The sequence below is a fragment of the Elephas maximus genome, chromosome 10 (genome assembly GCF_024166365.1).
Source record: "Elephas maximus indicus isolate mEleMax1 chromosome 10, mEleMax1 primary haplotype, whole genome shotgun sequence".
NCBI lineage: Eukaryota > Metazoa > Chordata > Mammalia > Proboscidea > Elephantidae > Elephas > Elephas maximus.
The window spans coordinates 62,953,058-63,097,236 of record NC_064828.1 but is presented as its reverse complement, the minus strand read 5'-3'; the positions used below and the strand labels follow the sequence as shown (position 1 = coordinate 63,097,236).

The 144,179-nt window shown below is 40.1% G+C and overlaps 1 protein-coding gene across 7 annotated transcripts; it reads left to right on the top strand.

Annotated features, from left to right (window-relative positions):
* The first annotated feature begins 25,574 nt into the window (after positions 1-25,574).
* NIN (ninein) lies at positions 25,575-143,644 on the top strand. 7 transcript variants are annotated; one of them, XM_049897918.1, is made up of 32 exons: positions 25,576-25,744; positions 26,270-26,323; positions 38,023-38,226; positions 60,036-60,117; positions 70,664-70,753; positions 72,333-72,502; positions 88,376-88,415; positions 89,958-90,148; positions 95,133-95,279; positions 95,788-95,955; positions 96,469-96,605; positions 96,943-97,083; positions 97,359-97,533; positions 100,493-100,603; positions 100,919-101,008; positions 102,293-102,431; positions 104,516-104,637; positions 105,821-106,326; positions 107,312-109,450; positions 110,720-110,845; positions 110,954-111,023; positions 112,638-112,853; positions 116,703-116,816; positions 120,105-120,227; positions 120,900-121,013; positions 121,795-121,941; positions 123,866-124,045; positions 125,479-125,625; positions 128,569-128,670; positions 133,183-133,383; positions 136,982-137,095; positions 139,456-143,644. In XM_049897918.1, exons 3-32 carry the CDS (start codon positions 38,044-38,046, stop codon positions 139,663-139,665), a joined length of 6,495 nt encoding a protein of 2,164 aa, XP_049753875.1. In that variant the 5' UTR covers positions 25,576-25,744; positions 26,270-26,323; positions 38,023-38,043; the 3' UTR covers positions 139,666-143,644. The 7 variants fall into 7 exon arrangements, with proteins under 7 accessions (XP_049753878.1, XP_049753875.1, XP_049753876.1 ...); XM_049897921.1 differs by lacking the exon at positions 123,866-124,045 and having other exon boundaries at positions 25,575-25,744; XM_049897919.1 differs by lacking the exon at positions 26,270-26,323.
* The last annotated feature ends 535 nt before the right edge of the window (positions 143,645-144,179 follow it).

Sequence of the window (144,179 nt, the reverse complement as noted above, 5' to 3'; positions counted from 1 at the left end):
CTCTGCAGCCTCTCCAACATTTATTATTTTGTGTTTTTTGGATTAATGCCAGCCTTGTTGGAGTGAGATGGAATCTCATCGTAGTTTTAATTTCCATTTCTCTATTTTTTTTTAATGGCTAATGATCGAGAGCATTTTCTCATGTATCTGTTAGCTGCCTGAATATCTTCTTTAGTGAAGATATTTAGTCTTTTGGTGAAGTCTTTAGATGAGCATAGGTGTTTGATTTTTAGGAGCTCCCAGTTATCTGGTTTCTCTTTGTCATTTTTGGTAATGTTTTGTATTCTGTTTATGCCCTGTATTAGGGCTCCTAGGGTTGTCCCTATTTTTTCTTCCATGATCTTTATCGTTTTAGTCTTTATGTTTAGGTCTTTGATCCACTTGGAGTTAGTTTTTGTGCATGGTGTGAGGTATGGGTCCTGTTTCATTTTTTTGCAAATGGATATCCAGTTATGCCAGCACCATTTGTTAAAAAGACTATCTTTTCCCCAATTAACTGACACTGGGCCTTTGTCAAATATCAGCTGCTCATATGTGGAAGGATTTATATCTGGGTTCTCAATTCTATTCCACTGGTCTATGTGTCTGTTGTTGTACCAGTACCAGGCTGTTTTGACTACTGTGGCTGTATAATAGGTTCTGAAATCAGGTAGAGTGAGGCCTCCCACTTTCTTCTTTTTCAGTAATGCTTTGCTTATCCGAGGCTTCTTTCCCTTCCATATGAAGTTGGTGATTTGTTTCTCTATCACCTTAAAAAATGACATTGGAATTTGGATCGGAAGTGCATTGTATGTATAGATGGCTTTTGGTAGAATAGACATTTTTACTATGTTAAGTCTTCCTATCCTTGAGCAAGGTATGTTTTTCCACTAAAGTATGTCCTTTTTAATTTCTTGTAGTAGAGCTTTGTAGTTTTCTTTATATAGGTCTTTTACATCCTTGGTAAGATTTATTCCTAAGCATTTTATCTTCTTGGGGGCTACTGTGAATGGTATTGATTTGGTGATTTCCTCTTCGTTGTTGATGTAGAGGAATCCAAGTGATTTTTGTATGTTTATCTTATACTCTGAGACTCTGCCAAACTCTTCTATTAGTTTCAGTAGTTTTCTGGAGGATTCCTTGGGGTTTTCTGTGTATAAGATCATGTCATCTGCAAATAGAGATAATTTTACTTCCTCTTTGCCAATCCGGATGCCCTTTATTTCTTTGTCTCGCCTAATTGCTCTGGCTAGGACTTCTAGCAGGACAATGTTGAATAAGAGCGGTGACAAAGGGCATCCTTGTCTGGTTCCCGTTCTCAAGGCAAATGCTTTCAGGCTTGCTCCATTTAGAGTGATGTTGGCTGTTGCCTTTGCATTGATGCCCTTTATTATGTTGAGGAATTTTCCTTCCATTCCTATTTTGGTGAGAGTTTTTATCATAAATGGGTGTTGGACTTTGTCAAATGCCTTTTCTGCATCAATTGATAAGATCATGTGGTTTTTGTCTTTTGTTTTATTTATATGGTGGATTACATTAATGGTTTTTCTAATATTAAACCAGCCTTGTATACCTGGTATAAATCCCACTTGGTCGTGGTGAATTATTTTTTTGATATGTTGTTGAATTCTACTGGCTAGAATTTTGTTGAGGATTTTTGCATCTATGTTCATGAGGGATATAGGTCTGTAATTTTCTTTTTTTGTGATGTCTTTACCTGGTTTTGGTATCAGGGAGATGGTGGCTTCATAGAATGAGTTGGGTAGTATTCTGTCATTTTCTATGCTTTGAAATACCTTTAGTAGCAGTGGTGTTATCTCTTCTCTGAAAGTTTGGTAGAACTCTGCAGTGAAGCCGTCCGGGCCAGGGCTTTTTTTTGTTGGGAGTTTTTTTGATTACCGTTTCAATCTCTTTTTTTGTTATGGGTCTATTTAGTTGTTCTACTTCTGATTGTGTTAGTTTAGGTAGGTAGTGTTTTTCCAGGAATTCATCCATTTCTTCTAGGTTTGCAAATTTGTTAGAGTACAATTTTTCGTAATAATCTGAAATGATTCTTTTAATTTCAGTTGGGTCTGTTGTGATGTGGCCCTTCTCGTTTCTTATTCGGGTTATTTGTTTCCTTTCCTGTGTTTCTTTAGTCAGTCTAGCCAATGGTTTATCAATTTTGTTAATTTTTTCAAAGAACCAGCTTTTGGCTTTGTTAATTCTTTCAATTGTTTTTCTGTTCTCTAATTCATTTAGTTCAGCTCTAATTTTTATTATTTGTTTTCTTCTGGTGCCTGATGGATTCTTTTGTTGCTCACTTTCTATTTGTTCAAGTTGTAGGGACAGTTCTCTGCTTTTGGCTCTTTCTTCTTTTTGTATGTGTGCATTTATCGATATAAAAATTGGCCTTTGAGCACTGCTTTTGCTGTGTCCCAGAGGTTTTGATAGGAAGTAGTTTCATTCTCGTTGCATTCTATGAATTTCCTTATTCCCTCCTTAATGTCTTCTATAACCCAGTCTTTTTGCAGGAGGGTATTGTTCAGTTTCCAAGTATTTGATTTCTTTTCGCTAGTTTTTCTGTTATTGATTTCTACTTTTATTGCCTTGTGGTCTGAGAAGATGCTTTGTAATATTTCGATGTTTTGGATTCTGCAAAGGTTTGTTTTATGACCTAATATGTGGTCTATTCTAGAGAATGTTCCATGTGCGCTAGAAAAAAAAGTATACTTTGCAGCAGTTGGGTGGAGAGTTCTGTATAAGTCAATGAGGTCAAGTTGGTTGATTGGTGTAATTAGGTGTTCCGTGTCTCTATTGAGCTTCTTACTGGATGTCCTGTCCTTCTCCGAAAGCGGTGTGTTGAAGTCTCCTACTATAATTGTGGAGGTGTCTATCTCACTTTTCAGTTCTGTTAAAATTTGATTTATGTATCTTGCAGCCCTGTCATTGGGTGCATAAATATTTAATATGGTTATATCTTCCTGATCAATTGTCCCTTTTATCATTATGTAGTGTCCTTCTTTATCCTTTGTGGTGGATTTAAGTTTAAAGTCTATTTTGTCAGAAATTAATATTGCTACTCCTCTTCTTTTTTGCTTATTGTTTGCTTGATGTATTTTTTTCCATCCTTTGAGTTTTAGTTTGTTTGTGTCTCTAAGTCTAAGGTGTGTCTATTGTAGGCAGCATATAGATGGATCGTGTTTCTTTATCCAGTCCGAGACTCTCTGTCTCTTTATTGGTGCATTTAGTCCATTTACATTCAGCGTAATTATAGATAAGTAAGTGTTTAGTGTTGTCATTTTGATGCCTTTTTATGTGTGTTGTTGACAATTTCATTTTTCCACTTACTTTTTTGTGCTGAGATGTTTTTCTTTGTAAATTGCGAGATCCTCATTTTCATAGCATTTGACTTTATGTTTCTTGAGTCGTTACCTTTTTCTTGGCTTTTATTTTGAGTTATGGAGTTGTTTTACCTCTTTGTGCTTACCTTAATATTTACCCCTATTTTTCTAAGTAAAAACCTAACTTGTATTGTCCTATATCGCCTTGTATCCCTCTCCATATGGCAGTTCTATGCCACCTGTATTTAGTCCCTCTTTTTGATTATTGTGATCTTTTACATATTGACTTCAATGATTCCCTGTTTTGAGCATTTTCTTTTTTTTAGTTAATCTTAATTTGTTTTTGTCATTTCCCTATTTGAGTTAGTATCAGGATGTTCTGTTTTGTGACCTTGTGTTGTGCTGGTATCTGATATTATTGGTTTTCTGACCAATTTCCTTTAGTATTTCTTGTAGCTTTGGTTTGGTTTTTGCAAATTCTCTAAGCTTGTGTTTATCTGTAAATATCTTAATTTCGCCTTCATATTTCAGAAAGAGTTTTGCTGGATATATGATCCTTGGCTGGCAGTTTTTCTCCTTCAGTGCTCTGTATATGTCGTCCCATTCCCTTCTTGCCTGCATGGTTTCTGCTGAGTAGTCTGAACTTATTCTTATTGATTCTCCCTTGAAGGAGACCTTTCTTTTATCCCTGGCCGCTTTTAAAATTTTCTGTTTATCTTTGGTTTTGGCAAGTTTGATGATAATATGTCTTGGTGTTTTTCTTTTTGGATCAGTCTTAAATGGGGTTCGATGAGCATCTTGGATAGATATCCTTTCGTCTTTCATGATGTCAGGGAAGTTTTCTGTCAGCAGATCTTCAACTATTCTCTCTGTGTTTTCTGTCCTCCCTCCCTGTTCTGGGACTCCAATCACACGCAAGTTATCCTTCTTGATAGAGTCCCACATGATTCTTAGGGTTTCTTCATTTTTTTAAATTCTTTTATCTGATTTTTTTTCAGCTATGTTGGTGTTAATTCCCTGGTCCTCCAGATTTCCCAGTCTGCATTCTAATTGCTCAAGTCTGCCCCTCTGACTTCCTATTGCATTGTCTATTTCTGTAATTTTATTGTTAATCTTTTGGATTTCTGCATGCTGTCTCTCTATGGATTCTTGCAACTTATTAATTTTTCCACTATGTTCTTGAATAATCTTTTTGAGTTCTTCAACAGTTTTATCAGTGTGTTCCTTGGCTTTTTCTGCAGTTTGCCTTATTTCATTTCTGAGGTCATCCCTGATGTCTTGAAGCATTCTGTAAATTATTTTTTTATATTCTGTATCTGATAATTCCAGGATTGTATCTTCATTTGGGAAAGATTTTGATTCTTTTGTTTGGGGGGTTGTAGAAGCTGTCATGGGTCTGCTTCTTTATGTGGTTTGATATTGACTGCTGTCTCCGAGCCATCCTAAGATATAGTAGTGATTTATTTTATAATTGCTCACTGAGTCTTATCTTGTTTTGTTTTCTTTCAGTATACATGGATGGGCTACTAGATTGTGCTGTCTTGTTTGTTGTAGCCCTTGACTTACTTATGACCTATTACCAGCTGGTTTGGGCTGTTGCCAGATATGTATGCCTGAGTCTATTCACTATTCTTGAGTAGAATCTGATTTTGGGTCATCAAGTGTGTGCTGCACCCTAACACCTATCCACCTTGAGAAGTAGTGGTGATAGTTGTGTGCACCAGATTCTATTAGCAGCTGGGGTTCACACTCCGGGGGGGGCAGGATGCTGACAGGCTTCCCCCAAGTGTCAGTGAGGTAGGTGTGTCTCTATTCCTATAGCACCTTGGTGGGAGGGCTCTGCAGCTGTACCTTGGGCCCCCAATGCAAGTACCTCTACTGATTGGTAGGTGTCACCCTCCTTAGACCCCTAAGGCAAGAGGCTAGGTGGTCTGGGGGGGAGCTTCAGCCCTCAGTTCCCTGTTGTGGGTCAGTTAGGGCTCTGTTGAATAAGCAGAGATATCAGACCTGGGAAACTTGTTTTTCCAGTAAGTCCACTAAAAAAAATGCAGTCAGATCCCTATCAGAACTGCCTTTGCATTATAACAGCCACCTTGTTCCCTGTAAGGATGAAAGCCCGAGATTTGGAACATATATGCTTCGCTGGAGCTGGTTCTGTGTTTTTAGTCCAATTAGGGAAGGATTTTTGGTCCCTGAGTTTTTTGTGGTTGCTTCTCTCAGGCCGGAAGAATGGGTTAGGAAAAGACCAAAAAAAAAAAGGGAAAAGCAAAGCCGTGGAGCCAGAGCTGTTCTCCCTCTGGCTCAGGAAATTCCAATGTTAATGAAGCCGCCTGGGAAGGGGAGGGGAGGGTTCAGAAAAACAGGAGAGAGTAGCACCCCGGAATATAGCCAAAGTTGCTTATCTTGCTTGGGATGACTATTTTATCTGAGATTCCCGAGGGGCCTGTCGCCTATGTGTGCTGGCTGTGTGGAGATTGCCCCCGAGGGTCTGGCCCGCTGAAGCCGCAGTCAGATCCTCCGCTGCCAGTCCAAAGGCCAGCATCAAGGTTCCCCTGCTGGGACGCTGCACTCATAGCTCCAAAACTGGTCACTGCCTCCCGGGGACTTCTCCCACCGGCTGCGTCGCCACGCAGCCCGCGCCGCCCATGCGGACCGGCTGGGCCCCCTCCTGGGGTCAGTTCAGGGGGGTAGGGTTGCACCCCGTGTTTGCGCCGTCACAAGATGTTGTGTTCAGCTCCCCTGGGCCCAGTCCTAAGCCCGGCGCCAAGGTTACCTGACTGGGACGCTGGCTCCAGGCTCCGAAAACAGTCGCTGCTTCCCCGTAGTTGTTCGTTCTCTGTCTCTGTCACTCAGGTCAACTCTTTAAATCTGTGTTTGTTGTTCAGGGTTCATAGATTGTCATGTATGTGATCGATTCACTTGTTTTTCCGAGTCTTTGTTGCAAGAGGGATCCGAGGTAGCCTCTACCTAGTCAGCCATCTTGCCCCCCCTCCTTGAACTCCCAAGACAGATTTGTTCATTCTTTTGGCAGTCCATGGTATATCTGTGTGTGTATTGTCATATAATTCTTACAAGAACACTTTGATATTGGTACTATATTATCTCTGTTTTATAGATAGGGAAATTGAGTCACAGAGAGATTAGGTACCTTGTCCAGGGTCACACATGCAATAAATTTCAGAGCTGGGATTTGAACCCAGGCAATCTGACTCCAAAGGCATGTTTGCACCTAGCACACTGAGTGGCCTCTCCATAGCACACCCAACAGCCTCCACCACCTCTTCAGGACTCCACTATCACCTCTGACATAGTGTATGTTTTACTTATATGCTTGGTTTCTGCTTCTCACTATGAAATATAAACTCCATGAGGGCAGGGCTGTTTCTTTAGTTTGTTACTGTAGTCCCACCATCATAGTAAGTGTGTAGAAAATATTTTGTGGTTATCTTAAACTCTATAATACCCCTCCCAAGAAGTAATCTAAAAACCCATTGCCATCAAATTGATTCTGACTCATAGCAACCCTGTAGGACAGAGTAGAACTGTCCCACAGGATTTCCAAGGGGTGGGTGCCTGGCGGATTCGAACTGCTGACCTTTTGGTTAGCAGCCGTGCACTTAACCACTCACTATGCCATCTGGAAACCCTGGTAGTGTAGTGGTTAAGGATTGTTTTGGGTTTTTTTTTTTGTAAGAAGTAGTCTATTTGGAAAACTGGAAAATAAGAGGAAATGCATAAAAGGAAAAAGTCTGATCTATATGAAATCCAGGAAAAATGAATTTTTAAATATATTTTTAATAAGCTCTATTCTAGGTGTCTGTGGGAGTACCTGGATGGTGCAAATGGTTAACGGTCTAGGTTGCTAACCAAAAGTTTGGAGGCTTGAGTACATCCAAAGTTGCCTCGGGAGAAAGGCCTGGCAGTCTACTGAAAAAGCAGCCATTGAAAACTCTGTGAATCACAGCTCTGACACACATGGAGTTGCCATGAGTCAGAATCAACTAGATGGCAACCGTTGTGTGTGTGAAGTGTCTGTGATTCATGTTGTCTAGTTCCACATGTCTCAGATCAAGTAAATTATACAGAGATCAGCTAGGAATAATCAACGAATTTCAGAGTGGTCTTGGGCGCCCAGCTGAGCTTTGAAATCCAAAGTTTATGTTAGTACCTGACTGCTTGGCTATGTGGTTTTCTCCAGTAACACTCAAAGGCCAAAGAAAACTGATGGATGGGCAGATCTAAGATTGAGGATTTGATGGCTGGCTCTGCCAGGAAATCAAAGGAACAAGGGGTGGTGTCTGATGATGAGAGTTTTCTTACAGTGAACAGCCAAGAGGGCTGGGGGCTGTTAGACAGACAGATTAAAGACTGAATACCTTGGAAACGCTGAATTTTGGTAGTAATGAAGGCACAGAGGAGGTGGAGGGCATAAGGTTGTGGTCAGAGTAGAATTTCAAAGTTCAAGATTTCAGAGATGAAGCAGTTCTAGGTGATAACAAGGTCATGTAACAGGATAGGAGATATTGATGGCAAGTGAATAGAGCTGTAAGATGAGTCATAGGTCATGAGACAATTTGATGTTAGGTGGGGTGAGCACAAATGTGTAGGTTTATCAGCTTGAGCTGATTTGTAAAAACCTATAAACTGTAAAGTCAGCTTTAAATATCACATGATTCTACCATCTCCAACAGCCCACTTTTGATTGAACGTACTTTGTTTTGATAATTTTAATGATTCCCCAAAATGAACAAATGAGGATACTGGCATCAACCCACTTCAGTAGGGATGGTCGCCTCATAGATTTGAGGGCTGTGAGTTTTGCTTGTTGGAGGTTTGACTCTATTCATAGAATCGTTTACCGATAGACACACACCAAAGATGTGTTACTTTATAGCTTCAGATTAAAGTGCCTTTGTGAGATCACACTGAAGGATGAAGAATTCATGTTTTATTCGGTGCTGCACATATCGTAAAAGATCTGTGGTCTCCAGAAGCTCACATTCTAAAGCTACAAGACACCCAGCAAGCGCATAAATATAACATTAAACAATGGTAGGGCGGAAAAAAACACTTAGATCTCCCAGACACCCAATCCATGAAGCTCTGCAATTACAAACATAACCAACTGATTTTTAGAGAAACAAAGAACTTTACTAGGTATTCTCTAGTGACTTAAAAACAAAACAAAACAAAAACAATAATAGAAGCATGAAATTGAAGGAAATGTCCACTGAAGAGTAAAATTTCAACTTCTTTCACTCTCTGGTACAATTAGGGATAAAGATTTTTCATCCAGGGCTTAGTCTGTAACATTAAAGAAAGAAAGAGCAGAAATCCCAGACCAACTGTAGCCAGCAAGTAAACTGATGATATTCTCCTTTGACCGAATTCATAATAAAAGAACCAATTTTTGCATTTCCTTAAATTCACCTGAAGAGATAAGAAGTTTTAAAAAAGTCTTTCAATGCAGAGTCTGTGTAAAAGCCTTTCAGTCCTGTGAACTTCCTAACTGAGGAGTAACTAAGCCATTTCCCCTTTCCTGTTTGGAAGGCAGACACATCTGGGGCCAATGCTCTGGTTTTGAAGGCTGACCGGCCAGCTGGGGAGTGTTCTGGAAGTTAGAAGTGAATGAATCCATGTGCTAGATCTTACGTGAGAAGTCGTTTTTAGACACTTCATAAAACCAGAGAAACAATTTTGCCCTTTCCATTTTTCCCCTGCTGAGCTTTCCATATCTCCAAGACAGATGGAGCCCATGCAGCAAAACCAGCCGAATGCAGAGGATGCAATCTGGGATATTAAAAATAAAATCTTTTCCAAATCTTCACAAGCTACTTTAAAAACACTTCCACCCAAGTGTTAAAGGATGTAACAGAGGTGTCTAAAAATGGAAAGAAGAAGAGGTGCCCCAAGGGGCACTTCAAAACCAGTCAGCATTAAATATTTACTTCTCAGAAAGGACCCTTTACAGAATCAGCAAATATGACCAAATTTAGTCATGTGTGGAGTAGGAAATTATGTCCCAGAGGGCTCTCCATGAAGAATCTTTACATATAAAAATGTTAAATCAAATCCAGAAATAAGACAAACAGGCAAACGCAATTAATACCCAGGTGTAGTATTAATATTTTAACACACTCCAAATAAACATTCAGTACTATTAAGTTATTCAAAGAAATCAGTAAAGAAAATATAATTAGCTAGATTTAGATATTCTCTATCTTTACTAGCTATACTATAACTTTACTAATTATAAATTCTTTATTATAGAAACATCATAGCTTATGTTTTCTATTTTTACACTATTTAAAAATAGGAATCTATAATAGTGACTCTTGGGTTTTTAGTTATCTATGCAAAACTCATTTATTCTGAGCCATGTTCAATTTCAGATTTTCTAGGGGTAGATTAACCTCACAAAATTATGCTCAAAGGTTATTATTCTATTGCCATCATCTAAAGAATACGTTGATACTGAATTAAATAAAAACAAAATAATTTTATCTTTTCTCCCTTTTCACTGTTGTTGTAAGGTGCCATCAAGTCAGTTTTGACTCATAGCATGTACAACATGTACAACAATGTGCAACAGAATGAAACACTGCGGAGTCCTGCACCATCGTCGCAATCATTGCTGTGTTCGAGCCCATTGTTGCATTCACTGTGTCAATCCAGCTCCTTGAGGGTCTTCTTTTTCACTGATCCTCTACTTTACCAATCATCATGTCCTACTCCAGGGACTGGTCTCCACTGATAACGTGCCCAAAATTCGTGAGACAAAGTCTCACAACCCTCCCTTCTAAGGAGCATTCTGGCTGTACTTCTTCCAAGACAGATTTGTTTTTCCGGTAGTTCATGGTATATTCAATATTCTTCACCAACACCACTATTCAAAGGCATCAAATTTTCTTCTGTCTTCCTTATTCATTGTCTAGCTTCCGTATGCATATAAGGCGATCAAAAATACCATGGCTTGGTCAGATGCACCTTAGTCCTCAAGGTGACATCTTTGCTTTTTAACGCTTGAAAGAGGTCTTTTGCAGGTTTGCCTAATGCAATACATCATCTGATTTCTTGACTGCTGCTTCCATGGGCATTGATTGTGGATCCAGGTAAAATGAAATCCTTGACAACGTCAATATTTCCTTCATTTATCATGATGTTGCTTATTGTCTGGTTGTGAGGATTTTTGTTTTCTTTATGTTGAAGTGTAATCCATACTGAAGGCTGTGGTCTTTGATCTTCATCAGTGAGTACTTCAGGTCCTCTTCGTTTTCAGCAAGCAAGGTTGTGTCATCTGCATATCGAAGGTTGTTGTTAACATGTCTTCCTCTCATCCTGATGTTGCATACTTCTTCATATAGTCCAGCTTCTCAGATTATTTACTCAGCATTCGGATTAAATAAGCATGATGAAAGGATACAACCCTGACACACACCTTTCCTGATTTTAAACCATGTAATATCCCCTTGTTCTGTTCAAACAACTGCCTCTTGGACTATGTACAGGTTCCACATGAGCACAATTAAGTGTTCTAGAATTCCTATTCTTCACAGTGGTATTCACAATTTGTTATGATCCACAGAGTTGAATGCCTTTGCATAGTCAATAAAACACAGGTAAACATCTTTTTCACTAGAATATATAAAGTGTTTGAAAATGCGTTACTGATGGAAATGAAATGTGAATTATTTATTTCTTAGTTTATGGAGACTCTAAGCACTAGGAACTTACCTAGGTGCTGGGGATACAGCCATGAAGGAGACAAACAAGGTCCAGTTCAATCTACTGGGGAGACTGGCAATAAACCTGTAAACATGCAAATGAACAAGACAATTTCAGATACTGATAAGTGCTATGAAGGAAATGAAATTGCTAATGGGATAGATGATGGCCTGGAGAGGGTGGGGGCCAAGGGCCAGAGTGGTCAGGAAACTGGAGGACTTATGTTTGGATCAAGACCAGAGTGTGGGAAGGAGCCAGCTATACAAAGATCTGGGGGAAGAGCATTCCAAGCAAAGGGAGCAGGTAATGCAAAGAATCTAAAGCAAGAATGAGCTTCCTGTGTTCAAGTACCAGAAAGGAGGCCAGTGGGATTGGAGTATAGGCAATAAGGGGGGGAAGGTGAGAGATGAGACTGAGGCGATAGGTAGGGCCAGATCATGTAGCAAAGATTTTGGGTTTTATTCTAATAGTGAGAGGAACTGATGGCATTTTTACAAGATCACTCTGTCTGCTGTGTGGTGGATGGATGGGGCAGAGACAAGCACGGAAGCAGGGAGACCACTTAGGAGACTACCTCAGGAATCTAGGAGAAAAACAACAGTGGCCTTGAGTAGGGTGTTGGCTGTGGCCATAGTGGGGTCAATGAGAAGTGTTCAAATTTAAAATATATTTTAGAGGCAGAACCTATAGGACTTGCTGGTAGATAATTGCATTTTTCCCAAATATTCTCACATTATATGCAAAGTGATCTCTCTTGACCTATATTTCCAAAGCTTTTCTGAAACAATTTTAGATCCAAGCCCTCTGTCCTCACCTTCCTACTCATATGCACATCTACACACTCCTTTCATGCCTCAGAAAAATGCCCCCAACCCTCTTAGAGCACAGTTGGTTCAAAGAGCTTACCCAGCCACCCATTCCAATGTACCACTGCATCTTAGCCTCGGTTGCAAACACAGCTCTCCTGTCAGCCTTTCCCTGGTTCCCTATGGCCTTACAATCCATACCACCTACAGATCCCTGGAGAAATGACCTAACAGTCATTTCATATTGGTGCGGGCTCTTCATATGTGGAAGACCATGTGCTCCCTCTGGGGGTCTGTCCTGCTGAATCTCCCCCCTCCACCCCCCAGCATTCAGTGGGTGGTTATCAGGGCCCAGCCCAATACTAGGCTCTTCATATGCCTCAGTTACTTCATTCTTCACAACTCCCTGAGGACAAAACTATCAACATCACCATCTTATAGTTGGTGGCTGTACAGTCACACAGTCTGCCCGGGGTGAGAAATGTTTTCTGAAGAGTGAAACAACATCCAGCTAGCATTTAAGTCTGATTCCATCTGACTGCAGGTGGAGCTCGACTGAGCTCTTAACCCCTGGACCCCACTACAACTCCAAGACACTTCCTGCCCCACCATTCTTGCTTAAGCATCACAGTTAAGGCATGACTCTGAAGCCAGGCAGCCTGGAATTGGATCTGAGTGCCACCACATTTTACCTACATGACCTTGGACAAAATACTTAAGCTCTCTGCCTTCATTTCCTTCTCTGTAAAGTACGGATAATAATAGTGCCTGCCTCATAAAAAAAAAAAAAATGAGTCACTACATATAAATTGCTTAGAATGGCTCCTGGCACAGAACAAATACTATGTAAGTATTAGCTACCATCATCATCCTCCTTCTCCTGCCTCGACCAGTGAACACTTCATCATTATAGCAACAAAACTTCAGCTATGATCATTGAGCCACCTCTTAGGTCAGTGTCTTAGTCGTCTAGTGCTACTATAACAGAAATAGCACAAGTGTATGGCTTTAATGAAGAGAAATTTATTTTCTCACAGCCTAATAGGATAGAAGCCCAAATTCCAGGTGTCAGCTCCAGGCGAAGGCTTTCTCTCTCTGTAGGCTGTGTAGGAAGGTCATTCTCATCAATCTTTCCTGGACTAGGAGCTTCTCCACACAGGAACCCCGGGTCCAAAGATGCACTCTGCTCCTGGCATTGCTTTCTTGGTGGTAGGAGGTCCCCATGTCTCTCTGTTCACTTCCCTTTCCTTTTATCTCTTGTAAGATAAAAGGTGGTACAGGCCACACAGCTGGGAAACTCACTTTACATTGGATCAGGGATGTGACCTTAGTAAAACTAAAAAAAAAAAATTTTTTTTTTTTTTAGTTTTAAGGGTGTTAAAATCCCACCATCCCACCCTAATCACCTTTAGCATAATCTAACCTTGCCTCATTAACCATAGGCAGAGATTAGGATTTACAACACAGGAAAATTACAATCAGAAAATGGAGGACTACCACACAATACTGGAAATCATGGCCTAACTAAGTTGACACATATTTTGGGGGGACACAATTTAATCCATGACAATAGGTGTCTATGGAGTGGATTGTTAAGGGAGTGCATAGTGAGGTTATTACAAAAAAAAAAAAGCTCAGTAGGGCAGAGCGATGAGGCAAGTGTTAGAGATACTAAAAGGACACTTAATAAGTTGTGATTAATTTACTCTGAATAATGCATTGAAGTGAGGCTATTTTCAAGGGATTATTTGGATTAAATTACTGACTGGTCAGAGGCTCATCTCACTAATCAGGAAGTGTGTGGAGTGGGCAGATGGGAGCCTGTCTCTCCTAGTAACTGTCTAGTTATTAGTATATACCTCTCCCAACCAGCTCTCTAGCAGCTCGGAGTTAAGGTCCTACATCTCAAGCTCTTGCCGTCACTGTTTTTCATCACTAAAGCTGCTAAGATGTATACTAATCACACTAGATTTATCTGTGGTAACAACAACAAATTTCTGCAGCTTAAAACAATCAGGTTTATTTTTTTTCATGCCATCGGTCCATCATGGGAGAGACAAGAGGGCCCTCCTCATTGTAGTCAGGGAGAAGAGGGCCCTGCTCATTGTAGTCACTGAGAGACCAGGCTGACACAGAGTCCATCTCAATATGCTTCCATGATCACAGGGTCTTGTAAAAGAGAAAAATATGCTGGTTTTCCATTGAAGCATCTTGGAGTTTGCCAACAGTGAAGCAACATTCAGCTAGCATTTAAGTCTTTTCAACTTGACTGCAGGTGGAGCTCGACTGGGCTCTTACCGCCTAGGCCCCTCTGCTTCTCCAAATACTGCTTCTTGAAGCTTATGCCTGAAAATGGCACATCCTGCTGCTCACATTTCATTAGCCAAAGCAAGTTACACGGCAATGCCTGGGTTTAAAAGGGACAGCATGTGCAATCTTCCTGCAGGGAAGTGCCCTGAATACTTGGGGACGATTATAGAGACTATCACAAGAACGACTTAATTGAAATTTAGCAGGAAATCCACCTAAAAGCAGCTTAAACATAATAATAGCCTGGAGGTAGAACAGGGCTCAAGTCAGTAAATTCAGCAGCTCAAGGACATCTTCAGGGACCTACTTTATCCATCCTTCTGTTTTGTCATCCTTAGGGTGTCAGCAATATTTCCCCTCATGGTCACAAGATGGCTACAGAAGTGCCAGGCATCACATGAAGACCAACAGCATTCAGAGAAAAATAGGAGCATTTCCTCCCATAAGTCTTATTCAGAAAATCTTTCCCAAAACACTAAGCATACTTTCTCTTGGGTTGCATTGGCCGTATTAAATTATATGGCCACGACTTAATCAATCTCTGGCAAAAGGAATGAGACTGCTATGATGGGCTCAAAATTCTGGCATGAGAAAAGACCTGTTTTCCCTTTGCACAAATAACTCTGGTTTCCATAAGAAATACGAAGAAATATGCCACTGAGCATAAGCAAGCAGTAAAATGTAACCCAGTTTTACCAATTAGGGTAAGCTGTTTTATTCAGAGTATAAATAAAGAGGCACCACGAGGTCCCTTCATGAAAAGCCTTCATTTGTGCTTATGTAATTATTCACAGTGGAATAACTATGAGCAAATAAAGCAGACAAAATAGGCATTTAATAGGGAAGGATCGTTTACCTAAGGGTCAGGGAAATAAGAAACTACTACGGATTGATATTACATCCCTCTCAAAAGAGTTGACTAAAAGAATTCACCACTCCCTTCTTTGTGCCCCCCACTACAGTCTAAACATTCTTCATCATTTCACCCACTGTACTTTATTGCCTTTATCTGTGTACCTGTCTGTCTCCACCTGCAAGACTGAAAGCTTCTTGAAAAAGATATGGGCTGCTTCGTCTTTTTATTCCTGTGCATGATAAAAATAATGGCTAATATCAATCGGTCATTTACCATATGCCATAACCCATCCAAACCTCTAAGTAAATTACCTCATGTAATATTCACAACAACTTTATGAGGCATGTGCTGTTATTATCTGTGTTTTATAGATGAAGAGATGAAGGGTCAAAAGGTTAAGTCACTTGACCAAATCTAAACAGTTACTAAGTGAGAGAGTTGGATTTCCAATGCAGGCAGCCTTGCTGGGTTATGCCTAGCACATTTGCCCAACAAATAGGTGAACTTAATATGCTTTAATATAGAATATGAAGGTGAGATAGAAAAGGAATGAAGAGCAAGTGATAACACGTATGATATTTGAAATCAAGTATTATAAAGTTCCATGAGGGTGGTGGTGTTGGGTGCCGTCGAGTCGACTCGGACTCATAGCAGCCCCACATGACAGACTGAAACTGCCCCATAGGCCTTTCTTGGCTGTAGCTTTACAGAAGCAGATCACCAGGTCTTTCTCCCGCAAAGCCATTAGGTGGATTCAAACTGCCAATCTTTCAGTTACCCGCCGAGTGCTTAACCATTGTGCTACCAGGACTCCTTGCATGAAGGTAGAGATTATGTAAGTGGGTCTTGCTCAGCGTAGTATCTCTAACTCCTAGTACAGTTCCTGGCACACAGTATGTACTCAATATTCCTAGAAAGGAGGGAAACAGAGAGAGAAATGGAATGAATAAAAAGAACTAATACCCTCGTTCTCACTTTCCCTATGTTTTCTGCCTTCTTTAAGACCTCTACTATCTCCACAGCTAACTTCCCTTCCAAAATCTACAACATATTACAAAGGGTAGGAGAGAGTGTTAGTGTTTCTAAGTATCAAAGGCTCTGGAGGAAAGAGTTTAAATGTAACATGGTTACAGAGTAAGAAAGAAGGACTCTGCACCTCCTAAATATTCCTTTGGCTTTTGAAACAATGTCTTGTGTAAAGTAGATTTCTTCCTCAAACTGAAACATTTTTTAATAATTGGGACTTGTGCTTTTTCTTCTAATTGTGTGCTGCTTGAAATGTCAACACAAAGCAGGAATGCCAATCCCTGCATTGGCCATAGTGGCTTATTTTTACAAAATCAATACAAGGCCATAAGCAAACAAATAGCGATGATGAAAGACCACATAGTGGCCACCGCCAGTTGATGGAACTATTACTGCAGCAGTTCCTCCACCAGCAAGATGTTACATTAGACAGATAATAGGATGTAAACCGAAGAAGCACCGTTTTTCTTTTTGCTTTCAGCACTATCGTCATAAGACTCTGCTTTCAGAGATTGCTCCAAACACCTACACAAATTTAACATCTCTTCAGACCATATCCTCTTGCCACTCTAGTTTTAAATCAGCAAAATCACGATGAAACTGAAGCATTGCACTTTTGCCATAAGTGAATTTTACGCATTCTTATTTCTGAAAGGTAACCAAGTTTTTGTTGTTTCGATTCCTATCCACAGAGCCATTTCAAAAAGTGTCTCTTTGAAATAGCCTCGAACTAGAATTTCATGAAGTCTGTTAGGATCCTGGAATTTTGTTTGTTTGTTCTTGCTTCTCAGATTATTTTCAAAATCTCACATAAATTGTTTTGAGTTATTGGGGATCTTTTCAAGTATCCCTTCAATGTCAGCATATCTAAAAATGAACTCACCGACTTTTCCCCAGTCTAGCTTTCTCTCTTGGTTGATGGCCCATCATCCACTCTCTAAACCAACCCAACACCTCAGCCACCTTTGACCTCTCTCATTTTCATCATCTGCAGCAAGTTAGTTGCCAAGCCCAGTCATTCCATCTCAAGATCCATCCTTTCCTTTCCATTCTCATGTCTAGAACCCTAAGTCGGTCCCACATTGTCCTCCTCAGAATATTGCAATGGCCCCTTAACTGGCTTCCATTGTTTGTCTCTTAACCCTCCAACCCATCTTTTATATTTTCTTTCAATTATTTCTCCAAAAGAAAGATGTAACATAGTTCTTGCCTGCCTAAAAACTGCAGTGGCTCATTATTGCCAATTCTTAAAAAAAAAAAAAAAAAGAAGCCTCTAGCAAAATTCAAGACTCTTCTTCAGTTAGCCCCAGCCCACCTTAGCACACTTATCTCCTATCACTCCCCACAAACCTTCGTTATTCCTGTACATAATATTCATTTATCATGATGTTTCTCAATTCCATCTGTCTGGCAAAATCTGAATTAACCTTCAAGACCAAACTCAAACGCCCCTTCCTTTTATGGAAACGTCCTTGATCTCCAGTCAGAACTAAACACCTCTTCTGTGCTCTCAGAGCATTTTGTTTATATTCTTATTATGCCCTTTGCCTCAGGTCAGGTTTCCAGAAGCAGACCCCCAGAGGAGGATCTGTAGGGAAGTGTTTTATTAAGGAAATGCTCCCAGAAGAGACTGGGAGGTGAAAGAAGGCAGTAGGAAAGGAAAGTGAAATAAACTAAGCAAGGGTGAACATTTATTTAGTCAAAGTTCCACAGACAGTAGCTCAGTTTCCACAGGGAAACTCTACCCATTAATTTATGTCCTGCTCTAAGGCAAAGCGAACCCTGGTGGTGTACTGGTTAAGTGCTACGGCTGCTAACCAAAATATCAGCAGCTTGAATCCACCAGGCACTTCTTGGAAACTCTACAGGGCAGTCCTATGGGGTTGCTATGAATCAGAATCAACTTGACAGCAGCCGGTTTGCTTTGGGTTTTTTCTTAGGCAAGGGGCTGGGCTTTCCTACTCCTACACTGAGCAATCATTGGTTAGGGACTAAATTCCCAAGCACTTCCTGCCCTCTGCATTTGTGTACAAAGAGGCCAGCTACTGAAGGAGAGTCATACATCGGTGCAGGTCATTGAAAGCAAAAGCACATCAGAGCTGAGGAAAGTGCACACAGAAATGGTGAAAGCAATCCTAGTGGATCAGGGAGGCAGCAGCAGTGTCAGCTATACTCCTTTGCAGAGCCTGACTTATGTTCTACCTAATCACATGCAGTTATTCCTTTTCCAGCCATCAGGTGGTGAAAACCCTGGGGATAGAGACATTTTCTTATTTATCCTTATGTCTCTATAACAGATTGGATATCACTTTGTACCTGGTAAGTACTTAAATGGAGTCCCTGAGTGGTGCAAATGGCTAAACACTCAGAGGCACCTTGGAAGAAAGGCCTGGCAACCCACTTCTGAAAGATCATAGTCATTGAAAACCCTATGGAGCATAGTTCTACTCTGACATATACATGGGATCACCATGAATCAGAATCAACTCCACGGTAACTGGTTTCTTTGTTTTTTAAGTGGTTATACACCACTTATTGATTCAAATTGAATAATCCTTACCTAGGTATTACACAACATTTTGCAGCTACTAACCATTTTGCTGAGATTTTTTTTCCCCTAGCTGGTTTTGGCTCAGTAATAAAAGGTATGGTGGGTGGCTTCTGGGCTTTCAAAACCTAAGCTTCAACTTTTCACCTTGCACTTTTCTTCCTGGAGCAACAACTTGCTCAGCACATCCTTTTCTAAATTCCAAGACAGGCTGCTTGCTCTGTTCAGTCAAGACTGCCAACTCAAGAAACACTTTTGAAAGATCACAGTCAACATCATTGCCAAGAGAAGTTCTTGGCACACGAAGAGTCTGGTTCAATATGAGATGCCAGATGGTGATTTCAACTTCAGCTAAATTCCTGCTGAAGAGTGTTTGAGCTGCAGATGAGAAAATCTTCTATGACAAATTTCCAAGCTTTAGAAGCTTCAGAGAAAAACGGCAAGTGTTGATACATCCCTTCACCCACCGCAACCACATGTACGCATACCGTAGAACTACTACCTACATCTGGCAGCTAAGACTTCCACAAAGATGTATTTGCTTTTTAAGAAGACCATAGACCCAGATTTGACTTTACTGATATTATAATGTCTTAACTGAATCGATTGAAAGCAAGCCCTGGGTGGCACAAATGCTTAAGCACTCAACTACTAGCCTAAAGGTTGGCAGTTCGAACCCACCCTGAGGTACCTCATAAGACAGGCTGTAGCAGTGCCAGGTGTCACATGCAGGCCAACAGCATCCAGAGAAAGGTCTGCTTCTGAAAGGTCACAGCCTTGAAAACCCTATGGAACACAGTTCTATTCTGACACACATGGGGTCGCCATGATTTGGAATTGACTGGACAGCAACTAACAACAACAATGCTATTTGATTATATGCAGTCTTTTTTCAAAGGGTGTGTCCCCTTAGCATCTGCTGTGAGCTTTTTTAATATCTGGAGATAACTCTTTGCTTTCCACAGTAATTCCTTTGTTAAACCTATTGGTAATCAAGGTGTCTCCCTTCCTAAATATCTTATAGGGCATATCGATGAAGTGTAAGATTGGTGGTGCTCTGCCCTGATGCCCTTGGATCCTTTTACTGGCTCTGCATGCCCTCACCCCAGCTCTGGTGAGCTTTGCTTTCTATTAACTGCCTCCTGCAACCATTTTCAGAGAACTTGACTTGGACCACTGAGTTTCACCTGTTTGAACAGGAAAATGGAAGTGCTTGGGAGCTCACTGAGGCCCTGAGGTGCCAACAGTCACTGTCTCACTGGTGCGGGAGACTGAAAGCCCTGCTTCCTACTTCCAGTGAGGACTAACTCGGAGACGAAAATCACTCTCCAGAGCTCCACTCAAGATCAGGCTGAGGCTGGCGTTTTGCCTGAAATTGTACCCTTGCTTGGCTTCCTTCCTTTTCCTGTCCTGCCCCTGCCCCACTCCCTTACAGGTTTCTCTTGGGAGCACTTTTTTAATAAATCCCTTGCACATAAATCCTTATCTCAGGGTCTGCTTCTGCGGGAACTGACCTACAATTCTTAGCAGTGAAAAAATTTGAGGTGTTTCCTGCTAATAGTGAGAAGGGAAATTCTTTTTTGGAGTAAGAAATACATGCGTACCTACTTTATCAATCAAATTCCCAGAAGGAAATTTGTAAACTCAATATCGTGAGCTCAAATGAGTTATTTTGAGACTAGTTAATAAAGGGACTGTTTACAAAGGTGTGAGTGTGGGTGCAAAGAAGCCACAGGATAGTGCCTGTCTGGAAGCCTGTGCTGGTAACGTGGGGGTACCATTAACAACTTTAGATCTCAGGGCCAAGAGGGGAAAATGGCTTTGGGAATTGGCCATTGAGAGCTGTGTGGAGAGGGCCATCTCCAGAAGATGTGGTCTTAATGGGAGGGATGCAGCCAGCCTACAGCAACCCTATAGGGAGCAAGGTGGGTGAGTAGATACCCCAACCTCACTTTTCTCCCTCCCTCCAATCTTTTGTCAGCAGCCTTGGCACCTGAGCATAACAAATAGGGCACAAGGGAGCCTGTTAATATAGTACATCTAGGTTGGCTTCTTAGAGCATAGAGCAGGTGGAGAGGGACAAAAAGAAGTTATCCCCATACCTACGTGCATGCAGCTGTATTTATGCATGGTACAGCCTGTTCTTGCCTTTGGCGTGTACCAAACCAAACCGAACCCATTGCCATCCAGTCAATTCAGACTCATAGCGACCCTATAGAACAGAGTAGAACTGCCCTATAGGGTTTCCAAGGACCAGACTGTGGATTCAAACTGCCGACCTTTTGGTTAGCAGCCGGAGCTCTTAACCACTGTGCCACCAAGGCTCTGGCCTGTGACCAGATACACGTAAATAGGCACTAATTTTTCTCCCTACTAATCTCGTTTTCTTCTACCTTATTTGTACTTTGGGGAACCCAGATGTGTATGATGTGGGGATGCACACATCTTTTCTCCATGTGAATGTCAGGTATTTGGAAAGCAGCTGAATGCTCAACCTACGAGATTCGAAACGTACATGTTCAAACATCAAGAGTTGATACATCTTAAGTAATTTAATTAATTAAAAACTTAAAATTAACATATTTTTATTCTGAGTATGGCATCTGGGCATCTCAGTATTAGCCCAAAACTTTAACCTCTAAGATGAAATTTTATATCAATTGATACAAGACTCACAGAGCTTACTGTCGTCAGATACATCATTTTGACCTCCGTATTTTGGTGCAGAGGTCTAAATTATATCCTTAGAGAACCATATCCATTCTCTCCCAATTGAAGACAAAATGCAAACACAAAGGCCTTTGTGTTGTTTTGTGCAACGCTGTATCTAATTACTTTCTCATCAGCCCAGGTGCAAAAATGCCCTCATTTCTCAGTTTACTCCCAAATGTCTTCATTATTGGAAGCAATGCTCTCTTCCTATTGGTCTCATTTTCTGTGTTTGAAATGGTCATTTTCCCTGCATTCAGCTTTGGTTTGGTTCAGAATGTAAAGCACTATAAAATGTGCAATGTGAGGGAAAAAGTGTCACTCAGTTATTTTAAAGCTTTTGAGATTAATCATGGAAAACAACATTGGTCCTCAGGCATGAGCTGATGTGGGTTGGATGGAGGATGGAGAAGCTCCCTTCCCACCAGGGCTTCCAACTTGTTTGTTCCAATTCGAACTCCTGCTGAGAATTTGCATTTCCACGCTAGATATACTGAATCAGAAGCTACTGCTCTCCTAGCAGGAGCCCTGGTGGCACAGTGGTTAAGTTCTTGGCTGTTAACCGAAAGGTTAGAACCTACCAGCTGCTCTGTAGGAGAAAGATATGGCAGTCTGCTTCTGTAAGATTACAGCCTTGGAAACTCTATGGGGCAGTTCTGTTCTGTCCTTTAAGGTTGCTATGAGTCTGAATAACTCAAAGGCAATGGGCTTGGGTTGGGCTCTACTAGTGGTTCTCAGAATTGGTCCCTAACCAACAGCATTAGCATCCTCTGGGAACTCGTTAGAAATGCAAATTCTCAGCAGGGGTTCCAATCGGAACAAACCGGTTAGAAGCCCTGTTTCTCACACTTCTCTAGGTCTCTGGACAGCAGTGACTGCCATCTCAGCCTCCAACCTTTTCTCTGCTGGGTGCCTTGCAGATTCGGACACAGCCCAGTAGAAGACAGGCAGCAGGCTGTGGGGCAGGCATTAATGAATCATTTCTAAGTGTTAAAATAGTATATATATTGGGCAATATTCCTCTGAAAAAATTTTTTAATACTTTCGGGTCCAATGGGTTTGGAGTTTGTGTGTGTGCGTGTCTTAATATTTTTAAAAACTGTACCTTATTCTGAAGGAGCCCTGGTGGTGCAGTGGTTAAAGTGATGGACTGCTAACTGAAATGTTGGCAGTTTGAAACCACCAGTCGCTCCGTGGGAGAAAGATGTGGCAGTCTGCTTCCGTAGAGATTTACAGCCTTGGAAACCCTATGGGGTCGCTATGATGAATATGTTGGATGGCAGTGGGTTTTGGTTTTAGTCTTATTCTGAGGCAGCTGTTTGTGTCAACAATGAACCCTCACAGGAGGGGAGTGCTGGAATGGAGAGGCCTGGGGCCAGGAGTCCGGTACATCCAGTGTGTGGTCTTGAGCAAGGTACCAAACCTTTCTGAACTCCAGGTTCTTTCTAACAATAAGGGAATTGGATTAGATAAACTCAGAGTCCTGTTCTGTCCAATACTGGTGTCACTAGCCACATGTGGAGAAGTCTGAATTGAGATGTGCTGCAAATGTAAAATACATACCCATTTTCAAAGACAATACAAAAAAAAATGTTATATATCTCATTAATAACTGTTATACTGATTACATGTTGAAATGATAATATTTTGGGGTATACTGGGTTAAATAAGAGATATTATAAAAATTAATTTCACTGTTTTTCAAGTCTTTTTTAATATGGCTACTAGGAAATTTTAAATTGCACATGTAACTCACTTTATATTGCTATTGGATGGCACTGTTTTAAAATCAATGATTCAGGATTCCTATTTCTTTTGTGTGCCATCAAATTCTAGAAAATTAAAAGTAGCCTTGCTTGAAAAAAATGTTATGTCACTTTTCATGCTAAAGTCTTTTTTAAAAAAGCAAAGATTTCGTTTCATAGTAGCTAAGTGTTTAAGAGCAAGGGAGCGGAATGAAAATCAAAATGTTTCTTGAAATAAAATTTCATTACTTTTCATCTGAATGAAGCTGTAGTGGCAGTCCTTTGGCTCTTACAGTCTTTAAAATAGTAGAACATTTCCAGATTCCAGTCTCATTAAAAGGGATAGCTCCACAAGTGAAGATCACACACACACACACACACACACACACACATGCAACATCTCTTCTCCATGTGAGTGCCAAATATTTGGGAAGCACCTAAATGCTCAGTCCACGAGATCCAAAAGGCATGCGTTCAATAACCACTTCCTGCCAAGCTTTCACTGCTAGACCAAGTAAGACCAGTGCACAGAGGCAAGGCATCAAACAGACCAGCAGAGGAAATACTCAGAGGCATAAGTGGAAAAAGGGTAGAGTGGGTTGGCTGGGGACACATATATTTTCATAGATAAAATATAGCCCTGAGTCCCAGGAAGAGGGATCTAGGACCTGATTTGAAAGGCTTGGGCAGAATGACCATTCTTACTTTCTAGGGCTGTTTGCTATTTTAGTCCCCAGTGAATGAACATTGTTCTCTTATTCATAAGCTGACCCCTATGTGACTATTCTGGTAATAGGTTAGACAGATAACTTAAAGATGAGTGTGTGTGGTATACACTTATTGGACCCAACAGCCAGGCATGAAGTATACAAGTGAGTGTGCAGGCATGTGTGCACTTACACGGAGCATTAGAAGGAGGGAGGGAGGACTGTAAGCCCCTCCTCTTCCTTATCCTCCAGGTACACTATGTTGAGGAAGGAGATCTTGGGTTTCAAAATGAGATTGATTTTGAAAATCTTATTTTGACATCATTGTAAATTCACCTGCAATTGTAAGAAAATAAAGATCCTGTATACTTTGCACCCAATTTTCCCCTGTGGTTACACATCTTGCATAAGTAGAGTACACCATCAAAACTAGGTAGAATCCCTGGTGGTGCAATGGTTAAGAGCTTGGCTGCCAACCTAAAGGTCCGCGGTGGAAACACACCAGAGGCTCCGCAGGGGAGAAGAGACTTGATACTCTCTGCACCTGTAAAGATTTCAGCCTAGGAAGCCCTATGGGGACAGTTCTACTCTGTTCTATAGGGTCACTATGAGTTGGAATGGACTGAAGGGCACACAACATCACAATCAGGAAATTGACATTAATACAATCCACGAACCATATTCAAATTTCATCAGTTTTCACATGCACTCATTTGTGCGTGTGTTTAGTTCTGTGCTATTTTATCACATGTATCGGTGCTTTGGAATCGCAGCTCTGCCAAATACTAGCTGTGGGTTCCCGAGCAAGTTCCTTAAATTCTGGGCCCCAGTTTCCTCATTTGCAAAGTGGGTATAATGCCTGTCTCCTAAGTGTAGTGTGACAATAAAGTAAAATAATTTCTGTGGGTCTTTCAATACAGTCTCTGGCTCATTGTGGATTCTCAATAAACGGTAGTTTCCTTCCTGTATACCCTTGTTCTCCCAGTAGCTTAGGGAGTTTTTTTCCAGTAACTTGCTGAAATAACCAGACTTGTGGGTTACAGTAAATCAGGCAGCTCCTTCAAGGGCATATTTAAACCTGCAGCTCAAAAAGTGTTGGGCGTTGTTTTCTGTGGGCAGCTGACTCCTCTAGGCCCAGACTTGGGATCTTGTTTGAGTGCATTGAGATCAGACTTTGAAGAGCATTAGAGGTAGAGCTAGCAGGAAGCTGTTAATACCCAGCAACCGTTGGCCAGAGAACCACCAACTCCAAGGATCTGAGGGTTGGAGGTATCCGCAGAGGCTGCCTAAGGCGCAGGAGTCTATGAGGACGGAGTGGTCAGGTACGGTAGCCAATCTAAACCTGGTGGAGTTGCCGCACTACCTCCCGCGGGTTCAGTGTCAAGTCTAGAGCCCGAGGGCTGGGAAATCTAGGGAGCAAGGAGCCTAAATCCCCACCTTCAAGTCCTGCTGGCTGCGGGCGGGTGTTCTAGAAGCCGTGTGCGTGCTAGCGTGTTTGGAAGGAAAGGGAAGCGAGCAGGCCGGGGGCCGCTGGGGATGACACGCCAGTCCTCGCCCCCCGGTGACCTCGTGGCCAGGCCTCCTCCCACTCGCCTCCGAGCTCTGGCGTTTCTAAGTTCAAATCTCCGGGGAGGCCGCCCCAGCGTTTGGCAGCAGCCAAGCAGGGACTGGGCTCTTCCTGGCTCCGGGGACCAGTGCAATCTCCGTGGCCTGGGGCTCAGGGTTACCGGCGGGGAGACCTGCGAAGTCCCCGACAGCGCCCCGCGCTCCTCCCTCGGCAGCCGGGGCGGCGCGGGCGCGGAGGTGGGGCTGCCGAGCCCGGGCCGGCGTCGCCAGTGGCTCCTCCTCCCCGCGGCCCGGCCCTTCCTCCCCGGCGTCCAGAGCTCTGGGTAGCCGCGGCCGAGCGGGAGCCGAGCGCGCTGGGCGCAGCTGTCCCGCTGCCGCCGAGCCCTGAGTGTGCTCGCGGTCATGGTCCCCGCGGCGGCGCCGGGCGCCTGAGCCCCAGACGCGGTAAGCGAGACTGCAGTACCCGGCTACCCCCGACCTGTGGTCTGAGGGGTGAAGCGGAGGCCTCGCACTGTTCCCGCGCCGTCGGAAAGGCCCTGCGCGCCCGAGGTGGACCCGTACCGGGGACAGGCAGGGGCTTCCTCTTCCGGACCCGGGGCCAGGGCGGGCGCTGTCCCCGCGGGCCGGACACGGGGCGGCTGGGAGGAAGCGGTGGCCCGGAGGACCTGGTGCTCCCGGGGGACGAGGCGGGGAGGGGGCGTCTTCGGAGGCGAGGAGGAGGGGCGGGTCCTGAGGCTCGGGCTGCGCTAATGGGGGCGGGCTGGCGGGGGTGGGGAGGATGCGCGCAGCAGCCTGCGGCCCGGGAGAGAAGCGCTTTTGTAAGAGCTGGCTCCTTACATATGGAAATGACGCTCGCGAGGGTCTCCATTCGCGTCCTTTTGAAGGACGCCCGCCCGGAACCGCGGCGCCGGCAGCGAAGTATTGTCCCGCTTCTCGAGCCGTAACAAAGCGTCCTCCTTCGCTTTGCAGAGCACTGGAGGGAGGCGGCCAGCTGTGCGGGCGCTCCGGAGAGGCCGACAGAAGGTAGGCAGGGGTGGCAGGGGCCGAGAGAGCATGCTGCCTGGTGACATAATACGGTGTCTGAGGTTCCTGGCGGTGGCGATGGGCTAGCGGGTCGGGGACGCATCACAGGTTGCCAGGGACCTGCGAGCCGCGCCCGCCCTCCGGCTGCACCTCTGCCTCCGGCGGGGAGCGCCACCGCGGCTGGGCATCTCTGCCACCCCTGTGGCCCCAACCCGCAGTCCCGAGCTGAAAGCGGCTATTGTACGTGGTCCAGGAGCGGACTTGAGTCCCGAAACGAGCAGAAAGGGTGTTTGTTCGGTTGGTTTGTGCCAACCAGACAGCCTTGAGTGAGAAGCTCCTGAAAAGAAACCTGTCTGGGAAACCCCAAGCCTGGGCTGAGTAGCTGAGAGCTGTTTGGAGCCCTTAAAGTGGAGAATTTAGGCGGCGTGTGAGATCGTTGCATATAGACAGACTTTCCCAGTGCGGTTACTGGGAAAGAACAAAAATGACACTTCCGGTTATTGCGTAAAAGCTGGGACCGCCAAACCAGCGGAATGAAGTGTGGAGTGAGTCGCAGGAGGAAGCTGCCAGGGTCCCAGAGACTGATAGGCTTCTGGGCTTCTAATCTGGCCCGACAAAAGGACAAAGCTGATGAAAACGGTAACTGCTAAACGCTCTTTGGAGAAATTGAAATTGAGAGACGGGGGGGGGGTGCGGGGGGGGGGTGCGGGGGGGGGTGGGTGGGAGCGGAATAGCAAGAGCTAGAAAAAGGACTTAATCCTGGCCTCCGCCTTAACAAACCCGGTTAAGGTTTAGATAAAATGGGAACTGGAAAGATTGCCCTACCGTGTACCATGTTTCTGGACAATTTAGCTACTATTATGCGATCTTCTGCTTTCTTCATCAAACGGTGAAAAATCCTCTCCTGGAATTCCTGAGATGGGCTGAATTCATTAACTCCTGGGCTGAACTCCTGAATTTATTAAATTGAAACATTTCATGGTTGTCTTTTGTGACTGACATGCTAGCTTTCTGGGATGAGAATCCTGATAAAGTCCATCATGACACATGGGTCAAACTCCTGGGACCATTAATGATTTTTCAATGGGGTTCCCTTCAATTCTTTAACATAAAATTATAGCTGTTTACATGTTTCCTGATGCTTGACATCTGCAAGGAAATATATTTTTTCTGTGTCAGCTTAATATTATCTTGAGTCTTCTCTAAGGGAGAGCATATTGGTGGCTGACCTGAAATATGGTAGGTTTTACTCTGGAATTGAAGGGGGCTGTGAAAATTCCCAGACTGCACGTAAGACTAACATTACAGGCTGGCTGAAAAACGAGTTTGTTGTGGTCGCTTCAGCTGTTGTCAGTGTCCTTAGGGAGGTGAAGTGAACTGCTGGGGAGTTGGTTTGCAGGTTTGTTTATTTTCTCCTGTTCCCTGGTGATTCTTTAGAGGGAAGCATTCTGAACAGCACTGTAGATAACGGGTAGGACTTACGGATATTCCACAATGAGCTGGACATCAGTAAAGATACTGCCAACACAGGAAAAGGCTTCAGAGGAGGAGGCAACATTGAGGAAGCCATCACAGCACACTCTGCATTAAAATGTCAAGGATCAGACACTTGATCAGAATGGGTTTCTTTCTTCTTCTTTTTTTCGTTTTAGATATGTATTGACCCTTAATATTAAAAGGTGTTAACTCACACAGAGGGGAAGGATAGAGTTCCAGTGCATTCTAAATCAGCCAATCTCAATTTAATAGGCAGTATTTTTATTCTTATCGTGAGTCAGTGTTCTTCAAATAAATTGTTTTAAATGTCACTGCAAATGACTTTCAAAACTAACATTTCACCAATCTTGATGTTTCCATTTTATGTTAATAGCGAGAATATATTTTATCAGTCTTACATTGATAAAGGGTTGGTAAACTTAGCCAGAGTATTTTAGAGGGATTCAAACAGCCTAAAGCCTTTTCAGAAGGTTTATTTTTATAGATGCCAATTGATTTGTAAGCCAATAAATTATGTGGTTTGAATTCTGGCTATTGAACTTGCATCTGTTGGGCAGGGGCTTGTGGAGAGACCGCAGCTTGCCAAAAGATATTTTTATCCTATTTACAAATAAAGTAGAATTTTAAGAAAGATTATGGGATTATGCAAGTGAGCATCTTTGTTTGCAGTTAAGGTGCTTCTTTATTGTAATTTACATGGCAATTGACCGTTCATTCAAGTTTGTGGATGGAAAAGAATTACAAAGCATCTATGCATTAATGTTCATTTAACAAAGTTGGGAAAATACTGTTTATATGTAGAGAAGATCTTCACTCATACCCCAGGGAAATGTAGCTGGAGGCACCCTAAATTAATTTGAGCAAATATGGTTCTAGAAGTGAAAGTTGTTATAAGCATTTTGTTTTAGAAAAACTAACAAAACATGCAACTGTTTTCTGTTTTGTGATTTTACTTGGTAGCTGATTACAGGTTATTGAGTCTAGATTGTGCTAGGCTAATGGTGTTATTCCTTCAACTACCCTGAGTTAACTATTTGATTGGTTTATCCACCTAGTTATTAGGCTTAACAGAAGCATGGCTTTGCTACATCCGTCTGGGCATTAAAATACTAAAGGTTATTTGTGCTTTAGAATAAATGCTAGTAGGAGACCCTTAGTTAAGTTTTACAGTGTAGTTAGCAAAGTTGTTATTTTCTTTCCAGTTTTTTAATATAACTTTTTCCCTGTGCAGTGGTATTTGTGCTTTTGTGTTACATTTTTATACCAAGGTTTTATTTATGGTGATACGGTTGTACTTTTGGTATCCACTTAAAAGTGACGTGCTGTCTGAGCAAAGAGAAAGCTATTTGACGTAGTCAGTTGTGGGATGAAAAACAGGTGTTTCGGGCACAAGTATTCTCATATATAAACATGTGAATGAAAACTATTGTTTTTCTGTTAAGCTTTTGCTAAAATTTAATTTGTTCTTGTCATTATCTCCTTTTTATTGAAATTAGTCCAAAATGGTAAGCCTGGAAATGTTTGCAACAGATTAACGTTTGCAGAATAGAGAAGAAAAAGAAGCATTTTTATTTGATCATTGGTGTTATTAGGCAGTGACTTGCCAAATTGTGAAAGCTAAAGGCATGAATAAAAAGTTTTGCCAAAGCAGGATTTGTTCATTTTCATCCCCTCAGTTATAAATAACTAAATTAGTCACTTGGTGGTCACTGCCTGGTCTGGACCCCCAACAGCTATGTCTGAACACAGGTTCGAAAGCATCTATTATGATGCCTTTGCAAGAAAAGCTGCTGAGCTGAGAGAGGCATCCAGACATTCTGCGTAGCTGTTCAGCTGCTGGACCATCTGGAGAGGGAATAAAAGGCCTGGGCTGGGGGCGCTGGCATTGTGCTCATTTATTATTTGATTTTCCCTTGCCAGACTTTGTCCTCTTTTCACTCCCTGTAGCCCAGAGCAGACGTCCCCCTTTGGCTAAGGATGCCATTCTTACAAGCTCCTTTCTATATCTGGGATGCTGGAAAGTTCACAAGTTCAGATACCCACTTCATGCCGGCCTCATGTTGGTGACTTCATTATTCCGGCTGCACCTATACCAGTTTCTTTTCCAGTCCCAGTTGGCACTGTGATTTCATCAGCCGGGGGTTGCCGAGTGGAGTGCAATAACAGATCTGTAATGGACATCCCATCAGGGTTTGCAGTATTTTGGCAGGCTGGTTTTGAGTTATTTGGAAGGAAAATGCTCCGAATAGTTCTCATTATGGGTGGTTATTGGGTGGTAAATGTTTTGATTAATGGCTCTGTGCATCTGCCTCCTATTTAACCACCCCTAGTTAGAAATCCAAAATATTGCCCACAATAAAATTGCCCTTTTATTCCAAAAGAGTCATAAAGGCTCCTGAAAGCCTGATTAGGAAGGTAGATAGTGAGGACAGGCCTGGGTTTGTGTCAGGGTTTATAAAACTAGAATTGTTCTTAGCAATTTGGAGGATTTAACACTCAAAAGGAGCCCAGGTAGCCCAACAGTTAAGCAATTGGGTGCTAACAAAAAAGGTTGGCAGTTTGAACCCACCAACTGTACCATGGGAGAAAAGACCTAGCAATCTGCTCCGATGAAGATTACAGTCTAGGAGACCCTAAGGGCAGTTCTACTCTGTCATATAGGGTTGCTGGGAGTTGGAATCGACTAGAAGGCAAAACAGCATCACTAAAAACCCAATTTTCTTAATCTCTGAGTAAAATTTCTACCTCTGGTGGGTGCTAGTTAGGCTTTGAGTCTGGAAAGCATGGAGCTGCACAAAGTGGACATACTTAAGTATTTATTTTGGGGGAATTAATTTAACAATGATCAGTACTTGGCCTGTACCCATTAATGAAGATATGGGACTCTTCATGATCATTTTTATATAAAAATGTATTTCTTCCATGCCCTAGAACCAAGTGCTCCTTAAAGAAAATGAGAATGCCTGTTCTACCTGTGTATCTTTAGTTTCCTGTTGTTGTTGTTAACCCAAATCAACTCGACGGCAACAGGTTTGATTTGGGATTTATTTTACCTGTATATCCTTAGTGTCCTGTTGTTGTTGTTGTTAGGTGCCGTTGAGTCAGTTCTGACTCATAGCAACCCTGTGTACAACAAAATAAAACACTGCCCAGTCCTGTACCATCTTCACAACCATTGCTAGGTTTGAGACCGTCGTTGCAGACAGTGTGTCAACCCATCTCATTGAGGGTCGCTTCCCCTTTTTTGCTGATCCTCTACCAAGCATGATGTTCTTCTCCAGGGACTGGTCCCTACTGATACTATGTCCAAAATATGTAAGACAAAGTCTCACCATTCTTGCTTCTAAGGAGCATTCTGGCTGTACTTCTTCCAAGACAGATTTGTTCATTCTTCTGGCAGTCTGTGGTATATTCAATATTCTTCTCCAACACCATAATCCAAATGCATCAATTCTTTGGTTTTCCTCGTTCATCGTCCAGCTTTCACATGCATATGAAGCAACTGAAAATACCATGGCTTGGGTCAGGTGCACCTTAGACCTCAAGGTGACATCTTTGGTTTTTAATACTTTAAAGAGGCCTTTTGCAGCAGATTCGCCCAACGCAATACATCCAATTTCTTGACTGCTTCCATGGGTGTTGATTGTGGATCCAAGTAAAATGAAATCCTTGACAACTTCAGTCTTTTCTCCATTTATCATGATGTTACTCATTGGTCCAGTTGTGAGGATTTTTGTTTTCTTGATGTTAAGATGTAATCCATACTGAAGGCTGTAGTCTTTGATCTTCATCAGTAAGTGCTTCAAATACTCCACTTTCAGCAAGCAAGATTGTCATCTGCATATCGCAGGGTGTTAATGAGTCTTCCGCCAATCCTGATGCTGTATTCTTCTTCATAGAGTCCAGCTTCTCAAATTATTTTGCTCAGCATACAGATTGAATAAGTATGGTGAACGGATACAACCCTGATGCACACCTTTTCAGATTTTTGCCAGGTAGTATCCTGTTGTTCTATTTGAACAACTGCCTCTTGGTCTATGTACAGGTTCCGCATGAGCACATTTTTCTGAAATTCCCATTCTTCATAATGTTATCCATAATTTGTTATGATCCACACAGTTGAATGCCTTTGCATAGTCAGTAGAACACAGGTAAACATCTTTTGGTTATTCTCTGCTTTTAGTCAAGATCCATCTGACATCAGCAATGATGTTCCTCGTTCCGTGTCTTCTGAATCTGGCTTGAATTTCTGGCAGTTCCCTGTCAATGTAGTGCTGTACCAGTTTTTAATTCTCTTCAGCATAATTTTACTTGCATATGATATTAATGATATTGTTCGATAGTTTCCATATTCTGTTGTATCACCTTTCTTTGGAATGGGTGCAAATATGGGTCTTTTCCAGTTGGTTGGCCAGGTAGCTGTCTTCCAAATTTCTTGGCATAGATGAGTGAGCACTTCCAACATTGCATGCATTTATTGAAACATCTCAATTCCTTGAGCTTTGTTTTTGCTAATGCCTTTAGTGCAGCTCATGTTCTTCCTTCAGTGCCATTGGTTTTGATCATATGCTACCTCCTGAAATGGTCGAAAGTTGACCAGTTGTTTTTGGCACGTTGTCTCTGTATGTTCCTTCCATCTTCTTTTGATGCTTCCTGCATCACAATATTTTGCCCATAGAATCCTTCAGAGTTGCAACTCAAGGCTTGAATTTTTTCTTCAGTTCTTTCAGCTTGAGAAATGCAGAGCGTGTTCTTGCCTTTTGGTTTTCTAACTCCAGGTCTTTGCACGTTTCATTATAATACTTGACTTGGTATTCTCAAACTGCCCTTTGAAATCTTCTGTTCAGCTTTTTACTTCTTCATTTCTTCCGTCTGCTTTAGTTACTCGACATTCAAGAGCAAGTTTCAGAGTGTCTTCAGACATCCATTTTAGTCTTTTTTTTTTTTTTCTGTCTTTAATGACCTCTTGCTTTCCTCATGTAAGATGTCCTTGACGTCATCCAATAACTCGTCTGGGCTTCGGTTGTTAGTGTTCAGTGCGTCAAATCTGTCCTTGAGATGATCGCCAAATTCAGGTGGGATATACTCAAGGTTTTTTGGGTATACTCAAGGTTGCACTTTGGCTCTTGTGGACTTGTTTTAATTTTCTTCAGTTTTAACTTGAGCTTGCCTACGAGCAATTGATGGTCCGTTTCCATATTTGGCCCCTGGCCGTGATCTGACTGATGATATTGAGCATCTCATCGGCTCTTTCCACAGGTGTGGTCAATTTGAATCCTGTGCATTCCATTCAGTGAGGTCCACGTGTATAGTCACTGTTTTTGTTGTTGAAAAAAGGCATTTGCAATGAAGTAATTTTCTTTTTGCAAAATTCTGTCATGTGATTTCTGGCATCATTTCCATCACCAAGGCCATATTTTTCAACTCACAGTCCTTCTTTGTTTCCAGCTTTTGCATTCCAATCACTAGAAATTGTCCATGATCTTTATTGCATGTTTGATCAACTTCAGACTGCAGAAGTTGTTAAAAATCTTCAATTTCTTCATCTTTGGCCTTAGCGGTTGGTATATAAATTTGAATAATAGTCTTATTAACTCGTCTTCCTTGTAGGCATATGGATGTTATCCTATCACTGACAGTATTGTTTTTCAGGATATATCTTGAAATGTTCTTTTTGATGATGAATGCAATGCTGTTCCCCTTCAGTATGTCGTTTTGGCGTAGTAGACCATAGGATTGTCTGATTCAGAATGGTCAGTAGCAGTCCATTTCAGCTTACTAATGCCTAGGGTATCAATCACTAAGTGTTTCATTTCACTTTTGACAACTTCCAGTTTTCCTTGATTCATACTTTGTGTGTTCTGCATTCTAATTATTAATGGATATTTGCAGCTGTTTCTTCTCATTTTGAGTCATACCACATCAGCAAATGAAGGTCCTGAAAGCTTTACTCCTTCACATCATTAAGGTCTACTCTACTTTGAGGAGGCAGCTCTTTCTCAGTTGTATTTTGAGTGCCTTCTAACCTGAGGGGTTCATCTTCCAGCGATGTTCCACTGCTATCATAAGGTTTTCACTGGCCAGTTTTTTCAGAAGTAGACTGCCAGATCCTTATTCCTAGTATGTCTTAGTCTGAAGGCTGTGCTGAAACCTGTCCACTGTGGGCGACCCTGCTGGTATTTGAAATAACAGTGGCATAGCTTCCAGCATCATAGCAACACACAAGCCTCCACAGTATGACAGACTGACAGATGAGTGGTAGCAGTGTCCTTTTGGTGATAATTACTCAGTAAGTGGATCTAGGGAGGAAGGAAGAAAGGTACACAGGAAAACGATCCTTCTTTTAGCTCTCCCCATTCCAGTTTGGAGGAGATTGAGGCCATCAAGTGTTCTATGGTGGTTTCTGGTACTTCGTACTGTTAAACCAGCTAAGAGTGGATAGAAGTAATTTGCTGATGATGGAATTCAGTAGTCACATTCATGTGTTCTGTGTGCCTGCAAAGTATTGGGAATAGTATAACTTAGAGTCAGACAGACCACAATTCACATCTCAGCTCTGCAGCCTATATTAAAACTGTGTGCTTGGATAAGTTGCTTAACTTTGCTAAGTCCCAATTTCTACATCTTAAACGGTAATATGATAATATCTACTTCAAAGAATTGGGAGGAGTTAAATGATGTATGTAAGGTACTTAGCATAGGCCAGACTCACAGTAAACACTCAGATGTAAAGAAGATGGTTTTTTCTGAACTCCCAACAACATTTCAGTCTTTCAGATTTTGTTCGACATTAACTTTATTGATAATTTTCCTTTAAAGATCTAGGAAGCACTGAACATTAATTGCTGCTATTATTACTTAAGAATATAATATTTTTTATATACATAGTATATCTCCTGCCCATTCTTACTGGCATTCCACATCTGCTTTGTTTCTAAGGTAGGTCTATGGATGACTGATGCTTTTAAATTACCCCTCTTCAGTTACCCTTCTTTGTAAGTCTCTCATATTTAATTGGTGGTTTTCTCAATTTGTCACCTGTGTCAGTTTTCTCTGGGATTAGCCATCCTCACCTGGTCACCATATTCAACCTGCACAAGAACCCTTCCAGATGGGCATTGTTATTCTCATTCTATAAACAAGAGGACTTGTTGGGGAAAGTGTTTTAGTACAGATTCTCCTCCAAAGCTACATCCCATAACAACAACAACAACAAAAATTCAGCTGAAATTTGTGAACCAATGGCTTAATTACTGACTCACTGAATTAAACTTCAGATAGCTCTGCATCGTACAGTTTGGCAGTCGATGTTGGCTTTCTACTTCTGCTTGATTTTGTCTGAGACTGAAAATGTCTCTTTGAAACAGGGCTGGGTGGGGGAAGAGGAGATGTGTGTGGAAGAAATAGGTATTTCAAAATCTTCGTATACTCATTTCTATAGCTGTCATTCAGGGCACGTTTCATCTCAATGACTATCCTCACACTGAGTCGCTCCATGACGTTTTCTGAGCACCTGGTGTGAAGAGCAGACTGTACTATGCACTTTGAGGGAGATTTAAAAGAAATAGAAGATGCAGACCTTGTCCTTAAGGAAATTTCCACCAAGTAAGAAGAAAAAAAATTCTCGCACATGAAATTACTGATAAACATTTGGAGACTAATATCAACAACACCAGAAATGTATTCTGTGCCAGATGAGTACTGACAACTTGTCACCATGTGTAACATCTCCTGGCTGTTTCAGTATGAGCATGTTTGACAGAGGTGGGGCTTTTTTTCCCCTCCAGTCAAAAGAATGTTTTCCTAAGCACAGTGTCTTGGGAAGGAGGGAGAGGAAATAAAGAGATCAAAAAGGAAAGCTGCTATAAAATGAAAGAGGTTTGATTTAATGAAAATCCAGTGACCTTCCAAAGAGGGGGTGTGATAGCTTATCACATTCAGAGCAGTGAATATGGTCAGAACTTCTCAGTACATTGTGAATTTTATCACCTTCTCTCCTTGGCTTAGATGGAAAAATCCTCGCCTCTTGAAAATAATTAGAAAAGGGGAAGTGTTAGAAGTCTTTCACTTTTGAGTTTTTAAAAAAATATATGCAAAGTCAAGCAAAAGCAGAATAGACTGGCTTTGATGAAACTGGTCAGATTATACAGCCCAATGGACTGTAAAAGTCGTGGAGAGTGAGTGAGTCTGAGCACGGTGGCAACACTGAACATCAGCACATGTTAGAGAGTCACAGCAGATCTTAGTTGATGATTAACTGGTGACTCTGAGTGAATTTCATTAGCCAAACCTTGGCCTTGTCTAAATTCCTAACTGTGTGGCTTGCTTAACACCTTGGTGTTTCTTTTCTGGTGCGTCGATGTTTACATAGCACTCTCAACGAATTTTGAAAACATTTACATGGTGATTAGTTAACCCAACAAACCAACCCTGGGAAGGCAGCCAGAGGCAGCAGCACCTTAGTAATAAAAAAGCTGATTATTAGGAGGACCGGTGACCTGTCCAAGACGAGCAGCCTGCACCAAAACTGTACCACTTCCCTTTCGTGAATGCCCCAGCAAAAATCGAGCTACATGATAGAACTGTTGGGATTCATCTTCTGAATCCACTTAGTTTTGTTGAAGCCCTTGGTAAGGTCGTGGCTCTGTTTCGGCTTGTCACGTTTTTGAGCAGTTGTCTACAGGAAGAAAAATGTCACCTAGAGCAGCTTTGTTATGAAAGCTCTTTTATTTTCAGTTCTGGCCATATTCAGCATTGTAACTTACATGTTTCCACGTTGTCATGATCTGCTCAGTGGAACATCATTCCTAAGTTGGAGAATTTCTGACCCAGGGCTTGGTTTAGTCAAAGTTGCTGCCTTTTTTAAGTTAAGGGGCTGGTTCTGAGACCCTTGTGTCCGATGACAGAGTCATATCTCAAAGGTATGTATTCTGATTGGCACCCCTTGCATCATGGTGAAAGGTACCTCCAGATGTGAAGTTTCAGGCTTTCACTGGAAGATCCAGCACATTAAAAATGAGATATCATGCAAAGAGAAAAACAGACTTTGTTTTTTAAATAAAGCGTGAAGTGCTTGGAATTTCGTGATGTATACTTTTAGCAAAAATGATTCTGAGAGTTATTGATAGCTCCACATTGTTACTGATCCCAGGGAAGCTGGCAAAATGAAAGGCCTGGGGCTGGGGTGGGTCAGAGAGATGGAAGACAGGTTAACTAGGTGTAAAGGGATGAGATGGTCTGCATGGGGGAGGTTCCCTGTGATGCTAGGCAATTCATATGAGCCAATCTATGGCTCATTTTGGCCTCACCGCCTGGAAGGTTGGAGTAGTGTTTTCCCTTTTCTCTAGGCAACTAAACATTACCTAAGACTCCCTGGGACTAAAGTGAGCTTCAGGGAATGCTCTTCCTGTCACACCTCGTGTAATTGCACCAACGAAGCTAATTGAGTTGCTTTTTTGAGGAACTCATGTAAAAGGTGTTTGGTCTTGTGTAAACAGGGAGGCGGTTTTGTATCAAAGGCACTTATCTAGTGCCTCTTGCTGTGACTCTCCCATGTAACTATTATGGGGGGCACCTAGTATAGGCTGAAGGAAGTGGAATGAACACCTCTGCCAAGCAGGCAGATTGCAACATCTGCGCAGGCTGTCCGGAGCTTGCTGACTTGAATGGAGGCTCTGGCAGCACAGCCTATTGGCGTTTACAGTTAGTTCATTTGAATGGCCTGGATGTCAGAAACAGCTCTTTCCCTTCTTTAAGTCCTGGGCCAGATAAGCTGTGGGAGAGAACCACCCTCAAACCTGAACTTTAAAGTCTGGCCTCCTGAGGGCAAGGCAGCAGAAGGGTGTCTTTTTGCCTCCAAGGAACGAGCGTCTCATTGACTCCCCTCATTCTGGTAACTCTCCTGCCCCCCTTGTGACTCGACCTTGTGGATGTGCCCCTGGCATGAGTGAGTGCATGTTGGGAGCTCCCCTGGCCAGGGCTGGGTCCAGGAGGGACAGACGTTGGACTTGCTATGGGATGCACAGTGTTACCTTTTGTGATGGCCCTTATGAAGGTCCTGATCGACCAGTTCTAGGGCCACCGGGGCACACAGAGCACTCCCAAAGGTCTGGCAGGGGATGGGGTAAGGGGTGAGTGTGCCGAGAGGTGGCTGTAGCAGGATTGGCCTGCCACAACTTGTCCTTGTCTCCCACCCTGCACAGGTGAGCGCTGTGGGCTATGGGATGGATGAGGTGGAGCAGGACCAGCATGAGGCCCGACTCAAGGAGCTGTTTGACAGTTTTGACACAACGGGCACCGGGTCCCTGGGACAGGAGGAACTCACCGACCTTTGCCATATGTTGAGCTTGGAGGAGGTGGCCCCAGCACTGCAACAGACACTGCTTCAGGACAACCTCTTGGGCAGGGTAAGGTCTGGGGAGACCATAGAATGAGTGGGAAGTGGGGCATAGTTTCTGTCAGGGTGCTAGGGGTGGGGCAGACCACATGTGTTGCAACCTGTTTCTGACATCCTGGCTGTGTGTGCTCTTAGCTGGTAGCCTGATAAAAACAAGAACGTAATGGGCGTGAAATAACAGTGCAGTTTGCTAGGTGACAAGGACCCTGCTTTAATGTGTGCTCTGGAATGGAAATGTGCACGGAGCATCATATGAAGAGAGACAAGAGGATAACAAGAGGATGCTTTCCAACTTTTTCCTAGAGGGATGAGATGCCCTAAATCTGTAGCAGAATCGCTCATGTTTTTTTGTGGGTCATTTTATGGATTCCATATTCATCATTGGAGGGAAGGAGAGGGTAAGATTCCTGTTGAAGAGAAGGGAACTGTGTAAGAAAACTGCCATTCACAGGAAGAGTGGATTTCTGTTACGACGTTTACTCCTGATATTTCTTGTGTAGATTGTTTCTGGGGTGAAGTATTAATTAAGCCTTCACCCAGAAAGTAAGACGGAAGGGTAAGTAAGCACATTGCAGTTTCATTTAAAACCCAGCACAACCTTGCTTCCAGCAGGGATGCGCGTGTGCTAATGTTAACTCTACGTTGGACAACAGACATCCTCTCCCCATAGATCAAGTCACAGTCATGATCTCCCCAGAGATCAAAACCTAAAGAAAGGGTCTTTTTGTCTTTGGTTGATGGTGGGAGGAACGTTTATCTGTCATGCCCCGATATTGCCTTCAGTTCTCATAATTATAATTAATAGCATAATTTGTACAGCCTTGGTTTGAGTCTCTTGCTATTGGTTTTTGAAATGGATGAGAGGAAAAATGGAGGGTACTTTTTGAGATCTGTTGTTACTATCGCTGACACTTTGTAGACAGTGGGTTTTATCATGTGGTGAAAATCGAGGAAGCAGTCATAAAGCTTAAGTTTATTCCAGTGACTGAACTTTCTTCATTTCATTTTCAATCTCTTAGTTGACACAATTAGTGAGTGGCTTCAGATACAGAATGATGTATTGACTCTCTAACCTGAGACTGGACTAGCTATTGTCCTGAAATTCATGTCCTCGGGATGATATTCTCAGGGGCTTGGTGCCATGAATATGACGCTGAACAGGGCTAACATTAAAAAAAAAAAAAGTGAATTCTTTGCAAAAACAGGGACACACTTGGTGACTTTTGAGTGGGTTAGCTATTTGAGAACATACCTGGTCCCTATAAAATTCTAAAAATTTTGCTTTGAAAGGAGTAGAAGGAGTTATGAGGATCAAACAGTTTGTTCCTCATAATGTAAGGTACTCACATGTTTTTGAGTTCTGCCTTAGTCTTAGATGCTGTGAGGAGAGAAAAGAGTTGTATTTCCCAGCATGGTGCTTGGGGATCTCGGGCCTTTTGGTGCCTAGGGGTTAGTATCAAGGGGTGGATCTGTTTCAGTGCTTATTAAAGCCTGAGAAGACGTAATGCAACTTAAGGTTTCCTTGGGAGGTTGTCTTAGAATCAGCGTAAATGTGGAGTCCTCTGCTGTAAATGGACTGCACCTTGGCAGCAGGTTAACAGTTTGCTCTCCAGGTGTTGCACAACTTTGCTTTCGTTTGACAGCCTAAAACGGAAACAGTAATCGATAGATTTATTAGTGACCTGACACTGCCAGCCTGCTTCTTACGTTTGCTGTTTGCGTGTGAATAATGAATACCTAAGTGGCCTATAACATGATATTTGCTTGGTGAACCAGTGATAAAAGTTAAATAGATGTGCGCATATTGATTTCATGGGGGAGGTCTCTGGTGGTTGTCTTGAGAGCAGGGTTGGCATGAATTAATGCGCTAAGTAGTTAAATTTGCATTTTTTATGAAACTGAATTATTCTCTTTAGATGATCGCATAAATGTGGCCATAAGCTGTTATGATGCTCTATATGGGCTATCATTTTAAATTAATAAGGAAAAAATTCGTTAGAATTCACTAAAACAACCCAAATACCCTTACCTTCTAAATGTATTTAGTAGAGAATCTTAAGCTTTAAAATGATAAATTGTTTTTAATGCTAGTCATCTTTCTTTTCTTTAGAAGGTATTTATAGAAAAAGTTTTAAGGGTTAACAGTTTGATTTAATAGAAGAGGAGGAAAAAAAGGTAGCATGGCCGATATAAATATATTCATCCATTCCTTAATTCAGCAAATTGAATGTGAAAAGGAATCTGCTAGCCTTGTCATATGAGTGCACCTTATGTCTCACTGTAAACTAAAGTTTTGCATTAAGTTGGCTTCTAGATGCATTAATAGCCATCAGCTTCCTGGGTGCTTCTTATGGTTTTGATTATATCTTTTAAATCTTGTGTTTGACTTTAATTTTTTTTTTAATCTTAAAGAGTATAATTTTGAAACAAAACAAAGCTTTAAAGTTTTACCTCTTTTGAAATCGGACTGAATTAACCGTTTTTCCTGGAAAGTGAAAAAAGTAGAGAAAAAACATCAGTCCCCCTCAACCAAGAATATGAGTAGTGTCTATTTCCTGTGTTAAAATCAATCTTCAATAACTTGTTTTTTTTAAAAAGTTGTATTGTGCTTTAAGTGAAAGTTTACAAATCAAGTCAGTCTCTCACACAAAAACCCATATACACCTTGCTACACACTCCCAATTACTCTCCCCCTAATGAGACAGCCCACTCTCTCCCTCCACTCTGTCTTTTTGTCTCCATTTCACCAGCTTCTAACCCCCTCCACCCTCTCATCTCCTCTCCAGGCAGGAGATGCCAACATAGTCTCAAGTGTCCACCTGATCCAAGAAGTTCACTCCTCACCAGCACCCCTGTCCAACCCATTGTCCAGTCCAATCCATGTCTGAAGAGTTGGGTTCAGGAATGGTTCCTGTCCTGGGCCAACAGAAGGTCTGGGGACCATGACCACTGGGGTCCTTCTAGTCTCAGTCAGACCATTAAGTCTGGTCTTACGAGAATTTGGGGTCTGCATCCCACTGCTCTCCTGTTCCCTCAGGGGTTCTCTGTTGTGTTCCCTGACAGGGCAGTCATCTGTTGTAGCCAGGCACCATCTAGTTCTTCTGGTCTCAGGATGATGTAGTCTCTGGTTCATGTGGCCCTTTCTGTCTCTTGTGCTCGTAATGGCCTTGTGTCCTTGGTGTTCTTCATTCTCCTTTGCTCCAGGTGGGTTGAGACCAATTGATGCATCTTAGATGGCTGCTTGCTAGCGTTTAAGACGCCAGACACCACTCTTCAAAGTGGGTTGCAGAATGTTTTCTTAATAGATTTTATTATGTCAATTGATTTAGATGTCCCCTGAAACCATGGTCCCCGGACTCCTGCCCCTGCTACGCTGGCCTTGGAAGCATTCAGTTTATTCAGGAAACTTCTTTGCTTTTGGTTTAGTCCAATTGTGCTGACCTCCCCTGTATTGTGTGCTGTCTTTCCCTTCACCTAAAGTAGTTCTTATCTACTATCTAATTAGTGAATCCCCCTCTCCCACCCTCCCTCCCTCCACCCTCTCGTAACCTTGAAAGAATGTTTTCTTCTCAGTTTAAACTATTTCTCAAGCTCTTATAATAGTGGTCTTATACAATATTTATCCTTTTGCAACTGACTAATTTCACTCAGCATAATGCCTTCCAGGTTCCTCCATGTTATGAAGTGTTTCACAGATTCCTCACTGTTCTTTATCGATGCATAGTATTCCATTGTGTGAATATACCATAATTTATTTATCCATTAATCCGTTGACGGGCGCCTTGGTTGCTTCCATCTTTTTGCTATTATAAACAGTGCTGCAACAAACATGGGTGTGCATATATCTGTTCGTGTAAAGGCTCTTATTTCTCTAGGATATATTCCAAGGAGTGGGATTGCTGGATCGTATGGCAGTTCTATTTCTAGCTTTTTAAGGAAGCGCCAAATTGATTTCCAAAGTGGTTGTACCATTTGACATTCCCACCAGCAGTGTATAAGTGTTCCAATCTCTCCACAGCCTCTAACTTGTTCTTTTTTTTAAAGCCTAGTGTTTCTTTTGACTGTTGTGAAGAAAAGTAACTCAAACCAACTTTCCATTTTCAGCATTTTGGTAATAGGCGATTTCCCCCAAAATTATGTTTAATTCATCTGTCTGACCTTCCTTTATAACCTGAAGCCATAGTCCCTTGAGCATGTTGGTTATTATTCATGCTTGAAATGCCTGGAGATTGTAGATCTGTCATTTGAAGGAAAGAGAACATTGCTGATGTGTTTCTTACTAGGTTATCGGAAGAGTTTGTCAATTTAGTTGTCACCAGTGAAGATGAAACCCCAAGACAAAGGATTCCCCAAGACACTGAAAAGCTTATAGTCTATTTGGGAATGGGTAATGTACCTGGCAGGTGAATAGGACTGGCACCAAATACTATAAGAATTTAAGAAAGGAAAATGTGTTAGCCCTTTTATTGAACCAAGTTTTTATCCAAGTAATCAATACCAATTGTAGCTGCTTCCTGTTTTCTATGCTTTTTAAATTAAATATTTCCCCATGCTTCTGTCTTTTACTGGAAACCCCAGTGGCATAGTGGTTAAGAGCTATGGCTATGGCTGCTAACCAAAAGCTCGGCAGTTCAAATCACGAGGTGCTTCTTGGAAGCCCTGTGGGGCAGTCCTACTCTGTCCTATGGGGTTGCTGTGAATCAGAATCAACTTGATGGCAATGGGGTTTTTTGTTTTGTTTTGTTTTCTCTCTTTTATTAGAAATCAGGACGTAAAAAGATAATTTATCATAGTTGTGTTGAGGCCTTTAGTTATATACAGTTTTGAAAATACATTTTCATTTCCTTATGGGATATACCAACATTGAGACAAGCATCCTCTTGAAATTCTAAAGCATTTCTTTATGTTGTACTCTTTAATATGAATTTGGTTCCTGAAATGCCCCATATCCTTGGCACTCTTTAGGATCAGAACAAGCCCCTGACAGCAGAACTCACTTTTGGCTTCCAAAAAGTCCCATAGTTTGTGTGGGCTTTGGACATCAAGGGCACTTTGAAATATTGAATGTTAAAATACGTAGTTGTACAAATGTGTAATTTAGCTCCAGTTTTCCCACTTTTCATTTTAAAGTGTTTGGTTTCTTTTATAAATGCTACGGTTAATTTCATACGGTAGATTTTTTTTTTTTTGTTGTTTCCAAATTATTAAATGCTGTCAAAGGTTTCTTTCTCTTATATGCATTTTAATCATTTGAAGAGTAAATCTGAAATGGAGAAGTACTTTCTAGCAACAATTATTTGGGCCTGTTCTGTGTGCCACACTATACTTCATCTTGAAATAATACCTATTTATAACTACCCCATGATTGTGCTCCTGTTTCATATTAATGGTCCCAGGCCTTCTGAAGGTATTGAAGGGAATGGTGGAAACATTTCCCATTTCATCTCTCTAGTGCCTGAAACTTTCCTTCATCCTACTGTTTAACCACCATAGTTTAATCCAAAGTGGTGATGGTGATTTTTCTGTCTCCACGTTGGCCTTGTGACTCTCTTAAAACAATCTCATTTGGGATTGATTTGAACTCCTAAGCATCTGTGGTTCCTCATTTGTAGACAAGAAGACCTTCTGATTAAGAGGCTGCTAGACTTGCTTCTATTCTATATTAACAATTTCTTGTCAAACTCACTGTAAAAATTAACTTTGGTTTGGTGTATTGTAAATCCTTAAGCCTCTTAGAGGTATTTAGTGTGACAGGAAGCAAGGGCAGAGGGAGGAGCTATTGAGAAGTGTTGCATTCTTCACAGGAAGTAGGAACAAGTCTAAATGGCCATTCTCTTCTACCTACTTTCACTCAATGATGACCATGTCCTTAGCTAGAGAAGCTATGGTCAGGAATACTCATTAAATTGCTCAAATATTCCACAGATACTTTTATGAGTGGCTTCTTGTCTTGTTGGAGGGAATTAAAATTCTTCAGTGTCCATCACAGATTTTAGATTTCGGGGCTCTTCTGTTGGAGGGAGAAACCGAGAACCTAGAAAGGAACAGTGACTTGTTCAAGCTCAGACAATCACTTGAGGCGACTTCCCAACCCCTGTGTTTTAATGTATGACTCCACAGCATCCTCAAATTCTAAATATATGAAAATCAAGCTCATCCACTCCCCCACTTGTCCACTCCCCCCATTCGAGACAGTATACTGGTAGAGCACAGTTTTTGAAGACAGACCTGGATTCAAGTACGACTCTTGCTACTTTTTAGCCGTATGACCTTGGGTATGTTATCTTAAATTCTCAGAGCCTCAGTCTCTTCATTTGTATAACAGGAAAATTGTACCCTCATCATGAGGTTTATCAAAGGCTTAGCTAGTGTCTGGCATGCAGTTAACTATTGTGTTCTGTCTTGCCGTGTGCTCCTTTCCTGTATCCCTTACATGCCCAGAGTGGGTCCTGAATAAGTGTTGACTTCCCAGTAATGATTTTCTGAGAAAATCCATTGAAGCAGAGTAGAAACTTGCTAGAAGCTAACTTGTATAGCTGTTATTTGCATCCATTTTCATCTGTAGGCAGGGGTTCTTGGAGCAGCCTTTCAGTACAGCTTCATATCTTGAAATCCTAGCTTTAGGTTTTAAAAGCCTGCTTTTTTAAATGGTCTTTGCCTCTCTCCACATCTATAGTAAATGACTACCCACATACAGTAATTCAAAAAAATTTTTTTCAAATAAAACATTTCATAACTCTGTCTTTAACTATGAAACTATATCTCTTTGCTAGTGTAATGCCATTTCTTTTTGCATAATGCTATAAACATTACTTTCCTGTACATTGACTGTATTTCTAAACCCATTTCAACTAACACTTAGTGTTTTGAATGTGTTTCCATCTATTTCCCTTTGTATTACTAGGATGGAACTTTATGTCTGTCATTAAAGCTGCTATCAGTAAACTTTGTGTAACTGTCATTAAACCTACTAAGTTTGATGACAGTTACATAGCCCTTTGTCTTGTTTAATAAGCTCACCTCGTTGAACATTGGCTTGAGTTCTCCCACCTGATGTCTGTTGAAGTACTGCCCGTACGCATGCGGAAACTGTGTGTGATTGATCTCTTGATTGTACTAGGTGCTTTTATGCAACGTTAGGTTCCTTAGTCTACTTCCTGTTGCAGTTTTTTGTGGTTTGAAATAGCATTTGTTTCTTCTGTGGCACTTAAATTCTTTTTTCAGAAATTTGAATTGTGTTTTTAAAAAAAGCATTCATAGGAAATGTGGAGAGGAAGAGAGATGAGGTAGATTTCTATTAAGCGATGGTGACACATGACAAAAAATATCAGACTTGACTAGTCTTTTGCTAATTTAGTTTAAATGTCATGTGTGTTTTTAGTCAGTTGTGTAATTTTCCCAGTGCTGCAAACTGCCCTCTGAGGCATATGAGGTATAGGAACACTTGTAAAATGAATGACAGCAATTATTATTCGAACAAGGAGGCACCAACCAGGGCATGCATAGCTTGGAAGCTTGTTACCTTGTGAAATTTAATTGCACTGCAGTATTTGTGAAGATTTCGAAGTTTTAACGTGGTACAATAGTAAAGCTACCTTGGAGGAGAAAAATGGCACTTAAAAATTCTAGTTACTGAACTCAGTGAGCCGGCCAAAGAGCATGTCTTAACAATAGGGGGCATTTATTAACGTTGTGGTTCTGGGTTGTGCGCTAAGGGGCTTCTCCACCACCTCAGTATTCATGAGCACTAACGGAAAATAGCAGTCACCTGCCTCCATTAGAGAACTGTCTTCTTGAAAGATGTAGAATTTACTACTATTTAAAGCAGAGGGTCCAGACTCTACGTGCTCTTGCAAGAAGGAAAATAAGGATCAATTTAAGACTTAAAGCTGCTCCAATTGTTTCGATCAGCTTGTTGGGTTTCTGTTTTTATTTATTTATTATTGGTGGGCGCATGTTTGGGTTAAGTAGACAGATGTTGTTGGATTATGAAGAATGATCACATACCTTCTAAGTATAATCATGGTTAGTCTTTATTGTTTTATTGTAGAAAAAATATATATAACAAAATATTTGCCAACATTGTTTACATGCACAATTCAGTGGCACTGGTTTTGTTCATCACATTGTGCAGCTATCACCATTATCATGTTTAGTCTTTTATAGAACCTTTTTCTTCTTCATGTGGCTGAATAATCCATTTGGAAACCTTTAACCTCTGCCTGTGAGGATCTTGGAGCAGTCAATGTCATAAAACTGTCCCGATTTCCTCCCTGCCAGCTGAGAGAGAAACTGAGATATGCTTGCCTACCATTGGCCCCTACCAGCCTCTTTTCTTTTTTTATATGTATTTTTAATTTTTTATTGTGCTTTAAGTGAAAGTTTGCAAATCAAGTCAGTCTCGTATATAAAAATTTATATACACCTTGCTATATACTCCTAATTGCTCTCCCCTTAATGAGACAGCATATGCCTTCATTCCGCTTGCTCTTTTCGTGTCCATTTGGCCAGCTTTTGACCCCCTCTGCCCTCTCATCTCTCCTCCGGACAGGAGGTGCCAGCATAGTCTCATGTGTCTACTTGATCCAAGAAGCTCACTCCTCACCAGCATCCCTCTCCAACTCATTGTCCAGTCCAATCCCTGTCTGAAGAATTGGCTTGGGGAATGGTTCCTCTCTTGGGCTCACAGAAGGTCAGAGGGCCATGACCACCAGGGTCCCTCTAGTCTTAGTCAGACCATTAAGTCTGGTCTTTTTACATGAATTTGGGGTCTGTATCCCACTGCTCTCCTGCTCCCTCAGGGGTTCTCTGTTGTGTTCCCTGTCAGGGCAGTCATCAGTTGTAGCCAGGCACCATCTAGTTCTTCTGCTCTCAGGATGATGTAGTCTCTGGTTTATGTGGCCCTTTCTGTCTCTTGGCTCATAATTACCTCATGTCTTTGGTGTTTTTCATTCTCCTTTGCTCCAGGTGGGTTGAGACCAGTTGATTAATCTTAGATGGGTGCTTGCTAGCGTTTAAGACCCCAGAGGCCACTCCAAAATGGGATACAGAATGTTTTTTAATAGAGTTTATTATTAGAGTTGACTTAGATGCCCCCTAAAACCATGGTCCCCAAACCCCTGCCTCTGCTATGCTGGCCTTCGAAGCGTTCAGTTTATTCAGGAAACTTCTTTGCTTTTAGTTTAGTCGAGTTGTGCTGACCTCCCTGTACTGTGTGTTGTCTTTCCCTTCACCTAAAATAGTTCTTATCTGCTATGTAATTAGTGAAAACCCCTTTCCCTCCTTTCCTCCCTCCCCACTCTTGTAACCATCAAAGAATATTTTCTTCTCTGTTTAAACTATTTCTCAAGTTCTTATACTAGTGGTCCTGTACAATATTTGTCCTTTTGCAACTGACTAATTTCACTCAATGTAATGCCTTCCAGATTCCTCCATGTTATAAAATGTTTTACGAATTCATCACTGTTCTTTATCGATGCGTAGTATTCCATTGTGTGAATATACCATAATTTATTTGTCCATTCATCCGTTGTTGGGCATCTTGGTTGCTTCCATCTTTTTGCTATTGTAAACAGTGCTGCAATGAACCTGAGTGTGCATATATCTGTTCGTGTAAAGGCTCTTATTTCTCTAGGATATATTCCAAGGAGTAGGATTGCTGGATTGTATGGTAGTTCTATTTCTAGCTTTTTAAGGAAGCGCTAAATTGATTTCCAAAGTGATTGTACTGTTTTACATTCCCACCAGCAGTGTATAAGTGTTCTAGTCTCTCCACAACCTCTCCAACATTTATTATTTTGTGTTTTTTGGGTTAATGCCAGCCTTGTTGGAGTGAGATGGAATCTCATTGTAGTTTTGATTTGCATTTCTCTAATGGCTAATGATCACAAGCATTTCCTTGTGTATGTGTTAGCTACCTGAATGTCTTCTTTAGTGAAGTACCAGTTCATATCTTTTGCCTATTTTTAAATTGGGTTATTTGTCTTTTTGTAGTTGATTTTTTGCAGTATCACGTAGATTTTAGAGATCAGGCGCTGATCGGAAATGTCATAGCTAAAAACTTTTTCCCAGTCTGTAGGTAATCATTTTACTCTTTTGGTGAAGACTTCGGTTGAGCATACGTGTTTGATTTTTAGGAGCTCTCAGTTATCTAGTTTCTCTTCTGTGTGTGTTAGGTCTCCTAACGTTGTCCCTGTTTTTTCTTCTATGATCTTTATTGTTTTAGATTTCATATTTAGGTCTTTGATCCACTTTGAGTTTTTTTTTTTTTGTGTGCATGGTGTGAGGTATGGGTCTTGTTTCATTTTTTTGCGGATGGATATCTAGTTATGTCAGCACCATTTGTTAAAAGACTGCCTTTTCCCCATTTAATTGACTTTAGGCCTTTGTCAAATATCAACTGCTCATATGTGGATAGATTTATGTTGGGAATTTCAATTCTGTTCCATTGGTCTATGTATCTGTTGTTGTACCAGAACCAGGTGGTTTTCACTACTGTGGCAGTATAATAGGTTCTAAAATCAGGTGGAGTGAGGCCCCCCTACTTTGTTCTTCTTTTTCAGTAATATTTACGTATCTGGGGCCTCTTTCCCTTCCATATGAAATTGATGATTTGATTCTCCATTGCATTAAAAATATCATTGGCTGGACTGGACCAAAAGCAAAGAAGTTTCCTGAATAAACCGAATGCTTCAAAGGTCAGCAGAGCAAGGGGGGTGGTTTGGAGACTATGGCTTCAGGGGACATCTAAGTCAATTGGCAAAATAAATTCTATTAAGAAAACATTCTGCATCCCACTTTGAAGTGTGGCATCTGGAGTCTTAAATGCTAACAAGCAGCCATCTAAGATGCATCAATTGGTCTCAACCCACCTGGATCAAAGGAGAATGAAGAACATAGGGTCACAAGATAATTATGAGCCCTAGAGAGAGAAAGGGCCACGTGAACTAGAGACTTACATCATCCTGAGACCAGAAGAACTAGATGGTGCCCGGCCACAACTGATGACTGCCCTGACAGGGAGCACAACAGAGAACCCCTGAGGAAGCAGGAGAACAGTGAGATGCAGACCCCAAATTCTTGTAAAAAGGCAAGACTTAATGGTCTGACTGAGACTAGAAGAATCTGGACCATCATGGTCCCCAAACCTTCTGTTGGCCCAGGACAGGAACCATTCCAGAAGACAACTCATCAGACATGGATTGGACTGGATAATGGGTTGGAGAGAAATGCTGATGAAGAGTGAGCTACTTGTATCAGGTGGACACTTGAGACTGTGTTGTCATCTCCTGTCTAGAGGGGAGATGGGAGGGTAGAGGGGGTTCGAAACTGGCAAAATGGTCATGAAAGGAGAGACTGAAAGGAGGGAGCGGGCTGATTTATTAGGGGGAGAGTGAATGGGAGTATGTAGTAAGGTGTATATAAGTTTATATGTGAGAGACTGACTTGATTTGTAAACTTTGACTTAAAGCACAATAAAAATTATTTAAAAAATATTATTGGAATTTGGATCAGAATTGCATTGTATCTACAGATCACTTTTGGTAGAATAGGCAGTTGTACAATGTTAAGTCTTCCTATCCATGAGCAGGGTATGTTTTTCCACTTATGTAGGTCTCTTTTGGTTTCTTGCAGTAGTATCTTCTGGTTTTCCTTGTATAAGTCTTTTATATCTCTTGTAAGATTTATTCCTAAGTATTTTATCTTCTTGGGGGCTACTGTAAATGGTATTGATTTGGTGATTTCCTCTTTGACGTTCTTTTTGCTGGTTTGGAGGAATCCCCCTGATTATTGTATGTTTATTTTGTGTCCTGATACTCTGCTGAATTCTATTAGTTTCAGTTTTCTTGATTCTTTAGGGTTTTCTGTGTATAAGATCATGGCATCTGCAAATAGAGATAGTTTTACTTCTTCCTTACCAATGTGAATGTCCTTTATTTCTTTATATAATCTAATTGCTCTGGCTAGGACCTCCTGCACAATGTTGAATAAGAGTGATGATAAAGGGCATCCTTGTCTGGTTCCCGATTCAAGGGAAATGCTTTCAGACTCTCTCGATTTAGGATGATGTTGGCTATTGGCTTAGTATAAATGCCCTTTATTATGTTGAGGAATTTTCCTTCTAGTCCTATATTCCTGAGAGTTTTTTAATCATGAATGGATGTTGAACTTTGTCCAGTGCCTTTTCTGCATCAATTGATAAAATCCTGTGATTCTTGTCTTTTGTTTTATTTATATGATGGATTACATTTTTTGCTAATGTTGAATCACCCCTGGTATGAATCTCACTTGGTCATGGGGAATTTTTTTTTTTTTTTGATATGTTGTTGAATTCTATTGGCTAGAATTTTGCTGAGGATTTTTTCATCTAAGCTCATGAGGGATATAGGTCTGTAATTTTCTTTTTTTATGGTATCTTTACCTGGCTTTTGTATCAGGGATATGCTGACTTCATAAAATGAGTTTGGGAGTATTCTGTCCTTTCTATGCTCTGAAATACCTTTAGTAGTAGTGGTGTTAACTCTTCTCTGAATGTTTGGTAGAACTCTCCAGTGAAGCCATCCTGGCCAGGGCTTTTTTGTTGGGAGTTTTTTTTATTACGTTTTCAATCTCTTGTTATGGGTCTATTTAGTTGTTCTGCCTCTGTTTGTGTTAGTTTAGGTAGGTAGTTTGATTCTAGGAATTCATCCATTTCTTCTAGGGTTTCAAATTTATTAGAGTACAATTTTTTGTAGTAATCTGATATAATTCTTTTAATTTCAGTTGGGTCTGTTGTAATATCGCCCATCTCATTTCTTATTCGGGTTATTTGCTTCCTCTCCTGTTTTTCTTTTGTCAGTTTGGCCAATGGTTTATCAATTTTGTTGATTTTTTCAAAGAACCAGCTTTTGGTCTTGTTAATTCTTTCAATTGTTTTTTCTGCTTTCTATTTCATTTAGTTCTGCTCTAATTTTTATTATTTGCTTTCTTCTGGCGCCTGAGGGTTTCTTTTGTTGCTCTCTTTCTATTTATCAAGTTGTAGGGATAATTCTTTGATTTTGGCTCTTTATTCTTTTTGTATGTGTGCATTTATTGATATAAATTGACCTCTGAGCACTGCATTCACTGTATCTAAAAGGTTCTAATAGGAAGTGTTTCTATTCTCATTGGATTCTATGAATTTCTTTATTCCATCCTTAATGTCTTCTATAACCCAGTCTTTTTTGAGCAGGGAATTGTTCAGTTTCCAAGTGCTTAATTTCTTTTCCCTGCTTTTTCTGTTATTGATTTCTACTTTTATGGCCTTATTGTCAGAAAAGATGGTTTGTAATATTTTGATGTTTTGGATTCTAAGGCTTGCTTTATGACCTAATATGTGGCCTATTCTAGAGAATGTGACATGTGCACTAGAAAAGAAAGTATACTTGACACTACTGTTGGGTGGAGTGTTCTGTATATATCTATAAGGTCAAGTTGGTTGATTGTGGCATTTAGATCTTCCGTGTCTTTATTGTGCTTCTTTCTGGATGTCCTATCCTTCACCAAAAGTGGTGTGTTGAAGCCTCCTACTACAATTGTGGAGCTGTCTAGCTCACTTTTCAATGCTGTTAGAGTTTGTTTCATGTATCTTGCAGCCCTGTCATTGGGTGCATAAATATTTAATATGGTTATACCCTCCTGGTATATTGTCCCTTTAATCATAATTTAGTGTCCTTCCTTATCCTTTGTGGTAGATTTAAAGTCTTTTGTCAGAAATTAATATTGCCACTCCTGCTCTTTCTTGATTGTTTTTTGCTTGATATATATTTTTCTCATCCTTTGAGTTTGGATTTGTTTGTGTCTCTAAGTCTAAGGTGTGTCTCTTGTAGGCAGCGTATGGATGGATCATGTTTTTAAAATCCATTCTGCTACTCTCTGTCTCTTTATTGGTGCATTTAGTCCATTAACATTCAGCATAATTATGGATAGGTATGAGTTTAGTGCTGTCATTTTGATTTTTTTTTTTTTGCGTGTTGTTGACAGTTTCTTTTCCCACTTAGTTTTTTTGTGCTGAGTAGTTTATCTTTATATAGTGTCTTTTCCTTTTATTCATTGTTGATTTTGTTTCTGTTGAGTCTCTATTTTTGTCTTGTATTTTATTTCGATGTGTAGGATAGTTTGTCTCCTTTGTGGTTACCTTAATATTTACCTCTGTTTTTCTAAATTTAAACCTAACTTTTATTTCTTTATGTTGCCCTGTCTTCCTCTCCATATGAAAGATCTATGACTATATTTCTTAGTCCCTCTTTATTGTTTTAATGTTGTCTTCTCTTATATAATAACATAACTGTTTCCCTGTTTTGAGCATTTTTTTATCTTGATTTATTTTTGTGATTTCCCTGTCTGGGTTGACATCCGATTGCTCTGTCCAGTGTTCTAGTCTTGGGTTGATACCTGATATTATTTTGATTTTCTAACCAAAGAACTCTCTTTAGTATTTCTCATAGTTTTGGTTTGGTTTTTACAAATTCCATAAAATTCTCTTTATCTGGAAATATCCTAATTTCACCTTCATATTTGCAAGACAAAAAAAAAAAATTTTTTTTTTCAAGACAGTTTTGCTGGATACATGATTCTTGGCTGGCAATTTTTTTCCTTCAATGCTTTATATAAGTCGTCCCACTGCCTTCTTTCCTGCATGGTTTCTCCTGAGTAGTCTGAGCTTATTCTTATTGACTCTCCTTTGTAGGTGACTTTTTGTTTATCTCTGGCTGCTCTTAAAATTCTCTCTATCTTTGGTTTTGGCAAGTTTGATGATAGTATGTCTTGGTGACTTTATTTTAAAATCTACCTTATGTGGAGTTCAATAAGCATCTTGGATAGATATCTTTTCGTTTTTCACGATATCAGGGAAGTTTCCTTCCAACAAATCTTCAACTATTCTCTCTGTATTTTCTGTTATTCCTCCCTGTTCTGGTACTCCAATCACTTGTAGGTTATTTCTCTTGATAGAGTGCCACATAATTCTTAACTTTTCTTCATTTTTTAAAATGCATTTATCTGATTTTTCTTCAAATATATTGGTGCCAAGTGCTTTATCTTCAAGGTCCCCAATTCTACTCCTTCCAGTTCCACAGTTCTACTCCTCTGACTTTCTGCTGAGTTTTCTAATTCTGTAATTTTATTGTTAATCTCTGAATTTCTGATTGCTGTCTGTCTGTGGATTTTTCCAGCTTATTAAATTTTTCATTATGTTCCTGAACAGCCTTTTTAATTTCTTCAACTGCTTTATGTGTGTGTTCCTTGGCTTGTTCTGCATATTGCCTGATGTCCTTCCTGATGTCTTGAAGAGTTCTGTATATTAATATTTTGTATTCTGCATCTGGTAATTCCAGGAAGGCGCTTTCATCTAGAAGATCCTTTGAGTCTTTGTTTTGAGAGGTTGTTGAAGTGATCATGGTCTATTTCTTTATGTGATTTGATATTGACTCTTGTCTCCAGGCCATCTGTAAGTTATTGTATTAGTTTATGTTTGCTTACTGTATCGTAGCTTCTTGCTTGGTTTTGTTTTGATATGCCCACATGGGTTGCTTGAATGAGCTAGCCTGATTATTTTCACCTTTGAAGCTCTGACATCCTGTCACCAGATGGCTAGAGCTGTTATCAGGTATATCAGTCTAGGAGTCCATTCATTTTTCTTGTATGAATTCAGCTCAGGTGTCCAGGTAGCTGCTCATCAAGTGTGTAGTACAGGCTCTTTCCTGCAGTCTTAGAGGAGCAAGGGTGATTGATGTAGATACTGGTATTTGGTTGCAGCAGGGGGGTCACGCTCTGAACAAGGCAGGGTGCTGAGAATCATCCCCCAGGTGTCTCTGAGGAAAGCGTGTCTCTCTTCCCTAGAGCGTACAGGTGGGTGAGTTCTGCAGATGGACCATGCGCACCCAAAGTTTTTGGTTGCAAGGACTGGGAGGTACCAGGTATCCTTGGACCCCTGTCACAGGTGGCTGGGTAACCTGAGTGGAGCCACCAGTCCTTAGGCCCCTGATGTGTATATAGGTAAGGACCCTGTTTAATAGGCAGAGTGGTATCAAACATCAAATACCCACCTCTCCACCGCACAGCTGAAAGCATTGCAGTCTGCCAGCAAGGGCCTATTCTCCTGAAATAGGCCCACACAGGTCCATGCAGGAGGGAAAGGTACTCAAAGTCCATGGACCATTTATGCCTAGATAGGAGCTGCTTCTGTCCTGAGCTCCCCAGCTTAGTGGAGCTGGCAAATTATCTTTTCCCCCAATTGTGAATTTATTCCTTTTCCAAAGCCAGAAGGATGGCTGTAGGTGCTCAACAGGTTCTGTCTCAGGCCCAGGGAAATCAAGAGCCACTGAGGCCGGCTTGGGGATGGGAGGGCATGGTAAAGTATATGCAAGTGCTTAACTTTTGCCAAGAGCGCTGTTCTTCTCTGGATCCAGAGATGTCAGTAGGCTGTGTGACTGGCTGCTTCTCCCTGAGGAAACTGTAGCCAAATGCTAGTACCAGCCCGCTGCTGCCACTCCCGGGAATAGTGCCTGAGGGCTCCCGGCAATTCAGGTCCGGTAACTCCTCTCCACTTCTGAACTGTATCTTCCTCCCCCTGCCACTCAGTTCGTTTTCTAACTTTGCCTTTAATGTTCAGGGCTCCTAGCTTTTCATAAATATAATCGTTTCACTTGGTTTTTCGAGTCTTTGTTGTAAGAGGGCTCACTGGAAGCGTCTGTTTATCGTGCCATCTCGGCCCTGTCCTACCAGTCTGTTTTTATCTGTCTCACGTCACTTCCCATATTCTGCCTTGTAGTTACTAATAAACTTTCCTCTTTTCTTCCTCATTCATCCTTTCTACTGTCTAGAATATAAAGTGTAGCTGATAAACTCCTTGAGGGCAGAGGTTGTTTATCTTTTTGCCCTTGTATCCCCTGAAGCCCCAGTGTCATGCCTTATAGTTGCTGGGAGCTTTATACCTAGAGGCTTTGTATAAAGTTGATGATTTGATTTGGAAGTGCAGAGGGACTTCCCTGGACATCAGACTAAGAGTAAAACAGGTCTAGGGTAGACAGGGTTGCTGGGTTGATGAGTCCGCTTAGAGGGCCTGAGTTCTCCAGGTAACCCCATCACTTCCAAGACATGTGGTCTTGACAACACGCGTACCTCCCTGGGCCTCTCTGCCCTCAATTCTAAGGGAGGATACTTGCCTTGCCTGTCTCACTTGGATGTTGAGAGATTCAAATGACAAAATGCATAAGAAAGGATGAGCCTATAATAATACTTCCATTCATTTAGTATTATTCATGACCCTATGAGTTGGAATAATTTAATAACTGGATTTCTTACCCTATTTAGTGGCAAAGTGTAAAAAAAAAAAAAAGTAAACCATGGGCAATTGAAACTTTTTAAAAAAGTGTTTGTCTTGTCAAAGAGTATATTAAATGCACTTAGGCTGTTCTTGGTCATTTAAGATCTTCTTGATCCATTCACTACTCTTCTGTATTACAACAGAGTGATAACCTCAGGATTTACTTAGTGGTGTTGGATCCTTGCCCCAACACTAAATGGCATCCAGCTGTTTAAGTTTTTGAGTGTATATGCCTTTTTTTTTTTTAATAGTTTATGTAGTTTTTAAATAGTTTAATATTTTTTAAGTATAAAAATTTTATTTATTTTTGTTTTGCGGAGCATGGTCAATGTCTTCCTTCAATCCCAGTATCAACAGTTACTTCTTATACTAACCTTGGAGTGCCCTGTCTTTTATTTGCTGCTTCTAATCTTTAGTGGGTTGGGAAGTAGAATAATGAAGCTTATAATAATCAGGCAGAGTAAGGATAAGTAGATTCTGAGTTCTGTGGCGTTTTGCTATGAGAAGGATGCATGGGCTTTACAACACCTACCTCAGCTTTTGACACCACTTCTATTTGTTTCCAGGTTGTCTGCCCTGCTCTGGATAATTGAGGTTGTGAGATAAGCAGTCTCCACAGAAATGAAGTATATACTGTCTCACAATTTTGTGTGTTTGTTATACCATAATAGAGGGATACCAAGGCCTCATAGAAAATCTTGTAAAGTGATTAGAATTAATTTCTAGATTATAGATGTCTTTGTCATTTTCGAGGAGGGGTAGGTAAAATTGAGTTACACAGACCTGGGTAACCTTCATGGCTAAAAATTCACTAAATTGAACTACGTCGGGACCAGATTCAGGAGAAGGGCTTTTTCCAGTTACCTCTATCAAAATGTATACCTTCAGAGGACCCAGAAGAGACTCACGGTCCAGTATAGAAAATGTGGAATTCTTTAGACAAGTGCCTCCCTTGTGAAACAGGAGCTTCTTTCTGTTAACCTTATAACTGGCAAGGGGAGACATTCAGGTTCCATCCATTAATATCCCAAGAGAGAGAGGAGAAGCCCAGGGTTGGGGTCCCTAAAAACAGCAGACTGAATCAGTTTCCCTAGTGCTGGGCAACTATGCAGGTTCTGGGGGAGAAGGCAGTCCCTGACCTCCCTTCTCCCCCCACCCCACTCCCTCTTGGGTCTTTTGGTCACCCCTACTGCCAGTTGCTTTGCTTGAAGACGTGCTGTTTTCTAGTTTGCCATCTGTAAAAGTTGTGGAAACGGTCACCCCCATTACTATTGTTATTGTTGTTAGGTGCCATCAAGTAGGCTCTGACTCACAGTGACCTTATGTATAATGGAATGAAACATTGCCTGGTTCCATACCATCCTTACAATCATTGCTGTGTTTAAGCTCATTGTTGCAGCCACTGTGTCAATCCATGTACCTTCCAACCTGAGAAGCTCATCTTCCTGTACTATATCGGACAATGTTCTGTTGTTATCCAGAAGATTTTAGCTCCCCAGGCCTTTTTCCTAGTCTGTCTTAGTCTGGAAGCTATGCTGAAACCTGACCATGGGTGACCCTGTTGGTATTTGGGATACTGGTGGCATAGCTTCCAACATCATAGCAACATTACCACAGTACCATGAACTGCCAGATGAGTGGTGGCCATTACTATACCTATTACTATTAATAACTACCAATTGCTAGGTCCCTGTTAAGTTCCAGGAAACCCTAGACACTACATAATTCTCATTCCATCCTCTTAATGCCTCTGTGAGGAGGGTGGTATTATAAATATCTAGTTGACCAGTTGCTGTTGAGTTGATTCTGGCTCATGGTGACCCCATATGTGTCAGAGAAGAACAGTAGGGTTTTCGATGGCTGATTTTTAAGAAGTAGATTACTAGGCCTTTCTTTCAAGGTGCCTCTAGGTGGACTTGAGCCTCCAGCCTTTCAGTGAGCAGCCAAATGCATTAGCTGTTTGTACCACCCAGGAAATCCATAAATAATACCTAATACATGGAATGCTGTTAGCACAGTACCTGGCTCACTGTAACATTTCCCAAGAGTATGAGTGCCACGGGGGCATGGAGGAGTTTTTGTCAGTTTTGTTCACTGCTATATCATCATGGCCTAGGATAGTACCTGGCACAAAGCAGGTGTTCAATAAATATTTGTTAAATGAATAATAAACATTAGTTGTTAGATATCCCATTTTTTACAGATTAACAAACTAAAGCTCAGAGAAGTTTAGTGATTTAGCCAAAGCACAGCAAAAGTAAGTGGCAGAGTCAGGATTAGAGCCTAGACCCACCTGGTCCAGAGCCTAAGCTCCTAGCCCTTCTACTGCCTTTCCTGAGAAGAAAAGGATGATTCTGGCAGGAATTAGTAGATGTCTGTTAAACCTCTGGGGAAGGGGAGAGGGAGGCTGTTGGGTACGTGATGTTGTGAACTGGCTGGTTGGGAAGGTGGCCTTGCCCAGGTGAACTGGAGCTGGGGTGCCACAGTGGCTAAAGCCCATCTCTGACTCTCCCTCAGGCCTCTTAGCAAATTGTCAGCTGTGAAGCCTAATTACCACTGCCTAAATTTAGACAATCTTTTAACCCTTTCATTGATTTACCACCCTGGCCCTTCAGCAGATACCCTACCTCCCTCAACAGATTCTGCTCTGACTCCGTTGATTGTTGAGATATGATTCTGCAAAATAACCTCAATTAATCAAGACTAATGTAGAGAAGGAAACCCTGGTGGTGTAGTGGTTAAGTGCTACAGCTGCTAACCAAAGGGTCAGCAGTTCGAATCTGCCGAGTGCTCCTTGGAAACTCTACGGAGCAGTTCTACTCTGTCCTATAGGGTCGCTATGAGTCGAAATCGACTTGACGGCACTGGGTTTTGGGTAATGTAGAGAAATCATATATACTTAGGGTAGATTGCAAGCATATAGTTTTATGACAAGAATCTTTTTTTTTAATTGATTTTTTGTTATTGTACTTTAGATGAAGGTTTACAGAACAAACTAGTTTCTCATTAAACAATTAGTACACATATTGTTTTGTGACATTGGTTACCAACCCCATGACATGTCAACACTCTTCCCTTCTGGACCTTGGGTTCCCTATTACCAGCTTTCCTGTCCCCTCTTGCCTTCTAGTCCTTGTCCCTGAGCTGGTGTGCCCCTTTAGTCTTGCTTTGTTTAATGGGCCTGTCTAATCTTTGGCTGAAGGGTAAACCTCAGGTGTGACTTCATTACTGAGCTAAAAGAGGGACCGAGGGCCATACTCTGGAATTTTCTCCAGTCTCTGTCAGGCCAGTAAATCTGGTCTTTTTTTGTGAGTTAGAATTTTGTTCTACATTTTTCTCCAGCTCTGTCCAGGACCCTCTATTGTGGTCTCTGTCAGAACAGTCAGTGGTGGTAGCTGGGCACCATCTAGTTGTGCTGGAATCAGTTATGACATGAATCTTAATGGTTATCTCTTCTTTGTTTGATTTGCGTGGAGAAGACATATGGTTTTTTTCCTTCCATTGGTTAAATAACTTATGAGGTTTGTTGCTTTTCCAAATTTAATTTAGAAGTGGTTTTTATCTGTCACCTATATTTAAACTTCTAGGAGTATTTTGTAATGACTTTCCAGGAGACTCATAACAGTGCAAATTTTACAAATTTATCAACTTTGTATTTAGATACTTTATCAGGCAGGGTTCTGTATAAATAGGTAACATTATCAAACTAGAATTAATGTGGAAAAAAAATATTATCTCCCCCTCCTGTCCCATGATGAGATCACATAAGTTTATAAAAAATACAGTTGGCCATTAAGAAAACCATTTTACCATTTAAACAAAAGTAATAATCTCATTCCTGATCAAGTATTTACTTAAATAAGACTCAGTCAAGGTAATTTTATTTTTAAGAATTCAGGAAAATGCTTCCCAAGGTTTTTTTATCGTGTTTGTTATTGAGTTTTGCTTGTTTATGGAACTGGGGTTTAAAGGGGTCTTGGGAGATAAATATTATATACCTGCCTCAGGCAAGACTATATTCAGTTCATCCTCAAACACTAGCTTGCTCCCTTCTAGAATATCTTAAGAGATGAAAGCATCCTTAATGCACTGTTCCAGTAGTTTATTTACTTGGGAAGTTTTCCCTAACAGCTAACCTCTTTCTCTTCAGGTCTTAGTCAGAAAAATAAAAGGAGCTAAGAGTTCAAAACATATATTTTTTTGAGTTTATAAAGAGAGTTTTGCTATATAATGTTTCCCCTCAGGGGTTGAATAAATATTGATATTTATATTAGTGTTTATAACACCAAAATGTCAAAAACAAATTACCTACCCATTTCCCCCTTCTGTACTGTTGAGAAAAAAAAAAAAAAAAGCAGGTTATGACTCATTTCAAAGCTGTTAGGATGTGAACAAATGGTTCTGGTACCTTGTAGATGGATTTGCATTCTTAAAGCTGTGGAAACTATTTTAAATTTATTTTTATTTATCTTTAGGTGCATTTTGACCAATTTAAAGAAGCGTTAATACTTATCTTGTCTAGAACGCTATCAAATGAAGAGCACTTTCAAGAACCAGGTAAGGGCACTAACTTTTCTTCTCTATATTCCCTTTAAAAGTTTTCTAGGGAAGAATTTGGCGACCTTGAAGCATGTCTATGAAAGATGCAGGGCATCTGTCTTCCATAGATTGAATAGTTTTTTTCAGTGACTCTTCGTTTGATTTTATCATAAAAGCCTTGCAGCTGTTGAACACTAAAATGAGACTTCCCTACTACAGCAGTGTATTATGGAGTAAATGACTGGATTGTTCCTAGGCAATATGGCAGATGATGTGGCAATAACTCATTCTTAGAACTAGTAGAGTGAAGCTGGGTGGTACTGCCTTCATCCTTATTTCCTGTAAATGATATTAGATTCAAGAACATCATGGAAAGGTGCAAGTTTTGAGGAAGTGCGTGAAAGAAGAACAATCTAGAGTTAATTTTATTTAGTTCTAGTGAGTCGATACCCCTCTGTTATAGACATTATCACATGATATTATAATTGCTTATCTGTCCCCTCTCACAAGTGGTTCCTTAAAGACCATATTGTTCATTTTTGTATTCCCAAGGCCTAGTCAGATGCTTAACACAGAGTAAGTATTCAATGAGTGTTATGAAATAAGACTTCAATGTTGTATTTTATTTATTTTTAAGGTACCATCAATTATAAGAGATTGTTATTTTATGTACTTCATTTTTAAAGTATAAAAATTGCCAATTTTAATGGTAAAATGCCATTGATTAGTAGGCACAGCCTAATTTCAGAGTGTTCACATCTGATGAGGGAAAAGTGTTTTAGAATAAATGAAATATGGTAAATATTTAAGGGGAAGTTTGAACCATGTGGAAATCTGTATTACAACATAGTCTGGTTTATCAGGTCAGTGGCTGTTGAGGGCTAGGGATATAAAGTGACACAGGGGAATTTTGGGCGTGTGAAATTGTTTTATATCTTTTTTTGGTGTGATTACATTGTAGTGTGAGTTTCTCCAACACATAAAATTGTGAACTAAAAGGGTAAAATTTACTTTGTGTAAATGATGGCTCAATAAGCTCGACTTTAAAAATGAGAACATCAAAAAATATAGTCCAGTTCTGAGACTGAGGAGAAATCATTTCCATATTGTCACTATAAGGAGTCATTCAATGTGACCTATTTAGATGAGGCACAGATGGGAACTCATTTCTTATCCTTACTCTTGATCTAATTCTTCATACTAGCTTATCAGATGCTCCAAATTTGTGTCTTATGTATGAACAGTGTATTTAGCAATATTTTGGATTCTCAATTGAGTCTCCCCCTTTTTGATAATGGCAGTTACTCCTAGCATGGGAAATTTTCACTCTGAGACTCTCCAGAGCTCTCTGGAAGCCCCCAGTGAGCCCTCGAAGGAGGTTATTGCATTCTCAACATTTTTTAGATTAGCAGTACAATTTTATTAGGTGACCACTGCCAGACATGGATTTTTGTTCTTATAGGTTCTTACATTTTATTGATATTTTTACTTTTTTAAGGTTGTCTCTCATCTGGATAATAATAATGAAAGATCTGGGAACCCTGAATAAAGCAGTGATGGCATTAGTACTGGCAGACATTTTAGTTAATATGAGCATAGGCCACACAGGCATAAATTCAGTGTTCTTCTGCATGCTGATAATGTGCTTTCATGCGGATTTGAAAACAGGCAGCCCTGCTGCCATTAGTCCACATGAGCCCTCTACTGCCCTTTCTTCAACCCCTTTACTGTCGCCTTCCAGAAAAATTGTCATCATAAATATACAGATTCTTGATGACTACAGATGTGAACAGTGCCCCCTAGAGTTGTGCAGGGTTGGGAGCTAAACAGTAGGATGTGACAGACAATGGCTGGCTAAGCTTATTAACAGCCAGAAAGCAAAAGTTTATAACTCCAGCTCCAGATCGTGGTTTCAGGGTTATGCGTGTGCCTCACTGCTGTGCAGGCAGGGACCACTACATGAACAAGTCTTCCAGAACAACATACAGAAGGGACTTGTCTAGCTTGGCCGTGTGCTCCATCGTTTGGGGGGGCTGCAGCAAATCTTTGTAACTGTGGTGCCCGAATCTGTGTAATGAAGCAGCAAAGGACTTATTATTGATGGCATTTCACCCAGCATTTATGTGGCTTCTCTAACGTTTGCCCTGGCAGCATAAAAGCTGGGACTGGGTTGAGCCTATGCCTGAAGAGAGCCTTATCTAACATATGGCTGGGAGTCAGCCCTTCCTCCCACATTCCCCGCTTTTTCTGTCTTTCACCCATCTCTCCGGGGCCTCTGCAGTTGTTCTTGGGATCATGCAATTCTTTCCACTCAAGCATTCCCTCACCCACTCTAAAATGTGACCCTGCCCCTGCTAGTTGTCTGGCTTGGCTGGCAAGAGACAGAAGCGGCAGGACTCAAATGCAATATATCAGAGGCCACTTGAGTTCACTCCTCTCTTACCCTTAATGAAAACAATTATTACTTAAACCATAGACCATAACATTTTGAAAAGTTTTATTGTGGTAAAATGTATATAGCAAAATTTAATAGTTTTTAAGCATATAAATTCTGTGACATTAATTACATTTACCAGGTTGTATAACTAAGACTATAGGGCTAGAAAGGACCCTGTCATTTTATTGATGAGCAAATTGAAGAACAAAGAGGGAAGTAGCTTCATTGAAGTCTCACAGATAGTGGCAGAAGAGGATACTAGCACAATATCATCAAGGGATGTGATTTAAAGAGGCATTAGTTTAAGGATGTGAGCCTTCAAATGGATGAGCTGGGGCACACCCTGTCCTTAGTCAGTACATGCTGACCAAAGGATTCTGACAAGTGGCCAGAGGCAGCAAGAAGGAGCAAGAGCGGGTTTCACCTGATCGTTAGGACAGGGAAACCTGTGTCCATATCCTCAATGCTATTTGGCTGCTCAGTACTTAATTCATCTTCTACCATAAGAGGCTGGGACTGTGGTATTTTTGTCTTGACTTTTGAAGTAAATGGACCTGGTAGACTTTGAGAGGAACCCCATTAACCTGTTGCCATCGAGTTGATTCCAACTCATAGTGACTCAATAGGATAGAGTAGAAGTGCCCCACAGGGTTTCCAAGGCTGTAATCTTTATGGAAGCAGACTGCCACATTTTTCTCCTGTGGAGTAGATTCGGATCGCTGACCTTTTGGTTAGCAGCCGAGTGCTTAACCACTACACCACCAGGTCTCCTTTTTGAGAGAAAAGCTTACCCTTAAACTATGGAAGGAGACTGACAAATTAGAAGAACAGCAGTGCACAGCATTAGAACTGAGTGGGTCGTGCACTGATATTTCATAACACTTAAGATTTTAATAAGTTAAATACATCAGATGCTGTAATATAGAAAAGCCAGCTTGATAGGGTGGAAAGACCCTTGAGCCAGGAGTCAGGGAACCTGAGTTCTAATCCTGGCTCTGCCTCTCTAAATGGGTGACCTTGTGATTCTAAGACTCTCAGGAGAGTTTTCCCCCTAAAAAGAAAACAATAATATAAAAAATGCTGAAATTTAGAAAAGGACATAACCACTGTGATCTTTGGTCACCTCATACATAAAAGTAGTTGTACTGGAAGACATTTAAAATCTCTCTAAGCTCCAAAATTTGATTATTTGTCTCCTGATATCTGAATGACAAGTGGCCAGAGGACCTGTCATTGTCCGGTGACAGTTAATGACATTATCCAAATCCACCAAAAAAGCTAGCTTTGTGTTTCTGGAAGATTTTATCTTCATAAATTGACTCTATAAAATCTTGCTTCCTAAGGACAAATACTCACTATATTTCATATTTTCATACTTCTCTAATAAAAAGGCACTTATGTATGAATAACACAAAGCTCTAATGGAATTTGAGAGGCGATGGAATTAAATGAATTATTTCCATAGTCTTGGGCTCTACCTTTTATAACTTCTCTGGGGTAAAATTTTATTTTTTTAAGATTGGGGGTATGGACGTGATTATTTGCAGCATCCTTTTTAAATCTTGTATTTATGATTCTAAGACTCTCAGGAGAGTTTTCCCCCTAAAAAGAAAACAATAATATAAAAAATGCTGAAATTTAGAAAAGGACAGAAAAATGGATTGAGGGTAGAAGGAGTCCCTTATAAATTCCAAACTGATTAGCATTGTCAGTGGCATCCTGCCCTTACATCTACAATGTAATTTTTAAATGATTTTCCTGGAATAGGAGAAAGATAACAACTTTATTATTATTTATTCAGTTCGCTGTGGCTTTGGATGATAGGAATTTGTAATGGAAATGCTGGCACAGGCCCTGAGCTGCATGGCATCTGGATCTGCTCTCCAGAGATTTTGTCCTCGTTTGATGCATCTTGCATTAGATTTCTGTTCTGTAGATGTTAGCATAATGCAGGAGGCCCTTTCTTTCCCTGGTGTGGTTCACATGAAATGTCTCTCCTTTGTTTATCGGTGAGGGAAAGCACAGGCTTGGAAAGAAAAGCCACTTCATTAAAGAGCTAGGACTAGGCATAGTTTCAGTGCAGGTGATTTTTTTTTTTTTTTTTGGTAATTTTTGGTAACAGACCTTCTTGTTTCCAGGAACTGCCCTAACTTTCTTTTCCTTATATTTTGGAAAAAAATAAATATAATATATCCTTTCACTCATTTAGCGAATGTGCATTGAAGCAAGTCCTATGGCCAGGCCTCGGGCTACATCTTGACTTGCAGTGATTGAAGATTTGTGTTTGAAACTTAAGTTCAGAGGCCTTGAACCAGGTGCTGAAGTCTGGATGAGGGCCCAGTTTTTAGGAAGTATTATACACAGAGTTCCTGGGTGGTGCAAATGGTTAACACGTTTAGCTGCAAACCAAAAGGTTGGCAGTTTGAGTCTACCCAAAGGCACCTTGGAAGAAAGGCCTGGTGATCTACTTCCCAAAACTCAGCCATTGAAAATCCTATGGAGCATTAACAGTGATAGAAATATCGCATTGATTATGAGTAAAGTTGCACAGCTGATGATTGTAATTGCTGTCTATAAATTTTACACCTGTAAAAAGTTGAACTGGCAAAAGTTGTGTGATAGATATATTTACCAAAAAAAAAAAAAAAAAGAGTAGCTGCTGAGTCTGCTTATGTACAACCAGAAGCCTCATGGAATTTGGCTTCTTGGTTTCGAGGCTTAGGGTTATGGGACATCCCAGTTAATTGGCCTCATAACATGTTTAGTGCTTCTGTTCTACCTCCTAGTGTGTTGTGTAGTGTCTGGGGTCTTAAACGTTTGCAAGTGGTCATCCCAGGCACAGTAATTGGTCTCTATTTGCCTGGAGCAACAGAGGAAGAAGGAGAGTCCAGAATAGGAGGAGGAAATGGAATGCGTGGCTCATTGCCTCCATGAACAACTGCTTCTTTTGCCATGAGACCAGAAGAACTGGATGGTGCCTGGCTACTATTACCGAACATCTTGATCAAAGATTCTGTAGGAGAATCTTGATCAAAAGGGGGAAAGTGCAGAATAGAATTTCAAATTCTAATGGACTCCAGACTTCCTAGAGCAATGAAGGTTGGATGAACCCTTGAAACTCTTGCCCTGAGGTAGTCTTTAAAACTTAAACCAAAAATATCCCATGAAATCTTCTTAAAACCAAACAGTTGTTTAGCTTAACTAGTAAAAAAAAAAGCTCTGCCTTGAGCATTATACTCTTTTGAGAACTATCTATGTGGGATCAAATTGACAACAGCATCTTGAAAGATTAGATAGGAACCTTAAAGGGTAGTGAATTTATGTCATTAGGGAAAGAACAACTCAGAAAAGGAGGGTGAGAATGGTTGCACAACTCGAAGAATATAATCATTGTCACTAAATGATATATAACACCAAACAGTTGCATTGGTGTGTGTTTTGCTGTGTAACAACAACAAAATAAATAAAATAATTAAAAAGAAAACCCTATGGAACACAGTTCTATTCTGACACACATGGGGTCGCTATGAGTTGGGATTGACTCCATGGCAACTGATAATGCACAGATGACCCAAGAGGCTTGTTTTGTTTTCCTCTCAGTTGAGTAAGGTAAGAACTTAGTCCCCTATTCCCTTGGTATCTATAAGATGCTAACAGTGAGGACCAGAAATTTTCTGCAAAAATTAAAACAAAACAAAACCACTAACCACCAATAACAACAAAAGAGGGTGTGAGGAGGTGTTTATAAAGTCATGGGGAATTGGAAAAACTCATACCCCACTGGTGGTCATGTAAAATGACAGAACATTTCTAGAATTAAATAGGTTTGAAAAACTGTAAAAATCCCTTTGCCCAACCAATGCCGATCTCAGATTTTATGCTACAAATAATTACAAGTGTGCACAATGATGTGTGTATAAGTCATTTAAAATAGTGAAAAAAAATTATATACAGCAAGCGTAAATATTTGACGGTATATTGGTTTTGCAAATTGTGATGTATCTGTGCAAAGACTAAGGAGCTATTAAATTGTGCTACAGAAGAAAAGACTGGCACAAAGCCAATCTTTAAAAAAATTATATGTGGAAAAAATACTGGGGTTATTTAAAATTAAATAGGGCTGATGAGAATTTTGATAATGAAAATGTTCACTTGGGAATTGTGCAGACATTTTAAGTTTATTTCAACTCCAGTGGGTGTATAAGGTTTCCAAACAAGTGACATGAAGATGATAGTTTTCTGCAGGACGTCTTGGAGAATCGGTATGCCCTTCACGTGAGCTCATTGAAGGGAAAGGAGACTAGCAAGGAAGAGAAAATTGGGGCAAAAATGAGATCAGAGCAATTCCAGTTCCTGAAATGACAGCCTGGCTAATGTCATTTTGTCAGACAAATCAGCCCTGGAGGCTGTCACACCATCTTGGGCACCTTGGAGAGGAGTGTTAACCTTCCCCTCAAGGCCTCCCTCTGAGTCAAAGCTAATCAGGAGCCACCCCATTACCTTTGTGTCCAGAAGCCCCTGTGTTCCACAAGGAGCATCATTCAGGGACTGGTGAGAACTGGTGTGAAGATTGCGCCTAAAATTCTGTCACTGGATGATGTCAGAGGAGAACTTGGAAGCCCAAATTGAACACCTGGATCTTGTGGGGAGATTCCAGGAGAGAGGAGTCATTGCAGAGCTTGGCGCTAGTGGCCCCTGGAAGCAGCTGCCTTGTAAAGGGCTGTGTGCATACTGAAGCATGGGATGATGAGGCTGCTTGCCCATGATCTCCTGTGGAGGCAGGGAGCACACTGGGAAGGAAGAGGAATAGAGGATAATGGCAGAAGGCTTTCCTCTGATGTCTTTTTTATGTTGTTCATTCTCTTTTGGCCTCTCTTCTCCTTTTCCCCTTTCTGTACCCTCCTTTCACCCTACCCCTGGCCTCTTTCCACATACACCCTCACCAATGTCCTCTGTTCCCTCAGTGGTCTCCCCCTCCACTCTTCTCCACTTCTTGGCCCCCCATCTGTCTCTTTTGCCCTCCTCCATGACGTCAACCTCTCTCCTCTCCCTCCATAGCCTCTGAGTGTCTGCCCATCTCTTTCTCATGGTCTCAATCCATTTCTTCTCAGCTTGTCTGTCTCGTCTCATCTCTTTCTTTCTCTGTCTCACTCGGTTTCTCTGTCTCATTCTCTAGTCTCTGTCGGTCTCTATGTTTGTCTTTCTTGGTCTCAACTGTGTCTTCCCTTTTGATTCTTTCTCTCCATTTTTCTCTTATTTAGAATGAGGCATGACTTTGCACCATAACTGGAATTTCTCCGTGTGTAGTGGTGCATTCTGAATGAGCAAGGAGGTGGGGATGTCCAGTGGAGCTGGGGGCATGCTCATTGGCTGCATGACTGCCTGTTCTCAAGAAAGTTTCCTGGGGGTGCTTGTCTTGGGTTTTGCATATACATCATTTTTAACCCCTTTCTATTTTCAGATGGATTTCAGAAACTGTGAACTTGGCAGAAATGTATAAATGGCCTCAGACAGGTGTCACCTGTGTGCTGCAGTCCTTTGGAGGGTGGTGGTATCTCTGGGAATGGTTTACCAGCCTAGTTAAGTGGGTCAGGAGGGGAGTAGAAAACCAGGGTCTGTATGAGCAATTCTAAAATAAGGGTATTCTCACCCTGAGGACAGGATTTTATTCTTCATTTTTGGAAGTGTCCTCAGGTCATTTTGGGTACCGGAAGTGTGAATCAATAAATGACAAACTGTCTATCTTCTCCTCAACAGGTACAACATAATGTTTGCCTATGGCAGGTGTTTGATAATGTTTAATAAATATGAGTTAAAGGGCATCTTTGAAAATCTCCTTTACCTTCCTGTGTATGTGATGTGGATGCCACTTCACTCCAGATCCTAAGTTTGTGATTTTTGCAAAGAAAGCATTTGACTGAATAACAGTATTTAGGCTTCTGGGTAGCTATCTCAGCCTCCTCCTGATTCCTCATTGCTTGGTCTTTGGCTGTCCATGCGGAGGGTTTAGGAGAGCTGAGAGTTGCAAGTTGTGATCTGCATCACACAGTGGCTGGTGGTTAGTTTTAAGAGAGAGTAAAACATGCCCTGTGCTGCTTGGTCTATAGTTGGGGAAGCTGTGTTTCCACTGCTTTTGGGAAGAGAGCTAAATGGGAGAGGTATGGCGTAGGTGGCTATTTTTCCATCCAGTTTGGTCTTTTCAAGTGACTGTTCTGCCTGACATTGCTTTTCAGTTTTCTTTTTAAGTGAAACCTTCCTGTTAAAAGTCATACATATGCATGGTAGTTCATCCTGATTCTGGTACATTATCACAGCTCTGGATTGTCTTTTCTTGGGACAGATGAGAGGTAAAGAATGTGGTATCTGAGCATCCAGGCTTAGCTTAATTGCTAGGGAAGGAAGGAATAGCATGCTTCTTTCCTCTTGTGAATGTCCTGATCACAGACTTTTTTCTTTTTGGTCCACCTGCTGTGTAATTGTCTGTTAGTTGCTTCCACATTACTCTAGCAGTCTTAGGGGGATTGAATGAAGGTTTCTCTATTGTCCCCTACTCAAGCCAAGTGTTTGGTTTGTGGAATAAAGCATTAGACCATCTACACTTGGTCAGGTAGAGCTGCCTCACAGCCACGTTGCAGTAATTGGTGTTTTCGTAATAAGCTCTCTAGGGATGGTGTCTGAGACTCCTCTAGGCAGGCTGGACTCATCTGCTTTCCTTCAAAGCCCCCACCCCCTTTTTTTTTTCTGTAGCGGTGCCAAATACAAGAAATGGAAAATGCGAAAGAAGGGAAAATAACTTGGAAGTTTGACAATCCAGGTAGAATCATAAATATGCTTTCAAGGAAAGAAGACACCTAAAGCAAGGCAGTTCTTTATTTATTGTTTCACTGGCATTTCACTACCTCCTTGGAGCTCATGATTGAAGCAGTTAACTTAGGCGTATATTAAAGGCAGCTGTGTGATGTAATCAATGTTATTTCTAAATAAACCAGGTAACCTCATATTATCTGACGTGGGTAAAATTGCTCCAGGATGAAACCCTAAAATATGCAAGGTACATCTGGGTGTGCTCATAAGATAAATAAGCTTTGCCTCAGGGCCTGCATTTTTGCAACTCTTCCAGCGGACATGGTAAGAACGATGTTAGGCATTCTTTAATTTGGGTGTACAAGATCATCTTTAAATCCCCAGTGTTGTCTCTCCCTTTTGATAGGCTGCTGCTGCTATTGTCTTCTAAAGCCCTGACTGAGCTTGATAATGGGAATGATAGAATTTTCACATGCTTAACAGAAACAGTGGTTGTTGACCACAAATGTCCTCTCTGGATCTTTGTACCTTTGCTGTGTTTCTTCCCCTCTTATCATTTAGGCGAATGCTTTTAATAGGGGAAGGATGTGTAAGTGTGTAAGTCTAAGAGCTGACTATTTATTAATGGTGTGATTAGCCTAATTCCCTTTTGGTCACGTAGGTAGTTTGGAAAATTCAGTGATGAGGAAAGCTTAATACCCTGTGCTTCCTTTGTATCCTAATATCTTTATCCCAGAAAGATTTAACAGTTTAATAGATTTCTCTAGAAATTAACTTTGTGATGTATGTACATTCTATGAAAGATATTTGCTCAAAATTGTTTATTACAAACATATCAAAAAAAGTTCCCAGCAATGCAAAAATAAATCAAGTAAATAAACCAAAAATCCACAGTGTCCCTAATGGTTCTCAATCTGTTACCTTCTTGTTGCTTAGACAAAGCACTGTTTCAAATCCATCACTCCTCCATATATACTATGTGGTGTATTTAGTGGTAAAAAACTAGGTAACCATTTTGTTCACAGGTGGGCTTTGGATTAAATCACAATGAATTTTTTTAAGAGAGGCGCTTTTCATATACTACTTTTTCTCCTCTGAGAAAGTACAGCCTACGTTATGAGTTCCTTTGCCGTGGCCACCCCAGGCCATGATTCTGTTCTCATGCTATGAAAACCCATGGGCCATTTTTGGAGTTTATAACTTTTGCTTTCGGTCTTTTCTGAGCTCTCTTAGTCACTGATGGTGTATCTTGTTGTCTGCCATTAAAACATAAGAATATGTAATAAATTAAGGATGGTTCTGCATTGCCTCTTATCTGACTAGCATCTGTGGGTGTCAGCTGCCAGCAAGGAGCTCGGGTGTCTGGGCCGCTCCTGACTACTCACAAGCTGACACACTCTCTTCTGATAAAAGGTACCTTCAAATATGCATGCAATTTTCAATATAAATTTTGAATGCTCAAGCACTTCCCATAAGAGAATCACTCAACCTAATAAAATGACTTGGCTGGGACTTCTAAAAGGCTGCATATAAATATCGCTAGAAATTATATAGCTAGCATAAATACTTCACTCTGAGCTTTGCAGAGCATTTCAGAATGCTTCTGATCACATCTGTGAATATAGTGAAACCTGAGCTCGTACCAGAGGAAGGAAGGGCATTTGGGGGAAGGGATGGTTAGTCAAACAGGGTCACCAGTCCTCCCAGGGAAACTGTAAAGTATTGGCTAACCTCTGCCATGGTTTCAGTGGTGAAAAAGGAAGGGCTTTGTTCCTTTAGTTCTTAACTAGTCAGCCACCCTCATTTTGATGATATGTGTACGTACCTCATCTAAAAATCTACATGTTTGAGTTCAGACATATCTTGTTAAGATTGTTATGTTCAAACAGAACACACATTGCTTTCTCCAAAGAGACAGTATGTCTGTGTGGACAATAAGACAACCAAAATGAAAGCATTGTCAGTCTTTTGTATTTTAATGGAATTTTTTTTTCTCCCTAACACTGCTCAAGATGTTAAAACATCTCTAAGAAGACATTTGAATAGAGTGAAGTATTTATTTTATTGCTTTAAAGCTATCCATTGTAGAGAAGGGTTAGTCTGTAGTTTGGTGGTGGTGGCGGTGGTGGCGGTGGTGGCGGTGGTGGTGGCGGTGAATGTTGACCCTGAGACATGTTATGTTAAAAAGCTGATGTCCTTTAAGGTCAAGAGATGACTTTTCCCTTCTGCACCCTCCTTTTTATTTTGTACAATATTGAAGCTCATGAAGAGAAAAACAAAACACCGTAATGCACCGTTTTTCTTAATGTTGTTTCTTATTTGCTATTTTATTCTCCAGCTTTTAATTTTATAATGAGATCTTAATGCCAGGTTTCATATAAGGGACTAGCTGTCATTAACTGATTAGAATCCACTGTGTTGGTTTCTTTGCTCTGTCATCCTGCTTGTCTGGTAGATCAGAAAGCAGGATGGTTTACAAAGGAGTCATTCAGGTAAGAGAAGGGTGGGTTTCAGACTAATTGGTGTGGATACTCACTTTACAGTGCTGATATGGTGTTTGTTTTATCATCATTTTCCAAGACTTCCTCCAAGATGTCTCTTTGTTAGTATGATCTCAATATTTCTCTCTCCTTTTCCCTTTCTTCCCCTTCCCTTCCTCCCCCTGCCCTGCACAAAACACCAGCCTAATAAACATAAGAGAAAATATGGCCTCTCCTGATCTTAAATCTGCACTTTTTAAATCAGATCCCTCGCTGCCGCCATTGCATCTTTTCCATTCCGTACAGATACATACTCCAGGTGCAGTAAATCATTCAGAATTAGCAGCTCTGCTCTGTATCTGACCTAATGGCTCCTATACGCCCACTTCCACAGACTGACAAATGGTGGTGGTTTATTTTGGGGCAGGTATAAAAGGCTGTGTCTGCAGCTGTATCAGCTAAGAACTGAGATTGCCATGTAATGTGGCCCCGACTCTTGTCTCCTTGCCCAGACTGCTCACCAGAAGCTCAGCCCAAATATGTTAGAGGTGGGAAGCGTTATGGACGAAGGTCCCTACCTGAGTTTCAGGAATCCGTGGAGGAGTTTGCAGAGGTGACAGTGATTGAGCCACTAAATGAAGAAGCACGGCCTTCACACATCACAGCCAGCGACTGCAATGAGGTAAGAAATTGGACAGGCACGTTCATCTTATCACAAGTGTGGATATCCATGTCATTGTGGTACAGACACAGGACAACTGAGGGGTTTATGGAATGAGATGGACCAATCACGTGTTAATGTTACTTGCCTTTTGGACATGTATGGCTAATCTTTTTATTTGAATGTTTTCACCTCTGTATCAGTTTTTGGAGATCTGATATTTCTGTGTATGCTTTATGTTTATATGTTTTGAATTCAGTATTTTCATGATACCCAGGGTCTGCTACTTCTGGCTCTTTTTGGGAATGTCTCTGTCCTCCATGACACTGTTGTTTTTAGTTATGTAAAATGCTAACCAACTACCCTCTTCCCCACACACTACAGAACAGTGTCCATGCCAGGTAAGAAATGAAAACATTTTTTAGGGCATTTTGAGAGCCTGCATCTTGTCTTTTGTGGTGGGACAAAGCAGCTGTAAAGTTTGGTTAGCTCCTGAAGATACTGAGCAAGGGCATTTTCACAGTGCGAGACAGTTGCTATGCTTCTTCCAGGTTCTGTCACGTCAGGCACGTCTTGTTCTCCCGTATTCAGAGATTCTCCTGTCTCCCTCGTCTTCCTTCCTTTCATTTCGTACACTGCCATAATCTACCAGTAAAGAAGAGGCAGTAACATTTTCTTTATTCTCTCCTTACAGCTCATTTAGTAGCATCCCATTTTTAGAACACGATTGAAAGTGCCATACTGAGCAAGCTGTAAATATTTCTTGCAAATTCCATCTCAGACTGTGGCTGAAAATATTTCAGATACTTTTAATATCAACTCGAAAAGAGACAGAGCACCTCAACTTTCTTATAGTTGTCTTAGATTGTAGGTTGATCAGAGTGTGTGTATGTGAGAGAGCGAGTGAGAAAGAGAGAGGAGAGGTTGCTGCCAAACTTTCATATTCAGCTTATTAAAACCTATGGGAAGTTGGGAGCCCTGGTGGTGCAGTGGTTAAGACCTCATCTGCTAACCAAAAGGTCAGCAGTTCAAATCCACCAACTGCTCCTTGAAAACTCTATGGACCAGTTCTTCTCTGTCCTGTAGGGTTGGAATCAACTCAACAGCAATGGGTTTGGTTTCAGTGGGGTATAGGACACTTACTCCCAGTAATGTCCCCAGTAATCAGACATCTAGCATCCTCAACTTTCCATAATAGCCACAAACCTGGAGATAACTGGAAATATCACAAGTATTGAGCATAAATGACACTGGCAGTAAGTACTGAAAATTAGAAGAACATGACTGGTCTGTCAGTCAGAATGAGTTTGGACTATTCTTTTAAACAAGTGATACCTGTCCTCACACCAGAGGAGAGGAAAGGAACAGTGGCGGATATGTGAGCGAGAAGAGAGGAAGAAAAAAAGCCACTGCAGGAGAGCAGAAATGGAAACCACAAAGGCAGTATGATATCAGGGTAGGTGGGAAGTGACTGCAGGAAACAGAAACACCCATGACAAGCAAGAAGGAAAATGCTGCTTACAACATCACACACCTCAGACTGTCAGTCTGGGGCAGAGGCTGCTTCTCCATCGTGGGTGCAGTCCATTTCAGTGATCCCTCACTTTTTTTGGGTCCCTTGGAGAATTTAGATAGAGACATTTCCCCCTGAAAATCACATACGCTCACATGCACAGAAATTTTACATGTAAGAGTTTAAGGAGGCAAGCAATTTGCATACTTCAGCTAGTGCAGTGTTCGTAATATTTGTCCCCCTGTAGGGCAGGCTATCATTTTCTTACACAACGTCTGTTTCATAACCCTGGGTGGTGTGTGGTACATCTGAGACACTTGTCTATGAAAAATGGTTAAGATACATTTCAGCACTTTAGTGGGTAAGCTTTTGTTATCTGGAAAACACTTTTTAATCTAATATTTCATTTCCCCAACCATTTTCAATACTTGAGGCATTATTTGGTGATAAGAAATTAAATGATTACTTATTTTTTGATACTATAGTTTCTAGTCATTACCTGAGAATACCCAGAAAGTTCTTGGACAGAGCTGACTTTATTGCTGGCAACATATTTCTCCTATCCTTGTTCTTATCCTTGTTCTTGCCTCTTCTCAGTAAGACTTACTGTTTAAGAGGTGAGACTTTGGCTTCATGTATAAATAAAGGTAACACTTGAGACCTGAGTGTAGACAAAGTCTTGCTGTCATATGTCTTATTAAAAGGATACATTGGGATAACCATTTCACCCCTGTTGTACCACAGCTTCCCAGGAATCTCTAGATATGACCTCTTGATGCTATGTACAGAAGACTGAGTATTCAACGACTCACCATCAAAGAGCTGCAGATAGAGGCCTGGAGAGGGTAATCTCTCTCCATTTGTGTTCTCCTGAGGACTCCTACTGACTCGACTTTGATAGTCTGCTATGCCCCACACCAGAAAGCCTATAAGAATACCAGACAACTCTTTTTTACTCTGTTTACATCGCCAAGCCTCATCCAACTGCCTTCTTACCTAAAAACAAAATGTTTTGTAAGCTCAGTCGAGCCTGTCAGTTTTTTAATTGATTCACCTTTTTATAAGATTAATAACTTCTTATTTGATGTTTTTGATGTTCCTATTGGCAGTAAGAAGGGCAAATCCCACCTTTGTGCAGTAACCATGTCATAGGTGACGCTTGCTGCCTTTACCGATGGATATAGCCCGGCGGTACAGGTTTATCAACATGTATGCTATTGTGTCAAGATAGCATTCCTGTTTCCTTGCCAGTTTCCATAGTAGCTTCGGCAGTTTAAGGCGCTCAGTTGGCAAACAGCAGTTCATGTGCTGGGCAGGATGGGCTCACTCTAGAAATTTCTGTCCCTTCTACAGAAGTGGCTAGATCTCCTGGGGTGCCACATAATCAGCCCCATTCTAGAGTAGAGGAGTGCAGTGTGGACCCCAACTGGGCAGTATGGGAAGGAAAAAATATGCAATGACTGTGGTGTTTGTTTATTCTTAATGGTATAAGGCATTCAGAATCTGTCAGGAATTCTTTATCGTGCTGTTGGTTTCTTTTTTGTTCTTTTCTCCTCTGCTTTGGTTGCCTTAGGCCCTTTTGTTTCCTGCCCTTGGGTGTTGATAATTTATTCCTTGGGTGTGTTGTTTGTTGTTGGTGGCTCACAGTTCACCTCAGTGCCACCAGACAAGACTAAAGGAAGCAGCAAGGCCAGGTCTCCCCTGATGTGAATATTTTCTAAGGAATTGTCAGATGTGGAGCTGGAGGCAGGCCTTCTTAGTTTTAATTGTAGGTTTTCCTTTGACTCCCGCATTCTGGTTTAGGGGAAGGTTGGATTCTTATCTTTCCGTTGGACAGCGGTTTCTCCTCCTCACCAACATGGCTGATTTTTCTTAAAGTAACTAAGAGTTTTTTTGATGAAGACAATAAAAGAATCCGAACCTGTGGTTGGAAGTTAAAGAGGAAACCTGGCTGTTATTATACAAGCTAGAGACTAGTTATAGCTCTAGGATAAATCAAGTAATCATTTTATTTATTTGAAGACTTGGGGTGGGCAGTGGAATGGAGTGGTATCACAAGAACCTGTTAAAGCTGTCTCCAGGGTGGCTCCCTTCCTTCTAGGATCTGATCAGTATGTGAGCAAACAGTCACCCAAAGATACAGAATAAGTAAATCTTCCCCTTTCTCTCTAGGGCTATTCCGTAGTGGAAGAGGTTGCTACAGGTAGACAGGAATTCATCCCTAGCCTCCTGGAATAGGTGGTCCACAACATTATTTCCTACATCCTTATTTTAGAGGCCCCTTTCCATAAGCAGAGCCAAAAAGAGAGGCAATTTTCAGCAATTGTAATGCTCCTCACTCTACCTGTAACCCTTCCCCATCAAGAAAATACTGAGATGCAGGGGAGTGAGAGTGATGCCATTATAGAGATCACTTTCAAGCAACTAAATTTATTTTCAATGTAAATCTCACATGAAGTTTAGACTTCATTAGTTGCGAGTGATTGGAGCCTGTCTCATGACTGTTCAGGGCACACCACTGTGATGTGCCCCGGTGGATGAGAGCCCACCTTGTTCTATGGGATAACAGATGTCCGCTGCCTTGGCCTTATCCCCTGGAATAGAATGTATGAAAATAAACCTTGCCACCAAAAAAAAAAAAAAATTTTTTTTTTATCAGGTAGGGTTGTTTTTTTTTTTTTTTTTTAAATCATGTTCATCTTTTGTTTCAGTTTATGTATGTTAAGGAAACCCTGGTGGCGTAGTGGTTAAGTGCTTCAGCTGCTAACCAAGAAGTCGGCAGTTCAAATCCGCCAGGCGCTCCTTGGAAACTCTATGGGGGCAGTTCTATTCTGTCCTGTAGGGTCGCTATGAGTCAGAATCGACTCGATGGCAGTGGGTATGTATGTTAAAGCCCTAACATAAATTGTAAGCATTTGAATAGTCTCCATCCCAGCCTCACCCCAGTACTTTTATCCAGCAATTAATTTCTTTCCTGTTGAAACAGAAAATATCTAGCCTAGCTACTAAGCATAAAAGCATGTCTCCCCTACCATCTTTAGTTTACAAGGCAATAAAGCCATTCCATAGAGAAAGGCACTATAATCTTATTAAATTTTCAGTTCTAAAATGTGTATTTCAGAATTTTGTTTGGAAATCCTGAAGCAGAATGTACTAATTCACAAGTGACAGGTAGGTTCTGCCATCAGGCTGAAATGTGCATTGGCATCCAATTTAGCGTGTTTATCTGACAAATGGGTCCCTTGGGAATCTGACCCTTCTTCTAGGGTGGTGTTGAAAGAAAAGTGGCGGTCTTTTCTTTTTTTGCAGGATCAGTTTCACTCAGGGCAGTTCCATTGGGCGTTCCGTTCTGAATTAATCCAGACTACAAAGGGCACATTCTTGATTCCAACCTAAAGTGTGATTAATGAGAAAGTTTTGGTTGTTATTGTTCTTGTTTGCTTAGTTAATAAACAGAAGTGAGTTTTTAGGCTCAGAAGAGTTTTTTGTTTTGTTTCGTTTTTTCTTTTATAGAAAATAGATTTTATATGCAATGGCTGCTGAACTGACCTTGAATTTAATGCTCAGATTCCTTTTTAGGGTAGGTTGAAGGAGAAAAATAATTCTCAATTCTACCCTTTATTACTCAGAACTGGGAGGAAAGGTCATACAATTAATACAACTGGGGCAGGGCCACTTTGCTTTTTGCCCTGGTTGAAAACAGGGGATACCTTGTTAACTGTTTTCCTCTACAGGGAATGAATTGGGTCTAGTGAGATTCTTATCAAGAGCAGGGGGCTTTAAACAATTATTTCTTCAACAGTAGACAATAGTAGTGTAAGCCAAAACCTCAGGTTTTCACATTGCAGTTTAAGTGAGAACCTGAGAGAACAGTTAAAGCCTATCGCTACATTAGCCAGAAAATCAAGTCTTTGTGTTGGGACTGTGGGGTAGGGCGATGCATGGTGGTGGTGGTTTACAAGTTAAAAAACGAAAAACTGTTTTTACTGCCCTACATAAAATCAAAATTCCTCAAGAAGTGTGAAACTGACTTATCTTTCCCTTATGTTCATTTTCATATATGTATAGCTTTGCAGCTAAACTTCATGAATTATTCATTTACATTGTATAGAGTCAATATTTAATTCTGGAGCAAACGTCTTTAAATAACTGAGAGTAGTACTGCTACAATCTTTTGTAGTTGAAACGGACCTGTGGTCTTATTACTCCCCGTTACAGTCCTTGACTATGAAAAAGAAAGCAAGTTCTTTACTGATACCATTTGTCAATTATTTCCACCAAAAGATGTGACCACATCAGGACAGATTTTTTAAAATGGAATTCTAGAGTTTCCCTTTGTATTTCTTAAATCTTATTAGATTATCTGGCTATTTCCAGAGATGCAGCACTCATTCCAGATACAGTAGTAGAGCGCTTGAAAGTGATATAAAATAGCCCCTTCAAAGTTAGTAAATTGTCTCTTGTCTTAATACAGACATTTTCGGACATTCAGGCTTTCGTGTCCTGGAAGTCTTCCCAACTCCGTCAGAGGGAGATTCCCTTGGTGGCCAGCCCTCACCCCTACCTCCATCCACAATGTCTAATATTGTCAGGAAGTAACTAAAACATACAACAAACAAAAAATTAGAAAGTTTATTTTAATGATGAGAGTAACATTTTTCAATTAGACCAGTAAATATTTTCTAAATAGAAACTCAGTAATTCATAAACAAATCAGCGGATACCTCTTAAGGAACCTGATGAGCAGGATACCATTAGCAGATGTATTAAAAAATCCCTTTCCAGGTGACGGAAAAATCTGGAAACAGATAGTGGTGATGCTTGTACAACATGATGAGTATAATTAATGTTACTGAATTGTACATGTAAAAAATATCAAATGGCAAGTGCTTCGTTATATGCATACTTAATTGATGCCTTTGAATTTATGGCATTGGTGAAGAATATCAACTATACCGTGGACTGCCAGAAGAACAATCAAATCTGTCTTGGAAGAAGTACAGCCAGAATGCTCCTTAGAACGAGGATGGCAAGACTTCATCTCATGTACTTTGGACATGTTATCAGTAGGGGCCAGTCCTTGGAGAAGGACATCATGCTTGGTAAAGTAGAGGGTCAGCGAAAAAAAGGAAGATCTTCTATAAGATGGATTGACACAGTGTCTACAACAATGGACTCAAACATAGCAATGCTTTTAAGGATTGTGCAGGACCGGGCAAGTGTTTTGTTCTGTCGTACATGGGGTCACTATGAATCGGAACCAACTCACTGGCATCTAACAACAACAACAACCAAAAAAAAACACTTTTTCCTTAAGTACTTTGTACTTTAAATCCAGTGAATCAAAACCAGTTCCCAACCATTGGTAGGAAAAGAGGCTAAAGGTTCAAGCTCTTTTTAAATTCAGCATTTCCTCATGTTGTCGGTAGTAAAGCCTTTTTACAAAGGTAGCAGGATGCATCTAAATGTGTGTATATTTAAAAATCATACATTAATGCTTGTTATCCTCAACACTTACTTGTGGCCTTTAACTGCTTTTAAAGATAAAGGAATGAATCTGCATTCTAGTCGTGACTATCCTGCTACTGAGCAGCTTGTCCCTGGATTCGGAATACAGAGCCCAGGAGCTGCCCTGTCAGGCCCTCCATTGCTTGGGTTGCCTTCAAAGGCAGGAGAGCAGGAAGTGAACTGCAGTCCTGGAAAGTGTGTCACAGCAGAAACACAGCCAGCCCTGTTGGGCACACAGAGCTCCAGTACTCTGCTTGGAGTGTGGGATTTACAAATACTTAGCACTGTTAGTGAGATACACCATGGAGATGGTGTTTTTTAAATCCAAAAGTTTTGATCAAGGAGCCCTGGTGGTACAAATGGTTAAGCACTCGACCACTAACCCAAAGGTTGGCAGTTCAAACCTACCCAGCAGTTCCACGGGAGAAAGACCTGGCAATCTCCTTTCTTAAAGATTACAACCAAGAAAACTCAATGGGGCAGTTCTGCTGTTACAGGGGGTCGCTATGAGTTGAAAAATGACTTGATGGCACCTAACAGCAGTAACAAAGTTTTGATCATAAGCATTCTCCTTAAACTGATTTCTGTTTTCTTCAGAGAAAGCTTGTCCCTAACTAGGTGGTGGTGGTAGCTGCTTTCTAGTTGGCCCAACTAATGGGGATCCTGTGCACGACAGGATCATATTACTCTTTTAAAATGGATGCTACAACTACATTTGTTTGGGGGGTGCTTTGCTATTCTACTAAATTTCCTTCCTGTTCTCTCCCAGCTTGCAAATCATTCCCTTTTTTAAAAAAACCAAAAATCTTCTTCATACTCTCAGGCCACAGACATCAGCTCAGCAACCTCTGCTGGGAAAGAATAGCCCTATGTGTGCCCCCATAATAATTTTAATTAGCCGTACATTCTGGGGGCACAGAGGTCTGGGCCGGAGCAGACGGTGTGTGGGGGCAGCGGCTGCACTATTGTGGGCAGGGATCGCACCAGGCCCACGGGCTGCAGATGCTGGCCTGGCCTTGGGGCTGGAAGCCCAGGTCAGAGAGGATCGAGCCATCTGCTCTGCAGTCCAGCAAAGCAGGTGTCCCTCCAAAGAATGCATTTGCAAAAGCTATGCCGCCTGCACATTGGTTGACGTGTGGGGCAACCTTGTCCAGCTCTGGGATGACCTGAGCACTGGCCACAGTGGCCAGTGTGACATTGAGATGCACAGCTCACAGAGTGGGTGCAGGGCTTCCTTTGTCTGCCTGAGGGGGCTGGGGGCTGCCTTCTGTAGCAGCCATTTTGGGCTGGGCAACCTCTGACCCTCTCCTTCTTGCTGTCAGTGGGGCTGTTGACCAGCACACGTGGCATGGTAATGAGGAAGCTCAGGAAGCTCCTGCCAGCTGCAGTTGCCCACGGGACCCTATGGAGCCCACAGTAGGGGGGTGGTATGTGGTAAAGGGCTGGTTTCTAAGTTGAATCAAAAGTTGGTTGCATCTTCATAACCAGCTGCCAAAGCTGTAGATTTTAAAGAAAGTCTCTTCCAGGTTCTTAAAACTGACACTGGTCTCCCTGCTGAGCTTCCTCTGCTGCCCTGTACTAGTTTTGAACACCTAAGTAGTGGAAATAGTAGCTGTAGTGTCTGTTTAACACTGTTTGCTTTTAATCTGTGGCGGGCACTGCTCTAAGTGCTTTATAGATATTAACCACGCCGGGGAAATAGGAACTGTTGTTATCCACTTACCCATGAGGAAACTGAGGCACACAGATGTTAGGTGACTTCCCCAAGGTCGTATAGGTGGTGGAGTTGAAATTGAACTCAGAGGAGTTCAGCTCCAGAGTTCATACTCTTAACCACGTGCCCATGTTCTGACTAAAATAATAATAGTGAGCATTTCCTAAGTGCCAGGCATATGGCCCCATGCCCATAAAGTAGGTGGGAGTATCAGCCCCATGTAGTAGATGAAATAAGGTACAGAGAGGTCACAGAAAGTGGCAGAGTCAGACTTAACCCAGACATTCTCTCTGCCAAACCCTTGTGCTTAACGGCTCTACAATTTTTGCCTCCAGAGTTGCTGAAGTCCCACAGAATGAACTGATTTTAAAAATTTATTAGTATCTGTTCTTCCTCCTTGGAAACCCTGGTGGCGTAGTGGTTAAGTGCTAAAGCTGTTAACCAAAAGGTCGGCAGTTCGAATCCGCCAGGCGCTTCTTGGAAACTCTACTAGGCAGTTCCATTCTGTCCTATAGGGTCGCTATGAGTTGGAATCGACTCGACGGCAGTGGGTTTTTGGTTTTTTATTCTTCCTCCAGAGCCCTGGTGGCGCAGTGGTTAAGATCTCAGGCTGCTAACCAAAAGGTCGGCAGTTCGAATCCACCAGCTGCTCCTTGGAAACCCTATGGGGCAGTTCTGCTGTGTCCTGTTGGTCAATATGAGTTGGAATTGTCTCGTTGGCAACAGGTTTGGTTTTGGTGTTGGTATTCTTCCTCCAGTGAGAGGCTATATAAAAATTCAAGGGGAGAAATTAAAAATTCTTTCTCATGAATTAGGTATTGAGAACCAGTCCCAGCAATTGTCCCTTCCCCTCACCCACCACCCCCGCTTTCCCAAAGATTTTCTTGATTATCTCTCTTTAAGTGTTCTGGGCTGATAATGTGTCTAGAGGCTGCCTGCCAGGCTTTCACTGGGCTTCGTAAACCAGCAGCAATTAAATGACCCTGTTCCAGAATGATCCCCCTTTTATTGGTGGTGTCCCAGTACTGCAGCCGAATGATCTAATCCCCCCAACCTTCTAACCTTCCTTTCCCTCCTTCTCTCTCTGCTTTTTAATTGGAACTACTGGCTCCAGGCAGTCAGAAGGAAAATAAATGAGCTGTGAATGAATTGAATCTTCCCCCCGCCAGCCCCCCTGAAATTGCAGTTTAATAACAAATGGTCCACTGCCATGTGCTTACATCCCTGTTATTAAAGGAACAGGCTCTTGGTGGAGACTGGGGAGAAGCATCACACATACCTGGGCTGTAAACTCCATGTCCAGTTGAGGTGGTCTTGAAAATACAGCCATTAGTGTTAGTTTGCTTCACTTCCTGGCAGGCCTTGTTCCAGCTGGGTCTTTGTTGCTTACAAACTGTCACTGGAGAAATGCTTGAAAACTGTTACCCCCAGAGATTTTAACACGTGGTTAAGTTATCCCTTACCTCACCACCCCCACTAGCCTTCAGAGTTTGTGTGAAATCGTTTAAGCTGTGGGTGCTGCCTGGGGTTTAGAAGGCTGTACCAAACCTGGTGGCATGAATGGTTTGTGCTCCACTGTCCTGAAGGTGGAAACCCTGATGGCATAGTGGTTAATTTCTATGGCTGCTAACTAAAAGGTTGGCAGTTTGAATCCACCAGGCACTGCTTGGCAACTCTATGGGACAGTTCTCCTCTATACTATAGGGTCACCATGAGTCGGGATCGACTCAACAGCAATGGGTTTGGTTTTTGGTTTTTTTATCCTGAAGGTTGATAGTTAGAGACCACCCAGCAGTACCATGGAAGAAAGGCCTGGTAATCTTTTTCTATTAAGATTACAGCCAAGAAAACCCTATGGAGCAGTTCTATTCTGTAACACATGGGGTCGCCATGAGCCAGAATCGGCTCAGTGGTATTGGGCTTGATTGAGCTGTCTCAAGAATGCCACTTAAGGTTGGTCTCGATTCCCAAGACAGGTGGTGTCCCTGGTCTTCCTACACTCTAGCAAGCTCAGAGGCATTGGCATCGGCAGGGGTCACCCTCCACAGCAGCACCAGGGCTTTCCACCAAGCTTTCTCCATCAGCCCTCAGCAGGAGGACGTTGCAGAGAGTGCAGAGTAGTACATACCAAAGGGAGAGAACTTCTTACCCTCCCCACACCCCCAAGTCACGGGACAGTAATTTGGTGAGAATTTGAGAGTAGGTGGACAAAGCAATATTGAAAGTTGTATGTATTTATACTGCATAAACAACATTTATAACAGTAAAGGAAATAAAGTTGTCTCCCATAGTCCCTCAGCCAAAATGCCCCTATTTTTATGATCTCTATTTCCTTCCAGTCTTTGTTTCATTATATAAATATTTTTGCAGTGGTAGTCATATTGTAGATAGCATTTTTGTTATGGCCTTTCATTTAACAACTCATTAGATGTTTTTCCACGTTCCTACATGGTTTTATAATTATACTTTTAATGACTCATTGTGAGGTATCATAATACTTTATGCCCCATTGTTGAACACTGAAATTGTTTTCAATAATTGACTGTTTCAAAAAGTGCTACAATGCACACATATTTATGCATATAGCTTTTTTTCTTTCTTTGATTTTGTTGCCTTCAAAAATCAAATGAGATGATTGGATCAAAGAGTATGAACATTTTTATGGCATTTGATACATAAAGCCATTTTCTTTATTAAAAGGATCATATATTGCTACCAAAAACAAAACAAAACAAAACCCATTGCTGTCGAGTTGATTCTGAGTCATAGTGACCTTATAGGACAGAGTAGAACTGCCCCATAGGGTTTCTAAGGAGTAGCTGGTGGATTCGAACTGCCAACCTTTTGCTTAGCACCCAAGCTCTTAATCACTGCACCACCAGGGCTCCATATTGCTGCCAGTTTATAATATATGAACAGGCCTGTTTTAAATCACACCTTTGACAATAGAAGGAGTTATATTTTAGATATTTTGCTTATTTAATAGGAATAAAATAATTCTTTGGTTTTAATTTATACTTTTTTGATGGCTGTTGAGATGAACCTCCCCCTGATACTTGTCAGTGTTGTCTATTATATGAATTATCTGTTTGTGTTCTTTGCATATCTGTTTGGAGACTTGATATTTTTCTTACAAATTCATATGAGTGATACCTCCCCAGGCCCATCTAAATTAATGTTTTAAACTTAAGCATGATAATAAGAAAAAATTCTGCAAATATAAAATTAATATATATTATATAAACACATGTTAAACAAAATCACACATTTTTATGGTGCTTTTTGTGTGCCAGGCACAATTCTAAGCACTTTATGACAACTCTATAAAATACATACTACTTTATTTCCAATTTATAGGTAGAGAAATTGAGGCAAAAGAGGTTAAGAAATGTGCCCAACCTCAGCCTGTTAAGTAAGCGAGGATTTGGAGCCAGGCGGGCTGTGCCTTAATCTCTTCATTCAATATGTTAGTTAGGGGTAATGATCAGGGAGAGAGGACAGCTGGGAAAAACTGTCCTGGAGGGTGAATCCGGAATACGTAGCCAGTCCCATAAGACTCAAAAGACACTGGAAACAGTATTTTGGAGTGTCTTGCTTCTCTGAACTAATTGCTCACTATTGTAAGATGAATTGAGAACTGAGTCAATAATTTTTTTTTTTTTTTTTTTTTTGCTGAAAGATATACACCTTTTGCTTTAGGAACTGTTACCAAGGACTTTTTGAAGTTGTGTTTGTATGTGTGTGTTATATTTTTATATCTATGTGTGCCAGCTGGGCTCTCTTTTGTGTTTGGGTCCAATGGTACATATTCTCTAGCTATTTCTCCCCTCAGTTTGTGCATTAAAAATCACCCCCTGCTTGTGATTTAGTAGTCTTTATTTTGACCAACTTAGATCTTAAGTAGATCATAAAAACCAATTTTGTTTTACATGGAGTTAATGGATTTAATTTGAGGGTGGTTCCCACTTACATACTGAATAATAATGTTTACAATTTTGGATGCCAAAGTAGTGTGAGCATTTAAATCATTTGCACTGTGAGTATAGAGGGACAGGCAAGCAGGATACTTTTATTAGTGAGCATTTAATGATCTTTAAAAATTTAAATAAACAGTTGAATTCTTCCCCAAAGCAACAATGTGGGGCGGGGGGAGGGAACCACCCTGGAGGACTACTTACTCCACCGTCTCCCCCATCACCACCACCACATCCCATATTTCCACCAGTTTGGAGATACACCTTTATGCAGAAATAGGGGCTGAGTGAGCTGATAAAATTATAATCACAAACAAGCCATCCAAAAATCACACTAAACCCTAATCCAGTTTCCATAGATACCATGTATATTAATAACTTTTAGTTGTAATCTGAATGAGTTATCTTTGAACATTAAACTTAACATATTTTTAGTTATGGCCTTATAGTGTTTTCCATGTGGCAAAAAGAATCCATTGTAGCATTGCCATTTTGGGATTTCAGTTTAGTGTGGCAAAATTTGGTGAACTCTGCCCAGCTACCACTGATGACTGCTCTGACAGGGAACACAACAGAGAATTCCTGATGGAGCAGGAGAACAGTGGGATGCAGACCTCGAATTCTTATAAAAAGACCAGACTTGATGGTCTGACTGAGTCTAGAGGGACCCTGGAGGTCATGGTCCCTGGACTCTCTGTTAGCCCAAGACTGGAAACATTCCTGAAGCTAACTTTTCAAACGGATTGGACTGGACCATAAGAAAGAAAATGATACTGGTGAGGAGTGAGCTTCTCGGCTTAAGTAGACATGAGACTATATGGGCGGCTCCTGTCTGGAGGCGAGAGGAGAAGGCTGAAGGGGACAGGAGCTGGTTGAATGGTCATGGGGAATATAGGGTGGAGAGGAGGAGTATGCTCTCTCAGGGGTAGAGCAGCTAGGAGTACGTAGCAAGTTGTGTATAAGTTTTTGTATCGGAGACTGACTTGATTTGTAAACTTAAAGCACAATAAATAAAAATTTGGTGAACTCTGAGTAGGTGCTGTCTTCCATATCTTCCTCAGTAAAATATAGAACTGTGAAATCATGCTATACAGCTATCCCTCATTTTAAGAGGAGAGAACTAGCATTCCTGAGTGTAGAGAAGAACTAAGCAGATGTGTTTAGGTTGCCTGAACCAAGAACATCAACTCATATCAAGCTACTGAAAGATAATGTATAACCTCTCTAAGAATTTTAGATGGCATGAGGAATTCAAGATCTGGAGGCAGGAGTCAATTAGTCTCCTTTTCCTGTTGAGTTTATTTCAGGATGCTAAGAAGTCAACTAGTCCTGTACAGGATCCTCAAATATCCATGATCTCTTTATAAACTTCTTGTTCAGCCATCACAGGAAATAAGATGGTTATTTGTTACCTACCAAAGGTAGGCTCATTCATAAAGTTGGATCTTTGGTAAGACAGGAGCCCGGTTTTGAAAGTGGAATTCACTTTTTCTTAACAGAGTTTCCTGCAATGGTTGTAGACCCTCCCATAGGAGTGATTGTTAGTTGCTGCAGGGGCCAAAGCTACTGCTGACCTACTTGCTCCCTCTGGTTGGAAGCAGACCTATACCATAGGTGTGAGTAGAGCAAAGGCTGGGTTTTGATTCTGACTTGTGCCCTTGGCTAGGTGCTCATGTTCTATACACAAGCTACAAGCATATGGTGTGGCCTTGGGAAAGACCCCATAGTACTATAGCATAATAGGTGGACAAAATGGTTCAGCTCAGACAAATTTCTCTACTTTTAAGGTAATTTACTGGTAATGTATAGTTTCTTTAACTTGAGCTTTCTAGTCTACCTGTTTTGGGTTGCATCTCAATCTTGCTTTCCCACAGACACACCAGACTCGTTCTTGCCTCTTTACTTCAGTGTGTAACAACTGCTCTTTTTTTTTTTTTCACTTGGCTGTTGTTTTAGTTTGCTAGGGCTGCCATAACAAAATATCACACGGTGCGTGGCTTTAAGAAATAGAAATTTATTGTCTCACAGTTTTGGAAGCTAGAAGTGCAGATCGAGGGCATGGGCAGGGCTCTCCTCTCTGTCTACTCTAGGGGAAGTGTGCATCTTATCTCTATCAGCTTCTGGCAGTCTAGGGCATTTCTTGGCATGTAGATGGATTCTCATATGGTGTCCTCCCTTTGTGTATGATTCTATTTCCATGTCTGTCCTCTTTTGTAAAATGACACTCAGAAGAGGTTAGGAATAGGACCCAACCTATTCCGGTATGACTTAACATCTGCAAAGAAAAATCTCATTTCTCCAGACAAAGTCACACTCACTCGTACAGAGATTAGAACTTCAACTTATTTTTTGGGAGGACTTAATTCAACCCATAACAGCTGTCTTCAGCTCATCCTTCAGATCTCAGTTTAGACATTGCTTCTTCTGGGAAGCCTACCCTGATCTACCAAGTCTAAAGTATTTCATTGAAGATCCTCAGAGCGTGAACTTCCCCATCATAGCACTTAATAACCGAAAAACCAAACCCACTGCAGTAGAGTTGATTCCAACTCACAGCAGTGCTGTAGGACAAAACAGAATTGCCCCCATAGGGTTTCCAAGGCAAACTGTCACGTCTTTCTTCTGTGGAGTGGCTGGTGGGTTTAAACCACCAACCTTTCGTTTAGCAGCTGAGTGCTTAACCACTGCACCATCAGGGCGCTTTAGCACTTAATACACTACAATATCGTACTTCCTGTTTTCTTCATCAGCATACAAACTTCTTGAGGCAGGAAGTATGTTTGTCCTGTTCACAGTCATATTCCCAGAGCCTGGCACAAAAGCAAGCACTCAGTAAACATTTATGAAGAACAAATTCATAAACGCATGCATACAAACCCTTGTTGGTTGATGGAGTCTGAAATTTTGCATGGTTTTATTTATTGTGATAGGTTTTACTCTTGGAAAAGTGATCTTGCAAATCCTTGGTATTTGGTTATATGGTGTTTCTTATGAATCTCCTCTTGATGGGCTGGTTGACTGAGGAGGACCCACCTGGATAAAAGTACTGGAGTGTGTGAAATCATGTACCCCTGCTGCTGAGGAGGATTTCAGAGCCCAAGAGTGACCTGGTCTTGGAGAATCTAGCATAGTTCTTCCTGTATAAGTTTTTAAGCACACTCATCTTTTTCTCTTGCCTTCTCTAGCACTGGAAGACGCAACGCAGCGAGGAATATGAAGCAGAAGGTAAGAGCTTAGTGTGTTGGGGAGGCTGGGAAGGAAGGGCTGCCATTCACAAAGCCCTCCCCACACTCTGCCTTCCTGTACCTCTTAGCCTTGCTCCTTAGAGCCATGCATACTGGAGGCCAGCTAGGAATCAATGGTAGGAGCAACAGCAGCAACAACAAAAATAATTTCCATTTGTAGCTCCTCATGTTAAAACCCTAGCATTTAACATTTTTTCTTAACAGGTGATGACTAAGATGCAGAACTCCACTCATGGGCTAATTGCTGTCTTATTTAGACTCTTTATTTAGTTCTTGAACAATCCTAAATAGTTAGAGTCGAGTTGATTCCAACTCGTGGTAACTTCATGTGTGTCAGAGTAGATCTGTGCTCCATAAAGGTTTGCAATGGCTGATTTTTTGGTAGTAGATTGCCGGGCCTTTCTTGCAAGGCACCTCTGGGTAGACTTGAACTGCCAGCGTTTTAGTAAGCAGCCAGCACATTAACTGTTTACACCATCCAGTGACTCCCCTAAACTAGATAGTGACCTAATTAGAATGTGTCCCTTGACAGGTTTCAGATGTATTTAAGCAGAATAAGAACACATTGATCCTCTGGCCACCAGATGGCAATGGGGTTCAGCTGACAGTCTCAGACTGCTTCACAGTCTGCCTGGGGTAACTGTACTTAAGCATAATTGCAATGTGTTCTCTAGGTTTCCAGCCTGAAAAAACACAGTAGTAATGGGCTTAATTTCTGTCAGTAAATGGCAGGGGTAGCATTAAATGCTCTTCTCAGTCCTACCAGGTTCTTCTAGGCATCCCAGTTATGCCAATAATTATCTCATGTTTGAGTGATGACTTTGCTGAATCTTAAAGATGTAAGTGGAAGATTTAAGTAGAAGTGGAAACTTTTAATAGAGGAGAAATAAGCAGTTTTGATTTTTAAATAAGCAGTTTGAGCCTTAAGTCTTCAAATAGAACTTATCCTTAATATGTAGGTAATTTGGAGCTTGCAACTTGCAATCATGCTTTCAATTTGGATTGTTTGCTTTCTGTAGATCAGAATATTTATATGTGAAAAAAATGAAAAAAGAGTGTATGTGTAAAGATTCAGGAGCAGGCTAATCTTGAGATTTTTATTAATGAAATTATTTCCTCAGGAAAAGCAGCTCTTTTCTAGAAAGAAAGTAGAGATAATACGATCTGGTAGCTATAGTTGAGACTGAGTTTATACAGCTCTTTGGAACGGCTCTCAGTGGATCTCTTACGATCACACTAAGCCTAAGTTTGTGCATAGTTTTCAGCTGGAATAAAACAAGCCTATAATCTCGTGCAGGATTGCATAAGAGATGATCAAAAGAATCTGTTTGCTCTAGTTGTAGCATAAAAACCAATGGCTCCATTTCATTTGAACTTCAGGATCAAATCAAAATAGAATTAACACTTACAGTCTTTTTCTTATGATACTTGTGTTCAAAAAGCACATTTTCCTTTGAGAACAGGCTTCTCTCTCTCTTTGCAATTCCTTTGGAGGCAAACACAGTACCTGCCTTTGTTTCAGGCCAGTTAAGATTTTGGAACCCAGATGATTTGAATGCCTCACAGAGTGGCTCTTCCCCGCCCCAAGACTGGATAGAAGAGAAACTGCAGGAGGTTTGTGAAGATTTGGGGATCACCCGGGATGGCCACCTGAACCGAAAGAAGCTGGTCTCCATCTGTGAGCAGTACGGTTTACAAAATGTCGATGGAGAGGTAAGCCTTCCAGTGTCTTTTTATTCAGGAATAATAATCATGATAATAGGTAAGCTGGCCATATTGTGGCTAGGAACAGTCATATTATGGTTTCCTACAGCATATTAAAAAAAAAAAGTTGCCATGGAGTCAATTCCTATTCGTGGAGACCACCCCATTTGTGTTAGAGTAAACCTGTGCTCCATAGGGTTTTTAATGGCTGGTTTTTCAGAAGTAGATTGCCAGGCCTTTCTTCCAAAGTGCCTCTGGATGGACTCAAACCTCTAACCTTTCAGTCAGCAGCCAAGTACAATAACCATTTGCACAACCAAAGGAATCTATTTTCTCTTTTTCCAAGGAAGTCAGTCATGAGAGTTCTGCTTTTCAGGAGCTTGTGTTGTGTGGTGGGAAAGAAAAAATGGCAGTAGTTGACACTTACTGAGCCCATACTATGTGCCTTCATTGTGCTAAGCATGCTACCCTGTGAGAAACTATCAGACACTAGCTCAGTGCAGCTATGATGTCAGGTGTATTTTTGGAGGTGGCATTCACAGGGCAAAATGTAGGGGAAGTGTGAAGACAAAGAGTTCAGTAGATTTGAGTTGAGGAAATATTTTGAAGGTCAGGCTGAGTTGAGGTTTTTGGAGAGATGATCTCAGTATCATCTCTGGGTTCTTAAGCAGATTGAGCAACATATAGGAAAAGCTTACTTGCTGAGGATGATCTGAGCTCCTTTATAGGGCATACTTACGTGGGGATACCTTGGGTTCGGTAGGCCAACCAGGAGCCATCATAATATTCCTATTATGAGAAAATGAAAAAGAGGCAGTTGATGGTTTTCAAAAATACAAAGAAAAGGCTTACAGAAGCCCCTGGAAAACTCTTTCTTGGTAAAACTCTGAACTTTACATTTTCTTGAGAAATTAAGAGGGGCAACTGGGAGGCCTCAGTGCACGAATAGTTAAGAAACATATGAATATTATTCCAAGTCTTTGAAAACAAGAATTGGAGAGAGTTGGAGGTTAGGGCTAGAGTTGTAGCTTTGGAAATCTTTGATTATAATGATATTTATTTGAAACCATGCTGTCTGCTTGCTCAGGGAATAAGTGGTATTATTTTCCCAAACAAGAAAGAGATTTATCATCATAAGCTTCCAAGTGGCCTGGCTTGCAGAAATGTTTTCTTCCTTCTCTCTTGTATTTGTGACCCATTATGTACCCTTTGATTGCTTTTTTAATGGCTCAGCAATATATTTTGTTTTCCCAGTGCTGGCTGTTGACTCATAAAATTAAATTCATCCTCCTAAATTATAAACTAGTGCAGTATACAGAGCCTTGGGTTGCTTTTGCCAAGAAATATTGCCCAAACTTGGATTATTTATCTAGAAAAAATTCTTGTAATAAACTGGAGTCCTTTGTGGGGAAGTTCTATTTTCTTGTGGTGGAGTTTCCAAAACTCAGGACAAAAAGTAGCACATTTAGTTATTTTCCTCTGGTCTGAGGATGACTAAAGAATCGCTTATTGAATATTAGCTTATACTTAGCTTTTTTCTTCCTAAAAAAAAAAATCATGAAGTACTATAGTACTTTGTATTCCTAGCTCTAGGCCACAGAACAGCTGAACGTTCAGGATGATCTCATCAACATACAACTTGGAATCAGAGTTTTCCAACTGAAGGCAATTTTAGATTAGTAACCCTCATTTTACAGATGAGGAAAGTGAGATCACTGCTGTTCATTGCTGTCTTCATGAAGGGAAATTAGATTCACTGTCCTATGGTTACCACTGGTATTCTGCTTTCCAGAAGAGAGGACAGCCGTAAGGCAGGGATGGCAAACTAGTGCCCTAGAGGCCAAATCCAGACCAAAGGCTATTTTATTTGGCCCACTCAGTGTTTTAAAAATGGAACTTTTCGCTGTACTTCTTAAAATTGGGATATTTTTCCAAAAATTAGAAGATTTGGTTTCTTTTGGCTGGCAATGAGAAGCAGCTAGCTCTTTGGAACAGAGCATGCACTCATGTGCTCAGTTCTCCACTCCTTTCTTTTAATATTTTATTTTATTTTTGGTGGCAGTATACACAACCAAACCCTACATCTATTCTCAATTTCTACATGAACAGTTCAATAACATTGGTTACATATTTCCAGGGCTTTGAAACGGTTCTTCCTGGTTCAGCCGTGGCCAAGGAAGCAAAACCGGAACAGACTCAAATTTTTAAAGGTGAACTGGAATGATAACCGGAGTGGGAAAAATTACAGGTAGAAGCCCTGCTAGAAATCTGATCTCCTTCTTAGAAAACAAGGGCAGTGTACTCATTGCATAGCAACCAAATCTCTTGCCTTTAGGGTTTTGAGCAGAGTTGGAAATAGAGGTTCCCCACTCAAAGACAGCAGTGGGCCACACCACTTTGAATGTTTGTCGCTCTCCGTATCAAAAAAACTCCATTGCAATCGAGTCAATTCCAACTCATAGCGACCCTATAGGACAGAATAGAGCTGCCCCATAGGGTTTACAAGGAGCACTTGGTGGATTCCAACTGCCGACCTTTTGGTTAGCAGTCGTATCTCTTAACCACTATGCCACCAGGGTTTCCCTGTTCTCCATAGTCCCGCCAATAATCCAATGCCAAGCATCAGGCTCCTGAAAGGGCTTACTATGCCTCGTCCAAGTCTCCCATTCTAGGACTTCGACATGTAATTTTTCCCATCTTGGTTATCATTCTGGATCACCCAAATTTAAAAATTTGGGTCTATTCCGATTTCGCTTCATCGGTCATGACTGAACTAATTGGAACTGGTTCAAACCAGTTTGAAGCCCTGCGTATTTCTCTTGTGTCACCATTCTCACTATCTACCTATATTGTCTCATCACCATTAATCTACGTTCTCTGCCCCCTTAAAGTTCTAACCTGTGCTTTAGATTAACTGTTGTCAGTTTAAACTCATATTAACCCATTACCATCAAGCTAATTCCAAACTCATATAGATAATTCTTTATAAAAGTGCTACACTCAAGACAAACATTATTAATTGAGCTAAACTGTTGCTTAGTTTAATGATGGCTTCATGGGATAATTTTGGCTCATGGCTGAAAGATTATTTCTGAACATTATATTCGAAGGTTTCTCCCAGGGCTTCAAATCGGTTTGTCCTGATTCACACCCCCGCTGAGAATTTGCATACTGAATCAGAATCTGCATTTTAACAAGATCCCCAGGTGATTCTTACGTGTAATGGATTTTGAGAACCACTGCTATACTAGTGGTTCTCAGAATTGGTCCCTAACCAGCACCATTAGCATCACCTGGGAATTTATTAGACATGCACATTCTCCTCAAAAGCAAAGTTCAGAAGGACAGTAGGGGCAGGAAAGCTGGGAAAATGGACACAGGGAACCCAGGGAGGAAGGGGGAGAGTGCTGACACAGTTGGGGATTTGCAACCAATGTTGCAAATGTTGAAATGAGCTGTATATAAATTGTTGAACGGGAAACTAATTTGCTCTGTAAACTTTCACCTAAACGACAAAATGTTCCCAAAAAGAAAGAAAGAAATGCAGATTCTCAGCAGGAGCTCAAACAGGGTATTTGGGATCCGCATTCTAGTGCAGTATGTCCCAACTTATATATTGGAAAGCCAGCCATCCAAAGGCCTGGCTGGTGTATCATGGGGAGCAAAATTGTTTCACAGTTCTAGATGCTGCCCTTGCATAGACCGTAGCGGGTGCCCCGGTTGTCATGTAACCTGCATTCTTTTCATCCAAACCCTGCCTATCCACCCTCTTCTGAACCCACATCCGTTTATTCACCACTTGCCCACTATTCCATCTGAAATAAATGATAGGACTTACCTGCTCCAGCACTGTGAATAGATCAGGTGATTGGTGTTTAGGCAATCTGGATGCTATGGGTTGATTTGACCAAGGTCACATAGCCAAGCAGTAGCAGCATGCATCTAAGATTAGAGCCCAAATATTACTTTAACTTCAATCAGTACATCTGGATTTTACTATAATTTCTGGTTTGATGGTCCTGAAAGTCTCTTCCTCTAAGGTGTTCTTTTGGTTTATAAGAACAAGACAGAGAAGCTAAGGAATCTTGGGATCTCAGAGTCTTGCCGAAATACCATTCCTGTGGTTTGTTCATAAGATTGTCTATTAGGAACTTTCGCTTTTTCCAAAGATTTTCACTCTTTACAATGGTTTTCTTGTCTCAGGGTATCCTAAAGTCTCCAGAGGAAGTGGTATAAAAGCAAGAAAAGACACAGATGTTTTCTATTGGATGCAAATTGGAAAAAAGCTTTTGAGATAAAAAGAAATGCCTGAAGCACTTACATAAAGAATAAAATCAACAGTTATGAGATGATAGCAATCTCGAAATAGTCCTGACATATGTATGGTGTGCGTGCAGTGTTGTTCCAAGTAAGGTTCTAAACCACAAGGCGTGGGTTCCAGACCCAATGCTGACATACCAATTTCAAAAATCCAGTATAAGCACAATTATCACTTAGAGTCAACATAATAAAAAGACAAATTTCTGTTCTGACAACACTGGGAAGCTGTATCCTTATATTTTTAAAGTAATCTTTTCATTTGTAAAAATAACATGTAACAACATTAAATAATTGCCTGACCTGGGAGTGTGAGTAAAAGAGAAAATTGCTAAATTGCTAAAAAAAAATTGCTAAACTGCATAATTAATTTATAAATTTATACATAATTAATCACATAATTTATAAATTTATTGCTAAATTTAGCATAATTGAAAATTGCTAAATTGTGTACGATTATGAAGATGTTGAAAACTGACTTATATCGTGTGAGCAAGGAGGATACATCATTACTGGAAAGGGAAGTAAATTCAATGCAATGAGAGTGAAGGGACCTAATTTGTTTTCTGGAGTCGTGACATCAACAGTGGCACTGGTTTCTGTTGACCAGATGTGTACTTGGGGTCTTGGGTTATTTTGAGTGAAGTATTTAAGATCTGTGGTTACCCTTTTCTAGATGCTTGAAGATGTCTTCCATAATCTCGATCCTGATGGTACAATGAGTGTAGAAGATTTTTTCTATGGCCTGTTCAAAAATGGAAAATCCCTTACACCATCAGCATCTACACCATATAGACAGTTGAAAAGACACCTCTCGATGCAGGTAAGAGATAATAGGAAGTGGTTTCTTTGAGGGTAGAGGTTAGAACCTATTTGAATAATTTTTTAATGAATTAATCTGTCATCCAAAGAAAAGTACTGAAAAAGAGAGAAGAAAAAGAAGAATAAAGGGGGGGGGGGAAAAGAGACTAAACCATTGGGAGGGAAAAGTTGGGTTTGAGAAATGACCATAAATTGCACAGTGGGAAAGCCACTAATTATGCCTCTTAGTGTCACCTCTGGATCAGAAGAATCCTGGTGTTAAGCAGAGACATATCTCATCTATGTCACAGGACTCTCTACAAGGCCAGTTGTTTTTGATAAGCTTTGTATACTTGGCTCATTTGGGAGAGATCAAAGGGGCTACGTGACTCCTTTTTCTAGCAGTGTATATTAGAGAAACATGCCTCTTGCTCCTTGTGGTTGGGACTGACCCATTCCAATTTTGACCAACATCTTGTTGAAATGCCTGGGGTCAAGCTGACCTTGCTCAAGTCTCTTCCTTCTTCCAGTCTTTTGATGAGAGTGGACGACGTACTACAACCCTGTCGGCAAAGACAAGTACTATTGGCTTTCGAGTCTTTTCCTGCCTGGATGATGGGATGGGCTATGCATCTGTGGAGAGAATCCTTGACACCTGGCAGGAAGAGGGCATTGAGAACAGCCAGGAGATCCTGAAGGTGTGACATCTAAAATGGGAGTACAGTGACAAATCAGGAAAGAGTCGTAAAATCCCAGTGTCTTTTGAAACTCTGTGATTTGATTTGATTTCTCCTTAATGATTTCAGAAGATCTTCACAAGGTCTTTAGAGATAAGACAGCTTTTCTTACCCCCTTTAACCAGGAGTCTGTTGGAAATTGCTTTCCATGTTATTAAACCCCAAATTATTGACAAGAGAAAGGCTCTGGTTTGATCTCTGGCTGGTAAAAATTAGAATTGTACCGTTGTGTTTATTTACAGCACCAGACAGTATTTTTAACAAACATACACATAAGCATGTTATGGTTTCCTTAGAGAAAACTTACTTATGTTCTAGAATGAAGACTGTTCCTAAGCAGTCACTAAAGAAATGCAGTCATCCACTTTTAGGCCATAAATTCCGTTACCTGAGTTTGTATGGCCTTCACATTTTCTGCTTTCAGAGCATAGACTTTGTGACTGTCTTGAACTTATGCCTGGTTCTGATTTCTAGGCCTTGGATTTCAGCCTTGATGGAAATGTCAACTTGACGGAATTGACGTTAGCTCTTGAAAATGAACTTTTGGTCACCAAGAACAGCGTTCACCAGGCAGCTCTGGCCAGCTTTAAGGCTGAGATCCGGCATTTGCTGTGAGTTGAGCAGAAGGTTCGCCTGCTCCATTCCCTTTCCTACTTGTCCAGCAATTCAATCTGATGCCTGTGGCAAACATTCTCCGTTCCTATATGCAAATGTGGCTAATTTTCTATCCTCTAATTACTTCATAAACCTTCCTTAAACTGTAGGAAAATGAGGTAGAGCTTAGATTTACATGTAGGTTTTTGAAGGGAACTGTGGAATGCCTTTTTGTTTTTTGTTCGGTTGTCTTGGTTTTGTTCTTGAATTGAAGCAAATCAGGTGAGAGCTTTTTTGGATCTACTTGTTGCTTAGAAACAGTCTTCCTTTAACTCGGTTTATTTCTGATTCTAGGGAGCGAGTTGATCAAGTGGTCAGAGAAAGAGAAAAGCTACGGTCAGATCTGGACAAGGCTGAGAAGCTCAAATCTCTAATGGCCTCAGAAGTGGACGATCACCATGCAGCCATAGAGCGGCGAAATGAGTACAACCTCAGGTGCGACTGGTAGGGCGAGAGCCTTCCTTTCCCACACCCTGGCCCAGGGTAGTGTGTCTGTAGCTGCAGTGCCAGAGCAGAGCAGAGGGGGCGCTGCCTGCCTCTTTAGCCACACCTGACCGCAGTGTCTTAGGTTTGGCCAAGCCTAAAGAAAAGCAGGACACGCTCAATAATTTTTAAAGATTCTTTCCATCTCTCTGTTTCCATTTTTGATGCAGCCTCATATAGACCTCTGACGGAGCTGATGGCAGTTTGTCGGTCTCTCCTTCCCACAGGAAACTGGATGAAGAGTACAAGGAGCGCGTAGCAGCCTTAAAGAATGAACTCCGGAAGGAGAGAGAACAGATCCAGCAACAGGTGGGCAAGCAGCGTTTGGAACTTGAACAGGAAATTGAAAAAGCAAAAACAGAAGAAAACTACATCCGGGACCGCCTCGCCCTCTCTTTAAAGGTAATAGTCCTATTAGTATTCTGTATCTCTGCTGGACTACTATGTGGAAAACCAAGGCTGTGTAAGAGGGCAGGTCTGAACAGGTTCAGTCCAAGGATTCCTTTAAGTTTGCCTAGCTGGGCCATGACCCAGACAAGGCCCCTGCTAGGATATGGATTTTAGGGGTGTCCAGGCTTCTGGTTTGCCAACAGCATTGATGAGAACATCTTGTTCTTCTTTCCCCTGAAGTTGCACTGGGGCCTCAGGGCTGTTTGGTACTTGGTGACACTGTCACCTTTCCCCACAGCTGCTGTTCCAGCACCCCCAGGCCCCTATTTTCAGCAGACGACTTCACCTCCAGCTACACAGAAGCCTTCAGCTTTTCTTCTCTCTACCTCCAAATGAGTCTTTTCCCTGTTACATCCTCCCCTCCTTTCCCACTGCCTCAGTAGAGGGAGTGGTCCTTCTTGTTATTGGATAATATGGTATGGTATAATCTAGAGATTAAAGGTGAGCACTCTGGAGCCAGACTGCCTGTTTCAAATCTGAACACCACCACTTACGTAAAACCTTGGACCTGTTTGTAATGTACAAAATGGGCACCATAATAATGACTACCCCATGGGGTTGATGTGGAGATTAAACGAGATGATACATATACAGTGTCTGGAAACTAATAAATACATATGAAATACTCTTGTTGCTATTATGAAAGGTCCCTGAAACCACACATTAAAAACTGAGCTAATTACCTCTCCGTAACTACCAAACTGCTTCCTCTACTGACTTTTCCCTGATCTGTGCCATTGCCATGTGCTGTATGTCAGAGTCATCCTCACTCCTCATCACTAATCAGTCTCTAAGTCCCATGACGCTGAGAGATGCCTCTCAGTTTTATCCCCTTCCTCTCCGTTTTCACAGCCTCTGAAATAGGGTCAGAATTCATCATAATTTCTCAACTGACTAATGAGCATCCTGAGCACTGCTTTACTCCATCTGTATCTTCCATCTCTTCAGCCTCCATATGGTTACCAGGGGTTCCAGGGGTAAGGTTGGTGGTTCAAACCCACCCAAAGGTACCTTGCAAGACAGCTTGGCAACCTGCTTCCAAAAGGTCACAGCCTTGAAAACCCTATGGAGCAGTTCTGCTCTACACACATGGGGTCGCCATGAGTTGGAATCAACTCAACAGTAACAAACAACAACAACATGGCTACCAGAGTTGTCTTACTAAAAATCAAATATAATCATGATTGTAAAAACATGTTAGCACTGAAGGCCTCTGAAAGGGGGCTTATCATCACTCCTTTCTAACCTCAGCTCCTGCCAGCAACTCCTAGCTCCATGTACCTCAACCCCAGTGAACTTCCCATCAGCAGTCAGCTCCACAGCGGATAGGTCATGATAATACTCCTTCACGGCTTTCTCTAATACTGCAGGCCAAGTTAATAGTGCGTTTCTTATTGTGTTATAGAGTTGTATCTGTATCTGTCTCACCATGTCCAGATCGTGTGTTCCCTATGGTCAGTAACGATACCTGATGTGTCAGTTTCCAGAGTACCAGCTCAGTGTCCAGCACACAGAGATCGTTTCCATTGTTTCAGCATCTACATTTAGATACACTTTGAATTATTAGAGTTATAGAATTGGTATTTGGGGGAAGATAGTATTTTTCTATCTTTAATGTTTCAAGTACAATCTTTTTCACATATTGCCATGTGAGGGTGTGAACTAGAGTACATTAAAAATGTACTGGCTTTATATTCTTTTGGCAAAATACACTTTGAAAATAATGTTCTTCCTGTCAGCCATTAACACTGGAATAGAAAATAATGTCGAAGCAATGGCATGTCTGTATGGTTTTCCTTATTTTTTTTTTAACAAATGAGTAGAAATCATACTAAAAAGTACTATATATACAGACCCTTTTAAATGAAAAAAAAAAAAACTTGTGGATTTTCAGTAGATATGTTATTATAATAACTTAAGCAAATACAAATGATGAACAACTTACAGTGTCATTTTTACATATTTAAAACCAAAAAAATTTGTAAACTAAATATAAACCAAACTATAATATCATTATAAAAAAAAAATTTTTTTTTTTTTTTGTAATATCATTAAATGAAAACCGACTGTAGAGTTATTCTACTTTTTATAGTTTTTCTGAGTTCTCTTTTGCTGTCAGTTGAACAAAGTATTTTGTAACCAGTTTTATTTGGCCATGTATTGAGCCTGTTTTTCGTGTCATTAAATATTCTACTGTAGTGCTATTCCGTACAAATATAATATGAGCCACATATGTAGTCTCAGATTTGTGAGTGGTCACTTTAATAGGTAAATAGAAGCAGGTAAAATTAATTTCAAATCATTTTATCTAATCCAAACCGGAAAAAAAAAAACCAAACCCATTGCCGTCGAGTCAGTTCCAACTCATAGTGACCCTAGGATGGAGTAGAACTGCCCCATAGAGTTTCCAAGGAGTGCCTGGTGGATTCGAACTGCCAACCCTTTGGTTAGCAGCTATAGCACTTAGCCACTATGCCACTAGGATTTCCTTATCTAATCCAGTATCTCCAAAATACTATCATTTTGACATGTAATCAATATACAGAAATTACTGAGATATTACACATTTTTTGTATTAACTCTTTGAAATCTAGTATATATTTTGTGTTTACAGCACATCTGAATTTGTCCTAAATATATTTCAAGTGCTCAATAGCCACATGTGGCTGCTAGTGGTTATCATAGTGGACAAGAGCACAATTCGACAGGGTCAAAAAAAAAAGGAGTCAGGTTTTTGGGTTATAAAATAGAGCCAGATTTTGTATTTACCTTTGTCTCTTTTCCATTGTAACCCTTCCAGATAGGCAAATTTTCACAATCTAGAGCACTCATTTATGCTTCATATAAAATGATACAACCACTTAGCTATTTTTTAATCCGTGTCACATTTCATCTCCCCAAATTTCTTCAGGAAAACAGTCGTCTAGAAAAGGAGCTTCTGGAAAATGCAGAGAAATTGGCAGAATATGAGCATCTGACAAACAAACTACAGCGAAATTTGGAGCATGTGTTAGCAGAAAAGGTAAATCTAATTTCCTGATACACAGCCCGAAGTGTAGTTTACTCAAAGGAGCACCAGGGAAATTTCCAGTAGGGAATTTGTTAAGTGGCTAAAGGAAGATGTCATTTCTGCGGGGAAATGCCAGGCATCTGATCCCTGTCTTGGCTGAGCATGTCCCTGTAGTATGTTCTCCAGTTGGTGGTGTTTCTGCATAAGCGTCACATTCCTTTCATACTCGGGAGGCTGGGTGAATGCCAGAAACTGGGGCTTTTGGCATGTTACAGGTCAAAGAAGGACATTTGGGAAAAATGACAACATTGTCTTTTCTTTTTCTAGTTTGGTGACCTTGATCCCAGCAGTGCTGAATTCTTCCTGCAAGAAGAGAGGCTGGCGCAGATGAGAAATGAATATGAGCAGCAGTGCAGGGTAAGTGGCTGGAGAGAACTTGGTAGATGGAACAATGCCTAGGTTCAAATCCTGTTGCCACCATTTACCAGCTTTGTGACCTTATGCAAGTCACTTAATCTGTGTGTGCCTCTATTCTTCATCTATAAAATGGCAAAAATAAGAGTACCCACTGAATAGGGTTGTTGGGAAGATTCAACGAGTAAATATAGGTAAAGTGCTTACAACAGTGCCAGGGACATAGTAAGCACCGACACAGACATTAGCCATTAATGTTGTTACTCAGTATCCTGAACTACTAGGGAATCATGCAAACTGCATTTAAGTCTTCTTAGTCCAATTTTTTAGTCTAGGTCAGAAATTGCGAGTGCTTACAGGAAAATGGGTTTTATTTCAAGTGGAAGAATTCCTGGTCGTGTTGATGGCCTTATTCCAGAGTTAGACTTATTCTGTCTTGGGGTGCTCCCTACCCTCTCCAAATCCATCCCTTACTTTATTTACAAAATGCAAAGAAACCTCCCATCAAGTCTTTAGGTGGTAAATGAATCCCAATACCTACCAGTAGGGGCAAAAACATCCTTGTAAATAACAAGAATCTTTTAATTTTTAAAAGTAATTTCCCAAACTTTAGGCATTTGGGGTTTTTTTTTTTTTTTCCTTGAAACCACAAACACTTGTTTAACAAGGTAAGTAGAACTGGATTCTAACTGCTTTAGATGAAAATTGTAATTATGCAGAGGTGAGGAAAACAGTGACCTTTTTATGTGGTTACTCACAGCCTGCCTTTTCAGCAAATACATGCATGCATTTTAAGAAAAGAAATTAAATGTATCTGTTGCTTTTACCATCAAGTTTTGGCTCTAATCAGGGAGAAGTGTTTTCTCTAAATGTCCTTTAATTTAATGAATTTATCAGTAAAACCTGTCAGCTTTACCTAAAAAAAGCACCCCAAATCTATCCACTTCTTTTTTCCACAGCTTTGCGTACTATACAATCAGCCATTAAGAGTGTACAATTCAATATCTTATATTCACAGAGTTATGCAACCATCACCACAGTCAATTTTAGAACATTTTCATGACCAAAAAAAAGACCCCTCTACCACAACTATAAATAATCTTCCCCATGTCCCCCGGTGCTAGGCAACTGCTAATCTACTTCTGTTTCTATAGATTTGCCCATTCTAGGCATTTCATTTTGTCCTTTGCAGCACAAAAAGTTTTTAATTTTTATTATATCCAATATTTTCTGTTGCTTGCGCTTCTAATGTCATATCTAAGACCTTTGCTGGTTTTTCAATCCCAGGTATTACAAGACCAAGTGGATGAACTCCAGTCTGAGCTGGAAGAGTATCGTGCACAAGGCAAAGTGTTCAGACTTCCCTTGAAGAACTCCCTGTCAGAAGAGCTTGATGGTAACAGCGGTGGCATTGAGCCTGACCAGGGTAAACATACTCAGACACCACCTTGCCAGAGTCTCTGCCTTTGACCTTTGTTTTTAGAATCATGGTTGAATGTACGATTGCAAAATTTTGGAAAGTAAAAAAAAAAAAAGATTTTGGCAATACTATTTTCTTGAGCTGTTTCACTTGTGGTCTGGTTTTTAGTTTGTCCTTGAAGTCTTTATGAGAATATTTCCATCTGATTTTGGTATGCATCAACAAAGGAATGGAAAAATAAAACCACAGGGTGTTTGCTATGTTTAAAAGAAAACAACGAAAACTGGCCACAAATCTGAGAACCTAGGCCTTTGGAGTGTTAGAGTGCAGGCATGAGCTATTGCTGAATCCTTCCTTTTTAAGACAGTATCTATCTGGTATGAAGATGATTTTGGAGAGGAGGCCAGCCAGAAACCACAGAATCCATAGCTGGTTTTCTTATGCTAGCTGTGCTGAGTGTCTGCATTGCTTCCGCAAAACAAGTAAGGGCTGGTTGCCTGTGCCTTTGAGGAAGATTTTGAGTGATGAGGTCAGAAGGCAGAGTTGTTTGGGATTCCCATCCACATCCATCATGAGCCCTTTTCCTCCCTCCCGGTAGCCTCTTTCCTCAGGTGTGTTGACTTTCAATTTCAGAAACCCTAATTAGGGCTCCTAACTAATTTTTCTGTTACAAATCATTGGGGCAGGAGTACAGGTTTTTGCAAGGGTTGTTTATTCCTCTCCTCACCTAGTAACTCTCAAATAAAAAAGTGATTGGGGAGGGGAGAGGAAGAAGCCTTAATACCTTTTCTCTGACTCTTGGCTCACTTATTGTAGTCTTAAGGATGAAACCCAACTGATGATATTTCTCAGCCACTTTTTTCTGGGATTTTCCATAAATGACCAAGTGTTGGGGTGCTTCACGTGGATAAATGAAGCTATACCATCTTCGGGTACTCACAGCCCAGATATCACTTCTCAGTTGGGGATATGCCACAATATATGAAGAGAGAGGCCAAAGCAAGAATGCCAGCCCCAGCTGTTGGACCCAGCCCAAGAAGAGCCCCTTTCCCCCATCTGAAAATGTCCCCCACATCAAAAACTCTTTTGGGTCCCCCACCTTAATGGTTTCTTCGTAGCATTACACGTAATCATTTTGTCTGTGTACTAGGTCAGCCCCCAACTTACGTTGCACATTTCCACCAACATCTATCTCATTAATCATTGTGGGTGGTTACAGAGGTGAACTCATATGGATGAACTAAGAATTTTTACCCTAAACTGCCTATACTCAGGGCTCTAACTTATGCCCTATTTTTAATTTTAGCTGATAATTTAAAATGTAGCTCTACCCGTATCCCAGGAAATTCATATTACAGTACCCAGTTGGCTATAATGTTGAGTGAAGCGTTGGCTGTCTTGACCCATGGAGTTAACTTCTCAAGGCATAGCAGCGAGTGTGCTGCTGTCCATTCATTCCCCTGGCCCACTGCCCCCCTGCTAATTTGTCTCTCAGTATTTGTTGAATGGATAAATGGCTGGTTGGTTTGACCAAACTACCTCACCCTGCGGCATTTTCACTTGGAGGTCACCTTCAAGCAGCAGTTTCCACACCTACCCCCACCTACTGTTCAAAAAGAGGGATTCCGTTAAGATTTGATGAACTGCCTGTACGTGGAAGGATCTGTTTACCTTCATTTCTTACTGTTTGCCCTAATGCTTGAGAGGGTCCCTGGATAGCACAAATGGCTTGCGTTAGACTACTGATCTGAAGGTTGGCAGTGGTTCAAACCCACCGACTGGCACCATAGAAGAAAGGCCTGGTGATCTGCTTCCATAAAGATTTCAGTAAAAAAAATAAAAAGCCCTATGGAGCAGTTCTGTTCTGTGACATGGGGGCACCATGAGTTGGAAACGACTCAACAGCAACAGATTTTTTTTCTTGAGAATAGAAGGGACTTTTCTTGCCTTCTTTTGTTTCCTAGTAGATCACATCTGGGGCAGTTTAGGCTGAACATTCTCCGTAGTTAAACTGGATGTCCCCCCTCAGATGCCAGATTGTGTTATTTGAAGAGCCTGTCACCAGGTCAATGGGTCCCATGTGTTTTCAGGGCTTGGTTCTGAAGTGTGCAATCCTTTGAATATGAGCATTGAGGCGGAGCTGGTCATCGAACAGATGAAAGAACAACATCACAGGGACTTGTGTTGCCTAAGACTGGAGCTTGAAGATAAAGTAAGTCTTTCTTGCCAATCCAGTTCTCTAATTTCTTTGAGTTCAAATAGGCTTATGTCTGTAGGGCATCCCCAGTTCTTTATTTCTCATAGAGCAGTACTTTCTATGCATTTCCTATTTTGTCTAGTGGCTACCAGGAACCCACTCCCTCAGGCTGGTTTCATAGGCTTTAAGTGAGGCCTTACCCTCCTGGGAGAGAGTTTCTCCAATATGTAATATCTTCGGCTCTGGTCGTGTGAAACTTGAAGCTTAGAAACCATAATATTATTTTCAACCTGTTAAAAATACCTCTTAATACTCAAACCTGCATCTAAGTACATGTTTTAGATTCATACCAAAAAAGTTCTTTGATACAGCATTAGCTACTAAATCAGATACAAGTTCTGAGCCTTGGAGTCCAAAATCCTTTATCGTGTGCCTCAACTTACATTTCTAGTCTTCTTTTTCACTATCCTTTTGAGTTAATTTAGCCTCCGGCCAAACAGGGGAGTTTACTGTTCTCCATCAAACTCTGCCCTCTTTTGCCACCATGTCTTTGCTCACACTGTTAATCCTCTGCTTCTTGAAAGTCTACTCCTCCTTCAGAGTTTATATCCAGTGCTGCCCCTCTCATGAAACTGTTCCTGAATTTCCTCAACCAAATCTGATTTTTCCCTCATTTGCATCCCCATTTTACGCCACAGCTCTTTTTTCTATACGTTTTGTTTTATGTTCTGCTTTGTGTTATACTTGTTTTTACTTGACCATAACCATGTCTATACTGGTTTCTCCTTCATGGTAGGCATTATGTCTTAACCAGCTTTGTGTTCCCATGAGGTCCCATGCCCAATAGGTATTCAATAAATGTTTGAATTTAATTATTTTAAGACTCTAGATTTGCTGTTTGTGAGGATGCCTTTCAAAGGATGCACTGGAAGGCAAGTGGTATACATTTGAAGGTCTGTTCAGTTTTTAACAGAGCTGTTCAGAAACTAATAAAATTCAGCCCCACTAAAAGGAAGGCAAGCCATGCCTGACTTAAATATATCTTGCTTAAAGTGTTTTTTGAATTAAGTTAATTTATAAAACAAAATGGGAAATCTGAGGATGTCTTATGGGGAAAAAGTACTTGCTGCCCACATCACCCTCCTTTCCACGGCCTTTGGTGAAATAATCTTGTCGTGGTTACACTTTTTGATTTTAGGTGCGCCATTATGAAGAGCAGCTAGATGAGACCAAGGTCACCTGTGAAAAGGAGCAGGAGAGTACGAAGCAGAAGTATGAGGATGAAATACACACCTTGGAAAAGCAAATTAGTGGCCTTAAAAATGAAATTGCAGAACTTCAGGAGCAAGCCATGGTGCTAAAGGAGACACAGCACAAGACTACCTGCAGACACCAGGAGGAGAAAAAACAACTGCAAATGAAGTTTGATGAAGAACAGACTCATTTGGAGGAAAAGCTAAGGCTGGAACATGAAGTAGACCTCAAGGCTAGACTGGAGCAGGTAGAGGAAAGCTTTAACCGCGAGAGGGAAGGACTCATTCATAAAGGCGCCTGGGCAGAAGAGAAGGTGAGAGACTTAACTCAGGAACTAGAACAGTTTCACCAGGAGCAGCTGAAAATCCTGGTGGAGAAGCATACCCTAGAAAAAGAGGAGTTGCAGAAAGAGCTCTTGGAAAAACACCACAGGGAACTCCAAGAGGGGAGGTAAGAAAATGAGGGGAAGTGGAGCAGCCTGGGCATCGTCTCTCAGGACACCAGAAGTTCTAGTCAGTTAAGGAGACTTAGAAAAATCAGAAGGCATAATAGTCCATTGATTGACTAGATTCCTTTGTAATTTTTCAGCATGCTTTGCCGTTGCTTAGCCATAAGCTTACCTTGGGGTTATTGGAACTGTGTGTTTCTGTTGTTGTTGCTTTAAAAAAAAAAAAAAAAGAGGAAAGTATTTATTGTGTCAAGACGTATTGTATCTTATAAGGCACCAGATAAGGATAAGATTATCCCAAACATGGTTCCTTCCTAGTTCAGTCTTGTTGTTTTCTGAGAAAGGCTATTTATAAGCTGGATTCTGGGCAAAATTACATTTCCTTCCAGAATTATGAAACCAGCACTTTGTGCTTACCTTCCTCACACAAAACCCCAGATACGTTGGAGGGCACTGGTGCGTCACACTCAGTTAACTCGATGCTACTTTATTAAGTAAGAAGCAAAAGCAAAACGAATTTGTTAATATGTGTGGTTTATATAACTAATATCCTATCTTATTTAAAGATAGGATGTTATTACCTTAATCACTTATTTAAAATGAAAGAATTTTATATATTTCCCAAGTTAGGGGTTAGGTTAATATGCATGTGATCACTGAATATAAAATATGAATTTAAGCCCTAGGCTAAAAGTCCAGTACATGTAAGTTTGGGAATATGCCAAAGAATTTGGTTTCTAAATTTGTCCTCTAAATGCAGAAAGAGGTGACTGTGTCTTCTAAGTTAATTATGGCTGCCAGTTTTAGCTCTCAGAAATGAGACCCATTCCCAGGATACATGAATCACATAAGAATATGTGAAGACAGTTTTTAGAAAGTGTTTTAAATTGTTCACTTGGCAGCCTTTTCTATGCATGGTAAAATGTTTTTTGTTTGCTTCCGGAGTTGGCAGCAGTTTCAGTAATGCTGTATGTTGACCACATGTAGGGAAAAAATGGAAACTGAGTATAATAGAAGAACCTCTCAGATAGAAGCCCAATTTCTGGCTGATTGCCAGAAAGTCACTGAGAGATATGAAGACGCTCTGCAAAGCCTGGAGCAGCGCTACCGCCAAGAGCTGAAGGACCTCCTAGAACAGCAACGTGAGGAGAAATCCCAGTGGGAATTTGAAAAGGACGAGCTCATCCAGGAGTGTGCAGAAGCCCAGGAGCAACTTAAAGAGACCCTTCAAAGAGAGAAAGCAACTTCTCTGGTCCTGACCCAGGAGAGAGAGATGCTAGAGAAAACATACAAAGAACATTTGAACAGTTTGGTTGTTGAGAAAGAGAAACTACTCAAAGACCTGGAGGATCTAAAAACTGTGTCTGAAAGTCAGCAAAGCCTACTGTCCAGCCACATACTTGAGCTGAAGAGCAATCACGAAAGAGAACTGAAGGACTGTGAGCAGGTCCTGTGCCAGGCAGGGGCCTCAGAGCAGCTGGCCAGCCAGCGGCTTAAGAAGCTAGAGATGGAACGTGACCAGGAAAGGCAGGAAGTGATGTCCAAGCTTCTGGCCATGGAGAACATTCACAAAGAGGCCTGTGAGAAAGCAGATCAAGAGAGGGCCGAGATGAGCACAGAAATCTCCAGGCTGCAGAATAAATTAAAGGAAATGCAGCAGGCATCTCCTCTCTCCAGGCTTGAGAGTGGCTGCCAGGCAATGGGAGTGGGGGAGGCAGAAGGAAATGGCACCATGTCCCTGCTGCAGCAAGGGGAGCAGCTGTTGGAAGAAAATGGAGATGTCCTCTTAAGCCTGCAGAGAGCTCACGAACGAGCAGTGAAGGAAAATGTGAAAATGGCTACTGAAATTTCTAGGCTGCAGCAAAGGCTGCAAAAATTAGAGCCAGGGTCAGTAACATCTTCATGTTTAGATGAACCAAATACTGAATTTTTGGGAAGTTCTCTGGAACAAATAGAGCCATTTTTACTGCAAAACAGAATGAAGCAAGTAGAAAGTGTACCCAAGAAGTGTGTCCTAAGTGACTTGCAAGATGATGAGACTCGAGATCTGGAAAGTACAGAAACGAGCTCTGTTCGGAGGCAGGAGGCCAAAATAGAGTCTGAAGCATCAATAGAGAGTTTTTCCGAGCTTGAAAATAGTGAAGAGACCAGAGCTGAAACCTGGGACCTAAAGATTAAGATAAGTCAGCTTCAGGAACAACTAACAGTCTTACGTGCAGACTGCGACCGAGCTTCTGAAAAGAAACAAGACCTTCTTTTTGATGTTTCAGTGCTCAAAAAGAAACTAAAGATGCTTGAAAGAATCCCTGAGGCTTCCCCCAAGTATAAGTTGTTATATGAAGATGCTAGTAGAGAAAATGACTGTCTTCAGGAAGAGCTGAGAGTGATGGAGACTCGGTACGATGAAGCACTAGAAAATAACAAAGAACTTACTTCAGAAGTGTTCAGGTTGCAGGAAGAACTCAAGAAAGTTGAGCAAGTGACTGAGACATTCCTTAGCCTAGAAAAGAGTTATGATGAAGTCAAAGGAGAAAACGAGGAGCTGCATGTCCTGGTTTTGAGACTTCAAGGAAAGATTGAGAAACTGCAGGGAAGATCAGTGCTACAATGTGACTGCTTCTCCTTATGGGAAGCCCATTTAGATAACCTGCAAGTTGAACCTGATGAAAAGATACTTGAACTAAATCAGACCCTGGAAGAGTGTGCGCCAAAGGTTATGAATGTACACCATTTTATAGAAGAACATAAACAAGAAAACCAATACCTTGAGCCAGAGAATACACAACTCCTGGAAAAGGTAAAAGCACATGAAGTAGCTTGGTTACAAAGAATGATTCAGACACATCAAGAAAAGCCAAAAATACAGAACCAAGTTATACTAGAAGAAAATACTGCCCTTCTAGGCCTTCAAGACAAACACTTTCAGCGTCAGGCCACAATAGCAGAGTTAGAGCTGGAGAAAAAAAAGCTACAGGAGCTGACTAGAAAGTTGAGGGAGAGAGTCACTGCTTTAGTTAAGCAAAAAGATGTATCTTCTCAAGGAGAAAAGGAGGAAGAACTGAAGTCAATGATGCATGACTTGCAAAGCACCTGCAGTGAGATGCAGCAAAAAGTTGAACTTCTAAGGTAACGTATGTACCTTCTAAGCTTCACGGAATCCCACAGGGCACCTCACCAGATCTAACTTCCACTGTTCGCTGAGCCTAGAGAACTAACCTGTTAGTCTTCAAGAAGAAAGCAGTCCTGTAGACGTCCTTCTGCTTCTGTGTCGCATTAACAAATAGAATAACCTTGCTTAGGAGGCATTCCCTTCCTCTGTAGGAAATAAATGTTATTCTATGGGAGGTGAAAGCTCATAATGCCAAGTGTTTGCTGTTTAACCATATGCATCATCAATGCATGTCATGTCTTTAACTCCTTTCTAGCACTTACTTCATTTGGATGAATAGATGACTTTTTTCCTTTAGCTAAACATTATTTTCCTCATTTTGATGTAACATGGTATATGCGAATGAATGCCTTTTGTGTATTATTAACTCAATTGGTAGATAAGAACTCTTATACGTGAAAAATTTTGTGTTTTGTGGCTTATAATTTTTCGCTTACATCACTTGAAGTACATGTTGATATCCTACAGTAGAGATTTATCTCAGAATATATAATTTTATTGAGGTGCTACCAGATTCTAATAAATGTGCTTGAAGAATAAATAAAAAATGAAACTAATCTGAATCACTTGACTTTATAAAACACGATTGCAGTACCCTTCTAGCAGATTTCATATTTAAAAGATGTGTAAAATATTACCTCATGTCTGAAATATCTTAATGATATAAAACAAAAATAATTTAATTCTAAATGTAGTTTTTTCCTCCTCATGCTTCAGACCATATTTAGATCAAAAACTCAAAATATAATGAAATGAAAAAAATTACAAGCCATTATTAGTGTACATATTTCAGCATGGCCTTTGATTTATGCAGTGAAATGTCTTTCTAGGTACCCTGGGTCTAAATGTAAACCTAATACATCTTTGTAATGTATAGTAATATGGCTTATATCAGTTCACCATAGGTAGAGCTTGAGTCATTTGCGCAAAGCAGTATGCTTGCCATTGAGAAAATCAACAACCAGAGTGGGCATTCCTGTCTCCATGTTCAAGTTTCTCAGCCATACTCACCTAACATATTTTAGTGAAATTCTTACATCCCAAATGAAATGAGTCAATATGCCGTAGCCTGATTTCCAAGTACTAAAAGACTACTAATTTAGATTTTTCTTTTTAACTGGCGTGGAGTACTTGTTTTATTGGAAGTCACTAGAAAGTATTTTCCAAAGATGCCAGATGACTGTCTTGTTGTAACTTTTTTTTTTTTTTAAATCTCTGTACTTCAGATATGAATCTGAGAAACTTCAAGAGGAAAATTCTATTTTGAGAGACGAAATTACTAGTTTAAATGAAGAAGATAGCATTTCTAACCTGAAATTAGGGAAATTAAATGGATCTCAGGAAGAAATATGGTAAGACATATACTTAAATTTTCTTAAGAGCATTTTGTGAGGACTAAAACTGTTTTACTTCAGTTTTTAAAGCCTAACTCTTAAGTCATATTTTCATCATCCCTTTAGGAAAAAAATAGAAACTGTAAAAAAGGAAAAAGATGCAGTTCAGAAGATGGTTGAAAATTTAAAGAAACAGGTAAGAAGGTATTTAAAATTTCCCATTGTTTCTGGATTCTAAAATTTACTTTTTTTTTATTTGAAATTTACAGATTTTCAGAATATGCTCCCAGGATAACATATAGCATGTGATGGTGAGAGTTTTCCAAAATCTCTTAAGAAAATTTAAGTCTGTGTCTTACCACATTTCTTCCTGAGTTTGAAAATGGAAATTCATCTCATGCCGACTCTAAACTGGTTTTCTATTAAATTTCATATATATTATTTCTAGACCCTGAGTGCTTAATATAGGCTTTATAACTGGGGGGCGGGGACATATCTCTAAAACCATACCTGTGAAATGTTAGCTCTATCCGTCATGCAGTTTGGTGGAAGAGTAGAAAGATCACAGTCTTAGAAGTAAGATGTCTCAAGGGCACATCTCACTGCTTGACTGAGAGTCACTGTTCAGTGAATGTTAAGTCCTTCCCCTTTCCTCACTGTGATTGAAAGCAGAAGTTAGGGACAGAATTTCGCAGATATAGAATGCTGGTTAATCAGTATATCAGTTCACAGAATTATGATTTATTCTGGCAGCTTGTGCCATTCAACACCCAATTTGTATAATCTCACAATGTATAATTGTGCAAGGGAAGACCATTTAAGAATCTGTGTGAAATAAGTCAGAGGACAACGACATACTGGGAAAAAGGGTATTTGAAATACTTGATATGGACAGGATATTAACATCCAAAATATATTTTGTGTACTTAAAAATAAATGGCAAACCTGGTTGAAAAATGGGCAATCAACATGAACAGTCCAGTCAGAAAAAAAGAATACAACATAAAAACATGATGAGTCACATTAGTAATTGGGGAAATGCAAGTTAAATGAGTTTCTATTTTTCACCTATCAAATTGGCAGAAAAATAAAGATTGGTATCATCTGGTGTTAGCAAGGTGTGATGAAGAGTGTGTTCACACACAGTCGATAGGACTGTAAATTGGTACGACTTGTGAGAAAGATATTTTGTTAATATCTATCAAGATTGTAATATATGTGCATACCTTCTAACCCAGCAATCCCACTTCTAAGAAATGATCCTAAAAACAAAGTGCTACCATGTATAGGGGTATTTTCCAAACTATTATTTTGTTTATTCATAATTAAAAGAAAAATAACAAACCTGTATGTCTATCAAAATGGATAAATGCATGGAACATCTTGATACAGTAGAATACTTACTGTATGACCACTTTTTAAAAAACCAGGTAGTGCTTTCTGAATGTACTGACTTGGAAAGAAAAATGTCTATAAGACATTGTAAGTGATTAAAGTAGACTGCCAAAACATGAAATTATCTAAATATTTGTTAAAAAGAAGAAGAATCTATATGTGTATATAGGTTTTTATATATGCAGAGAAAATTATCTGGAGGGATACGTGCCCAGCTGTGAACAGTGGATACCTCCGTGGGGTAGAATTGAACTGAGTGTTAACACTTCTTCATACACTTCCAGAATGATTGAATTTGTAATAATGAGCATGTATAATTTGTTATTAAAACTACATAGAGAGGGGAAAAAACAGTCTCTAAATCTGTGTCTTAGCAGAAGTGGGATAACCAGTTTTTTAAACTTATTTTAATTAGATTTCAGAATTAAAAGCCAAAAACCAACAGTTGGATTTGGAAAATACAGAACTTAGCCAAAAGAACTCTCAAAATCAGGAAGAATTGCAAAAACTTAATCAACGTCTGGCAGAAATGCTATCCCAGAAAGAAAAAGAGCCAGGACATGGTACATTTGAGGAATGGGAACAAGAAAAGTGTAATCTGACAGAAGAACTGGAACATTGTAAAGTGCAGGTATGGTCTGTAGCCACCCTATAGTTTTCCTTGAGGAAATCCCAAGAAATAGAAGAAATGCTTGTATTAAATTTCTTATACAAAAAGCCTCAATAATTAAAACAGTGTGGTACTGGCACATAAATAAACAAATAGATCAGTGGAATAGAAAGTCTAGAATTAGACCCAAATACATATGGAAACTTAGTAAAACAAAGGTAGCTAGCTTCTCAAATCACTGGGGTAAAGATAGACTTTTTAATAAATGGTACTAGGACAACTGGATAGTCATTGAAAAAGGGGTGAAATTAAACCTGTGTCTTATACCACATGTAAGAATAAATTCCAAATGAATTAGGAATCTAAATACAAAAAATAATACAAGTGCCAGAAGAAACATTGATGAATTCCCTTTAACTTAGTGTACACAAAAGCTTTCTAATTGTGATTCAGGAACCAGAGGCAATAAAAGAAAAGATTGATAAATTCTACTACATAAACATTAAAAAATAAAATTTGCATGACAAAAAATAACAATGTCTAAAGACAACTAACAAACTGAGAGAAAATATTTGCAACATATGCTACAAATGGCTACTATCCCTGGCATATAAAAAACTGTTAAAATTGAGGGACATAGGACCAAAAACCCTGTAAAAAAAAAAAAAAGTGGGAAAAACACATGAACAATTCAAGGAAAAAAAAAAAGATATTAAAATGGCCCTCAAACCTGTGATACAGACATTCAGAATCACTCATAATTAGATAAAAGCAAATTTAAACAACACTGAGATACTATTTCTTACCTGTTAGACTGGAAAATTTTTTAAATATGACGACACATTTTGTCAATGAGGCTGTGGGAAAACAGTCACTTTCATACATCCCTGGTGGGAATGCAGACTGGCACAATCCATCCTTCTGGAGGGAAATTTGGCAATACCTAAGAAAACTACATATGTACTTAGATCCCAGCCCAGCGATTCCACTTCTGAAATCTACTCTGAAGATAACACCTCTGACGATGTGAAAAAGTCTATGCTGAAGGTTATTCATTGCAGTATTGTTTGTAATTGCAAAATATCAGGAACAACCCAGATGCCCATACATAGGAGAGTGGTTGGATAAACTGTGGTACAGCCACACAGTGTTGTGCTATGTATCTGTAAAAAATAAAAGACTGAGGAAGATCTTTATGAACTGACATATAGTGATTTCCAAGATAAAACTATTAAGGGAAAAAGGCAAAGTATAATATGCCTGTAGTATGCTTCCCTCCATGGAAGAAAGAAGGGGACATAAGAAAATATGCATGTATCTGCTCATTTGAGCAAAGGAATATAGGATTTATGCTTCCCTCCATGGAAGAAAGAAGGGGACATAAGAAAATATGCATGTATCTGCTCATTTGAGCAAAGGAATATAGGAATGATAAACCTAAACTAAAGGGATTGGTTGCCTATAGAGGATGGGTGAGAAAGGAATAAAAAAATAGGGGAATGGGATAGAAGGAATGGGGAAGGGAGCGGCACTTCTCTGAGTCTATCCTTTCATTTAGTTCTAACTCTTAGGACCATAGTAATGTTTCACAGACTCCTAAAATAAACAGTCAAAACCAGCCAAGATTTGGGAGGATGCCAGCTTATGAATCTATCTCGTAAATGGATACTATAACCACACTAAGGGGATGGAGAAGATAATAACTAAGCCATTTAGAAAATAGTACTTTGACTGGATACTGTAGGGATAAAAGACAAAAAGAACTATACATGTGTGCTGTAACCTAGTCAGTAAATGTCTTTCTGATGGGGACGTACATTAGCAACTCTGAAACTACTTTATGTGACTACTAGAATTGAACAGATAAATAAATACATTGTAGACAAGAAGAATCGGATTTCTCACTGTTGGAGAAGGAAGTTACAAGTGAGGAAAGAGGGAAGGCCCAAATGAACCCTGTGATGTTGCATTGGAATCCAAGGTGTCAGTATAAATTCATGGTTTTAATAGATATACAGATAGGTAGATACGGAAATGAGATGCGTGGATGCTCTTAGGTTAGTACACATGTATTTCCCAACTCTGTCCGCTGAGAGTGCCTAGAAGCAGTGACACTGCAGCAGTGATGAAGGTACCTAGCGCCCAGTTCTTGGTTTCTAAATATCATTCTCCTATAAAAGAACTCCTATAAAAGTTCCTATATAAGAACTGCTTTAGGTGAAGGGAAGGACAACACTCAATACATGGAAGGTCAGCTCAATTGGACTGGACCAAAAGCGAAGAAGTTTCCGGGATAAAATGAATGCTTCAAAGGTCAGCGGAGCAAGCGTGGGGGTCTGGGGAACATGGTTTGCAGGGACTTCTAAGTCAATTGGCAAAATAATTCTATTATGAAATCATTCTGCATCCCACTTTGAAATATGGCGTCTGGGGTCTTAAATGCTAACAAGCGGCCATCTAAGATGCATCAATTGGTCTCAACCCACCTGGAGCAAAGGAAAATGAAGAACACCAAGGCCACACGACAACTAAGAGCCCAAGAGACAGAAAGGGCCACATGAACCAGAGACCTACATCATCCTGAGACCAGAAGAACTAGTTGGTGCCTGGCCACAATTGATGACTGCCCTGACAGGGAGCACAGCAGAGGACCCCTGAGGGAGCAGGAGATCAGTGGGATACAGACCCCAAATTCTCATAAAAAGACCAAACTTAATGGTCTGACTGAGACTGGAGGAATCCCAGCGGCCATGCTCCCCAGACCTTCTGTTGACACAGGACAGGAACCATCCCCGAAGACAACTCATCAGAAATGAAAGGGACTGGTCAGGGGGTGGGAGAGAGACGCTGATGAGAGTGAGCTAATTATATCAGGTGGACACTTGAGATTGTGTTGGCAACTCTTGTCTGGAGGGGGGATGGGAGGATAGAGAGAGAGGGAAGCCGGCAAAATTGTCAAGAAAGGAGAGACTGAAAGGGCTGACTCAAGAAGGGGAGAGCAAGTGGGAGTAGGGAGTGAGATGTATGTAAACTTATATGTGACAGACTGATTGGATTTGTAAACGTTCACTTGAAGCTTAATAAAAGTTATTTAAAAAAAAAAAAAAAAAAGGAACCAGGACTTCTTGGAAATGTGATTGATTGCAGAGCTGGGGCAGGGAAAATACAAGATGAACCTGGAACAGCTCATGGTGCCCGAAAGTAAGATAGTGCTCGAAAGAAAAACATGGGGGCATGTTGAAAGGACACAGGCCCCAGCTTGAAGGAGCTCCCAGTGGTCAAAGCTGGAGCAATTTGAGCAATAAAATAAATAGTTTTAGTATAGAATAAGACAAATATAAAATTTAAAATATAGAATAAAATATCTGTGAGTCCATACCAGTATAAAAATTGATTAAATAAAATGAAGGAGAAACGACGTTTTTTTTCCTAAAATAGAATTCAACTAATAAATGTAGAAAGAAAAAAGGAAATAGAAAATCATCATTAGACAAACAGTAATGACTGTTGTAAGCAAAATCCACTGAATTACACTGAAATTAATGAGCAAAAGTTGGAGGAGAAATAGGCTTTGCATAGTCTTAAAGTATCTCCCCCAAGGTGTTTATTAACTACAAAGAGAAAGATAGTAACTTGTCAGTGCAGAAAGCTGCAAAAGCTACCTTAGAAATCATGTTCATGCCAGTTAAGTGGAGAGCCTTTTAAAAGATAGCTTTGGTTAGTTCACTTGAGTATAAGAACAAATGGTCGTAAGACAGTGTGTCATAGAATTTGCATTAGTGTTTCCTTAATGTCGCCTTTTGTGAACCTGAGAAGTTTTCCCACGTCTAGATGAATATGTCCATTGTCTGACTTTTATTTTTCTCTTAGTCTTCCACTTTAGTCTCTTCCCTGGAGGCAGAACTTTCTGAAGTTAAATTACAGACCCATATTGTGGAACAGGAAAACCGCCTTCTCAAAGATGAACTGGAAAAAATGAAACAAGTAAGGCTGTGTGCTGTTTAGGGGGCGTTCATAGAGCCATATGTACCCAATGGTCTGATTTTTCTAGCCACCAAATGTTCTTTTTACTGAGCCCTATGACTTTTTTTTTATGACTAGTTTTTTTTTTTTTTTGCTAAGTAAGGCTGAAGACTTGAAATACAAATCTGTTTGTTATAGCTACCATTGTTAATTCTCTCGATGTTGTAATCGTGTAACTTGTAACATACATGTTTTAGAATCTAAATCTATTGCTAGAAATGAATCACAACCACTTCAATTTAAGAAATTTGTTGTTCTACTTTCTCCCAGCCAGGTGACAAAGTAATAGAAGTTTGTCTAAAATGAGAGTGACTTTCTTGCTCTTTCCTTTCACAACTGTGTTCACTCGTGTTTGTGAGGCACGGGTAAAGCTGTTCTCTCTAAGTCGTTTTCTTCTAGCAAGTATGAGGCATCTATCCTAGGTGTATGGGTAAATTCTAGGGCATTATCAGGGGTGCTGCCTCACTTAGAATGTGGCTTTAAGGATCCTATTTCAGAGTTTCAAGCAAAAGTTTTTATTTTTTAAATAATTCTTTTTGTGTTTTCTGTGAAAGTTCACACAGCAAATTAGTTTCACAGCAAAGGTTTAATTTTAAGTATAAAAGAGCGTTCACCTTAAAATTATGTCCTGACAATCATCCTATTTTACTCTTAGCTAGTTTTCAAATAGTACAGGTATCTTTATTTGAACAGTCCTGATTTATAGGAGGAGAGTTTAGTTGTTTCATGTGATTTATTGGCTTCACCATACAATTCCTTTAATTATTATGGCACTCTTAGATTATAGGCTGCTAAAAAAAAAAAAAAAAATTTTTTTTTTTTTTTTAAACCAAAAGTGGGCAGTTCAAATCCACCAGATGATCCTTGGAAACCCTATCGGGCAGTTCTACTCTGTCCTGTAGGGTCTCTATGAGTAGGAATCATCTCAACGGCAATGGACTTGGGTTGGGCTTAGATTATAAATTCTGTTTCTTGTATCTGTTCAGTCTATAAGCATAAAGGTGCCCTTTCCTGAATGCTGAAACACTTAGAGTCTGTACAACCTAGTGGTATATTTATGTTGAAATCTAATTGTATAAACTTTGCTTTCCTGAAAGGATTTTAAGATTCTCAGAGTATTTGTGTCTCCCGTAATGCCTAGTACAGTACTGGTACCCAACAGGTGCTTTATAAGGAACTTTTCAAGTTAAATACTGTTGTGCAAAGTGTATCTGCTCGGCCATAATTAGAGAAGGTACCTGTTCCATATAAACATGAGACGTTAAAACTCATAGGATCCTTTTGTGGTGTATAAATATTCCAAAGCTCTTATTATTGAGTTTATCCTGATTGACTTGGGCATACTTTTTTCCTTTACCTTTTGAAAGTCTGTCCATTGTTCAGCCTTTAAGAGGATAATGATGGGTTCTAAATCCACAGCATGGGAAATGTGTGCTTCATGACTTTGCAAAGCTAGCGAACAGAAGGAAAGGGACAGAGCTGGGAGTAGACAAAGATGATGAGAACATCATTCACATTTTTATTGCACATCCTTTACAGAAGCATTAGTATAGTGAGATGGGAAAAATCAGTGGGCTCTTCCTGCCTTTGGTAGGAGCTTGTTTCAGTAGGCGCCTGGACACCTGGATCACAAGGGTAGGGCAGTGTCAGCCCATTGTTGCTGCCGTACAGTTTGGAGCTGGAAAGCATGTACCACTCTGTAAGGCATAATGATTTATAGTTCACAAAGCATTTTTACGTATTTATTGCACTGAAAAGAAACACAAATACCACGAGGAGAAGTCACATGCCAGGCTATAGACACCCAAAACAGTATCAAGCTTTGCAGGATAGTGGGTAAAAAGAAGCTCTGTATTAGACCAGTGCCCGGGTACTTTAAAATCCATTTTCTCGTACCCTTCTGACTTGTTCCGATTTGTAAGACGTGCTGGATTTGTTGCCAGTGGAAGACAAGATTCAGCCCTTAAGGTCTATTTTGTCATACTATTCCAAAATCTAAGTGTAAAAGAACTTAAGGTAGGAAGTGGAAAGAAGGCCATAAAATCAAAATGATAATAAAGAACTGAAAAATTTTAAAGGCAAGTGAAATGGAGGAAAATAAAATAGTTTATAAACTATAGCTTATAACCTCTAAAGGGTTAAGAAGTGTAAGAAACAATCAGTCTCTTTAAAGCAGTGGTTCTCAACTGGGGCAGGGTAGAGGCAGGATTTTGCTATGGGTTCTACTAGCCAATGACTTCAGCGCTCTTACTTTGGACACATTTTCAGGAAAGACTAATGTCTAGTAAAGGATATCATGTTTGGTAAAGTACGGAGTCAGAGAAAACGAGGGAAACCCTCAATGAGATAGATTGACACGATAGCCAGAACAATGAACTCAAACATACCAGTGACCATGAAGGTGGCACAGGACTAGTCCCTGTTCCGTTCGGTTCTGCCTAAGATCACCGTGAGTCAGAGCTGACTCCGCAGCAACTAGCAACACGCTCCCGGGGCTGGTGGGCAAAGCCAGGGATGGTGCGAGCACCCTACAAGGCACAGCCCAGTCCTCCTAGCAAAGGCTCGTCCAGCCCGGTACGTCCGCAGGGCCAGGGATGATGCTGGAAAGGAGTGAAGACAGCCTTTGCTTTGCCTGATTCCGTAAAGGGAGGAGGAGGAGGAAGCCTGTGTGTTTACTCCAGGAGCATTTTACTGGCAAGTCAATTTAGGCATCTTCCAAAGGGAAGTGAACGTGGAGCAATGTAAGAACACTGTTGTATCTTTTAGCGTGCCCTTGTGTCAATGCCCAGTATGTGATTCAAACCAATTTTATATTCTTGACTGGGAATTTTGAAAATGACTTTCTGCTAGTTAGAAAAGCGTGAGGAAGATGTTTTATGCTGTATGTGCACAGGTTTAGTTGATGACAGCATGGCAGTGTGTTATTTATTTTACCCTAAAGGTTAAAAAAAAAAATCTAGGACTGGTAAAAAAAAAAAAAAATCTGGGACCGTTTTTTTTTGTTTTTTTTGACAATGTCTGTCTGGTAGAATCTGTCTGGGCAGATGTTTCAGCCTTCAATTGGGGAGCTGGGAAAAGCCAGCAGGGAACATTTTGTTAGAGTTAATTATAGTCGCCTAGAGTTTATATGTCATCTAAAGTTTCTGCAGATAGGGAAATAGCAGCAGACATGAAACTGTCCTGTTTATAAATACTTCTTTATAAATACAGCCACCAGATGTGATGGGAGGGCTTGTTTATCTCTTACAGCCGCACAGATGCCCTGATCTCTCTGACTTCCAGCAAAAAATTTCTAGTGTTCTAAGCTACAATGAAAAACTGCTGAAAGAAAAGGAAGTTCTAAGTGAAGAATTAAGTAGCTGTATTGATAAGGTAGTACAAATAATAAGCCTTTTTATCATCGTTGTATAAAGTGCATCATAATATGCTGTTCTCTATGGCCAGTGCCACGTGGGCCTCCCGTTAGCCTAATTGTTCCCTTAGTCTCCTGGAACAGTGCTTCAGCTGGCGCTCTGTGAGCCTAGATCTCCTGAAGTCATGATTGTGACAGGAATCTAATTAGTTGTTTCACAATCATATTATTAAATACAATAACAAAGTATGTCTAATTTTAATATATCACACAACTACTTAATATATACATATAATGCTATTTTTATATACTACTATGTTGCTTACATGTAATAAATAATACAAATATTATTGTATTTAAAAAACTGTTTTTTCCTACCTGCCTTAATGAGCATTCCATGTACTACTGTTAAGGTACTCCCTTGAGATTTCTGATTGCCTTCCAGCCCACTACCACCCACCCTTGAAATATGAGGGGGTGAGAAAGAAAAATGCAAATCCCAAAAGAAAAGAGACTCCTGAAAATTAGGTAGAACAGGGAGTCAGGAAAATTTCTCTCCTTTCTGTTACCTTGCCCTGCTCCCCCATTTACTAGATGCCACTTGATCTTGTCAGTACAAGTGGAGGCATACAAATTGGGGCTAGATACATTTGCAAAAATACTCTCTTACCTCTTTCTCTTCCTGAGAACAGTTGGCAAAATCAAGTCTTTTAGAGCACAAAATTGCTACTATGAAGCAGGAACAGAAGTCTTGGGAGCACCAGAGTGAAAGCTTAAAGGCACAGCTGGTGGCTTCACAGGGAAAGGTATGTGGACAAGTCTTGTTTCATCTTTACAGTTAGCATTTTCTACCTTCCAACAGAAACCCCAGTTGAAAGAATGTTCCAGGTGGAAGTGGCCTAAGAGAAGAGTGCTTAGAATAATGGCTTTTTCAGTTTGACTAACATTTGACATACGTTTACAGGATAGTGAAATAACTTGAATGATATTTCCCTCAAAGTTTAGTAGTTATGAGATTAGATATTTATGAAAGCTTGAGAAAAGTTATATAAAAATGGCTGTTCCTAATTTAGAAACATGGTTTTCTAAGGCAGGTTGCCCTATTATAGTTAAAAGATCTTCAATCAACATTCCTTTTTAAAATTTAAGAAATATTTGAAGTTGATATGAAATACCAGGTATTAGCATGATGTAGGGTTCTACAAGTATATATTTTTATTTTCAACTAAGTGTTCCTTTACAGACCACCGGCGCAGGCTAAAACATCATTTCTACAAAATTCAGTAAGACATCTTCTGTGATGCCAGTTGGTCCTTGTTGGTTCTGTAAGATGTCACTAGGTAATCTACCAGATAACTATATCAGCAATACCTTGCTCCAGGCATGATTTGTCATTGTACTTACTATAATTTAATATCCTATAGGTTATTAAACATAGGTTTCCACTGAGCTACTGAAAAAACTAGATGTAGTAGGTAGAAACAAAAGGGACCTTGGAGTTTTCATGTCCTCATTCATTCCTACACATTGCCTAGGTGAGACCAGTGAGGGTTTGGACAGGAGTGTAAGGTTGTCCTCCTGATGCAGGTTCAAAGTTTAGAAGATACCCTACAGAATGTGAATATGCAGATGTCCCGGGTTAAATCTGACCTACGAGTGACTCAGCAGGAAAAGGAGACTTTAAAACAAGAAGTGATGTCTTTACATAAGCAACTTCAGAATGCTGGTGACAAGGTAATTTCTTTTTTATTGAGGTATAACTTATATGTAATAATAAGAGTATACAAATTATAAGTGTATAACATGATCATTTCTATATGTAAACATACATAAATATATGACTTTTTACATATGTGAATGCATATATATGTCTATATATATGAGGAGCCCTGGTGGTGCAGTGGTTAAGTGCTCAGCTGCTAACCGGAAGGTCTGCAGTTAGAACCCACAAGCCACTCTGCAGAAGATATGGCAGTCTGCTCCCATAAAGATTTACAGCCTTGGAAACCCTGTGGGGGCAGTTCTGCTCTGTCTGCTCTGTCCTGTAGGGTCGTTATGAGTCAGAATCGACTTGATAGCAGTGGGTTTGCTCTGTGTGTGTATGTGTGTATATATCTATGTATGTGTATATATATATATATACACTTTTAGCCACTTAACTGCTTCTATCCTCTGCAACCAGAGGTTAGGGTTACCTGTTTCTAAATTGCATATAAATGGAACCATGGTGGCAAGGTAATTTTTATACTGAGAGAGAAGACCATGCTGAGTTGAGTTCTGTAGTAATAAAAATAAAACATTTTCTTAGTTAAGTAGTAGAATATAAAAGCATTCATACAAATTAGAAGTCAAGGAAAACATTGCAAGAAATCAATTTGGGAACATGCACACACAGAGACTGCAAAAAAATAAAACTTCTACTGAAAAGGAAAGCATTGGCATAAAACAATAGTACTGTTACCAGATTGTTCATTGCAATGACACCAGAAAGTCCAGGAAGAGATGGTGAAAGCGTTAGCTGACTGACACGTTATGGTGATGTTCCAGAAAGGATGTCTTGTTTTAGTATGTGACAATCCTGCTTAATCTCTTCTCAAATTCATAACAGTGTCATGGGTATCAGCCTTGGGATTGATGTTAAGATTTTGTCCTACAGTAAAAATTGTCAGTAATTCTGTTATTTGATACATTTTTTAAAACTGTGGTTTATTTTTACTGAGATAGTTGTTTCCATTTTCCAGATTACTGCTGGGTTGACATTTTTCTCAAAATGAAATTATACCTTTTTTCCTTTCCATGTTTTGACTTAAAAGATGGGAGGCTTATATAGTTGTTAGCTTTTTTGTTTTCTTAAGCATTTTCAGGATCCAAAAAAATCATTTTGGTAGGAATATACTTAAAAGTGTATCCCTGAATTCAGGCCTCAGTCACATGGACAGTGTTCTCTGGATTCTAAAAAAGGACACGATTGTATATATGAGGCTGAAAGTAGAGTTTAACTCGTGACAGCTTTCGAGTGGACAGCACATTTCAGAGTTCCCTTGTGCCTTCTGGAAGCCATAAGAGTAGTTCTCTAGGTTCAAAACGTAGCCTCATGAGAATGAGGCAATTTTTAATGCCACCAATCTGTATGCACTTGGATCCCATATGGACCTGGAACTTGCTCTACAATTATCTTTGCTAATGAATTTGTCCAGACTGTTTTGCTAAAGTCCATTTTAAACGGAGAATTTCTAAGCCTTTTTTAACCAAACTCCAAGTATATTGTTTTGTTTACATCTATGTATACATACAAGGAGCCCTGGTGGTGCAGTGGTTAAAGCATTCGACTGCTAACCAGAAGGTCGGCGGTTGGAACCCACCACCACTCCTCAGGAGAAAGATGTGGCAGTCTGCTTCTGTAAAGATGTACAGCCTTGAAAACCCTATAGAGCAGTTCTGCTCTATCCCATAGGGTCGCTATGAGTCATGATCAACTCAGTGGCAGCAACTTTGGTTTTTTTGGTGTATGTACATCCACGCATTCCCATTAGAAGCGAAAGGAGAAGGTTGAATGATGCTAAGAATTGTTGTCATTAGGTAAATATGACACCTTTCTCAAACCAGAAATGACCCATTGGTTTGCTTTTAAGACTTACCTTTATAATTCTCTTTTAAGAACTGGGCCCCAGAAATAGCCACACATCCATCAGGGTTCCTTAACCAGCAGAAAAAGCTGTCTTGGGACAAGTTGGATCATTTGATGAATGAGGAGCAACAGCTGCTCTGGCAGGAGAATGAGAGACTCCAAACCGTGGTGCAGACCACCAAAGCGGAGCTCACACACTCCCGGGAGAAGGTGACTTCAAAATTGTACATGGTGGTATATGTTTGAAAATTGTTCATTTGATATGAAAATGAAAGTTTGATATGATTGAAATGGTTCCAGCATACGGATTTGAGTATTCTGCTGTGGCAGACTTACTTAAGAATATATAATTTATCATTTATGTACATACAGTTTTATCCTGATGTGTTTATATTTTTCATTTTGTATAAGCAGTTCTGTATTAAAATCTGTTTTTGCTTTTAATCGTCATATTCAAAATGTAGACTGATGGAAATTATGTTAATTATATAGCTCTCATTCAAATTGGCTAGCTGCCAAGACTAGTAATACAAAATAGAAAAACTGTACACAAATCTTGCTGGTCTAATTCCTTATATGAAAAATAACGAAAACCAGTTACCATCAACTCACAGCAACCCCTTTGTGTACCAAGAGCAGAACTCTGCTCCATAGGGTTTTCAAATGCTAATTCTTCAGAAGTAAATCACCAGGCCTGTCTTCTGAGGTGCTTTCAGGTAAGTTCAAACCTCCACCCTGTCAGTTAGCAGCTGAATGTGTTAACAGCTTGCACCACCCAGGGACTCCCTGTAGGAGAAAAAGGAGCCCCTTTTTGAAGACTAACATTTAAAGGTTAGAATGGTCTTTAAAGGTCATCTTTTCCAGCCACCAAACTGATACATAAATTCTCTTTAACTCTGCCAAGTAGTTCACCAACTATGTTTAACCTATGCTAGAACACCTCTTTTGAGAGAAATTCTAACCCTGAAGAGTCATGAATATTCATTTAGTCTACACACTCTGTGCCAGAAAGTCTGCTGTTGCTGAAGTGGCAGTGGTGAACAAGACAGCCATGGTCCCTGTCCCCATGGAACATAGTGGATGTAAACGCATTATTTCAGGTGTGAATAGCCCAGTCAGACTAGGTAAGAATGGCACCTCATTCCCTCTCGAAAAGTTATGCTCATGTCAGAAAAAAAGTGCCTATCCAGACTGTGTCTCTTTCTTGGCAGGCACATCACACTACCGAGTCCTAGAGGTTTGGTCAAGTGTAAGAGCCAGAAGTCCTCTCTTCCCTGTCTTGTCCTTCTAGCATTAGGTTTTTTTGCTCGTTTGTTTTGTTATTTAAGTCTATAAACTGCCTTATTTGATTTTTTTTAACTTGAACAAATAGAAAATTTTACCATCCCTGTACCTAGTATCCACTCTAACTATATTTAGTGTTGAGTTTTTGGACCCAAACAGATTAGAATGTGTTTACCTAGGAAGGATCTTTTGAAACCCAGAAGCGTAGGCTTCGAGAATTGGCAAATTTAGCTGGAATAAAAGGGGTTTGAATACAACAGAACCCAAATGCTGAATGAAATCCTTTCTTAGGTTTGTTGTTTGTTTGTCCTGCCTGGATGATTATATTAGCATTTCTTCCTCTTATTTGTTCTTCTTAGGTTCGTCAACTGGAATCCAGCCTTCTCCCTCCCAAGCACCAAAAACATCTAAACCCATCAGGTACTGTGAAACCCACAGAGCAAGAGAAGTTAAGCTTAAAGAGAGAGTGTAAACAGTTTCAGAAAGAACGATCTCCTAACAGGAAGGTGAGTTTTTGAGTGTTTACTGGCCTCCTATGTTCTGGCTATAAAGTGTCCTTAAGTGTATTTTTCTTCCTACATGTGCTTCTAAGGAAGTGGATACAATGGCATATTTTGGTTCTTTATTAAACCTTTTTATGCATTTGCAATCTTACTAAAACTGTATTAGCATTCTTTTTGATTGAGTAATGGGTTCACAAGGAAGATAGTTTCGTTTTTGTTTTAATATGGAGTTTTTGAATCATTAGTATTACAAGCCATTATAAGATACTAAAAAAAAAATTCATTGCTGTTGAGTTGATTCTGACCTATAGCAACCCTATAAGGCAAAGTAGAACTGCCCCCTGGGGTTTCCAAGGCTATAAATCTTTACAGAAGCAGACTGTAGCATCTTTCTCTCACAGATCAGCTGGTGGGTTCAAATCTGTGACCTTTCAATCAGTAGTCAAGTGCTTTAACTACTGCACTACCAGGTCTCTTTCTTTATAAAATAGTAAAATATATATATAGCCTTAATGTTAAAAGTGTCTTAATTTGGTCTATATTAGTTATCAGTTACCACTTACAAATTACCTAAAATTTAATGCCTTAAAACAACAAACATTTATTACCTCAGTTACTGTGAGTCTGGAACTCAGAAGCAGCTTAGCTGGGTGGTTCTAAGTCAAGAGTCTCATGAAGTTGCAGTCCAGATGTCAGCCGGGGTTGCAGTTATTTGAAGGCTTCACTGGGGCTGGAAGATCCGCTTCCAAGCTCATTCATGTAGCTGTTGGCGGGAGGTTTCTGTTCTTTGGTAGCTGATTGCTGGTGGCCTGAGTTCCTCACTACCTGGGCCTCTCCTCAGGATGTGGCAGCTGGCTTCTCCTAGAGGGGGCAGTGAGAGAGAGAGAGACTAGCCAAGACCAAAAGACCAAGAGGGAAGCTGTAGTGCCTTTTATCACCTTATCTTGGACGTGACATATCACTTCTGCTTTATACTTTTGGTCACCCAGACTAACCCTGGTATAATGTGGGAAGGGACTACACAAGGGTATGAACAGCAGGAGGTGGGGATCATTGGGGGCCACCTTGGAAGTTGGCTACCATATGGTCAGATTTCTGTATGCAGCTCAGTTTGCTTTCCATACTTTGCCCCATGAAATTAGAGTCCTAGACCAGTGTTACTCTGGGGGTTATTGTTGTTACTTTCTTTCTATTTTTTTAAGCTAAAGTTCAAACGTATCACTGAGACTGTCCAGGTATGAAAAGTCTAATACAGAGTAGATGAGACAGTCACCTCATTCATCCTTAAAAAGTCATACTAATGTCAGAATGGAAATGCCTAGACAGACTGTGTCTTTTTCTTGGCAGCCACACCACACCATTGAGTCCTAGAGGTTTGGTTAAGTATAAGAGCCAGAAGCCCTCTCTTCCCTACTTTGTCCTTTTTTAGACCCAACCAGATTAGAATTGTGTTTACCTAGAAAGGATCTTCTGAAATTCAGAAGGGTAGGCTTCAAGGATGGACAGATTTGGCCAATTAAACTTGTGGTTTGTTTTTCTGGGAAGAATGATGAACATTACTTTTGTAATTTAAAAATTCATAAATATTATGTAAAAAATAAAAATTTTGGAAATTATTGTGGCCATAGGCAGAAAGAAGGCTGGTTATACTCCAATGCTGAAATGCCATTTAATTTCTGGTACATTCAAGTGAACTTTTCAGAAAGAGAGTGGATTTCATCTAGCTGCTCACCAAGGGAAAAGTCCTAGCATAGGTTTTAAAATAGCATGAACTTAAAATGTTCCTGGAAAGATTACATTTCTGTTCAACAATTCTTTACTACTTTCCTCAGGGTTCTTGCTTTATTAGAGGCAAATATCAACATTCTAGAATAATGTCATGGTCTCCAGTTAGCAATATTCTGAATTCCATTGTCCTCTAGCTCATTCTATACTTCTTGTAGGGAAGACAATCCCAGAAATAGGTACTCATAAAATCTTCAAATTTCATCTTTAAAGCTGAGAAGGAATTATATAAATTAAGTTTTATGAATTCTCAATTTTAAACCTCTAACTTTGCATTAAGACAGATTTTTCCCATATCAGATTCATAGCAGTATATCATGAAATCGATTTAGTCAAGCACAACCAGCATTTTTTAAATTAACCAGATATCCTAGGAAATATCAGAGTGCATAGAGTAAAAAAAAAAAATAGTAAAGTATTATTTCATAATATTTTTCTTTCAGTAATATAAAAACTTATAAGTGAATATACATATGTCTGTGCATATGGCTACAGGTGTATATACTGGGTTGCAATATAAAACATATGTTATAGTGGGTGGCATCAAAGTTTGAAATCCATCTGCCTTAAGGAATCCATCATGTGAGGAGTGGTGATTAAAACTAGATTACTTGAACGTAAGGAGTCCCTGGGGAAACCCTGGTGGCATAGTGGTTAAGGGCTAGGGCTGCTAACCAGGAGGTCGGCAGTTTGAATCCACTAGGCTCTCCTTGGAAACCCTATGGGGTGGGTCTACTTTGTCCTTTAGGGTCTCTATGAGTCGGAATTGACTCGACGGCAACGGGTTTGCCTTTTTTTTTTTTTGGGCGATACAAATGGTTAAGTGCTGGGCTACTAACTGAAAGGTTGGTGGTTCAAATCCACCTAGAAGCACCTCAGAAGAAAGGCCTGGTGATCTGCTCCCTGTGGAGCACAGTTCTACTCTGAGACACGTGGGTTTGATCAACTGAGTCAGAATCAACTCACTTGCAACAGGTGAAGGTAGAATTAAATGTAAACAATGCACTAAATTCTGTCGCTGTTTGTTTTCTGTCACCAAATTAACTTGATTTTCCTCCAAGAGTTAAGATTTCTGATAGCATAGATTTGTTGATATAAAGTAGAGCAACTCAGTTGCTTTTGTTTTGTTTTTTAAGAAAACTTATTTTTGTTTTCTAATAGGTCAGTCAGATGAATTCCCTTGAACGAGAATTAGAAACAATTCACTTGGAAAATGAAGGCCTGAAAAAGAAGCAAGTAAAACTGGATGAGCAGCTAACGGAGGTAAGTTTTTAAGCAAATGGCCTTAGCTGTAAAGAATATTTTAATCCACGAATGAGCCATTTGTTGGGAGAGACTAGACATGGCATTGAACTCCTGTTGTGAAAATCTAAGAATACTGCCAGGCTGAATTCTTCGGTCCGTCTTGCCGAGTTTGATAGATGTTTTTGCTTAATTACTCAGTCATAGGAAGGAATCTACACTGATTTACAGAGGAAGGAAGAATGATGATTATTCTAAGATGCAAAGGCCTGTTACCTCAAGCAATCTGAGATGGCAGGAACTCAGTCTGACACCAGCCAAGGGGCCCAGGGCTCTGTGGCCAGCGCTGTGGTTGTAACAGTGTCCTGAGACCTCCTGTGTTGAAAGGTTTTAGAGATAATTGTTGCTCTCTAACAACCTCTTACATTAGGAAGTCTAGACAGGGAATTTTGAAAGTATTAGTATTTAAAAGTTTTATTTTAAAGTGCTGCCATTGTTCATTGCTACATTTGTAACTCAGCACTGTCTTTTGAGAGTCATATCTGATAAACATAAAAATGAGCATGTAAGTACAACTAGATAGTGCTTGGCTACCACCACTGACTACTCTGACAGGGATCACAATAGAGGGTCCCGGACAGAGCTAGAGGAAAATGTAGAACAAAATTCTAACTCACAAAAAGAGACCAGACTTACTGGCGTGACAGAGAGTGGAAAAACCCCGAGAATATGGCCCCTGGATACCCTTTTAGCTTAGTAATGAAGTCACTCCTGAGGTTTACCCTTCAGCCAAAGGTTAGACAGGCCCATAAAACAAAACGAGACTCAAGGGGCACGCCAGCCCAGGGGCAAGGACGGGCAAGGACAAGAAGGCAAGAGGGAACAAGAAAGCTGGTAATAGGGAACCCAAAGTCAAGAAGGGAGAGTGTTGACATGTCATGGGGTTGATAACCAATGTCATAAAACAATACGTGTACTAACTGTTTAATGAAAAGCTGATTTGTTCTGTAAGCCTTCATAAAGTACAAAAAAAAAAAAAAACCGGTATGTAAAACTTGTCACCTTGGATATGTGGTTTATAGCCTACCAGATTGCTTTATGAAAACTGGGCACAATTATAGGATATAAAACAAGTTATGTACAAATCATCATTAATAAATAAATTTCATTGAGATACTTTGCTTTGGGTAGATGAAAATATTGGTCAATTATTGATCCAACATTTAGTGAACTGTGAAATTTATATAAAGTAGAGAAGCATGGGTATAAAATGTCTTTTTGTGTTCTTAAATTATACTATGTATATGTACATTTGTAAGCCAGAATTATAGGAAGGAAGAGAGAGATTTATATTTTTTCTTAAGAAGCTGGACATATGCAAAGATAACTTTAAATAGATGCTTGGTTTTAAATATGAAATAATGGGCGAACATACTGTGTTGACATTTAAATGACCACAGAGGTTTCTATCAATTTTATGTTCTCTGATTTATCCACTAATGGGGAGATTAGTAAAGCTATAAAGAGTGTAATCCAAACATTTTTTTCTTTTTCTGACAGCATCTAATAAATGTGTTCAATACCTTGAGCTGTGGGCTGTATTTAGATATAGGTACGCTTTTCTGATGAAGTAATTATACACTCTAATGAATAAGATATCTGAAGCCAAGCCCAACAATGTCTAGTTCAAATTGAAGTGTAACCCACCCTAACAGGGTATACTTAATCACTCTTAGATCCTTTTCAAATGCTCCGACAACAGGCCAATTCTTCTCTGACCTGCTGTAGCTGGTCTCAGAATCCCTCTTCTTTCCAGCCCCACACTGCATTGCCAGCTGTTATAAGCAATTTCCATTCATAACTTTTCTCCCTGATCTGGTAGTAAACATTTGCTAATGGACAAGGGAAATGGAGTATTCTTGGCACTGGAGCTGCTTAACTAAGGAAGAAGCATGGCTGTTCATTTGAACACTGAAAAGAACATCATACACTATCTACTTTAATGAAGCTTTCAGTAGGAAATAAGACTAAGCCATTAACTCTGTGTAGATTTATGCAAATTAGATTTTTATTTTATGTTATGATATCTATAGATTAGGCCAATTTGGGGGGCTCTATAGTGGTTCTCACACCGTTTTTTGTGTCCAAGCTCACATGAGGGGTAGGTCTGTTCCTCTCACTCTGGCAGGGATTCTCACTTGGTTGGGGTGAAGGACAGTGGGCAGTCAGGGAGATGTTCCTACATCAGAATCTTGGGAATCGAGGTATTTGAGAAAAGCGTTCCAGGTGATTCTAGTCTGAGGTATGTGCTCCCTTGAGGAGAGGGGTCTCTCCTTATCCCTGTATACCAGTTTAAAAGTCATTGACCTTATGTAATACATACTCAGAGTGTAGCTAAAGATCCCAAATCATTGGACTAGAACATTGAAGAGTTAGAGTTAGAATTTGACTCTCAGGGCTTTTTCAGCTATATGAGGTAATGTTCTATAAATAATTCACTTGAACCTTCGGGGCAGTGGGGGGGAGGATTATAGACTATATCAGCAGTTTTCAAGCCTGCTGCATACCTCCGTGACAGACAACAGCTCAGGCACGTGATCAACAAAAATGCCTTATACCTTATATTCCATACCTCTCTAACATCAGATCCATTCCATACTGGACCTGGAATCTTCTAAATAATTATATTGGGATGGGTGGAAGAAACGGTGGCAAACTCAGAAACCAACCAAATTGCAGTAGGTGAGGGAGCAGTTGCAGAATTAGAGCTATAAGACATTTTTGTCTGCAAAATTTATATGCAAAGAAATGTAAATGTTGGTCCTTCACAAACTTACTGACGAAAGCACACGTACTCATGTATGTAATACCTGACTGGTACTGTTCTTTTTCTTTTATAACTCATACCTTTCTTCCTCTTTTTATAACTCCTGTAATTTTCTTTTGTTTGTTTTTCTTGTCTGTGGCTAACCTGTATCTAGAACTCAGTGGTTGGAACTAGCAGAGAAGGGTGCAGTTCTCTGCCTGAGATAGTGTGTGAAGGTAGAACATTCTTTTCAATGAACTTTCATAGCATGGAGACATCTCATTAAACTCCTTGTTCATGTAATCGTTTCTACTGACTATAACAATAAGTACTTAAGGTAAGAGCCAGTATTCATTTTCATTTTGATTTAACTGTGGAATATGGCTCCATTTACTTTTATGCCAGGATTTTCCTCAGTATTTAAAGCATTGTATGTGAAAATTATCTCTCTGATATAAAATGATGGGAATATAATTCTCCATATCCACTATTCCTGAAAATAAAGTGTGGGTTTTCTGCATCTACAACTAGAAGTATTTGGAACTGGGTAATGGTCCACCTCAGAGATTCAGATTTAAGGAAATGGATAGTGGCTCTGAAGTTTCATGATAACATTTACATTTAGTTGTAAGGGCCTTTTGCCCCTTCTCACAGGCCTGGGGATGCTTCCTCTTTAGTGCTCGGTCATGTTTGTTGCATGTTTGTTTTTTCCATTGAGCCGTGTGACTGCTGAACGTGTAGACAGATATGAGGTGGCATGCTTTTCGCTGGCCAAGAGGCAGTGCATTCTCCTTACCCTGTCTTTGATTGGCATGTTGATACATATACCATTTTCTCATTGTCTTGAACAAATACTCCTATGTATTCCAGTTCCCAGGTGTTCTGGAATATTGCCTCATGTGCCAGAATTGCCTGTCTTATTGTGCTATTTAAGGTTATAACTACACATTGATAAACTAACGTAGGTTAAAATATTTTTAGATGTAAGGCAAGATTCTTTGAAAAAATTGCAGACTTGGGGTTGGAAAATATGTAGGCATTGAACATTTGCGTTTAAGAATCTTTATGAAAGGTAAGTAAAGTGGCAGAACCCTAAAGTATAACCACTTTCTCTCCTAATTTTCCTACTTCAACCCATTGAAAAAAAAAATATATATATATATATATATAGGGATAATCTAATTAAATTAAATTTTGTCCTGGTGTAAGAAAAAATGAAGTAGAATTAAGATGTATTATGCATATTATGAAGGGACCTTGACAGCACAACAGTTAAACGTTTGGGGCTAACCACAGGGTTGGTGGTTTGAACCCACCCAGTGGCTCCATGGAAGAAAAGACCTGGTGATCTGCTCCTGTAAATATTACAGCCTAGAAAAACTACGGGGCAGTTCTGCTGTGTCCTGTAGGGTTGCTATGAGTTGCAATTGACTTGATGACATCTAACAACAACGTGTATGTTGTTTACCTCATGAGGAAATGCTATTTTTTAAATCTAAAACTGTTAAGAAGGTCTGCTTATTGATTAATTCTACTATCTCCTAAGCAAAATGACTCTTCCATTTACATCTGACTCAGGCTCATGTGCTGTCCAATTTCCAAGCTATCAGTGGGTAGTAGAGGCCAATAATGAATTCATAGGCTTCATTACTCCCTGGTTGACACCTTCAAGGGCAGCTCTGTGATTAAAGGCATGCAGCTGACCAGGCTTTGCCCTTGTCCTTCAGATGCAGCACCTGAGGTCCACTGTGATGCTTAGCCCACCCCCTCATGCTTGGGATCTGCAGCTGCTCCAGCAGCAAGCCTGTCCGATGGTGCCCAGGGAGCAATTTCTGCAGCTTCAACATCAGCTGCTACAGGCCGAAAGGATCAACCGGCGCCTGCGGGAAGAACTTGAAAACAGGACCTCCGAAACTAACACACCACAGGTATGAATGCAGTTCTTTCTTTTTTTTCTTTAGTAGTAAACTCAGATCTGATGGGTTGCCTGTCTAATTTTTACCTGTTTGTTTAAAAGTTATACCAGTTGAAAAGCAGGGATAAAGGTCCCAAATATCTTCTGTCAGAGAGTTACACCTTACCTGTGTTACAAATTCACGGAACTGCAGCTCTACTACGTTGTATTTTTTTTTTTTGCTGTGTTACTTTTGCGCTCTCACCTTCTAAGCTGGATGATTAAGTGTCCTGGGGCTCCCTTACACAGGTGTAATAAAGTAGCAGGAGCACTTGAACATGGTGTGCAACTGGCATAGCGTTATTGTCTGACCCCAAAACTGTTAAAAATTCAAGTGTATTCCTAGGATATGAGCTACCAACAAAGCATCCTGAGTTTTCCTGTAGCTACTGGGTGGAGCCTACTCAGTTCCATGGAATTCACAAGTAGGGACTTTTCACAAATTTTTTAGTTGGCATGGAGCCCTGGTGGCACAGTTAACTTAATTTTTAAAAATGATCTTGTTTGAAAACTCTGTTTTTAAGAAAATATCTTCTTTCCCTTTCCTTTGAATTAGCATTATCCCTGCTCAGTACCAGACACAGTCTTCTTACCTAGTTTTTCAGATTGTTATTTCATTAGTACTTCATTCGTAATTATCCTTTTTCAGAAGTCTTGTAACTCCTTGGTCTTGCCCATTTAATTTATTCAGAATTGGGAATAAAGAAATAAAAAGTACTCTCTTGAAATGCTAAATTAATTTTTCTAAATTCTAAAGAAATTCATTTCTGCATAAATTCTAAATTCTTTCTGGTTTGAATGCACTTCTGTTGTTAGATACTTTGCCTCTCGGTAAACATTTGGTAAAGAATTTCCCACCTCTTTTTTTCTGATGTCCCCACAAAGTGGCTTTGCAGAGTCACATTAACATTGTCATTAGACGTGGAGCAGTTCTGTTTTCCTGCTTTCCTCTCCTACTACTGTGTATCTCTGCTTTGTCATGATGTACCTGTCTAATGAAACTTTTTAAACAAATTTGTCTTCTATGTTTTAAAATCCATGTTTTTGGAAGCTTTCCCATACTACTTCAATTTCCATATATTAAAATTAAATTTTCAAATTAAAATTGTGATAGTGGGGCATTGGATGGATGCTTCCACTCTTCATTTTATAATTGAAATATAAAACCTTGATGTCAGTTATTAATGGATATCCCAAACCAAATGCTTGAGCTAAGATTCTGCTTGTTGCTTTCCCATGCACACTGTTTTGAAAGTATTCTCTTCCCAGCCCACCCACCAATGTTTAACAATAAAAAAAAAAATCCAGCCAGATGACAAGATAGACTGTATATTGCTCTGTAAAATGCCACCTGCAGGCTCTCCTGCTTCGTGACTGAGCTGACCCAAAATTTAAGATTACAGGATGCGGTTAGAACCTGCACGTTGTCTGTGTGTGTGGAGTGATGTGATTTCTTCTGCCTTTGTGTTGCTTTGCTTGCTTATGCGGTGTTAATGTATGTGCATCTAAAGACTGCTTGCATTATCAGTGTGTGAATTTAGACCTCCCCAAAAGTATAATCTTGACACCAGGGTGAAGTGTACCACTTGCCTTCTTTCTCTAGGCCTTGACGCCGGAGCAGCGAGCAGTGCATGCAGATTCCTACAGAAGGATTGGGCACCTGTGAAAACTGGGCTGCTATTGATGGCATTTCTTACCATGGCAGCAGATACTCTAATGCACACATCCACACACACACAGCCAACACACAGACACAGAGACATAAGCTGAGAAATGTTTTGGAATCAAGTGCTCTTTTAAATTATTATTATTATTACTGTTATTGTTAAGCCTCTGCAGTATTATGTCTCTTATTTATTTATGTAGAAATGACAGAGTTTGTGAATCAAATTCACAAATTTCAGCATGTTACAAATCATTTTATTTATACTATTTAAAGAGTGTGGATTTGAAATTCTCGAAAGGATGTATTCTATATATTTTCTCATTCCATATGTTGTAACTATTTTTCACAAAAGGTACTACTTTTATATATGGAATTTGAAGAAAATCAGGAATATTTATACTGTTTTGTATAAGATGTATAATACTTTTTGACAGGAAAAACGAAAGTTTTGATGAAACAATAAAATAAATTTTAAATATATGACTCCTTTTGTTCTTCCTCTTCCTCCCACTCTTTTGCCATACACCATGTTCCTTGAATTCATTGTTATTATGTGGGGTTTTTTTTGTTTTCCTTTGCTGTTTTTTTTGTTTTACTTTATTTTTTAAGCAAGTGGAAATTGGGTACTTTCCATTAAAGTTTGAACTTTAAAGAGCTATTATATTTTTTAAAATACAGGGCTTTTTTAAAAGCTAGGTGTTCTCAAGGCCTGGTTTCTTGAAATTTACTTTCTGCATTAGACTCTTGCCTACTAAAATTTTTGCATTCAAATTAGTCACATGATTTAGTTGCTTCATTTATGATTGTGTAACTGCTACTATTTAATATCCAAATATGTTGACTTTCAACTCATGTTTGATCATTCTGCTTGCATTTTAAAGGATATGTTTTAAAGAATGTTTTATAGCCAAGTTATGCCATCAGCCATTAACTTCTGAGCTTTGTTTAAACATTTGAAGAACCTTTTGAAATCTGTAGTTCCTTATGTAGACATTTTGGTAGATTTGTGGGGGAGAAGGAGGGCAGTCAGTTACACTCCAAGCTCTCTAGGTCTGTCTGCTCTGAGAACCATGTACTCCTTAATTTATCACTGTTGTGTGAGGAGAGGAGGAAGGAAAGGCCGGGGTTCTTTTCCTGCCCTATTGTTTTATCTAAAACTGTTTGCAGGGAGAAGATCCTTAATTTTAAATCTGTTCTGTTGATAAACCAATCCTTCAAACCAGATGTTTGCTTCACATTGACAAGTCAAATTGGGAAACAGATGACTAGAATAACTGGCAGGAAGAGGCTGATTGTAATGAAGAAAAAACACTAACACTCTTATAGTAACCAGCCATTTCAAAGGAAAAACAGACACACATATTTTCAGCTCATTGGACATATTAGGCAATTCTGAAAACTCAGTTTTTATTTCACTGTTGAGAGGCCCACAGTATTACACAGACCCAAATCACAGATGCATGAGTGAAAACCATCTTTTCTATTTACTTTGGATGCTCATTTTTGTAGAAGTACAACTAGGTATTAGAGCCCTGGTGGTGCAGTGCTTAAGAGCTCAGCTGCTAACCAAAAGGTCAGCAGTTTGAATCCACCAGCCACTCCTGGGAAACCCTATGGGACAGTTTGGGTTTTAAGAATTTTGTTTTATCTCAGGGGAAGATGGTAACACAGGTAAGATTCTTTTTGTTTTAGTTTTTTGTCTTTGATTCCTTCTCTGATAGGATTACTTTTCTAACATGTGCAACCAGAATTCCCATTTCACCAGAAATCCATCCTTCCTGTTTCAAAGACAAAGCATTTGTTCTCCTTTCTCCAGGCATCTTGGGGGGGGAAATACTCTACTAGTGTTTTCTTTTCAGTGTGGCATGATTTTCAAATGATAATACACTTTCCTTCTTCCCTGCAGGTAAACCAGGAACAACTAGTAACTGTCATGGAGGAACGAATGATGGAAGTTGAACAGAAACTAAAACTGGTGAAAAGGCTTCTCCAGGAGAAAGTGAATCAGCTCAAAGAACAAGTGAGCCTCCCTGGTCATCTCTGCCCACCCACTCCACATTCCAGTTTTAACTCCAGCTGTACATTCCTTTATTGCCATTAACTTGTTAACTTCTGTTGTTGTCTAATAAAGGCAAATTCTACTATTTAAATGTCTACAAGAACTTAGAAATCTCTCCCCCCCTCCCCTACAAAATACAAATTCTGTGTTCTATTCTATTCTGTATCATTTTTTCCAAAGCTCTTTTAAGGCATATATTTTTCCACAATTAAAAATTGTATATTGGCTGACAGTGACTCACATAGACCTAAAGCATTCCTAAGGAGGTGTCAGTGCCTCAGATTGAATATTTACAGCTTTTTTGTTTTTGTTTTTTCCCTGCCCAAGCCAGGAAATGTTCCTATCTAAATATACAGAAAAATGATAATGGTAAAAAATTACAGGGAAGGAGACTAGCAATAAATGGAACTTTTAGCTTTCTTGTTACCAACAGCTTGTGACAACCTCATAAAGTACCTTACCGCTGTAGCCAAACTCCAAAAAAAAATTTGCCTAGAATCAGCCCGCACTCCAAATTCTAAGACCGCTAAGCAATCTGATCATTTTCACTTCCTAGTAGCAGGGGTGGCCTCGGAGTTTAGACATTAGTTGTATATCCACTGAAGAGACATGGAGGGAAGGCTACTTCCAGGAGGGTTTATAAATTCTGTGGAAACTGAGATTGAGATGGACTCGTGGGAAGGGAGATAGAAATCGCCCAGCCTGGTTTTCTATGTACGTAAAACCTAGGGAGAATAATCTCAAGAGAGTCTGAATGCACAGGCAGACAGGATCCATCTTTTGCCCCATGTTTTAAGACACAGAGAAGAGAGAAATAGAAAGTCCTGTTCAATAAACACTTATCCATTCAATCCTTTAATCATTCATTCAACACGTAGTTACTCTGTGCCAGGTCCTGCTCTAGGTACTGGAGATACAGCAGTGGACAAAACAAAGTCCCTACCCATAAAAAAAAAACCCATATGGAGTGCAAATTCTAGTACACCTTCAAGGTGCCAAGCATTTGGCCGGCGTTAGGTTCAAAAATCCAGAAAATAGGGTTGACTCTATTTTCTACAGAGAGGAAGACAGAGTAGAGATAATTGATCCAGCCCAGGAATTTAAAGAACTCCTCCCGAAGGCCTCCTAAACCGAGTCTTCAGGGTTGAATATGATTTGGACAAGTGCAGAAATGTGGGAGGGACATTTGAGGCTATGGGAGCATCATGCAGTTGTGACAACATATGGGATGTGGACATCTACAGACCCTTTCGTGTTAGCCATTCCTGTCCTGGAAGGGGCAGGAGAAGAGGCGGGAGAGGAAGGCAGGAGCAGAGCAGCAGAGAGCCTTGCGTACTGAGCCAAGGAGTTTGAATTTTATTCTGTAGGTGATGAAGAGCTATCAAAAGATTTTTAATGAAAGCAAAAAAGGGAGGGAGAACGAGAGGGGGGAAGGAAAGAAGTTGTATGAAAAGCAGTAGGTTCTGAAGTGTTAGTATGTTACACCTGCCAGTCATCTAGGTTCTGGGTTTCAGAGTATTAGGTCCTTATCCTTGCTCTCTGAAATGCTAATAAATTAATTAGCCACTCTTCAGGTTGCTCTTTATCCCCTTAAACCTTTATACTTTTAGATGTCCTGCCTGCTTTTAGATGCCCTGGGTGTAAAATGAGGAGTTGGAGGTACGAGGGAAGGGAGGATTGGAAGCTATTCACCACAGAAGCAATAATAAAATTATCCCAAGGCTTCTGACAAGTTTTCTTACCCCAACCCAGACTATATATTCTAACATGAGGTTTTTTGGTTTGATACTAGAGTATACCTTCTGAGTAAGGCTTTATATAAAAGAGGGACAGCTAAGAAAAAGTAACTACTCAAATATTATCTCTTTGTTATAATACATGAGCCAGATTTTAAAATAATCAGTAGATTTTATTATAAATGGGAAGCTCAAGCATCTGATGTTAAGAGCAGATTCAACATAATCTACACTGTGCACTTCAGCAACTTAGGTTATAAGAGTATTTTGAAATTTTTAGAGAATGAATAAAGAACAAACATTGGAATAAAGAAGTTCATTAAAAAAAAAAACAACTCAGTTTTGACCCCTCGATTGTCAATCTGTTCTTTTTATCAGTAACTTCTACAAACGTTGTGCAAAGAAACACCTCGGAAAAAATAAGTTTGCTCCACTTGTACCCCTGATACCAGGTCTGATGTTAGAACTGTACTGTAAATAAAAGAATATAATTTGCCTTTATAGACAACTGTCTTTATGTCAGACCTTAAACTTAAAAGCAGAATTACCGAAATGGAGTCAAGATGTTTCTGATTCTATTTCTAGCTCTGCAAGAATACTAAAGCAGATGAGATGGTGAAGGATTTGTATGTTGAAAATGCCCAGTTATTGAAAGCTCTGGAAGTGACTGAGCAGCGACAGAAAACGGCAGAGAAGAAGAATTACCTCTTAGAAGAGAAGATTGCCAGCCTCAGTAATATAGTCAGGAATCTGACACCAGCGCCATTGACTTCTACACCTCCTCTGAGGTCATAGCCAAGCCAAAGAATATTTTTGCACTTTACTGAAATGGATGGAACATTTCAGTAGGTTCTCAAAACATCCCGCCCCACCCCCCTTTTTTAACCTTTAATAGCTTAAAATTAAGCCTAACCTAAAACTGCCAGCAAAGGATTGGCATCTCCATTCATTGTAATTAGTTTTTCTAAATAGATCCTTACAGGAGTTTCGAACAAATATTCACATATTTCACTGTTTATATTATTCTTAAACTTTCTATTTATTTATTTTTTTTAATATTCTACGAATACCAAGAAGGCAAATATATGAAAACAGTTCAAGAACCTTAAAACCCAAGTTTTGAAGAAGTTTTAAAAATTACTGTTGTGTACAAATCTAAATGTAAATTGCAGATATTTACATTTGAAATCTGATTAGAATAATTATTTTGAACTTTATGTTAAAACCAAATATTTAGGTGTTTTGGGATTACACATATACATACTGAAAAGTCATTCTGTTTCTAATAGTTTTGGGTCTTTGAATTAATTGGTAGACTTTCTGTTTGATAAGAAAACTGGACTCACGTTTGCCCACAGAAATCCGAAAAGCTTGAGTCCGTAGAACTCTACAGTCTAACATCTATGACAGTATTACCATTCTTGATGTATTACAGATACAAAACTGATTCACTAAACTGCACTGTTAACTAATGTTAATACTTTACTTTCTTTCAATAGCCTTTTCATTCCCCCCCCCCCGCCATTTGGGAGCTTGTCTTCCAAGAAATGTTTTATAAAGCCACATTCTTAAAACATCTCAACTACAAGGAAAGCACTGAAAGAAACCACTTTGGAGTTAAAAGCTACTCTTGGAAGAGAGAGAAGCAAACCATGTGGGTTTTCCTATTCTAAAGTCTTAGAGTCCATGAACTTACATTTGGGGTTACCTCAAGAACTCAGGGAATAATACCTTAAACTGTCTTCCTGAACTAATGTAGGGCCTCTTTAAACATTTGAAATGTATAAACCACATGACCTTATTTATTTATCTTATGTATTTACAACCATAGTAAAATTTTTATTTCTACATTTTTAATGAATTTAATCTTCTGGGGAAGGGCCTTGATTTTAGAGTAAAAAACCTATTCTAATTTGTGGAAGAAGCTTTTTTGTTTGTGTTAATATAGGTCAAAATTTGCACACTTCTTACTCTTCTATATCGAGAATCTGATCATAAGAATTTCTTACTGTGGTAAGCATTGGCATGCCACCTACAGTAAAGGACTGCCAAATAGGACTTTCCATTCAGGCTCAAGACCAGGACTTTATCACACAGCAGACATTTTAGATTGAGTAACATTTTTTTCCAAGTACAGTAAAACCCACGAAAGTCTGAACCTGTGCAAGGCGGAAACTTGTCAGAGAAGGAAAACTCAGATATTTTCCACTAAACAAGTGACAGAAAAGTGGTAAGACTGCACCCTTGTCAAAGGTGGAAAACTCACAAGACCTGAAAAAACAAGGCAGTCGTGTCAGTTTCTGGCTCTCACAGGTTTCATTGTACTATCTCTGCTTCTAGGCTACTTCACCCAGAAGTTGGTAGAGGACTTGCTATATGTCAAGACACTAAAAAAACTCATCAAAGCCACCTGCTTGTTTTTGTGGGAGAGGAATTAGATGAGAAAAATTCACTTTGGTGTATTCCAGGAAGGCCATTCCCATCAGCTTACAAGAGATATAATAGCAGAATTAGACACCACTTTATTTTTTTTTTTTATGAAAAGGAACATATGATAAGGCAAACTGCCTACTTAGTCATATAATGTCAGACACTCAGTCTCTAAATAATTTCCATCAAGGAACCTCAGGGTTCCTTGGGGCCTAACCATCCTCTAGTCCCACCTGCCAACCCAGGAGTCTGTGCTACCAGAGTCCTGATAAGGCATGGTGGTTTATAGGACTGGGAATTCCCACTGGTGAAACCGACCTTTTAATTTTTGGACAGCTCTTATCAAAAAGTCCTGGTTTCTTCTTAGAAAAATAATCTCAATCCTTTCTTATAATTACACTTCAAAATATTTGACATCTGCTATCATATCTTCTGGCTGGTGGTTATCATATCTTCCCTAAATCTTTCTTGTCCAATGTAAACATTCCTAGTAAACTCAACTATTTGTATGGCATTCACTTTAACAGGGAATTTTTTTCACTTAAAAGTGTGGCTAGACATAGACTATGGTCAAAAATAAAACTAAGTATCTATGGTGTATTTATGTAATATGCTTCAAGTTACTCAAGGTTATTGCCATTGCAACTGAGCACCAAGCATATTTCTCAAAATAGCTGGCTTAGCATGTGATCACATTTGTTGCGGTTTTTTTATTATGAAAAGTATAATTTGTTTACTTCCTACAAATTTGTATTTATATGTATATAAAATGCTGTAAAATGATTGTAAATACGACTTTCTGGAAAGTTTTAGACTACATTTAAAATCCCTTTATCCAAAATCAAATGCTGCTCAAGTGACAGTTAATTTAACCAAAATGTAGGTGCTTAATTTCTTGCTTTAATCCACCTAAAAGATTGGGGAAAAAAATCAATGTGAAAAGTATCATATAAAAAAAAGATAGATATGTTAAATTTATGCATTTGTGCAGCAGTTTATTTTTGTAGACTAGAGTGGGAATTTAACTGCAATTTATAAGATAGCTTACAGCTTTTAAAAGACCTTTTAAAGAGATTACGTTCAAACTGTTAAAATTAAGTGTTTAATATTTGCTTTCAGACTTGAAATAGCACTCTTCAAAATTGCAAGTTATATGTTATAGGCATTTAGCTGCTTGTTTATTAAAAGCACTGGATTTTTTAAAACTTTATTTTAACTTCTTAAGAACAGTTAGAAGACAGGATCTTCTTTTCAAGGAAAGGGAATCAAGCTTGCTTTTGTTATGATAATACTTTACACTAAGAAGAGGAAAATGTAGGTAGTAAAACATACATTATTCTATTTTGCTTTCTTCTGCTTTTTAGAAGCCTGAACTCTTAAGCTCAAATTTGTGAAGGGAGGGAAATAGAAGAGGAAAGATAGAACCAATCAAAGTATTTTGTTGTACTTATTTTTCTGAAACTCTTCTAAACCCAGATTTTAAAAACTCGTAAATGTGACTCCTTCCCAGAAGCTTCAAATGTATTGCTTGTATATTTACTCTTCAGCATATTTTACATAAGTAGATCACAAAGTCATAGACTTGCAAAGTATGGGAGGAGATCTTACAGGTTTAGTATTTCAATAATGCATCAATACCCAGGGCAGGTATTGTTTTGAGGAACTATTTTTTTAAAGATGAATATAGCTTTATGAGGGACTTTGGTTTTTAAAGGTAAAAAATGAATTTTTTATTTTTGTGATTCTTGTGATTGACTCCTCTTTTTTGCTGAGTGGAGAAAGGGAAAGGTATTGTATTGCCAGCATCTTAAAGATACTCTCAATCAAGGCAAGGCCAAGAGCTTTGTAAGAGTATTAAACAAGCCCTGTTTTGATTTGATTACCTGTAATGACTTATGGGAATAATATAAAAGTAATGACAAAAACCAAGTCAATGCATATTAAACCATGTCGTTCCATATTTAAAACTTATCTTTTATATCATATTTGGACCTAACTGACCATTTCAGCACTGTAAAGTAATTTTGGTTTTATGGCATGTGGATAGTTGTTCCATAACAAATTATCAAAGCTGGCTTTTTGCTTTTCAGCTTCTTTGGATGATACAAATTAAATTTATTCTTATCAGGGAGACATTATCACAGCATGATTTAAAGGAACATTGAAGGAAAACCTGAGGTGGAGAGAGCCTGAGTTCATCTAAAGCTATCTATAGAATTCTGTTCAGATAAAGATTAGTGTTTATGTATTTATATTGGCTTTGTATATTTCATCTTAGCTCTTCTATCTTAGAAATATTTTAACATCAGCTTAAAATGTAAATAAATAAATAATTTTGTAAGCATGGCTCTTGTTTTCTATATATCCTGAACTTTTCTAAACAATTTCAGTGTGTTTATCGTTGGTCTTTAGAGTGAAAGCATCAAAATATTGCATTAAACACATTCTACAGATACAGAATCTCAGCCCCCACTCCAGACCTATTTAACTGGAATCTGCATTTTAAAAAGATCCCCAAGTGATTTGTTATGATTTAAACCACTGGAACTCCATTCCTTACAAAGAATTAATGCCTTTCACACCAGACAGTTTTTAGCTCTAAAATCCTGACCTAACCTCAGGCAAGGTCTTGCTTGAGATTTTGGGTGCTTCAGAGGTGCCTGTATTTTACTTTACCATCTTAATTGGTGGCTCAGACTTGCTTAATTGGGTTGCTCATGAGTGATGAAATACATGCAATTAGAGGACACAAAAAGTTCACACAAAAGCACATTAGGTTAATATGCTGAATACCAAAATGTGGAAAAGTTGGGCCAATCTAGTCCTATCTTATAAGCCCTATTTTCAAAGTTTTTATACCAACCTCACACTGCCTTTAT

Coding starts and splice junctions, on each gene's coding strand:
- NIN (XM_049897919.1), top strand. CDS start 38,044: ATGGATGAGGTGGAGCAGGACCAGCATGAGGCCCGACTCAAGGAGCTG. Junction 110,846..110,953: donor GGATCTCAGGAAGAAATATG/GTAAGACATATA, acceptor TCATCCCTTTAG/GAAAAAAATAGAAACTGTAA. Junction 120,228..120,899: donor TAAGTAGCTGTATTGATAAG/GTAGTACAAATA, acceptor TCCTGAGAACAG/TTGGCAAAATCAAGTCTTTT.